General features: G+C 37.5%; 1 long non-coding RNA gene and 1 pseudogene across 1 annotated transcript; both read left to right on the top strand.

Annotated features, from left to right (window-relative positions):
* Positions 1 to 62,953: 62,953 nt before the first annotated feature.
* Positions 62,954 to 63,074, top strand: Gm22529 (annotated as a pseudogene).
* Positions 63,075 to 79,013: 15,939 nt separating this feature from the next.
* On the top strand, positions 79,014 to 136,016 carry Gm30658. The gene is made up of 3 exons (XR_377377.2): positions 79,014 to 79,189; positions 121,769 to 121,851; positions 135,313 to 136,016. It is a non-coding gene; the product is annotated as a predicted gene, 30658 (long non-coding RNA).
* The last annotated feature ends 8,163 nt before the right edge of the window (positions 136,017 to 144,179 follow it).

Below are 144,179 nucleotides of genomic sequence, written 5' to 3'. Positions count from 1 at the left end.
GTATAGTTCGTTAAAGAAAACAGTCACAGAGTCATCAGAAGAGTAGTATTTGCAGCTTCCCAACATGCCACTTCTGAAGGAAAATGAGAGGGTTATTTTTTTCCTTCCTCTAAAATTCCTATCACACAGAGAGCTATTTGCCATTAGGATGGGAAAAGCACAATCAAAGTTTCTAAGTTCTGTAAAGAAAATTGTTACATTGTTTAGTATGGTTTTCTTCTTCCTAGGACAATTGCAATCAGATAGATCAGTGGCAGTTCTATTTTTTTTTTTGTAGCTATGTGGCAGTGTATAATACTATAGATAGATAGATAGATAGATAGATAGATAGATAGATAGATAGATAGATAGATAGATGATAGAATGAGCTAAGAAAATCTCCGAGTTAATGTTTGCCACACAAGCATGAAGAACTGAGTGCAAATTCTCAGAACCCACACTAAAGCTGCATGAGTTTGTAATTACAAGTGCTTGGGGCATGGACACAGGTGAATCCCTGTAGCCTTGATTAATCATAAACTTCAGATTTATGGAGAGACCTCATCTCAAAAGATTAGGGTAGAAATTGATTGAAGAGGATAGTAGAGGTGAGACCTCCACTCATACACTGCATACACACATGTAGACATACAGGAATACATAAATTCACATACAGCACACACATAAAGAGAGAGGAAAAGGCAAACAGTAAACACATAGAGAACAGGGTGGAAGACGTGAGGAGGAGATGAGGGGAGAGAGGGAGAGAGAGAGAGAGAATTTTAGCTAATTCTCCACTACTCAGGTGTTTGGAGGCAGGACATTTTAGAAAGCATGTTTCCTCAACATGAAAATAAAATAATTCCTCACAGAACTGCTTAAAATCTAAAACAAATATTGCATAGATGAAGTTATGCTAAATGGCTAAAATCATAGAATCTGTTTTTGCTGGGATTATTTGGGTCTCAGCTGCCGGATTTAATAAAGTGATGGCTTCTGAATAACAACCAAGCTCACTCTGTACAGAGGACTTGGAACACAGTCATTTGCTGTTCAGAGTCCATCCAGGTTTTTCTTGGTCTTCACTTTATGGGAAGTGAGAAGGCTGATGGCAGCCAAGGGAGTTGGCAAAAAAGAAAAGTAAGGTTGGATCGAGCCCTGAAGGCAAGCTCTTAATTTTGCATCTGACGATTTAGTTCACTGAATTCAGGAAGGTTTTGTCTAACCACTGCATTTATTATTATCTTTCATGTTTACAGGTAAAGAAAAATGGCCTAAGAATTATAAAGATTTTGATAAAGTGGCCAGTCAAGGTTATATTTATGGCACACATTCAATGTTTTTTAATCCCTCAGACTCAGAATCTGAGAAGTCAAAAGTCTACCTTCCTCATGAAATCGGAAATTAAAAAGTGGACTTGTCAAAAAAAATACAGATATTTAATGACTGGGTCAGAATTTCTCACCTATAAAGTGTTCCAAAATGGAATAAATCCTTCAAGGGTCATTGGATTTACTAAAGGAACTAAGTTTAAAAACTTGGTGCAGTATCTGGCTGATGGAAAAAGCTCAATAAATATTCCTTGCCTCAATTATGTTGGCAATTGAGTCCAGTAGCAATGCATGCCTTATCTAGACAGATTCAGCCAAGGGTCTTCTCTCCTTGATTTCCTTGTTTGTTTGCTTATGTTTGTTGTTGTCGTTGCTTTTCTCCTGGAAAACATTAAATTTCTAAACTACATAGTTATTTCAGTATGTGATTCTTATAACAATTTTAAATGATTTATCTATATTTTGATGAAAAATGAATCAATGGCTTGTTGAAAAGCAGTAACCCTGCAGTGTGAAAAGGGTTCTAATCTACCAGCACTAATCTCATATGTAGTGTCCTGGGTGTTCTCACAACAGCTTAACTGTCATTTCAATGAAGAATAGGTGACATCTTTAGAGAATGGTATTCATTGATTCCTTTTACAAATATTTATTGGAAATTAGTTTGTGCTAGATGAATTTCAAAGCACTGTGGATATGTCATTGAATAAATCTATCGAAAGTGCCCTGTAGAGCTGGGCATTTCACTATGGGTCAGTAACTAGAAAGCTAGAAGTTCTTTGCGGAAAGGAGAAAAAGAGCTGATTAGGAGCTATGGGCTGTTAGAAATTAGGCATGGCTTACAATTTTATCTGGAGTTGTCATAAGATGCACAAGGAGACAGCTTGCAACAGTAGCACTATAGATTTGCAGATTAGCTAAGAGGAAGCATCACCAGCAATAGCAGATATGCTCAAACAGAAGATTGACTCATACCTAAAACTGTGAGCAATGACTCAGAAAGAGAGAGAGAGAGAGTAGCAGGAGACAAGCTCAGAGTTATAAAAGAATGCTAGAATAGAACAAAAACAGCCAGCTACATTAAGGGAGAACTTGAATTTTTACTCTAACAGAAGTGGGTAAAGAGAGAAATGAATTTAGATTTCTGAAGAATTATTTTGATTCCTGTGTTGAAAAATGCTTGTTTGGGGCCAAAGGGAGAAGGAACAAATCTTGTTTACACAATTCGAGTGTCAAGTAGATACATAATGATATTAGAGAGCTGTATCACTCTACTAGCCCAGTCATATGCTAATATGAACCAAACACGCGCACACAGGCATGCACACACACATACACACACACACACATACACACCAGACATAGCTATCTTAGTATATCTTAGACTTCAAAGCAGTAATATTTATTCAAACAAAGGTGTTGATTAATGTTGAAGACATCAATCCACCTAAAATAATATATCTTATATTGAAATAAAAGTATGAAAAATGTAGAAAATCAACAAGAACTAAAATCAACAAGAAAGGTTACAACAAATTTGTCTATGTAACTGGCATAACAAGCAGATTAAAATACAACAGTAAGGGTATAAATTCATGCTATCATTTAAATTTTAATCTAATTGGCTGAGTTGAACTTTATTTTCTAAGATGACTTACTGCGCCATCTCTTCAAGAAAGCACCGAGGACATCTGAATTGCAAACAAAACCTCAAACAACTGATTTCTAGGAATGAGATAATGTCTTCTCAGAATATAATATAATTAACCTCATAATCACTAAAATTTATAGAGTAGCAAGTGGTTTAGAATTTAAATATACAGACAAGTACATGAGGATTAAAGAGGAAATCCCAAATGATATATTTTGTAAGCAGACCTCTGTTACAGGTTACAGAGTTTATAGCTTGATGATATAAAATAGGGAAATTTAAAATTAAGATGTGTGTATGTATCTAAGAATGCTGCTAGAAATTATATTTTACTTAAAAATATATTAGTGAAGAAAAGGATGAACCTTAATGACCTTATTATTTTCATGTAAAATTAAAACAATAGCAACTATGAAATACTAAGAAAATAAAGTCTTAATGAATAACTATTAAATATTCAATAAATTACAAAATAAAAAGTTGACTGTTTTGAAAAAAATAAAATCAAACTCATGATGGAGTTACAAAGTGTGGACCCTAAACAAAATTGTTTCATTATTTTAAAAGTATAAGTTATTAAATACAGCTACATTTATTTTAAGCTGAGTAAAGTGAATAACAATTATTTTACATGATCATTTTAGAACCCTCCTACTCTCCAATGTGATTATGAAACTCTGAATTTTATAAGGACTGAAGGAGCTGAAGGGTTTGCAATCCCATAGGAAGGACAACATCAACCAACCAGATCTCCCAGAGCTTCCAGGGACTAAACCACCAACCAAGGAATACACATGGAGGGACCCATGACTCCAGCTGCATATGTAGCAGAGGATGCCCTTCCTTAGGCATCAATGGGAGAGAAGGCCTGTGGTCCTGTGAAGGCTTGATGCCACTGCATAGCATGCTAGGGCAGGGAGGCAGGAGTGAGTGGGTGGATGGGGAAGCAGAGAGAGGGGGAATAGGATGGGGGCTTGGGGGAAAGGAAACCAGAGAAAGGGACAACATTTGAAAAGTAAATAAAATATCCAATAAAAATTAAACAGTTGAGCTGGAAATACATTTTTTTCTTTTCCATTTATTGGTCGTTATTGTTGGTCTTATTCTCCTAGCTTAAGTTCTCCTTGACATCTGTGATTATTTTTTTTCCCTTGTGGCATACGGTAGGGGAAAAAATAGACTTAACACTTGCCTCTTTGGCAGAAAAAGTCATTCTTTTTCTCTTCTAAACTGAAAATATTATATAATGAAACTACTTAATTTTAGTAAAACATATCTGTTCTTTCTTGCTCAATCCACCACTAAGTGCCTCAGTTATAGAAATGATAGCTACCATGTAGCATACCCAATATTCTTACCCTCTTCTCCAGAATAAGCAATATTTTTCACTCATAGGTTTATAAATTTACTCATTCAAATATCTGTTCTCTCTTTTTGCTTCTGTTTGAGGGGCTAGTGTTCAAATCTAGAATTTTATATACACTGGGCAAGAGATCTACCACTAAGAAACATCCCTAGTCGTATTATTGTATTTTAATGCTTATTTTGATTTTATTGATTGTATGTAACTGAGTCTAAAGCTGGTGTCATAGTAGCTATGAACCACTTGACATGGATGCTAGGAACCAAACCCAAGTCCTCGGCTAAAAGCAGCAAGCACTCTTACAAACTGAGCTGTCTCTCTAGACTTTGCTATTGTTCTTTTGCAACAGGATCTCCCCATATAGCTGAGAGTGGATTCAAATCCATATTATTCAGCCACATATCTTGAATTACAGATGTAAACCACCACAACTGACAAATGAACTTCATTCCCATACTAATGTCAGATCCCAGACTACCTACCTAAAATACTGAGTAAAGGTCTCCGGGCTACTTACCTATTATATAAAAAATCAACCTCGTTTTACAGTATTTACAATGTTTGTCATATTTTACGAATACTAACAAAAATCAAAACCCACAACTCCATTGTTTCCTCAGGTTACTTTAGGCAAACAGTCTAAACATGGAATTCTGCCATTATTCTTATTTAAACATGAATATTTCTAACAATATTAAAAAGTAGGCAAAATTCATTAATGTTATGTGAACATTTCTTTTAATTTCAACTAATCTTTCATAATGTGCTACTCTAGCCTGGGTTACTAGTTAGAAAATTATCTTGAAACTTGCCTTGCCCTGATAAATGTAAGACCTCCCAGGTGAGAGAATAATGTAACAGACATTGACAGCACTGTCTCCCACATGGAAGCATTTGGATAAAAGACATTTCTGCCTGTTTTCCTCATATCTCCTTTTACAGATATGCATGGGGTCTGCTAGACTTCTTATTATTGGGAAGCTATTTGTCAGAGCTTGTCATCCTGTGATAGAATAATTCAGTCTATAAGCAAATAAGACTGGAAGTCATCTTATATATGTATAAAGGATAAAATATGGATGTCTGAAAACAGAAAAGAATGAAATCTCCACCTTAACCCGGTGGTTGTTAGGAGTTTATTTTTATGTTTTTCTGATCTTTTATTTTGTATTTATCTTCAGATTATTTTCAATGTCTCTGTCAGAAGCTGATAGTTCTGCCTTCTTTCAACTATGTCAGCTACCTCTCTCTTAAAAGTCACACATTATTTTCTAAAAATTATTTATTTATTTATTTATTTATTCCTTTATTTACATTCCAAATACTGACTCTCATCACTGTCCCCCCTCACAGAATTCTTTCCCCCATCGCCTTCACCTCTGAAAGGATGCCCCTCCTTGGGTATGCTTCCCACCCTAGTACATCAAGACTTTGCAGAATTAGACACATGCTCTCCAACTGAGCTCAGACAAGGTGGGTCCTCTGCTACATATGTGCCAGGGGTAGAGGAGGGGCTCCTGTGTTCTCTTTAATTGATGGCTCAGTCTCTGGGAGCTCTCAAGGGTCCAGGTTAGTTGACACTGCTGGTCTTCCTGTGGAGGCACATCTGGGTTGCTTCTAGATTCTGGCTATTACAAATAAGGCTGCAATGAGCATGTGTCCTTGTTATATGGTAGAGTGTCTTTGGGGTATATGCCCAAGAGTGATATTCCTGGGTCTTCATGTAGAAATATTTCCAGTTTTCTGAGAAACCGCCAGACTGATTTCAAGAGTGGTTTGCAATCCCACCAGCAATAGAGGAGTGTTCCCCCTTCCTCCACATACTTACAAGCATCTGCTGTCACTATGTTTTGTATAATATTTTTTAAAATGATAAAACATCGATTTAAGAACTTTTATTTACTCTGTAAATATAACTACTTTAAAAAATATGCTCAGCAAAAATATACCAAAGTTTTATTAGGGAAATAACTCATAATTTCCTCAGATCTGTCTTTTGCTTCGTGTTTTCCTAGTCCTCACCTTTATTTAAAGTCACATTGTAAAGAACACTTCATTCTACCCTTGAAAATACTGATGCATTTAATACAAAGTTTTACCTTGGATATCACCAGTAGACTAATGCTACTTTTCAGATATAATTTGTTCTGACAAGAAAATCATGTCCTCCAGAACTGGATGTCTTACACATACCTGAACCTACGTTGTAACCGTAGGATTGTAAGATTGAGGCCAGCAGAAGTTATATGGTAAGATCTTGTTTCAAAATACAATAAAATAAAATAGACACACAATTTAAAAGAAAGTGAAAAGAGCCAAACATCAATGTTTTCTCAAGAAAAGGAAGTTTTCTCTATTTCTTGTCCATGGTTATCAGAAAAATGGGAAAAATTCAGCATTCACAAAGTATTAAAACAGAAAAAAATGCTTTAAAAAAGACCACCATCTTTCCATATCACAGATTCCTTATTATTTTCAGACAAAATGTCTTAATGCTGTCAATATTATACACTTCTGAAGGTTGTCATTAAGATTCCCCTTATTTGTCCTGTACAAAGGCCTATGATTAGTAGATAGAACACTGCAATGATGCATTTGAATTGTCCTAAGCATGACTTTTGTGAATAAAGATACACCCTTCTGTGAGTCACAGGAAGAAGTAAAGAAGAGAATTAAAGTGAGAAGGATCTCTGCCAAGAGGCCTGCTCAGACAGCACACTGAGCTACTAAATGCTGGCGTCTTCTAGAATCCAGTCATTTCCCATTAACAGCACCATATGCTCAAGTCTGAACATAAGCAGAAACTGATGAAGCTAAAAATGTCCAGAGAATAGAAATTACATACGGAAAATATGAGGTCTACAAGGGTATTATTATGTGCTATCAGCTTGACTTCAGAGAAGCTGGTGAATCTTGCATAAGCTTCAACCTATCCTAGCTTCAGGCTGAAAGGTTGGATAATTAATATGCTAAGTAGGAAACCCTGGGTTCTCGGTTGCCTGAGTTTGTCTGCCAAATCTTGAAATTAGGACATGATGGAAAGGGAAAATTCTTTCTCATATGGCAGTCTGAGTGAACATGTGGAGAAACCCAGACATTAAAGGATACCTAAAAAATTAATAATAATGAGGGGAATATTTACTATTAAAATTGCATCAGTTTTATGGGCCATGACTCTCAACTTTGGAACCAAAGCACACATGCTAAGTTCCACACCTGACTTCACATCTAGTCATTGTTAAGAGCAAGATGGATGATTGCTTTAATGTGTTCTTGGATTCGGTTAGCGAGAATTTTATTGAGTATTTTTGCATCAATATTCATAAGAGAAATTGGTCTGAAGTTCTCTAGCTTTGTTGGATCTTTCTGTGGTTTAGGTATCAGAGTAAATGTGGCTTCATAAAATGAGTTGGGGAGAGTACCTTCTACTTCTATTTTGTGAAATAGTTTGTGCAGAACTGGAATTAGATCTTCTTTGAAGGTCTGATAGAACTCTGCACTAAACCCGTCTGGTCCTGGGCTTTTTTTTGGCTGGGAGACTATTAATAACTGCTTCTATTTCTTTAGGGGATATGGGAATGTTTACATCTTTAACTTGATCCTGATTTAACTTTGGTACCTGGTATCTGTCCAGAAATTTGTCCATTTCATCCAGGTTTTCCAGTTTTGTTGAGTATAGCCTTTTGTAGTAGGATCTGATGATGTTTTGGATTTCTTCAGGATCTGTTGTTATGTCTCCCTTTTCATTTCTGATTTTGTTAATTAGGATTTTGTCCCCGTGCCCTCTAGTGAGTCTAGCTAAGGGTTTATCTATCTTGTTGATTTTCTCAAAGAACCAACTCCTCGTTTGGTTAATTCTTTGAATAGTTCTTGTTTCCACTTGGTTGATTTCACCCCTGAGTTTGATTATTTCCTGCCGTCTACTTCTCTTGGGTGAATTTTCTTCCTTTTTTTCTAGAGATTTTAGATGTGTTGTCAATCTGCTAGTGTGTGCTGTCTCCAGTTTCTTCTTGGAGGCACTCAGAGCTATGAGTTTCCCTCTTAGAAATGCTTTCATTGTGTGCCATAGGTTTGGGTACGTTGTGGCTTCATTTTCATTAAACTCTAATAAGTCTTTAATTTCTTTCTTTATTCCATCCTTGACCAAGGTATCATTGAGAAGAGTGTTATTCAGTTTCCATGTGAAAGTTGGCTTTCTATTATTTATGTTGTTATTGAAGATCAGCCTTAGTCCATGGTGGTCTGATAGGATGCATGGGACAATTTCAATATTTTTGTATCTGTTGAGGCCTGTTTTATGACCAATTATATGGTCAATTTTGGAGAAGGTCCCATGAGGTGCTGAGAAGAAGGTATATCCTTTTGTTTTAGGATAAAATGTTCTGTAGATATCTGTTAAGTCCATTTGTTTCATAACTTCTGTTAGTTTCACTGATGGTTTAATATACGAAAATCCATCAATGTAATCCATTATATAAACAAACTCAAAGACAAAAACCACATGGTCATCTCATTAGATGCAGAAAAAGCATTTGACAAGACCCAACACCCATTCATGATAAAAGTCTTGGAAAGATCAGGAATTCAAGGCCCATACCTAAACATGATAAAAGCAATCTACAGCATACCAGTAGCCAACATCAAAGTAAATGGAGAGAAGCAGGAAGCAATCCCATTAAAATGAGGGACTAGACAAGGCTGACCACTTTCTCCCTACCTCTTCAACATAGTACTTGAAGTATTAGCCAGAGCAATTCGACAACAAAAGGAGATCAAGGGGATACAAATTGGAAAAGAGGAAGTCAAAAATATCACTTTATGCAGATAATATGATAGTATATATAAGTGACCCTAAAAGTTCCACCAGAGAACTCCTAAACCTGATAAACAGCTTCTGTGAAGTAGCTGGATATAAAATTAACTGAAACAAGTCAATGGCCTTTCTCTACACAAAGAATAATCAGGCTGAGAAAGAAATTAGGGAAACAACACCCTTCTCAATAGTCACAAATATTATAAAATATCTTGGCATGACTCTAACTAAGGAAGTGAAAGATCTGTATGATAAAAACTTCAAGTCTCTAAAGAAAGAAATTAAAGAAGATCTCAGAAGATGGAAAGATCTCCCATGCTCATGGATTGGCAGGATCAACATTGTAAAAATGGCTATCTTGCCAAAAAGCAATCTACAGATTCAATGCAATCCCCATCAAAATTCCAACTCAATTCTTCAACGAATTAGAAAGAGCAATCTGCAAATTCATCTGGAACAACAAAAAACCTAGGATAGCAAAAACTCTTCTCAAGGATAAAAGAACCTCTGTGGAATCACCATGCCTGACCTAAAGCTTTACTGCAGAGCAATTGTGATAAAAACTGCATGGTACTAGTATAGAGACAGACAAGTAGACCAATGGAATAGAATTGAAGACCCAGAAATGAACCCACACACCTATGGTCACTTGATCTTCGACAAGGGAGCTAAAACCATCCAGTGGAAGAAAGATAGCACTTTCAACAAATGGTGCTGGCACAACTGGTTGTTTTCATGTAGAAGAATGAGAATCGATCCATACCTAACTCCTTGTACTAAGGTCAAACCTAAGTGGATCAAGGAACTTCACATAAAACCAGAGACACTGAAACTTATAGAGGAGAAAGTGGGGAAAAGCCTTGAAGATATGGGCACAGGGGAAAAATTCCTGAATAGAACAGCAATGGTTTGTGCTGTAAGATCGAGAATTGACAAATGGGACCTCATGAAACTCCAAAGCTTCTGCAAGGCAAAAGACACCATCAATAACACAAAAAGGCCACCAACAGATTGGGAAAGGTTCTTTACCTATCCTAAATCAGATAGGGGACTAATATCCAACATATATAAAGAACTCAAGACGGTGAACTTCAGAAAATCAAATAACCCCATTAAAAATGGGGCTCAGAACTGAACAAAGAATTCTCACCTGAGGAATACCGAATGGCAGAGAAGCACCTGAAAAAATGTTCAACATCCTTAATCATCAGGAAAATGCAAATCAGAACAACCCTGAGATTCTACCTCACACCAGTCAGAATGGCTAAGATCAAAAATTCAGGTGACAGCAGATGCTAGCGAGGATGTGGAGAAAGAGGAACACTCCTCCACTGCTGGTGGGATTGCAAACTTGTACAACCACTCTGGAAATCAGTCTGGCGGTTCCTCAGAAAATTGGACATAGTACTACCGGAGGATCCAGCAATACCTCTCCTGGGCATATATCCAGAAGATGTTCCAACCGGTAAGAAGGACACATGCTCCACTATGTTCATAGCAGCCTTATTTATAATAGCCAGAAGCTGGAAAGAACCCAGATGCCCCTCAACAGAGGAATGGATACAGAAAATGTGGTACATTTACACAATGAAGTACTACTCAGCTATTAAAAAGAATGAATTTATGAAATTCCTAGGCAAATGGATGGAACTGGAGGGCATCATCCTGAGTGAGGTAACACATTCACAAAGGAACTCACACAATATGTACTCACTGATAAGTGGATATTAGCCCAAAACCTAGCATACTTAAGATGTAAGATACAATTTGCTAAACACATGAAACTCAAGAAGAATGAAGCCAAAGTGGGGACACTGTGCCCCTTCTTAGAATTGGGAACAAAACACCCATGGAAGGAGTTACAGAGACAAAGTTTGGAGCTGAGACGAAAGGATGGACCATCTAGAGACTGCCATATCCAGGGATCCACCCCATAATCAGCTTCCAAACGCTGACACCATTGCATACACTAGCAAGATTTTATCGAAAGGACCCAGATGTAGCTGTCTCTTGTGAGACTATGCCGGGGCCTAGCAAACACAGAAGTGGATGCTCACAGTGAGCTATTGGATGGATCACAGGGCTCCCAATGGAGGAGCTAGAGAAAGTACCCAAGGAGCTAAAGGGATCTGCAACCCTATAGGTGGATCAACATTATGAACTAACCAGTACCCCGGAGCTCTTGACTCTAGCTGCATATGTATCAAAAGATGGCCTAGTCGGCCATCACTGGAAAGAGAGGCCCATTGGACATGCAAACTGTATATGCCCCAGTACAGGGGAACGCCAGGGCCAAAAAAAAAATGGGAATGGGTGGGTAGGGAAGTGGGGGCAGGTTATGGGGGACTTTTGGGATAGCATTGGAAATGTAATTGAGGAAAATATGTAATAAAAAATATTTTTAAAAAAGCAAAAAGAAATAAGGCACTTTTTAATCATTTCTCCTAATGTGAACCATTCCTTAAGAAAAGTTATATATCAGAACTCTCCCCAAGGGACAGCATTCCTGAATTCGCACATGATCATGTTTCTTGTTTTTTATTAGATATTTTCTTCATTTACATTTCAAATGCTATCCCCAAAGTCCCCTATACCCTCTCCCCACCCTGCTCCCCTACCCACTCACTCCTACTTCTTGGCCCTGGCATTCCCCTGTACTGGGGCATATGAAGTTTGCAAGACCAAGGGGCCTCTCTTCCCAATGATGGTCTACTAGGCCATCTTCTGCTACATATGCCACTAGAGACGCAAGCTCTAGGAGTACTGGTTAGTTTGTATTGTTGTTCCACCGATAGGGTTGCAAACCCCTTCAGCTCCTTGGGTACTTTCTCTAGATCCTCCATTGGGGGCCCTGTGTTTCATCTTATAGATGCCTGTGAGCATCCATTTCTGTATTTGCCAGGCACTGGCATAGCCTCTCAGGAGACAGCTATATCAGGGTCCTTTCAGCAAAATCTTGCTGGCATATGCAATAGTGCCTGTGTTTGGTGGCTGATTATAGAATGGACCCCCGGGTGGGGCAGTCTCTGGATGGTCCATTCTTTCATCTTAGCTCCAAACTTTGTCTCTGCAACTCCTTCCATGGGTATTTTATTCCCTATTCTAAGGAGGAATGAAGTATCCATGTGTTGGTCTTCCTTCTTCTTGATTTTCTTGTGTTTTGCAAATTATATCTTGGGTATTCTAGGTTTCTGGGCTAATATCCACTTATCAGTGAGTACAAACTCCAGAAATTTAAATAAACCCATTTAAAAAATGGGGTACAGAGCTAAACAAAGAATTCTCAACTGAGGAATAGCAAAGGGCTGAGAAGCACTTGAAAAAATGTTCAACATCCTTAACATCAGGGAAATGCAAATCAAAACAACCCTGAGATTCCACCTCACACCAGTCAGAATGGCTAGGATCAAAAATTCAGGTGACAGCAGATGCTAGTGAGGATGTGGAGAAAGAGGAACACTCCTCCACTGCTGGTGGGATTGCAAACTTGTACAACCACTCTGGAAATCAGTCTGGCAGTTCCTCAGAAAACTGGACATAGTACTACCGGCAGATCCAGCAATTCCTCTCCTGGCCATATACCCAGAAGATGTTCCAACTGGTAATAAGGACACATGCTCCACTATATTCATAGCAGCCTTATTTATAATAGCCAGAAGTTGTAAAGAACCCAAATGTTCCTCAACAGAGGAATGGATACAGAAAATGTGGTACATTTACACAATGGAGTACTACTCAGCTATTAAAAGCAATGAATTTATGAGATTCTTAGGCAAATGGATATATCTGGAGTATATCATCCTGAGTGAGGTAACCCAATTACAAAAGAAATCACTTGATATGCACTCATGTGGTCATGTTTCTAACATGTTTTTAATCCCTGCTGTAATTCAAGACTAAGGGTTGATCTTTACAAATTAAAATTAAAAATATATTGTTACACACCCTGGGTCACAAAACAGATATGAAAAACTTTAGAAAGATTTAAATAACACTGTGTAATCTATCTGAGTATAATAAAATAAAACTTAAAATCAACAGCAAACAGATCATCAATAATTACACAAACTCACAGCAATTAAACAACTTATTACTGGATGATGAATGAGTCAAAGAAGAGATCAAGAAATAAAAATATTCTGGAAGTAAATGAGGATAGAAAAACAGCAATGCAAAACCTTTTGTAGACATTAAAGCAGTTGTATGAAGGAAATATATCATTCTCAGAGATTACATTGAAAAGAATTAGACAACAAATAAAAAACTTACCTATGCAGCTCAAAAAAAATGTAAAACAATAATAAACCAAACCCAAACTCAGAAGAAGACAAGAAATAAAAATCAGAGCAGAAATTAATAAAACAGTACAGATAATAAATAATTCTAAGAGCAGGTTATTTTAGGAGTTAAACAAGATCAACTGAACCTTTGCACAAAAGAAAGAGATCATCCAAATTTACAGACCGAGAAGTGAACATGGAATAATTACAACAGATACCAAAGACCTACTGACATTAACAAGGTAAATCTTTATAAACCTGTGTTTCCTTAAACTGAAAGAACTAAAAGAAATGAAAGATATTCTAAATGAATCAAAACCACCAAAATTAAAGAACCAAAATAATAACAACCTGCATACACACATATACATGTCTCATTTAAGCAGGAATAAAAAGTTTTCTGAGAAAACTGCAAGAACAACAACGGCACAATGTCCAGAATCAGATGGATTCATAGAAGAATGTTTCCAGGAATGCAAAGTAGATCCATATTCAATCTTTATGTTATTGGAGAAGGAAGAGCAGAAGGAGGAGGAGTAAGAAGAGGAGAAAAGGAAGGAGGGAATGAACAAATGAACAAATGAAGGAATGAATGAAACAAAGACACATAAAAATGAAATTAAAAAAAAAAAGAAAGGGAGAGGGGATATGGGCAGGAGAAAGGAGCAGTCCCAAAGTTGTCTAGGAAATCATATCATGCTAACAAAACAAGGTCAATGTGAAAACACACACACACACACACACACACACACACACACACACACACACACACACACATTTTTTCAAAATTGCAGGCCAACTACAGGTCATTGACCCTGATGATCATAGATTCAAAATCTTCAATAAAATATGTATAAATTGTATACAGATACAGATCAAAATGATTATTCACCATGACAAAGTTGGCTTTATCCCAGCAGTGTAATATTAGTTCAACATAAGTCAATACATGCAGTTAAGTCATATAAAAGGATTTAAAGACACTAGCACATTATTACATCCATATATCCTGAAAAAGCCTTTGAAAACTTGCAACAAGCCTTCATGGTAAAAGTCCTGTAAAGTAAGACTAGAGAAAATATAATATTAATCTAATAAAATCTACATATGAGAAACCCACAGCCTATATCATCCTACACAGAGAAAAACTTTAATTGCACTGAAATAAGGAATGATGCAGGGCTGGCTATTCTCTACAAGCAGTTCAATACTGTGTTCAAAATACTAGCTGGATCAATAAGCTGGGAAAAATAAAGGAATAAAAGAAGAAAAATTCAAACTATCTCTTTTTGCAGATGGTATAAATGATATGAGAGATTTCAAAAATTCTACCAGAAACCTTGTAGAAAGAATCAATTTCAACAAAGTGTCAGGATACTGAATACAAGATGCAGTACTTTTAAAAAAATCAATACCTTTTCTATTTATACATCACCAACAAACACAGAGAAAGAGATCCCTGACATACTTCCATTTATGATACCTTCAAAGAAAATAAAATGTCTTGGAAGAAACTTAACAAAGAAGAAGAAAAAAAAGTCTACAAAGAAAACTTCAAATTTTGAGGAAAAGCAGAGAAGGACACTAGAAAATAAAAAGACATCCTATGCACGTGGATTTGTACTGTTAGTCCCTTCCTTGTACACCCCTTGCTTTCTCTCAAATTCATGGCTTCTTTTCCTTTAATTATTGTTGCATGTACATGTGGTTGGTGTGGTTGTATGTGTGTGTTTCTAGATATATAAAGACAAGTTGCTGAATCCATATAGTAATAGTTGGTCTTTAGCCACAAATTTTTAGTTTGTTCACCTCAAAAATTATCAGCTATAGATGACCTGAAAACCTATTTACAGTTGTGAAACATCTAAGTAATTTTATTTAAAAAACAACGAAAGAAATGAAAAGCCTACATATACTAGATGTAACGATAAATTATCAGCAGATAATCATGTATCTTATGCCTAAAGATGGCTAACAGCCACAGCAATTACAGTTAAAGGTGACCAAGCAAAATATAAAAGACTGTCAGGTTAAATTGGTCTTCAGATTTCAGGATCATTCCTGTGACCATGACAGTTTAATGTGTTTGCTTTCAATACACCGTGGTATAATACCTATCATAGCAGATAAATAACTCCTTTAGGTTCATAAAAGGTTTTGACATCTATGGTGGCTTAAATAAGAGTGCCCCCTGAGCCACAAAATAGGCTCATATATTTGAATGCTTAGTTATCAGGGAGTAGCACTACTTGAAAAGTTGAGAAGGATTAGAATGTGTGTCCTTGTTAGGAAGTGTGTCACTGGGGGTGGTGTTTGAGGTTTCAAAAACCCTAAGCCATGCCTAGTCTGTCTCTGTGTCTAAGTCTCTCTCTGTCTGTCTCTGTCTGTCTCTCTGTCTGTCTCTTTGTCTGTCTGTCTCTGTCTCTCTGTCTCTCTCTGTCTCTCTCTGCCTCTCTCTGTCTCTCTCTCTCTCTCCCCTTGCTGTTGCTGAACATGTTGTTCCTCTAAACTACTGCTCCACTGTGTTGCTTGCTGCCATGCTCCCTGCATTTAAGATAGTGGACTAAGCCTCTGAAACAGAAAGCAAGCCTCCAGTTAAATGTTTAATGACAACATGCTCAGAGTGTCAACACATACAATTATTATTTACACACTGGAGTTTATAAATTGCAAAGTTTGACTTAGAGTCCAGTTTTCAGGACTGTAGCAACAAGTTGAATATAACCATTCTAAATGCCAGCCAGCTCCTGAGTATCTTTATCAGATTCCCAACATAGCAGCTCTCAATATTCCAATGAAGTCTTAAATTTCTTGAAGTCAGGAATTCATTGTATATAAACAATAAATAAATAAATAAATAAACAAACAAACAAATAAATAAATCTTGAAGTCAGGAATTCATCGTATATAAACAATAAATAAATAAATAAATCTTTTGATGTTTGGTTTTATGTACTAAGCACAGGTTGCTCAGAGAAGGCAGAGCTACATACATGTGAAATAATTGATCTATGAACTCTAGTGGAAATTTGTAATCTGGGACTGTTTCTCAGCCTTGGACAATTCATAAACTTCTGTAAATAGAATTTTCAGTTTAGTGTTACTTTAACAGAAAATTATTAAATATCAATCTCAATTAGTTTGGCACTTTCATACTCTTTCAAACTCTTCACAAAATTGAAGAAAATGGGATTTAAGTCTGTATGTTTCCTCACAGAACATTAAAAAATAAATCAGAAAACAGTTTTCTGTCAAATCCATGCTGAGTTAAAGGCCAATACTTCATGTAGCTTATTAACATCTTTACAATGAATTCTGGAATCCTTTGTGGTATGTGGAGGTATTCCTCAAAGTTCTCCCATAGCTATCTTCTATAAGCATATGTGACCCATCTCTCTTCTCTGAGAAACACATTTCCTGAATAGCTGCAGTACAGACTTGAGATTTTGTGTTTTGTCTTACGATTCGACATAGCTAACAGTGGCTCTAAAGTTCTGTTGAAACTGAAGAAAAGAAGAAATCATCTGAGAATAAAATGACACTTGAAATGACATGAAAACATTATCCCTGAAGTAACAGGCAGATGGAATCATAACCACTACAATTTGCCATGAGATACACAGTGTGTAGAAGATCCAAGTGAGTGATAAAGCCTAAATTATTTTAAAATTGGAGTGGCATATTACTATGCAGGTATGTTGGATTTAATCAAAGGTTATTTCTTCATCATTTGGGATGATTATGGATCCTCTATATTTGTGCTCTCTTTAGAGGTGAATTACATTAATTGATTTGTGTGTATTAAACCATCCGCATAGCCCTTGAATGAAGACTACTTTTGGATATATTCTCAAACTCCATTTGTAACTATTTGACTGAGAATTTTTGTGTCTATGTTCATCAGAAGATTGGCCTATAATTTTTCATTGTGTTGCTATCTGTTCTGGTGTTAAGAACAGTAAAATATCCATTCTGACCATCTTTCCTCCATACAGTCCTTGAAGGCCTAGCTAAAGGGTTGAGGCAAAAGAAGAGAATCAAAAGAATGTAAATAGTAAATAAGTGAATAGATGCAAACCCTATTTTCAAATGATGTGATTGTTTATATGAAATTTCTGCAGCTGATCAGCATTTTTAGCAAAGGGATAGATAATGAAACTAACATAACAAAATCAGTAATACCTATATATGAAGGCAAAACTGACCATAAAATGGGTCACAAAACAGGCATCAACGGAAACAGGAAGATTGAAATAATCCCATGCATCCTATCAGATCACCACAGACCAAGGATAATCTCAAATAACAACATAAATAATAGAAAGCCCACATACACGAGGAAGCTGAACAACACTCTACTCAATGATAACTTGGTCAAGGAAGATATAAAAAAAGAAATTAAAGACTTTTTGAGTTTAAGGAAAATGAAGTCACAACATACCCATACTTATGGGACACAATGAAAGCAGTCCTAAGAGGAAAATTCAAAGCTCTGAGTGTCTCCAAAAAGAAACTGGAGAGAACATACACTAGCAGCCTGACAACACACCTGACAGTTCTAGAACCAAAAGAAGCAAATTCATCCAAGAGGAGTAGACAGCAAGAAATAATCAAACTCAGGGCTGAAATCAGTTAAGTGGAAACAAAAAGAACATACAAAAATCAACCCAACCAGGAGCTGATTCTTTGAGAAAAATCAACAAAATAAGTAAACCCTTAGACAGACTATCTAGTGGTCACAGGGACAGTATCCTAATTAACAAAATCAGAAATGAAAAGGAAGACATAACAACAGAACCTGAGAAAATCCAAAACATCTTCAGATACTACTACAAAAGGCTATACTCAACAAAACTGGAAAACCTGGATGAAGTGGACAATTTTCTAGACTGATACCAGGTACTGACATTAAATCAGGATCAGATTAACGATCTGAACAGTCCCATATCCCCTAAAGAAGTAGAAACACTTGTTAATAATCTTTCAACCAATAAAAACCCAGGACCAGATGGGTTTAGTGCAGTTCAATCAGACCTTCAAAAAAGACCTAATACAAATAGTCCTCAAACTATTCAACAAATTAGAAACAGAAAGTATTCTACCCAATTCGTTCTATGAAGCCACAATCACTCTGATACCTAAACTACACAAAGACCCAACAAAGAAAGAGAACTTCAGACCAATTTCCAATATGAATATCGATTCAAAAGTACTTAATAAAATTCTCACAAGCTGAATCCAAGAAAACATTAAAATGATCATACATCATAATCAAGTAGGCTTCACCAAGGGATGCAGGGATGGTTCAATATATGGAAATCCATCAACATAATCCACTATTCAAACAAACTCAAAGAAAAAAATTATATGATAATCTCATTAGATTCTGAGAAAGCATTTGACAAAAATCCAACACCCAATTCATGATAAAAATCTTGGAAAGATCAAGAATTCAAGGCCCATACCTAAACATAGTAAAAACAATACACAGCAAACCAGTAACCAACATCAAACTAAATGGAAAGAATCTTGAAGCAATCCCACTAAAATCAAGGACTATATAAGGCTGCCTTCTATCTCCCTAACTATTCAATATAGTACTTGAAGTCCTAACCAGAGCAATTAGACAACAAAAGGAGATCAAAGCAATACAATTTTAAAAGGAAGAAGTCAAAATATCACTATTTGCAAATGATATGATAGTATACTTAAGTGACATCCAAAATTCTGCTGGAGACTTCCTAAACCTGATAAAGTACTTCAACAATGTAGCTGGATATAAAATTAACTCAAACAAATCAGTGGCCTTCCTCTACACAAAGAATAAACAGGCCGAGAAAGTAATTAGGAAAACAACACCCTTCGCAGTAGTCACAAATAATATGAAATACTTGGTGTGTCTTTAACTAAGCAAGTGAAAGATCTATAAGAACTTCAAGTCTCAGAAAAAAGTAAACGAAGATCTCAGAAGATGGAAAGATCTCCCATGCTCCTGGATTAGCAGGATTAATATAGTTAAAATGGCCATCTTGCCAAAAGTAGTCTACAGATTTAATGCAATCCCCATCAAAATTCCAACTTAATTTTTCACAGAGTTAGAAAGAACAATTTGCAAATTCATCTGTAATAACAAAAAATGTAGGATAGCAAAAACTATTCTCAGCAATAAAAGAAATTCTGTTGGAATCACCATTGCTGACCTCAAGCTGTACAATTGTAATAAAAACTGAATAGTATTGGTACAGTGACAGGTAGATCTATGGAATAGAATTGAAGACCCAGAAATGAACCTACATACCTATGGTCCCATGATCTTTGACAAAGAAGCTAAAACCATCCAGTGGAAAAAAAGACAACATTTTCAACAAATGATGCTGGCTCAACTGGTCGTTAGCTTGTAGAAGAATGCATATTGATCCATTCTTACCTCCTTGTACAAAGCTCAAGTCCAAGTGGATCAAAGACCTCCACATACAACCAGAGACACTGAAACTTATAGAGGAGAAAGTGGGGAATAGCCTTGAACATATGGGCATAGGGGAAAAATTCCTGAACAGAACACCAGTGCCTTGCGCTGTAAGATCAAGAATCAACAAATAGGACCTCATAAAATTGCAAAGCTTCTGTAAGGCAAATGGCACTGTCAATAAGACAAAAAGGCAACTAACAGATTGGGAAAAGATTTTTAGCAATACTAAATCCAATAGAAGTCTAATATCCAATATATATATTAAGATCTCAAGAAGTTGGACTCCAGAAAACTAAACAACCCTATTAAGAAATCGGTTACAGAGATAAACAAAAATTCTCAACCGAGGAATACCAAATGGCTGAGAAGCACCTAAAATTTGTTCAACATCTTTAGTCATTAGGGAAATGCAAATGAAAACAACCCTTAGATTCTACCTCACACCAGGTAGGATAGCAAAAACTATTCTCAACAATAAAAGAACTTCTGTTGGAATCACCATTCCTGACCTCAAGCTTTGATCACTAAGATCAAAACCTCAGGTGACAGCAGATGCTGGTGAGGATGTGAAGAAAGAGGAATACTCCTTCATTGCTGGTGGGATTGCCAGCTGGTACAATCACTCTCGATATCAGTTTGGCGATTCCTCAGAAGATTGGACATAGAACTACAGGAGGATCCAGCAATACCACTCCTGGGCATATATCCAGAAGATGCTCCAACTGGTAATAAGAACACATGCTCTACTATGTTCATAGCAGCCTTATTTATAATAGCCAGAAGCTGGAAGGATCCCAAAGGTCCCTCAACAGAGGAATGGATACAGAAAATGTGGTACATTTACTCAATGGAGTACTACTCAGCTATAAAAACCAATGAATTTATTAATTTCTTAGACCAGGTTGTGAGAGTGGGTGGGTTGGTGAGCAGTGGGAGTGGTGAGATACTAATGGGAGGGGGTTTTCAGGTGAGACCAAGAAATGGGATAACATTTCAAATGTAAATAAAATATCTAATAAAAATTTGAGAAAACTATTTTTAAGTTTAATTACTTAATTCTTTTATAGAAAAAAATCATAGGATATATACATTTTTTCTCTTTTCATTGGATATTTTATTTATTTACTGTTCAAATGTTATCCCCTTTCCTGATCCCCATTCCAGGAACCCCTTATCCCATCTCCTCTCTTCCTGCTTCTTTGAGGGTATTCCCTCATCTACCCAGCCACTCTGCCTCCCCACCCTCGCATTCCCCTACACTGGGGCATGGAGCCTTCACAGGGCTAAGGGCCTCTTTTCCCATTGATGACCAACAAGTCCATCCTCTGCTACATATATATTGCTGGAGCCATGGGTCTCTTCATGTGTACTCCTTGGTTGGTGGTTAAGTCCCTGGGAGCTCTGGTTGGTTGATATTGTTTTTCTTCCTATGGGGTTGCGAACCCATTCAGCTCCTTCAGTCCTTTCTCTAACTCCTCTATTGGGGACCCTATGTTAATCCAATGGTTGCCTGCAAGCATCCACCTCTGTATTTGTCAACCTCTGGCAGAGCCTCTCAGGAGACCGCTATATCAGCTCCTCTCAGCAAGTACTGGTTAGCATCAGCAATAGTGTCTGTGTTTGGTTACAGTATATGGGATATATTCTAATCATCCAATTCCTCCTAGCTCCTCTCCACATTTTCCTGCATGCAACTCCATTGCCTCTGAATCTCAGTCTCTTTTTTGGAGGGATAGGCAAACAAAATAATACAAACTAGAATTTTTTTTTTAAAGTAAAACCTATAAAACACACACACATACTAAATGCATAGAAGCACAAAACCTGAAACCAGACTTAAAAAAAAAAGCAGTAAGACAAAATAGTTGTCCAAACAAGGCAACACAAGACAGAAAGTTTATGAAGATGCCATTGAATTTTTTGCATTGGCCATCTAATACTGGTCATGGAACTTATATGTTGATAATACATTCAGTGTGACTACATTGGAAAAAAATCTAATTTTCCCTTTGCTCATGGATGTCTATTGGGAAGGAAAGATTATTTCTTCTCTTTCACCTTCTATAAAATATAAACTCCAAATGGATTAAAGGTCTCAATATTAGAGTTCAAATTTTAAAACTTTTAGTGGAAAGAAGAAAGTATACTTCAGGATATAGGCTCAGAAAAGAACATTCTGAATAAGACCCTGGTCTTATAAGGTTGGATCAAATATCACCAAGTAGGATATGTTTCATAAGAGGGAATTTCATCTCTGCTACTATGATATTATCCAAAATCTCATAGATGTATATGTCATTGAGGCTAGGCTAGACCGTGATATTATTGTTTTTCTAAAAGGCCCCATAGTCAAATTAATTTCTAAATATAACTTCTTTCCCATAAATTTGGGCTAATCTCAACTTTGGTCAAAGAAGTTTCCTTCTGGCCTAAAAAACAGTCAATGATGAGATGAATAACTGGTCAAATGAATGCTTAGCCTTAACTAGAATATCCATATCATTCACTACCACCATATCTTAAGGAACGTTATGAAGAGGATTGAGAAAAAAAATGTAAGAGCTGAAGGCTGGAGAGAAGTCATATGAAATGCTTCTTTCTGGACATGACATGGTTATTGCACTCATGAACTCACAGCTGGTGTGTTTATCTGCAGAAGATGTACACAAGATCAATACAGTTAAAGGCCAGCATAGATGGAATAGATAATGTTCATACCCAACCACATAGTGAGAATCTATTAGACATTTATAGTAGCTTAGAGAAGGCTAATCATTCTTTCTGTACACTCCAGGTTTCAGTAGTCATATACCCATCCTCACTGGCAGCACTTACTGGATTTAGTATAACATATGGATATAGGTATATATTAGATAATATATAGATTAGGTATAGACATAGAGGAGATAGATATAGATATAAATATAAATTGGAGATATACATATGTACCTCCTTCCAATTTTATCCAATATGCATGTGCATATATTGGATAAAATTGGAAGGATGTACAATAGGATGATATAAAAGCAGCTAGAAAGTGTAATCACAGAAATTATTATGTTTATATTCACTGTATACATGTATAAACTTCTCAAAAAGAAGGAAAAGATCCTGTATTAAAGTTTTTAATTCATTAACAAGAGAGGCAGCCTTTGAAATGAGAAAATTTGATATCTCTATGTCTTACAGAGGTTAGTGTATAGAATATACAGTGTACTAAAATAAAAACTAAACACCAAGAAAATGAATGACTCCATTTTAAAAATGAGTTATGAATTTTTGAGCTATGGACAAACAGTTGTCAAAAGAATTCATTCAAATGACTAAGAAATATTTTTAAGAAGTGTTTGACCTCATTATCCTTCAGCGAAATAAAAATTAAAATTACACCATAATTACATCTTACTGCAGTCAGAAAAGCAACCATTAGAATAGTAAATGTTGATAAATACAGATATGTATATAGACTTATACACATAAAAATTTAAATAGAATTACTCCATAGCAAGTATATTGCTAATGCATTATACATTTTCAAATAACAGGTTCACTGGCAGAAGTATGATGCATTCCCATAAGTCAGGGACATCAAAAAGATCCCTCAAAATAATGCAAGATATTGCACTGGTATTGGTTGCTGACCACATTCTTTTGTCATTGGAGTTGGAGAAATTAAGCTTGTACAGACTTGAAAGTTTGTTCCCTGCTGGGTAGTTTTCACAGTACCAGTAAATTCTATGCAAGCTGTTGAGAAATAAAAATTATCAACAGTCTTATTCACTTGGCTCACAAGCGATCATAATGACTAACCCATCAAGCTCTGGTCATTGCACAATAGCAGCATAGATGTTATGGAAGTAACCAACTACTCTCTGACAGCCTGTAAGGCATGCTCTGTAGAAAGAAATCCATGACTAGTACTTAATTCTGGCCACAAATCCCTGGGTAAAGGGTACATAAGTCCAATGATCAACTTACAACTATTGTTTTACTAAATGAACATAATGTCAAACTTATTTCTAAATTCTTATCTCTATGACATAGATTAGTACAATTCTCACTCTTTCTCAAAGAAGCATCTTTATGCAGTGGGTGACAGTACAAACAGTCACAACTGATCAAAGTGCAGAGAACAAGTGTCTATAGAGTGCTCAGCCATAAATATAACAATGATAGTATACCCCACACTACCAAAGCTTAGAAAATCTCAAAGAGGGAAGCATAAGTAATTCAAGAACTTGAAGTAGGGGAAAACCAATCAGGATCAAAACAGTATCTTCAAAATATGACAGAATCATAAAACACATGGACTCACTGAAAATATGGTTGCCCTCACAATATGTATAAGGATGAAGCCAGTCAATAGTCCCAACACTGATGGAGGAAAAAGACTTAAGGCCATACTAATACCTGAGTATAACAATTGAAGGCTACTAGAAGAGGAAGAATAAAACTTTTTAGAGTTGTGTTCTCTGACAGGTTGAGCATGTTTCAGTGGATGTTTATAAACACACAACTGTATGATTAGCACAAATTGGATTTACTAGGTCATACAAAATAAATACATGAATTTGGGTGAGGAATATGGGATGATCTAGGAAGAGCTGGCAGGGAGGACCGGGGTTTACATGTGAACATAATGCACTTTATGCATGGAAGAAATTATCAAAGAATAAATAAAATATATTACGTATAAAATGTATACTTCATAAATATATTTTATATAAATAAATAAAAATATATTAAGTATATGTACATTAATTACAACACAACAAAACTGGGATGTTAGTTGATCAGTGGAAATTAAAGTATAGTAATATAGGGGTATGGTGTTCTAGTGTGCTTTTGAGCAGCAGGAAGACAATATATAACAATAACATACTGTAACTTTCAAAACATTAGAGGGTACTTTTGAGTTTTACTATAAAGAAATTATAAATATTTGAGGCCCTAAGCACATTTAACTTGATTGAAACATAAATATTTTACAGTATAGACATGTGTTAAAACACTATGCTACCATCATTAATATGTATATCCATATGCCCATTTAAAGTAAATTAATTTTTAAAAATAAAAGACCCGAAAGATTTGGGGGAGGAATTATTGGTAAAATGGTACATTTAAGTTTTATAGAAAGAAGAAACTCAGAAGATGTATGGTTCAATATAGTGACTATATTCAAAACAATTGCAATATTTTATTCTTGACAATTTCTAAGTGTATTTTCAGTGATATCAGTACAACAAATGATATCTATATTAGCTTGTTCATACATCCACTAGCTTACTTTAGCCATTACATTCCATACACATATTCAAAATGTTATATGGTATAAAACAAAATATAATATTTTATCAAGTAAAGTTAAATAATTTTGGCCAAAAACTGCATTATAGGATATTCATGTCAAATAATGCATGATAAACTTTTGTTTCTGTCCTTTAAAGTATCTATCTCATGTGATAAAACATAGAAACTTGTTTAAAAAGAGATTATAAATGTTGATATTCACAAGGGATATTTTCATTTGTCTTTTCTAAAGACTATCAGCAGAACTTTTGATTCATAACTCTTTTGGCTATCATTTGTATTTTCCTACATCCTATAATTTGCTTCTGATCGCAGATGCCAAGATCCATCCATAACAAATGCAAGGCTACCTGTTATCCAGGATGTACTATGCCAGGAGCATTACTGTAGAGTAAATATGCTTATCAATATTTTATTTGTAGGCATTTCCATGATGGAGTTATGAATAAATTGAAGAAATGGAGTGGTTGTAAGTCGTTATTTAGGTTTGTGAGTGGTGGGATTACCAGGAGGTAAGATTGCTGCGCAGTGACCATGCCAATTTTGAGACATTATTTTTAGACACTGTGCTCTGCCATCCTGTCACTCATCAATATCTCCAATGACATCACTGTGACCTAGTGAACTAGAGATGCACCACCACTGTTTCAGATGACTCATGCATCAGTGATAAAATTAGGATGTTTAAAAAGAAAAACAAAATTAAGCCTGCATGACATAAATGTAATGAAATGGGAAAGCTTAATAAAGGTGCATAGGAATTTTTACATGTATAAGGACAGGAAATTTGTCCAACGTAAGCATAGAAAATATAAAATATTGAACGGAAGTTATTTTAAATGAGTATTATTTTTCAACCATGCCTTGTGATCTCCCAAGAAAGTACATTTTATCCACATGACTTCACCCCTCAGCTCAAAACTGTGCAGTAAGCAAAGAATGGTTAAGATAAGAAAGGAAAGCTCTCAGGAGATTATATGCAGAATGAATAATGTATGAGTCAAGAGGCTTCCCTGAACAACACTAACATACCCTTGGTGTCACCAATGCACTGGGAATCAGAAAGACAAACTAAATCAATTTATATGAACTTTGAGAGAAAATAGTGCATCGCTGTCAATTAAAAGCTTTTATAATTAATTCCATTTGATATCTAGTGAATCAAACAATAAACATGCTGGTAAATATCCTGATGGCTTCGTGGTACTAACAAGATACTCTGTGTGTAAAGTAAACCATGTAAATAAATCTCCTATCCAACCTCCTCCCCTTTCTCTTTATCTTGCGTTTCTCTTTCTTGTAAAATCCCTGAAGTTATATATTTACAGATAATGACAGAGCAAAAGGGCTGGGTTCTGCTTTTTACTTTGAAGGTTTAAAAGAAAGGAAAGGGAAGGGAAATATAACTCACTACTTGTTTATGATGATAAATGACATTAGTAAATGTCACAAGAAAATAGAACTGACATAGATGAGGTCTCTGATGTGTGTGAATCACCTTACACTGACGAAAGTTAGAAATGACTCTGTGAGCAAATCACAGAAATTGGAAAATTATATCCTCTGAAACACAGGAAGATGCTGAAAAGTCATTACAACCGTGTTTAAAAGTTTGACTGCCATGTGTTTGAAACTGTCAAAGTGTGGAAACATTTTGATGGTCATTATCCTTCCACTTTCCCCAGCCTCTCTACTGTTTTTTGTTTGTTTGTTTGATTGACTGATTGATTTTTTTACTTTTCTTTTTTTATTAGATATTTTCTTCATTTACATTTCAAATGCTATCACCTCTTTGAAAGTCCACTGTACCCTCCCCCTGTCCTGCTCTCCAACCTACCCATTCCTGCTTCCTGACCATGCCATTCCCTTATACTGGGGCATATAGTCTTCCGAAGACCAAGGGCCTCTCCTCCCATTGATGGCCCACTAGGCCATCCTCTGCTACATATGCAGCTAGAGACACAAGCTCTGGGGGATACTGGTTAGTTAATATTGTTGTTCCTCCTATAGGGTTGCAGACCCCTTTAGTTCCTTGGGTATTTCCTTGAGCTCCTTCATTGGGGGCCCTGTGTTCCATCCAATAGACTGTGAGCATCCAATTTTGTATTTTCCAGCCACTGGCATAGCCTCACAAGAGATAGCTATATCAGGGTCCTGTCAGCAAAATCTTGTTGGCATATGCAATAGTGTCTAGGTTTCGTGATTGTTTATGGGATGTCAGTCTCTGGATGGTCCTTTCTTCCATCTCAGCTCAGAACTTTGTCTCTGTAAGTCCTTCCATGGGCATTTTGTTCCTCATTCTAAGAAGGATTGAAGTATCCACACTTTGGTCTTCTTTCTTCTTGAGTTTCATGTGTTCTGCAAATTGTATCTTGGGTATTCTAAGTTTCTGGGCAAATATCCATTTATCAGTGAGTGCATATCATGTGTGTTCTTTTGTGATTGGGTTACCTCATTCAGGATGATATCCTCTAGATACATGCATTTGCCTAAGAATTTCATGAAGTCATTGTTTTTAATAGCTGAGTATCACTCCATTGTGTAAATATACCACATTTTCCATTCCTCTGTTGAGGGACATCTAGGTTCTTTCCAGCTTCTGGTTATTATAAATAAGGCTGCTATGAACATAGTGCAGCATGTGTCCTTCTTACTGGTTGGAACATCTTCTGGATATATGCCCAGGAGTGGTATTGCTGGATCTTCTAGTAGTACTATGTCCAATTTTCTGAGGAACCACCAAACTGATTTCCAGAGTGATTTTACCAGCTTGCAATCCCACCAGCAATGGAGGAGTGTTCCTTTTTATCCACATCCGTGCCAGCATCTGCTGTCCCCTGAGTTTTTGATCTTAGTCATTTTAACTGGTGTGAGGTAGAATCTCAGGGTTGTTTTGATTTGCATTTCCCTGATGATTAAGGATATTGAACATTTTTTTCAGGTGCTTCTCAGCCATTCCTCAGTTGAGAATTCTTTGTTTAGCCTGTACCCCATTTTTAATAGGGTTATTTGGTTTTGTGGTCAGACAGGTAGATCAATGGAATAGAATTGAAAACCCAGCAATGAACCCACATACCTATGGTCACTTGATCTTTGAGAAAGGAGCTAAAACCATCCAGTGGAAAAAAAGACAGCATTTTCAACAAATGGTGCTCGCTCAACTGGCAATTAGCATGTAGAAGAAGGATAATTGATCCATTTTTTAAAGACTTTTATAAATTTTTATTAGATATTTTCTTTATTTACATTTCAAATGCTAGTCCCTTTCCTAGTTTCCCCTCCAAAAATCCTCTATCCCCTCCCACCTCCCCCTGCTCCCCAACCCACCCACTCCCGTTCCTGGTCCTGTCATTTCCCTATATTGGATCATATAGCCTTCACAGGACCACGGGCCTCTCCTCCCATTGATGACTAACTAGGCCATCCTCTGTTACAAATGTAGCTAGAGCCACAAGTTCAACCATGTGTTTTCTTTGATTGGTGGTATAGTTCCAAGGAGCTCTGAAGTTCCAAGGGTACTGGTTAGTTCATATTGATGTTACCATTCTTATCTCTTTGTACAAAGCTCAAATCTAAGTGGTCAAGGAACTCCACATAAAACCAGAGGCACTGAAACTTATAGAGGAGAGCTATAAAGTAAGTGTGCGTATTTTCTTTGTTTGGAAGACCTACAACTGTGAAATTCTGTAAGATGGAGGTCATTTCCCTGCATCTACCTGGGAGGAGGTGGCATGTTTATTCTCTTGTTGAAAGTAAGAGTTGTCTTGCTTGTTAGGCTACGGAAGCTGCCTAACCTAACTTACTTGATTCAGGATAATGTTTTAATTTTTATTTCCCTGTTCCCACCCCCACCCCCATCCCACCAGACCACTAAACTCCCTTGGGCCTCAAATCTCTTGAGGTTTAGGTGCATCTTCTCTAACTAAAACCAGACCTGGCAGTCGTCTGCTGTATGTGTGGTGGGGGCCTCATATCAGCTGGTGTATGCTGCCTGGTTGGTAGTACAGTACCTGAGAGATCTCGGGGGTCCATGTTAATTGAGACTGCTAGTCGTTCTACAGGGTTACCTTTCTCCTGAGCTTCTTCCAGCCTTTCCCTAATTCAACAACAGGAGTCAGCTGCTTCTGCCCATTGGCTGTGTGCAAATATCTGCATCTGACTCTTTCAGCTTTTGGGGGGTTTCCTGGAATGTGGTTATGCTAGGTCCCTTTTTGTGAGTGCTCCATAGCCTCGGTAATAGTGTCAGGTTTTGGGGTATCCCCTTGAGCTGGATCCCACTTTGGGCCTGTCACTGTACCTTTTTTTCTTCACCTCCTCTCCATTTCCATCCTTTTTGATCATTAGGTTTCATTAACATAATATGTAACAATAATAAATGCCAGAGTAAAGGGCATTGATGTCATGAAGACTCTAATCAGAAACCATGTGCATGACTGTGAAACCTGTGTTATTATTATTATTACATATTATAATATATTTTATAGTCAGAAATCTATAAAGATAAAATGAAGAGTATTCCTGGCCATGTAATAACTTTTGGTCATAGATCCTTTTATAATTGACAATACAAATTCACAGATAAGAATAAAATCTGGGTTGCTTGTGAAATTATTTCTTTAGAAATGAAAAGATAGAGAACTATGCTGATTAATCTTTCCTTTCTTGTGTTACCAAATAAAATATTATAAGTGGTTTAGAAGTATAAAAACTATAAGCTATTTATTTGAATCTTGAAGAGGTGGATTGCAGAAGTTATACCAAATAAATACTAATTCTACAAATAAGTAAGATAATGTACAATCTGCATCAACTAAGAGGACAACCCCATAGCTTTTCAGTCTTAGATTGCCTTAATCCATATAAAAAGTTATCAGGATCTCCAAAGGACATTTTTAATACAAGTTATATTCACTAAATTAGAAACATATGCCAAGATCATTTTAGGCTATAACAAAATACCATTTTTAAAGTATATATATATATATATATATATATATATATATATATATATATATGCATATATAGTTTTTTAATAATGTTTCTAACTTTTAAAACATCTGGCTTTATGGAACTTTCTACTTTGGCACTCATACTGCTGTAATAACACATGGCACATATTCCTCGAACCTCAGTCATAGAAACAGTGAAAGAGAAACAGGAGCTTAGTATTATTAGGAAAATGGTTTGACCTCAACCTTCATTTAATTAAAGGCAAACAGGGACCTCAGAGACTTATAGACAGTGCTTTGAGAATTGTTGAAACAAGAGGTAATGAATGTTGCAATGTCTTCAAGTATGCTAACATATTATTTAAATTCATAGGAAAATATATAAACATTGCAATGCTCTACAGCAAACATTACAATAAACGTCAACTGTTTATTGTGTTTTATTCAGGTCCCTGCAGATTCTTATAAGGAAAAGGTGATGATTCTTCACTCAAAATCACTCTTCAGAGGGCAAGCTGCAAGGACGCCTTTTGAAATTTCTAATTTTCTTGGGCTCCTACAGGATCATAGTTATGAATTAAATATTTAGTAAGGAATATGTAACAAGATGGTGCTATGAATTATGTATCACTTTTAGAATGGGTTTTATTAAAATATCAACTTTTTATCATTGAACAAAAATATATAAAAAGGATATTAACTTGGATTTTATGTGATGCACAAAGCACAGATGTAGTTATAGAAGTCTGCACTAACTTCTTAGTCCCATTGGATTTCACTATGGCTGTGGAAGGAACAACTGAATTAAAGCATCAATGAGAAGCTTAGCAGAACACATTTCAGAGAACAGACATGTATAGGAACATAAACATTCACAGACAGACAGACAGACACACATACACACATACACACACACACACACACACACACACACCTCCAGTGTCTGTTTAACACTGAATAAATAAAGTCCCACTGACATTTCAAGGCAATTTAATGAATAAATATTTTAGGCTAGAGAAAGAGCATAACACATGAGTTAATGAATTTTAACTTCATGAGCCACATGATCATCCTTAATAGACTATATGTCATCTCTTAATAGACAATTTACCAAAGAGCTAAAACAGAAAGCACTTTGATAAGATACAGCATTAACATGGGAAATCACACAAGGAGAATGGAAGAAAATGACAGCATTGCTATTGCTATACAGAAGAAAAATGAGAGGTCTATACTTAGAAAATGTTGAATTTTGTTTTTTTCAATTTGTCATTTGTGAAGTCTAACAAATCATAAGACACCCCATCCAACCTATGTCATTTTCATTGCCATATTATTGCCCTAAATCTTTCCTTTATCTTTGGTAAGAATAATTTCTTAAGTCTTTTTTATTTTATATTAAATTGATACAAATGAATGAAGAGAAACAAAAGTTGTAATAATATTCATAATATGAGAAACAAATATAGCATCATAATTTTAGGTATATAGTCACAAGCTCAGACAAACCTCTCATGTCCCACATATTAAAATAGAAATTATTGGAAATATAAAAACAAATTCTAAATACTCACTGGATTCAATTTTAATTATATTAAGCAGATGACGTGAATAGAAATAATAAGATGAAGTAATTTATTCAAGGTAGCATTTGATATAATAACACAAGATAATATATCACTTTTATCAGATAGAATTATACAAACATTATAATAATAGAACAATTATTTATATTGCACATAAGTTATAAACAAGGTATGTGAAATTGTAAATTACTATAAAAATAAAACTAGTAGTTGGAATAAAGTTAGTACTGACTATAGGATGTGGTTAAAAAAAAATATCTTCTGGAGGCCACCTTGATTGTTTTTTGCTGGATGGCTACTATGAGGATGTCAGAAATGAGCTGGATGTTTTCAATGGGGCACCATGGAGAATAAGGAGACATCATACAAGACCTTCCTCTTAATTCTGCACAGGCTATGTGTATCAGAGTTGATTTTTAACATAACTAGATTGGCATGTGTCTAGAGATAAGCACTCCTCAATGAAGAACTAATTCATGGCTGCCTTGTATAGTATCCATACTGCTGGCTGGAGACACAGGTGGGTGGCACCATGCTTGCTTAGCTTTGGGTCTGATCCCCAACTCTACACACTGCTAAGTGTACTGCCCTGCCTGTTGCTTCAGCTGAGTTTTCAGGGGACAGACTGTGAAACAAGTGATACAAAATGACTTCCTTGTTGGTTTGAATAGGTATGGCCTCCATAGATTGATGTGTTCCAGTGCTTGGCTATAGGGAATGGCACTCTTCAGAGGTGTGGCCTCATGGGAAGGGTGTGGCTTTGTTTGAGGCTTTGTCTCTGTACAGGTGGGACTTTGAAGTCTTAAATGCTTTGCCTGCCCTCAGTGTGAAACACAACCAGTCTTCTTTTGCTGCCTGTGGATCAAGAGGTGGAACTCTCATATCCTTCTCCAGCACCACATCTGCCTGGTGGCTGCCATGTTTCCCACCATAATGGTAATGGATTGAACATCTGAAACTGTAAGCCAGCCCCAAATGAATGTTTTCTTTTATAAGATTTGATTCTTTTATAAGATTTTTAAAATAATTTTAATTATATTAAGTAGATGAAGTGAATAGAAGTAATAATATGAAGTAATTTATACAAGATAGCATTTTATATAATAGCACAAGATAGTGTATCACATTTATCAGAAAAAAATATACATATATTATAATAATACAAGAATTATTTATGTTGCACATAAGTTATAAACAAGGTATTTGAAATTGTAAATTACTATAAAAATAAAACTTGTGTTGAAACAAGAGGTAATGCATTTTGCAATGTCTTCAAGTATGCTAATATTTTATTTAAATTCATAGGACTATATCTAAATATTGCAATGCTCTACAGCAAACATTACAGTAAATGTCAACTGTTTATTGTGTTATTCATACACATAGCCTGTGCAGAATTAAGAGGAAGGTCTTGTGTTATATTTCCATATTCTCCATGGTGCCCCATTGAAAACATCCAGCTCATCTCCGACATCCTCATAGTAGCCATCCACCAAAAACCAATCAAGGTGCCTTCCAGAAGATATATTTTTTTAACCACATCCTATAGTCAGTATTCACTTTATTCCAACTACTAGTTTTATTTGCCTTGGCCCTGTTGTCTCTTCACAGCAATAAAACCCCAAAATGCCATCTAGCAGGCATATGTGTGAAGAAAGAAATGGGCAATACAATAAACAATTAAGCATGCAAACCAACTGCCGTTGTAGTAAATGTCCCAGGAGGGATCCAGAAGGACAACAGTACAAAGAAGAGGACCTGGTAGTTTTTAAATTAATATTTCCTGGTGACAGAGATTAAGCCTTGGGCTTTGCAAATTCCAGACACGAGTTCTTAGATTGAACTATGTCCCTGGCTCTGTTTTTACTTTTTTTTATTTTTATGCAAAGTCTTACTAAGTTCTCCAAGTTGTCCTCAAATTCTCTGTGTAGCCCCAATGGACACTGTAGTAGTGCTGCTCTTAGCCTCCGGGTATCTAGGACTGAAGTTTTGCTTCTGTCAGCCTGGCTGAATCCAACAGTTTATTTTAAGTGTTTCAGCAGTTCCAGGGAATTGTTGGAGCATTGTTTTAGATTTATAAATACCCTTGACCTATGTTTTCTCTTCTATAATATTTTCACATTCTAATTTTGTTTCCTCCTTTCCCTCTGCTATCTGTTTATTGTGTGTGTATGTTTAAATATGTTAAATATGTTTAAAATATAAGCCTCATTATATCATATAGTTATTTGCTATGGGCTGAGTTGTGACCTTTGCCCTGAATTCATTCATTAATTTACGTCCTACAACACAATGTAATCAACAATAATTCTCTCTCTCAATCTCTCTCTCTCTCTCTCTCTGTGTGTGTGTGTGTGTGTGTGTGTGTGTTGTGTAACTTTGTGAACACTGAAAAATTTAATGTCTACAAGTGAACAGTAATTCTTTCCATAAGAATTCTTGAAGTGCTATTATCACCATGCATTGCTATGAGGAAAACACCATAAGCAGTTGTTTTGTCTATCTGAGGCATGTATATTATGCATAGGACTTATTGACCCGTGCCAGAGGTTAGCAAACAAAATAAGGTCATATAATTGACTCATTGATAGAGCAGCAACTATGATTAAATTGCAGGGAATGGAAGTAGTTACTGTGGTAACCTTTTCCTAATTGAATGAGACTAAATATGCAAAACCACTCAGCAAGTATGATCTTAGTCTACTTAATGTTACATTGAGCTTGAGAGATAGAATCAAACCAGACCCCCCCCCCCAAGAAAACTGATAAAAATTATGTAAAACCTTTCCTCTTTAGGAAAATGAACTCAAATGGCTATGAACACCTACACTGATGAGGACAGATGAGATGCTATAACATCACGGGATGTTTGGCTTTCTCAGTGATGAAACCTTGAGTTAAACAGTTCAGCAAACCCAGCACTGAACCATCAGCCTTGGAAGGAATCTATAGTAACAAAACCTGTTTTCTCCTTATCTGGTGTGAAGAAAGCCATATCGTTTTTTATCAAAGTATGTGCCAGATTTTAGTACACCTTAAAACTATCTAGTTTACTTTGAAACAATTTAATAGCTGTTTTCTACCCTAAAATGGTCTTACCTAATGATTGTAAGATATAACTTGAGCAGTGGGTGTGTTAAAAATCTCCCATCCAGCAAGGGTTGGAAACCCATGCTTGACACTGGAAACACTCACTTGTTTTACTGCAGAAAAGCATCCTGCATCTTCCCAGCTCTTTGCTCTGCAGACTCTCTTCCTGACTTGAGCAGCCAATCCATAGTTTTACTAATGGGAAAGCCTAAGGTAACTATCATATATTTTTTTTCCTTTACTTTTATGAGGCAGAATCTCACTTTATAAGTAGCAGGTAAACTGGATTCAAACAATCCTCCTGCCTCTTCCTCTTGAGCACTGAGGTTAAAGTATGTGGCAACCTACCGTGCTGATACTGCTTTATCAAAGGCTGAAGGAACGGAAAGAAAAGCTTTATTACTGCTCAGAAATAAATTTGTAATGTAATTCTCTAGCCACCAGTAAGTATTATAAAATGTGTAAACATGAAAGGATGGGGCATTATTAAATAATAGTAACAGACCTTCATATAATTAGCTATATTAAAAATACAGTATTTTACTTGTAAAACTCTGGATTAGCATATTTAAGGTTTTGGGTTTGGTGCCTGTCTTAGTCAGGGTTTCTATTCCCGCACAACCATCATGACCAAGAAGCAAGTTGGGGAGGAAAGGGTTTATTCAGCTTACTCTTCCACATTGCTGTTCATCACCAAGGAAGTCAGGACTGGAACTCAAGCAGGTCAGAAAGCAGGAGCTAATGCAGAGGCCATGGAGGGATGTTCTTTACTGGCTTGCTTCCTCTGGCTTGCTCAGCCTGCTCTCTTATAGAATCCAAGACTATCAGCCCAGAGATGGTCCCACCTTGATCACTAATTGAGAAAATGCCTTACAGTTGGATCTCATGGAGGCATTTCGCCAACTGAAGCTCCTTTCTCTGTGATAACTCCAGCTTGTGTCAAGTTGACACAAAAGTAGCCAGTACAGTGCCCAAAACTAGAAAAATAACAGAATTATCTACATGAAGCTCAAACACATTTACCCCAGAAGAAACACCATTATATTGAAAATCATTTTTTTCCTTTTTTATTTCTTTTCCATTTTTTATTAGGTATTTAGCTCATTTACATTTCCAATGCTATACCAAAAGTCCCCCATAGCCACACACACCCACTCCATTACCCACCCACTCCCCCTTTTTGGCCCTGGCATTCCCCTGTACTGGGGCATATAAAGTTTGCGTGTCCAATGGGCCTCTCTTTCCATTGATGGTCGACTAGGCCATCTTTTGATACAACATATGCAGCTAGAGTCAAGAGCTCCGGGGTACTGGTTAGTTCATAATGTTGTTCCACCTATAGGGTTGCAGATCCCTTTAGCTCCTTGGGTACTTTCTCTAGCTCCTCCATTGGGAGCCCTGTGATCCATCCATTAGCTGACTGTGAGCATCCACTTCTGTGTTTGCTAGGCATAGTCTCACAAGAGACAGCTACATCTGGGTCCTTTCGATAAAATCTTGCTAGGGTATGCAATGGTGTCAGCGTTTGGATGCTGATTATGGGGTGGATCCCTGGATATGGCAGTCTCTACATGGTCCATCCTTTCATCTCAGCTCCAAACTTTGTCTCTGTAACTCCTTCCAAGGGTGTTTTGTTCCCACTTCTAAGGAGGGGAATAGTGTCCAGACTTCAGTCTTCATTTTTCTTGAGTTTCATGTGTTTAGGAAATTGTATCTTATATCTTGGGTATCCTAGGTTTTGGGCTGATATCCACTTATCAGTGAGTACATATTGTGTGAGTTCCTTTGTGATTGTGTTACCTCACTCAGGGTGATGCCCTCCAGGTTCATCCATTTGGCTAGGAATTTCATAAATTCATTCTTTTTAATAGCTGAGTAGTACTCCATTGTGTAGATATACCACAATTTCTGTATCCATTCCTCTGTTGAGGGGCATCTGGGTTCTTTCCAGCTTCTGGCTATTATAAATAAGGCTGCTATGAACATAGTGGAGCATGTGTCCTTCTTACCAGTTGGGGCATCTTCTGGATATATGCCCAGGAGAGGTATTGCTGGATCCTCTGGTAGTACTATGTCCAATTTTCTGAGGAACCACCAGACTGACTTCCAGAGTGGTTGTACAAGCCTGCAATCCCACCAACAATGGAGGAGTGTTCCTCTTTCTCCACATCCACGCCAGCATCTGCTGTCACCTGAATTTTTGATCTTAGCCATTCTGACTGGTGTGAGGTGGAATCTCAGGGTTGTTTTGATTTGCATTTCTCTGATGATTAAGGATGTTGAACATTTTTTCAGGTGCTTCTCTGCCATTCGGTATTCCTCAGGTGAGAATTCTTTGTTCAGTTCTGAGCCCCATTTTTTAATGGGGTTATTTGATTTTCTGAAGTCCACCTTCTTGAGTTCTTTATATATGTTGGATATTAGTCCCCTATCTGATTTAGGATAGGTAAAGATCCTTTCCCAATATGTTGGTGGTCTTTTTGTCTTATTGGCGGTGTCTTTTGCCTTGCAGAAACTTTGGAGTTTCATTAGGTCCCATTTGTCAATTCTCAATCTTACAGCACAAGCCATTGCTGTTCTCTTCAGGAATTTTTCCCCTGTGCCCATATTTTCAAGGCTTTTCCCCACTTTCTCCTCTATAAGTTTCAGTGTCTCGGGTTTTATGTGAAGTTCCTTGATCCAATTAGATTTGACCTTAGTACAAGGAGATAAGTATGGATTGATTCGCATTCTTCTACACGATAACAACCAGTTGTGCCAGTACCAATTGTTGAAAATGCTGTCTTTCTTCCACTGGATGGTTTTAGCTCCCTTGTCGAAGATCAAGTGACCATAGGTGTGTGGGTTCATTTCTGGGTCTTCAATTCTATTTCATTGGTCTACTTGTCTGTCTCTATACTAGTACCATGCAGTTTTTATCACAATTGCTCTGTAGTAAAGCTTTAGGTCAGGCATGGTGAATCCACCAGAGGTTCCTTTATCCTTGAGAAGAGTTTTTGCTATCCTAGGTTTTTTGTTATTCCAGATGAATTTGCAAATTGCTCCTTCTAATTCGTTGAAGAATTGAGTTGGAATTTTGATGGGGATTGCATTGAATGTGTAGATTGCTTTTGGCAAGATAGCCATTTTTACAATGTTGATCCTGCCAATCCATGAGCATGGGAGATCTTTTCATCTTCTGAGATCTTCTTTAATTTCTTTCCTCAGAGACTTGAAGTTTTTATCATATAGATCTTTCATTTCCTTAGTTAGAGTCATGCCGAGATATTTTATATTATTTGTGACTATTGAGAAGGGTGTTGTTTCCCTAATTTCTTTCTCAGCCTGTTTATTCTTTGTGTAGAGAAAGGCCATTGACTTGTTTGAGTTAATTTTATATCCAGCTACTTCACCGAATCTGTTTATCAGGTTTAGGAGTTCTCTGGTGGAATTTTTAGGGTCACTGATATATACTATCATATCATCTGCAAAAAGTGATATTTTGACTTCCTCTTTTCCAATTTGTATCCCCTTGATCTCCTTTCGTTGTGGAATTGCTCTGGCTAAGACTTCAACTACTATGTTGAAGAGGTAGGGAGAAAGTGGGCAGCCTTGTTTAGTCCCTGATTTTAGTGGGATTGCTTCCAGCTCCTCTCCATTTACTTTGATGTTGGCTACTGGTTTGCTGTAGATTGCTTTTATCATGTTTAGGTATGGGCCTTGAATTCCTGATCTTTCCAAAACTTTTATCATGAATGGGTGTTGGATCTTGTCAAATCCTTTTTCTGCATCTAACGAGATGATCATGTAGTTTTTGTCTTTGAGTTTGTTTATATAATGGATTACATTGATGGATATTCATATATTAAACCATCCCTGCATCCCTGGAATAAAACCTACTTGGTCAGGATGGATGATTGCTTTAATGTGTTCTTGGATTCTGTTAGCGGGAATTTTATTAAGGATTTTTGCATCGATATTCATAAGAGAAATTGGTCTGAAGTTCTCTATCTTTGTTGGATCTTTCTGTGGTTTAGGTATCAGAGTAATAGTGGCTTCATAAAATGAGTTGGGTAGAGTACCTTCTACTTCTATCTTGTGAAAAAGTTTGTGCAGAACTGGAATTAGATCTTCTTTGAAGGTCTGATAGAACTCTGCACTAAACCAGTCTGGTCCTGGGCTTTTTTTGGCTGGGAGACTATTAATAACTGCTTCTATTTCTTTAGGGGACATGTGACTGTTTAGAAGGTCAACTTGATCCTGATTCAACTTTGGTACCTGGTATCTATCCAGAAATTTGTCCATTTCATCCAGGTTTTCCAGTTTTGTTGAGTATAGCCTTTTGTAGAAGGATCTGATGGTGTTTTCGATTTCTTCAGGATCTGTTGTTATGTCTCCCTTTTCATTTCTAATTTTGTTAATTAGAATTTTGTCCCTGTGCCCTCTAGTGAGTCTAGCTAACGGTTTATCTATCTTGTTGATATTCTCAAAGAACCAACTCCTCGTTTGGTTAATTCTTTGAATAGTTCTTCTTGTTTCCACTTGGTTGATTTCACCCCTGAGTTTGATTATTTCCTGCCGTCTACTCCTCTTGGGTGAATTTGCTTCCTTTTTTTCTAGAGCTTTTAGATGTGTTATCAAGCTGCTAGTGTGTGCTCTCTCCCGTTTCTTCTTGGAGGCACTCAGAGCTATGAGTTTCCCTCTTAGAAATGCTTTCATTGTGTCCCAAAGGTTTGGGTACGTTGTGGCTTCATTTTCATTAAACTCTAAAAAGTCTTTAATTTCCTTCTTTATTCCTTCCTTGACCAAGGTATCATTGAGAAGAGAGTTGTTCAGTTTCCACGTGAATGTTGGCTTTCCATTATTTATGTTGTTATTGAAGATCAGTCTTAGGCCATGGTGGCCTGATAGGATACATGGGACAATTTCAATATTTTTGTATCTGTTGAGGCCTGTTTTGTGACCAATTATATGGTCAATTTTGGAGAAGATCCCGTGAGGTGCTTAAAAGAAGGTATATCCTTTTGTTTTAGGATAAAATGTTCTGTAGATATCTGTCAGGTCCATTTGTTTCATAACTTCTGTTAGTTTCACTGTGTCCCTGTTTAGTTTCTGTTTCCACGATCTGTCCATTGATGAAAGTGGTGTGTTGAAGTCTCCCATTATTATTGTGTTAGGTGCAATGTGTGCTTTGAGCTTTACTAAAGTTTCTTTAATGAATGTGGCTGCCCTTGCATTTGGAGCGTAGATATTCAGAATTGAGAGTTCCTCTTGGAGGATTTTACCTTTGATGAATATGAAGTGTCCCTCGTCTTTTTTGATAACTTTGGGTTGGAAGTCGATTTTATCTGATATTAGAATGGCTACTCCAGCCTGTTTCTTCAGACCATTTGCTTGGAAAATTGTTTTCCAGCCTTTCACTCTGAGGTAGTGTCTGTCTTTTTCCCTGAGATGGGTTTCCTGTAAGTAGAAAAATGTTGGGTCCTGTTTGTGTAGCCAGTCTGTTAGTCTATGTCTTTTTATTGGGGAATTGAGTCCATTGATATTAAGAGATATTAAGGAAAAGTAATTGTTGCTTCCTATTATTTTTTTTTTTTGTTAGAGTTGGCATTCTGTTCTTGTGGCTGTCTTCTTTTTGGTTTGTTGAGGGATTACTTTTTTGTTTGTTCTAGGGTGTGATTTCCATCCTTGTATTGCTTCTTTTCTGTTATTATCCTTTGAAGGGCTGGATTCGTGGAAAGATATTGTGTGAATTTGGTTTTGTTGTGGAATACTTTGGTTTCTCCATCTATGGTAATTGAGAGTTTGGGCAGGTATAATAGCCTGGGCTGGCATTTGTGTTCTCTTAGTGTCTGTATAACATCTGTCCAGGCTCTTCTGGCTTTCATAGTCTCTGGTGAAAAGTCTGGTGTAATTCTGATAGGCCTTCCTTTATATGTTACTTGACCTTTCTTCCTTACTGCTTTTAATATTCTATCTTTATTTAGTGCATTTGTTGTTCTGATTATTATGTGTCTGGAGGAATTTCTTTTCTGGTCCAGTCTATTTGGAGTTCTGTAGGCTTCTTGTATGTTCATGGGCATGTCATTCTTTAGGTTTGGGGAGTTTTCTTCTATAATTTTGTTGAAGATATTTGCCCGCCCTTTCAGGTCAAAATCTTCATTCTCATCAACTCCTATTATCCGTAGGTTTGGTCTTCTCCTTGTGTCCTGGATTTCCTGGATGTTTTGAGTTAGGATCCTTTTGCATTTTGTATTTTCTTTGACTCTTGTGTCGATGTTCTCTATGAAATCTTCTGCACCTGAGATTCTCTCTTCCATTTCTTGTATTCTGTTGCTGGTGCTCGCATCTATGGTTCCAGATCTCTTTCCTAGGGTTTCTATCTCCAGCGTTGCCTCACTTTGGGTTTTCTTTATTGTGTCTACTTCCCTTTTTAGTTCTAGTATGGTTTTGTTCATTTCCATTACCTGTTTGGATGTGTTTTCCTGTTTTTCTTTAAGGACTTCTACCTGTTTGGTTGTGTTTTCCTGCTTTTCTTTAAGGGCCTGTAACTCTTTAGCAGTGCTCTCCTGTAATTCTTTAAGTGACTTATGAAAGTCCTTCTTGATGTCCTCTATCATCATCATGAGAAATGTTTTTAAATCTGGGTCTAGATTTTCGGTTGTGTTGGGGTGCCCAGGACTAGGTGGGGTGGGAGTGCTGTGTTCTGATGATGGTGAGTGGTCTTGATTTCTGTTAGTAGGATTCTTACATTTGCCTTTCGCCATCTGGTAATCTCTGAAGCTAGCTGTTATAGTTGTCTCTGTTAAGAGCTTGTTCTTCAGGTGACTCTGTTAGCCTCTATAAGCAGACCTGGGAGGGTAGCTCTCTCCTTAGTTTGAGTGGGCAGAGTATTCTCTGCAGGCAAGCTCTCTTCTTGCAGGGAGGGTACCCAGATATCTGGTGTTTGAACCGGACTCCTGGCAGGAGTTGTGTTCCACTCACTAGAGGTCTTAGGATCCCATGGGGAATTCTGTGTGGGCCCTTGCGGGTGTCGGGCGCCCCTGCTGGCAAGGTACCTAGGGGCTCGAGTGGAGAGGAAGGGGCTTGTGCTCCAGGTCAGGCCTGGGTAGTCCGCTTTCCTATTTACTGCAGTCTCAGGTTCCGCGCGATTGGATTGGGGCAGGGGCTGTGTTCCACTCACCAGAGGTCTTAGGATCCCGTGGGGAATCCTGTGTGGGCCCTTGTGGGTGTTGGGCGAGTCTGCTGGCAAGGTACCCTGGGGCTCGAGTCCATTTTTAACACTCATAATATAAATCATTAATTTTTCTTATCACAAGTATGTGAAAATATTCTATCAATCAAAATTTCTTAGATATATTAACAATGTTTTGTGGGGCTAGAGAGATGGCTTAGATATTAGAGTCCTTGCAACAGGACTCTGGTTCAGTTTCCAGCACCGACAGTGAGTGACTTCCAACTGGCTTAAATCCGGTTCTAGGGAATTAGAGAATCTCTTCTAGCCTCTATAGGCATATATGCACATACATAATGCTTATGTGTATGTGTGTTTGTGTGTATATGTGTATATGTATATGTTCATGTATATACTAAGACACAACATACACATAAAATAAAAAGTAAGTGTGTTGAAAAATTTTAATCCAGCAACATGGCTGCTTTGGCAAGGGATCACATGCAAACACCTTGTAGGTAGGTCTGTATGATCTGTCTCAAATGACACACCTTTAATTTCTCTGGCTGGAATGTGGACATGCTCTTAGTACACACCTCTAATGCCCCCAAAAATAAAGGTAAAGTTGGTTTGTAGAAAGAAGCAGCCATGTTTGAAAATGACATCTAATTGAGAAGCAGACAAACCAGAGAAAGATTTGACAGAATGAGTCAGAGATTGAATATTCCCAACTCTCACGAGGACAGCACAGGAAAGAGATTGTACTTAAGAAAACAAGAGTGAGAAAGGGTGTGGTGTGGTAAATGGTGGTGTGATGTGTGTGTAGTAGCTTTACAGAGACAGGTTGCAGACAGAATAAGCTACACAAAGGTAACGGCAGAATGAGCCAGAGAATGAGAAGAAGCCAGACGACTAGAACAGTTTGCCAAAGTTAGTATGAGGCCAAGAAAAGCAATTCAGGGAGAAGCCAAAAGAAATGAGATTGAACAAGTAGTTTTGGAAGATTAGGGTGTACAGTAGCTAGATCTGGGGATAGTTAGATCCAGGCCTAGGGATAGGTAGAACAAAGAAGAAAATGCTCTGGGTTCAGTCAAAACATGTGTTTGTATAGCTTGTGTACAGTCTCATCTCACCAGTTCATCTGAGGAAATAAAAGGAACATTTACATAAATTATTATTTTTAGAGACTAGTTATATGTATATGATCTCAGAGGTGATCACTTGATTGGATAAATAACTGGGAGCCAGCCGACGTTTTCCTGATGAAGATCATGTCTCCTGCTTTCAGCATTTCCCCAGTTGCCCGTGATTCTTCATCTATGGTTGGGGTCCTAAAAGCTTTCCCACTTCTGTTAGCAAGTTCATTGCTTGGTATTATTTTTGTTCATGTATTACTTATGCAGCTCATGTTGATAAGCAGGATTTATTTATATATTTAGAAACACACACACACACACACACACACACACACACACACATATATATATATATAATGATAATTAAAGAGAGAGTTAATAGTTAATGAATTTGAGATAGAAGATGGGAGTTGAATGGGAGGCAAGGAAGGAAGGTTTAGGGGGAAATTATGTAGTTGCATAAAAATTTAGAAAAATAGAAAGTTATTATAAATAAGATGTTTTTCTCAAGACATAGTTTTTCTTTTTTTTTAATTAGGTATTTTCCTCGTTTACATTTCCAATGCTATCCCAAAAGTCCCCCATACCCCCCCAATCCCCTACCCACCCACTCCCCCTTTTTGGCCCTGGCGTTCCCCTGTACTGGGGCATATAAAATTTGCAAGTCCAAAGGGCCTTTCTTTCCAGTGATGGCTGACTAGGCCATCTTTTGATACATATGCAGCTAGAGAAAAGAGCTCCGGGGTACTGGTTAGTTCATATTGTTGTTCCACATATAGGGTTGCAGTTCCCTTTAGCTCCTTGGGTACTTTTATCCTGGAATTTGTCAGGCTACCCCTAAACTCAGAGATCTGCCTTCACCTACCACCAGACGGCTATGTACTACTATGCCCAGCCATAAATAAGACTTAAAGTAAATATCAATTTTTATCGTAAGTCTATAAACTCTCTTCACATATAATATATACAGCAAAGAACAAAACCAAACATTATCATTTCAAACTACAGAACTTTTAAATAATTTAACTTCATATTCTGCAATCAATGAAGATCCAATGTTTTCTACAAAATTTGATTCATTGAATAATGTACCTCACAGCTTCTTTAATAATATTTTAAACAATAATCATTGGCTACCTTGCAGAACAGAAAGGAATAAAACTTTCTACCCATGTCTAAATGACATGCACATACAAAAGAGGAAATAGCCAAAGTCCCCAAATTTTCTTCAAGGGTACATTCTTAAGAATGTCCTACTAAGCCCTATCTCTTTCAACAAAATGTCAAGCTAAGGATTAATGCTTGAATGCACAGGCCAGTGGGGAATGGTCCAATCCAAACTACAGCATTCTGCAGAGAATTTGATTGGAGTCATTTGTTCATGATTTAAGGCATTACTCATCAAATTGAATTCACAGCATCTTTAAAACAGCAAATATTAGATACATGCTTTAAATGATTAATAGATGTAGTCTAAATAAATACTCAGCTTCCTTTTCTGTATACAGATTTTTTTGTAAATGACTAAATCATTCAAAATATTAATTTCCATCTCTTTATTTCTCTGGCATGCTACAAATCTCACCAAAACTTGCACATTACTAATGTAGATGTGTTGAACATATAGAAATACATATATAGTATATAGATATGGATGTGAACATAGATATATAGATGTCAAGATGGTACTAGACTCAGGTAAAGGTAGTATGAAATAAGGAGTTCCATAAGGATAGAGCTTGTTATACATGATAAAAAATGTTCTTGAATTCCACTTTGAAACAATATAGAGACATTTAAAACTATATCTTCAATACATCCTAAGGAGGTGGATAGACAAATGCATGGTATGTATGTATTTTGCCACAGTATAAAAATAAAACTGACTAAACTTTTTATTTCTGAAAGAAAAGATATCTTCTAGTTTACTTACTTCTTGGCTTTTAAAATCTTGAGCAAAGTCTGATCTGCTAACCTTCCTAGCCCCAAGGGTGGCCTATAGAAGGCAACATCAAGTTGAAAGTGTTTGTTGTAGAGAAAAATAAATGTTAGAGGAAGAGGGAGGTTAGGCAGAGAGAGAGATGGGGTCATAAATATAGAAAATGGAACAAACAAAACTTCCAAAAATAGAATATGATGACAAGCAGTGTGTTTTGAGGGACTTGAAAACGTCACTATCACCACAAAATTGCTGAACATCTGTCCACTAATATATTTTAAGTATTCATCGGCTTATATTCCTTCCAGTATTGTGTAATTGATTTTTATTTTAAAGATACATTTAAGCCCCTAACTTCACATAGCATATATATATGGGAGATGTTACTAGAAGGTAGGATGCAATAATACATTAAGTTATGTATCTATTCTTATTAATGAGTGTGCATGATATGAGTGTAAAGACTCATTTGCTTTGGCATGAGGGTGGAGGTCAGAGGATGATTTTGTGAGCTCAGTTCTCTTTATAGTTTTATATGTGTTCTAGGTACCAAACTCAAGACCACAGGCTTTTGCAATAAGCACTTTTACCTCCTGGCCCATATTGCTGACATTATTTATGCAATAAATGCATGGTTGACATTAGTTTTAAACTTACATATTATTTCAGAGATAAAAATAATATATCTCAAGAAAGCCCTTAGGGGCTCAAAGATACTCAACTGCCCGTCATGGAGTCTACATGGGAATGATCTAGGCCCTCTGCACTTATGTTACTGTCTTAGGGTTTCTATTTCTGCACAAACATCATGACCAAGAAGCAGTTGAGGAGGTTTATTCAGCTTATATTTCTACATTGCTGTTTATCACTGAAAGAAGTCAGGACTGGAACTCAAGCAGGTCAGGAAGCAGGAGCTGATGCAGAGGCCATGGAGGGATGTTTTTTACTGGCTTGTTTCCCCTGGCTTGCTCAGCCTGCTCTCTTATAGAACCCAAGACTACCAGCCCAGGGATGGTCCCACCCACAAGGGGCCTTTCCCCCTTGATCACTAATTGAGAAAATGCCTTACAGCTGGATCTCATGGAGGCATTTCCTCAGCTGAAGCTCCTTTCTCTGTGATAACTCCAGCTGTGTCAAGTTGACACAAAAACTAGCCAGTACAGTTACACTTGTGTGGCTTGGTCTCCTTGTGGAATGCCTAATCATGAAATTAGGGGCTATCTTTGACTCTGGTGCCTGGCTTTGAGACCCTCTCCTCCTACTGGCCTGCCTCATCTAGCCTTAATAGAAGAGGAGAAGGTACCTACCTAGTCTTACACAACTTGATTTGCCATGGCTGTTTGATATCCATCAAAGCCAGCAGCCCTATTCTGAAAAGAAGCAGAGGAGGAGTGGGTACAAGAAGAGGTGGGTGCTCACTGAGAGAAGAAGAGGTAGGGGGAAACTGTGGTTAGGATGCAAAATAAGTAAAATTAAAATAAAAGAATTGCTATTAACACAAATAAGATTAGAAAGAAGGTATAGTTGAAAGGTTGAAAGAGAGATAGATACATGATATGTAAATTGTCTAAGGTTTTCAAAATTATTTTTTGGAGCACAAGAGTGGTTCTAAAAAAGACATATATGTGCCAATAGATGAAATGCGTATTTATCTGTTAGGCTGATATACAGACATATAACAGATGGATGCAAGAAAAACAAAGAAAATTATACATTTCCTTAGTTTCCTTTCTGTTTCTTTTTCTTCTTTTTTTTTTTTCTTTTTGGTTTTTCGAGACAGGGTTTCTCTGTAGCCCTGGCTGTCCTGGAACTCCCGTTGTAGACCAGGCTGGCTTCGAACTCAGAAATCTACCTGCCTCTGCTTCCCGAGTGCTGGGATTAAAGTCGTGTGCAAAATGCTGTGATAAAAAATCTTGGCAAACACAACATATAGGAGAAAGGGTTTATAGTGGCTTACAGTTCCATGGGAAAGTCACAATAATAACAACATGAGATGGCTGTTCACATCATGTCCATAATCAGGACTGTACAGCAATGACGAAATGCATGCTAGTGTTCAGGCCACTTCCTATGTCACATGCATCACAGAATTTCCAGAATAGGCAATGGTTCCATCCACAATTACAGACATCTTCCCATATCAATTACCACAATCAAGACAAAAGCCTCACTACACATTCCCAGAAGCCCATTTGACAAGATGATTCAAGATTTTGTCAAATTGACAATAATATTACACAAATCAAACCAGGATTTAGAATTTTTTGTTTTCCTAAAGATTATTAATTAAAATGCCTCATAGTACCTTGAAAGAAGTTGACAAACTTGTTTGTTTAAATTAATTTGTTTTGAATCTATAAAATGAATGAGAAAATGGGTGTGGTGATGCATAAATATTATGATCAGAAGATAATAAATATAGTTTGTCTTGTTTTTTTGTTTGATTTTAACAAAAATATGTTTAAGTATGTCTTCAAGTTGTTATATGTTTTATAAGCATGTATTTTATACCACTGTTGGTGAAACGTATGATAAAAAGAGTATTCAGGTGATATCTATTTGTTCTATTAAATGTTTACCAGTGAGTTCTCACCTAGTAATATTATCATATGTTGTTGATTGTTGTCTAATTCCATTATTCATTTAATGCCAACTCTAGGGTGAAGGTGCTATCATCACACAAACTATCGACTTGCTTTAAAGCTTAGTAGTATACACTGGGTTTATACACTAAATTATCAGCTAATTCCTTAAGGCAGTACTTCTACATGGATCCCAGTTGAAATAAGCAACCTTAAAAACACTGTGATGCAACAATTGGTGGGAAATTAAAATGGGCACAGCATAATGAAACATTGACTTCTTTTAATTTTTTATTTGTAGTATTATAGTATGTGGCTGTATTTTAAATAATCATAATAAACAGAGCAACATCCTGTTCAAGTTAAATGAATGTCTTAAATTTACTTTAAAATAATCAATAAAATGAGTCTTCAATAGATGTAATAAAAACATTAATGTCAATTAACTTTGGATGAAGCACCCAGGACCTTTTTCCTATATGGTTAATGGTTTTGTGTTTGAGGATTATAATAGAGCATTTTTAGTTTTTTTAAAAAAATATCTTGTTTACTGAAAGTAGATTATTTTCTCATATCTTGATTATAGTTTGCCCTTCATCTATTCTTCTCAATTTATCTCCATCTCTCCTCCAATCTGGCTCTATTGCTTTTCTGTGTTTTATTCGAAAACAGGTTTCTAAGACCCAACAACCAAACATAACAAAATAAGGTATAATATGAACAAAAGATATATTCCCTTGAGGCTGGACACAGCAACCTAACAGAATGAAAATAGACACAAGAGTAGCCACAGGAATTAGAGACCCATTCATTCTCACACTCGAGAGATCCATAAAATATGAATTTGAAAGCTATAATACATATAGAGAGCACCTGGAATAAACCTGTGTAGACTCTCTTTTTTCTTCTTCAGTCTCTAAGTTTTTTATGAGCTTTTCTTTTTTTTAATTAGGTATTTTCCTCATTTACATTTCCAATGCTATCCCAAAAGTCCCCCATACCCTCTCCCCACACACACTACCCACCCACTCCCACTTTTTGGCCCTGGCGTTCCCCTGTATTGGGGCATATGGGCCCATTGGACTTGCAAACTTTATATAAACTTTTCTTAGTTGATTCAGAGAACTTGTTCTTCTGGTCTCCTCTACCCACTCTGACTCCTAGATTCTTTCAGCCTATTTTTCTTCAGCATTCTCTGAACTCTGAAAGAGAGACATTTGATTAAGCCTTCCCATTTAGGGCTGTGTACAGCAAACTTCTCTCTCTCTCTCTCTCCTCCGTCTCCCTCTTCTCCCTCTCCCCTCTCTCCCTTCTCCCCTCTCTCTTCTCCCTTCTCCCCCCTCCCTCCTCCCCCCTCTCCCCCTCCTCTCTCTCATATATTTATCTGTTTATCGGTTTATAGGTATTTGCTTCTCATATGGAAGGAAGCCTCCCTTTTAATGGCTAAATAAGGCACTGATATATGAGTATAGCAGAATATCCTTATGAACCATGAATAAAATTTTTTTCCAATCGGTACTATTTGGTTTTATCCTAGGTCTCTGGGCTATCTAGTTTCTGGTTCTTGATCATCAAATGTGTATGTTCTGTCTCATAAAGTGTGCCTACCTACAATCATACATTGGTTGGATACTTCTACGAGTGCTCTGCCACTGTTGCCCTGGCATATCTTATAGGAAGTATTTGTATGTCAAGGTTTGGTAGCTGGGCTGGAGTTTACATTTCTCTTTTGGTAGCCTGTAGAGTTTTTCCTGCACCAAAGTAGCTAGAACATAGTGGTGAAGGTTTAACATAGTCTCCATCTCATCTCCTCCATGTTCAGTGAGCTGTGAGGGTGCTGAGCTCACAATAAAGAGAGAAATTTGAGCAACAAACAGCCTAGATTATTTGGGGATTTCCATGGGACCCCATTGGCAAGCAACTCAAAAGAATGCAATCCTTTATCAAAGAGCCAAATTTTGCTTCATTGATTCTTTGCGTTATTCTCTTTATTTCTTTCTTTTTTTTTTTTACTTACTTTTTTCCTTTTTTTAAAATTAGGTATTTTCTTCATTTACATTTCCAATGCTATCCCAAAAGTCCCCCATACCCTCCCCCCACTCCCCAACCCACCCACTCCCACTGAGGCATATAAAGTTTGCAAGACCAATGGGCCTCTCTTTCCACTGATGGCCGACTAGGCCATTTTCTGATTAATATGCAGCTAGAGACACGAGCTCTGGGGGGTACTGGTTAGTTCATATTGTTGTTCCACCTATAGTGTTGCAGACCCCTTTAGCTCCTTGGTTGCTTTCTCTAGCTCCTCCATTGGGGACCCTGTGATCCATCCAATAGCTGACTGTGAGCATCCACTTCTGTGTTGCTAGGCCCTGGCATAGCCTCACAAGAGACAGCTATATCTGGGTCCTTTCAGCAAACTCTTGCTAGTGTATGCAATGGTGTCAGCGTTTGGAGGCTGATTATGGGATGGATCCCTGGATATGGCAGTCTCTAGATGGCCCATCCTTTCCTCTCAGCTACAAACATTGTCTCTGTAACTCCTTCCATGGGTGTTTTGTTCCAAATTCTAATAAGGAGCAAAGTGTCCACATTTTCGCTCTCATTCTTCTTGAGTTTCATGTGTTTTGCAGATTGTATCTTGTATCTTGGGTATTCTAACTTTCTGAGCTAATATCCACTTATCAGTGAGTACATAACATGTGATTTCTTCTGTGATCGGGTTAACTCAATCAGCATGATGCCCTCCAGGCCCATCCATTTGCTTAGGAATTTCATAAATTCATTCTTTTTAATAGCTGAGTAGTATTCCATTGTGTAAATTACCATATTTTCTGAATCCATTCTTCTGTTGAGGAACATCTTCTGGATATATGCCCAGGAGAGGTATTGCTGGATCCTCTGGTAGTACTATGTCCAATTTTCTGAGGAACCTGAAGACTGATTTCTAGAGTGGTTGTACAAGCTTGCAATTCTGAAAACAATGGAGGAGTGTTTCTCTTTCTCCACGCCAGAATCTGCAGTCACCTGAGTTTTTTATCTTAGCCATTCTGACTGGTGTGAGGTGGAATCTCAGGTTTGCTTTGATTTGCATTTCCCTGATGATTAAGGATGCTGAACATTTTTTCAGGTGCTTTTCAGCCATTCAGTATTCCTCAGGTTAGAATTCTTTTTTCAGTTCTGAAACCCATTTTTTAGTGGGGTTATTTGATTTTCTGGAGTCCGCCTTCTTGAGTTCTTTATGTATATTGCATATTAGTCCCCTATCTGATTTAGGATAGATAAAGATCCTTTCCCAATCTGTTGGTGGCTTTTTGTCTTATTGACGGTATCTTTTGCCTTACAGAAGCTTTGGAGTTTTATGAGGTCCCATTTGTCAATTCTTGACCTTAAAGCACAAGCCATTGCTGTTCTATTCAGGAATTTTTCCCCTGTGCCCATATCTTCTAGGCTTTTCGCACTTTCTCCTCTATAAGTTTCACTTATATTGTCTCTGTTTTTATGTGGAGTTCCTTAATCCACTTAGATTTGACCTTAGTACAAGGAGCTAGGAATGGATCAATTCACAGTCTACTACATGATAACTGCCAGTTGTGCCAGCACAATTTCTTGAAAATGCTGTCTTTCTTCCACTGGATGATTTTAGCTCCCCTGTCAAAGATCAAGTGACCATAGGTGTGTGGGTTCATTTCTGGGTCTTCAATTCTATTCCATTGGTCTAATTGTCTGTCACTATACCAGTACCATGCAGTTTTGATCACAATTGCTCTGTAGTACAGCTTTATATCAGGCATGGTGATTCCACCAGAGGTTCTTTTATCATTGAGAAGAGTTTTTGCTATCCTAGGGTTTCTGTTATTCCAGATGAATTTGCAGATTGCCCTTTCTAATTCGTTGAAGAATTGAGTTGGAATTTTGATGAGGATTGCATTGAATCTATAGCTTGCTTTTGGCAAGATAGCCATTTTTACAGTGTTGATCCTGCCAATCCATGAGCATGGGAGATCTATCCATCTTCTGAGATCTTCTTTAATTTCATTCTTCAGAGACTTGAAGTTCTTATCATAGAGATCTTTCACTTCCTCACTTAGAGTCACTCCAAGGTATTTTGTATTATTTGTGACTATTGAGAAGGGTGTTTTTTCCCTAATTTCTTTCTCAGCCTGTTTATCCTTTGTGTACATAAAGGCCATTGACTTGTTTGAGTTAATTTTATGTCCAGCTACTGAAGCTGTTTATCAGGTTTAGGAGATCTCTGGTAGAATTTTTAGGATCACTTATATATACTATCATATCATCTGCAAAAAGTGATATTTTGAATTCTTCTTTTCCAATTTGTATCCCCTTGATCTCCTTTTGTTGTCAAATTGCTCTGACTAAGACTTCAAGTACAATGTTGAATAGGTAGGGAGAGAGTGGGCAGCCTTGTTTAGTCCCTGATTTTAGTGGGATTGCTAACAGCTTCTCACCATTTACTTTGATGTTGGCTACTGGTTTGCTGTAGATTGCTTTTATCATGTTTAGGTATGGGCCTTGAATTCCTGATCTTTCCAAGACTTTTATCATGAATGGGTGTTGGATTTTGTCAAATGCTTTCTCCGTGTCTAAGGAGATGATTATGTGGTTTTTGTCTTTGAGTTTGTTTATATAATGGATTACATTGATGGTTTTCCAAATATTAAACCATCCCTGCATCCCTGGAATAAAACCTACTTGGTCAGAATGGATGATTGTTTTAATGTATTCTTGTGTTCGGTTAGCAAGAATTTTATTGAGTATTTTTGCATCGATATTCATAAGGGAAATTGGTCTGAAGTACTCTATCTTTGTTGGATCTTTCTGTGGTTTAGGTATCAGAGTAATTGTGGCTTCATAGAATGAGTTGGGTAGAGTACCTTCTACTTCTATTTTGTGGAAGAGTTTGTGAAGAACTGGAATTAGATCTTCTTTGAAGGTGTGATAGAACTCTGCACTAAACCCATCTGGTCCTGGGCTTTTTTTGGTTGGGAGACTATTAATGACTACTTCTATTTCTTTAGGGGATATGGGACTGTTTAGATTGTTAACTTGATCCTGATTTAACTTTGGTAACTGGTATCTGTCTAGAAATTTGTCCATTTTGTCCAGGTCTTCCAGTTTTGTTTAGGAAAGCCTTCTGTAGAAGGATATGATGGTGTTTTGGATTTCCTCAGGATCTGTTATTATGTCTCCCTTTTCATTTATGATTTTCTTAATTAGGATGGTTTCCCTGTGCCCTCTAGTGAGTCTGACTAAGGGTTTATCTATCTTGTTGATTTTCTCAAAGAACCAGCTCTTCGTTTGGTTGATTCTTTGAATAGATCTCCTTGTTTCCACTTGGTTGATTTTGCCCCTGAGTTTGATTATTTCCTGCCATATACTCCTCTTGGGTGAACTTGCTTCCTTTTTTTCTAGAGCTTTTAGGTGTGTTGTCAAGGTGCTAGTGTGTGCTCTCTCTAGTTTCTTTTGGGAGGCACTCAGAGCTATGAGTTTTCCTCTTAGAAATGCTTTCATTGTGTCCCATAAGTTTGGGTATGTTGTGGCTTCATTTTCATTAAACTCTAAAAAGTCTTTAACTTCTTTCTTTATTCCTTCCTTGACAAAGGTATCATTGAGAAGAGTGTTGTTCAGTTTCCACGTGAATGTTGGCTTTCCATTATTTATGTTGTTATTGAAGACCAGCCATAGTCCATGATGGTCTGATAGGTTGCATGGGATAATTTCAATATTTTTGTATCTGTTGAGGCCTTTTTGTGACCAATTATATGGTCAATTTTGGAGAAGGTCCCGTGAGGTGCTTAAAAGAAGGTATATCCTTTTGTTTTAGGATAAAATGTTCTGTAGATATCTGTTAAGTCCATTTGTTTCATAACTTCTGTTAGTTTCACTGTGTCCCTGTTTAGTTTCTGTTTCCACGATCTGTCCCTTGATGAAAGTGGTGTGTTGAAGTCTCCCATTATTATTGTGTGAGGTGCAATGTGTGCTTTGAGCTTTACTAAAGTGTTTTTAATGAATGTGGCTGCCCTTGCATTTGGAGCGTAGATATTCAGAATTGAGAGTTCCTCTTGGAGGATTTTACCTTTGATGAGTATGAAGTGTCCCTCTTTGTCTTTTTTGATAACTTTGGGTTGGAAGTCGATTTTATTCAATATTAGAATGGTTACACCAGCTTGTTTCTTCAGATCATTTGCCCTGGAAAAATGTTTTCCAGCCTTTCATTCTGAGGTAGTGTCTGTCTTTTTCCCTGAGATGGGTTTCCTGTAAGTAGAAAAATGTTGGGTCCTGTTTGTGTAGCCAGTCTGTTAGCCTATGTCTTTTTATTGGGGAATTGAGTCCATTGATATTAAGAGATATTAAGGAAAAGTAATTGTTGCTTCATTGTAATTTTTTTGTTAGAGTTAGCATTCTGATCTTGTGGCTGTCTTCTTTTTGGTTTGTTGAGGGATTACTTTTTTGCTTTTTCTAGGGCGTGATTTCGGTCCTTGTATTGTTTTTGTTCTGTTATTATCCTTTGAAGGGCTGGATTCGTAGAAAGATAATGTGTGAATTTGGTTTAGTTGTGGAATACTTTGGTTTCTCCATCTATGGTAATTGAGAGTTTGGCCGGGTATAGTAGCCTGGGCTGGCATTTGTGTTCTCTTAGTATCTGTATAACATCTGTCCAGGCTCTTCTGGCTTTCATAGTCTCTGGTGAAAAGTCTGGTGTAATTCTGATAGGCCTGCTTTTATATGTTACTTGACCTTTCTCCCTTACTGCTTTTAATATTCTCTCTTTATTTAGTGCATTTGTTGTTCTGATTATTATGTGTCTGGAGGAATTTCTTTTCTGGTCCAGTCTATTTGGAGTTCTGTAGGCTTCTTGTATGTTCATGGGCATGTCATTCTTTAGGTTTGGGGAGTTTTCTTCTATAATTTTGTTGAAGATATTTGCCCGCCCTTTCAGGTCAAAATCTTCATTCTCATCAACTCCTATTATCCGTAGGTTTGGTCTTCTCATTGTGTCCTGGATTTCCTGGATGTTTTGAGTTAGGATCTTTTTGCATTTTTTATTTTCTTAATTGTTCCAATGTTCTCTATGGAATCTTCTGCACCTGAGATTCTCTCTTCCAACTCTTGTATTCTGTTGCTGATGCTCACATCTATGTTTCCAGATTTCTTTCCTAGGGTTTCTATCTCCAGCGTTGCCTCAACTTGGGATTTCTTTATTGTGTCTACTTCCCTTTTTACATCTTGGATGGTTTTATTCAATTCCATCACCTGTTTTGTCGCGTTTTCCTGCAATTCTTTAAGAGATTTTTGTGCTTCCTCTTTAAGGTGTTCTGCCTGTTTAGCAGTGTTTTCCTGTATTTCTTTAAGTGAGTTATTAAAGTCCTTCCTGATGTCTTCTACCATCATCATGAGATATGCTTTTAAATCCGGGTCTAGGTTTTCGGGTGTGTTGGTGTGCTCAGGATTGGGAGATTTGGGAGTTCTGAATTCTGATGATGATGAGTAGTCTTGGTTTCTGTTAGTAAGATTCTTACGTTTGCCTTTTGCCATCTGGTAATCTCAGTGGTCCAAAGATCGTGTGGAGAGTCCTCTAGGGGACCTTGGGTTTGTTCGCAGACTCTCTGCCCAAGGTGACCTGGTGCTGGCGCCGACCGGAAGGGATTTGTGATCCTGATCACGCCAGTTTTTCTGCTTCCCTAAAGGTGTCTCAGGTCCCGCATGATTGGATTGGAACAGAAGTTGTGTTCCACTCACTGGTGGTCCTAACATTGAGTGGAGAGTCCTCTAGGGAACTTGAGGGTGTCAGCCGACTCTGTGCCCAAGGTGATCAGCTGCTGGCACCTATCAGAAGGGCATTCTCTTTATTTCTATTTTATCGATCTAACTCCTCAGTTTCATCATTTCTTGATATATTCTCCACTTATGTGTGATTACTTTTTTGTTTTTTTGTTTTGTTTTGTTTTGTTTTGGAGTGTTTTGGTTTGGTTTGTTTTGATTTGGTTTGGTTTTGGTTTTTCAAGACAGAGTTTTTCTGTATAGCCCTGGCTTTCCTGGAACTCACTCTGCAGATTAGTCTGGCCTAAAACTCAGAAATCCACCTGCCTCTGCTTCCCAAGTGCTGGGACTAAAGGTGAATGCCACCACTCCCCAGCATGTGATTACTTCATTTGATGTGAGATTTCAGGTGTTCTGTTAAGTTGTTAATATGATATCTCTGCATTTTTAATGAAGGCACTTGCCTCTTAAAACTGCTTTTATGGTACTCCATATGTTTGCATATACAGTGTATACATTTTTGTTGAATTCCACATCTTTAATTCTTTCTTTCTTTCTTTATGCCTTGACACATTTTTCATTCCATAGAGATTTGTTCAGTTTCCATAAGTTTGTATGCTTTCTGCTGCTTCTCATGTTCTTGATAACCAGCTTTAATCTATTTTGGTTCGATAGGATGCAGGGTTAATTTAATCTTCTTGTATCTGTTGAGATTTGCTTTGTTTCTGAATGCATGGCCAATTTTAGAGAAAGTTTTATGAGTTACAGAGAAGGTATATTCCATTGTGTTTGTGTGAATTGTTCTTTAAATGTTTGTTAAGTCCATTTGGTTTGTAATGTTTTATTAGCTCCAGTATTTCTCTGTTTAGTTTCTGTCTGTATGGGCTGTCCATTGGTGAGAGTGGAGCACTGACATCTACTACTATCGGTGTAAGAGGATCAACATGTGATATAAGTTGTACTAGTGTTTCTTATATGAACTTGGGTGCCTTTGTGTTTGGTACATAAATGTTAAAAATTGAAATGCCATTTTGGTGGATTTTTTTTCTTTGAGTACACAGTGAGTGTCATTTCCTATCTCTTTTGATTAGTTTTAGTTTGAGGTCTATCTTTATTAGATATGGAAATAGCTTGCTTCTTAAGTCTATTTTCTTGGAATATCTTTTTCTAACCCTTTACCATGATGTAGAATAAATCTTTGATGTTGAGATGTGTTTCTTATATGCAGCAGAAGGATGTATTCTGTTTTTGCATCCCTTATAATAAGTTTTTGTCTTTATGTGTGTATGTGCACGAGTGTGTGTGTATGTGCACGAGTGTGTGTGTGTGTGTGCGCGCGCGCGCGCGTGTGTGTGTGTGTGTGTGTGTGTGTGTGTGTTATCTATGTATTTACTGGAGCATTCTCAAACTATTAATGGCTTGCCCCTTCTTAATACTGAGCCCTTCCCCTCTTAAACCCTAGCTGTATACCTTTAATCATGAAGAGCTATACTTCATCATCCTTATCACACATTTAAAGGATTCTCTTTGATGGTTTCCAGTTTAGGCTGTTACTGTGGAGGTGGGTAGTGGTTGTCTCAGAAGCCTTCTGTCTTAGTTAGAGTTTTACTGCTGTGAACAGACACCATGACCAAGGCAACACTTATAAGGACAACATTTAATTGGGGCTGACTTAGAGGTTCAGTCCATTATCATCAAGGTAAAAACATATAGCAACATCCAGGCAAATGTGGTACAGGAGGAACTGAGCATTCTTTGCCTTCATCTGAAGGCCTGTAGGAGAAGTCTGGCTTCCAGACAGCTAGCATGAGGGTCTTAAAGCCCATTCCCACAGTGACACACTTCGTTCAACAAGGTTACACCTACTCTAACAAGACTACACCTTCAGATAGTGTCACTCCCTGGGCCAAACATATTCAAACCACCACACCTTCTATGTCATTCTTTTTCAACTACATGTCTGCAGTCATTGATACCATTGCCAAAGTAGCTCCCTTACTCTTCCCAGTCAGAGACACAACACAGATCATGGGCTTCCACGTGTTTTCTGTTGGCAGCAAAGATTATGGCCTTGGCTTCCAGAGGTACTAGGACTATGGACACAGACAAAGCCCTTGGAAACAGCCAGGACCACTGATACCACCATGTCCTCAGGTAGCTCAGGCCACTCATTTCAGTATGACCTCAGTGGCAGGCAACATATCCCACAGACATCAAAGTGGCATCAGGCACCAGTGCAGTTCATGGACATCTCCATGGCCCTTGGTGGTTAACATAGATCACAAACATTGACCCGGACCCTGACTATATATAGCAAGACCATAGACCATGGACTCTAACATGGCCCTGTATGACAGTAGGGGAGTGACATCTCCATGGCCTCAGGTGGTAGCACAGACCACACAGACCCTAATGGTCCCTGCCAACAGCAGAGCCTGCAGACATCAACACAGCCTCAGACAATGGAACTGAGTCCACTGATACTGAGACATACCAAACCGATGATTGTTGATTCCTGTTATTTTAGTAGTGGTAGAGGTGATGATGGTGGTGCTGAAGGTGATGTGTGTGTGTGTGTGTGTGTGTGTGTGTGTGTGTGTGTGTGTGTGCGCGCGCGCATGTGTATGTGTCAGTGTCTATTCTTTTGATTTTGATGGTATGAGGTTATTTATCCTCTACTTTTTCATGGTTGTACTTATTCTCCTTAGGTTGTGGTTTTTCTTCTGGCATTTTCTGTAGGGTTGGATTTGTAAATGGATATTGTCTGAATTTGGCTTGATCATAAAATACCTTATTTCTCCTTCATGCTGATTGAAAGTTTTGTTGCATATAGGACTATCTGTGGTCTGCATACATCTGTCTGCATCTTTCTAGCTTTTAGCGTCTCCCCTGAGAAGTCAGGTGTAATAGTTCTAAATCTGAATTTATATATTACTTTGAGGTTTTCCCTTGCAGCTTTTAATATCCTGTCTTTGTTTAGTATGTTTAATGTTTTGATTATTTTGTGAGAGGGTACTTTCTTCTCTACTCCAACCTATTTTTTGTTCTGTAAGTTTCTTGTATTTTTATAGGTATCTTCTTGGTTAGGTTAGAAAAAAAATTTTGATATTGTAAAAAATATTTTCTGGACCTTTGACATGGTTTCTTCTTCTATTCCTATTAACCTTTGGTTTATTGTTTTCATGATGTCCCTGATTTACTGAATCTTTTCTGCCAGGAGATTTTTGTTGTTGTTGGTATTTTTTGTTTTGTTTTGTTTTGTTTAACATGTTTTTTAAAGATGTATGCAACTATTTCTCCTATTTTCTCTTCCATATCATGTATTCTGTTGGTGAAGGTTGCCTCAGTAGTTCCTATTCAAGTTCCTAAATTTTCTTTCAGAATTCTCTAAGGTTGGATTTTCTTTATTGGTCCTACTTCCATTATCAGGTCTTGAACAGTTTTACTGATTTCCTTTCATTGTTTGTTTTTGTCTTCTTGGATTTTTAGAAGGTATTTATTTATTTCTTCTTTAAAGACCTCAATTATCTTCATATAGACAATTGAGAGGTCTTTTTCTTGTGCTAGAGCTATATTGGAATATTCAGAGCTTGCTGTGGCAAAATAACTTAGCTCTATTAGAGACTTATTGCCCTGCTATTATTGATTGTGTTATTGTGTTGATATCTAAACTTTTGGCACTGACTATAGGCCTAGGTGCTGATTTCTGTCATTGTCTCCATTGGGTTCATGTTTTGTTTCCTGGATTCTTTTTTCTATCTGGATTTTCTCCGAGTGTGATGCCTGTGTATTAGCTGTTAGGAATTGGTTTTGGATCTGATAGCTGGGGCCACTGGCAGCTCTAGGTTAAATGTCTTTCTACACATTGGGAGCTCATATTTAGGAATATGGCATAGGATAGTCATCTGAGGACATCTGCAGGACAAAAGAGTGTGGAGCATTTAATATGGATATGTTTATTTTGTCTCTTAGAAATGGTAGAGGCAGTGCAGAAAGGTCACTCTTGATGGTCGGATTTAGTGCTGGGGATGAGACTTATGGTTTGAGATAGAAGAGCAGAAGAGAGGAAGTCCTATAGAAGACTTACCTTCTTTCTTGGCAGTAGTGCCCTATGGTTTAGCACAGAGTTGGAGTAGGGGCTGGGAAAAAGCAACAAGTGGAGAGACGGAGGATAGAATGGGACAGTCTGTGAGAGCCACAGGAGATCTGGGCAAAGGAGTAATGAAGGTTACAGCAGGTGATCTGTTGCAAAACTGAGCCTGAGACTGGAACATTGGAACTAGGGAAGAGAAGGAGAAGAGAGAATCTGCAGGCAGCCTACCTGGTTTTCTGGTAGGCATAGGGGGAGGTAGGTTAGAAGAGAAAGATATGTAGTATCCACAGGACATGGAAATAAGAAAGTAGAGACATATTCTGATGAGGAGCTAGGGATAAGAGTGGGGAAATGGATTTTGAGGGAACAGGGGCATGGCGAGCATATTCAGTTAGTTTACCTGTTTCTAAGGCCCTGCTCAGCTGGTGTGTTGCCAGTGTGTGCCTGCTGCTGTTGGAGGCTGTTATACTAGGAAGAGTTAGGGGTAAGAAGGTTGGAGAACACCTTTGTTATCCATCAGGGTTGGGGTCAGAGAGGAAAGTGTGACTGCAGCAAGTTTTCTGATACAAGGCTGAGGATGAGACTGCTAGATTAGATTTAGATGAAGACGAGTGTACTGGCTGGTTTTGTGTGTCAAATTGACACAAGCTGGAGTTATCACAGGGAAAGGAGCTTCAGCTGAGGAAATGCCTCTGTGAGATACAGCTGTAGGGCATTTTTCTCAATTAGTGATCAATGGGGGAGGGCCCTTTGTGGGTGGTACCATCACACTGGGCTGGTAGTCTTGGGTTATCTATCCAGGGATCCATCCCATAATCAGCTTCCAAACGCTGACACCATTGCATACACTAGCAAGACTTTGCTGAAAGGACCCAGATGTAGCTCTCTCTTGTGAGACTATGATGGGGCCTAGCAAACACAGAAGTGGATGCTCACAGTCAGCTAATGGATGGATCACAGGGCTCCCAATGGAGCCGCTAGAGAAAGTACCCAAGGAGCTAAAGGGATCTGCAACCCTATAGGTGGAACAACATTATGAACTAACCAGTACCTCCAGAGCTCTTGACTCTAGCTGCATATGTATCAGAAGATGGCCTAGTCAGCCATCACTGGAAAGAGAGGCCCATTGGACTTGCAAACTTTATATGCCCTAGTACAGGGGAATGCCAGGGCCAAAAAGTGCAAGTGGGTGGGTAGGGAAGTTGGGGGGGGGGAGTGTATTGGGGACTTTTTGGATAGCATTGGAAATGTAAATGAGGAAAATACCTAATTAAAAAAAATAATTCTAAAAAAAAAAAAAAAGAAAGCAAGCTGAGCAAGCCAGTAAGTAACATCCCTCCATAGCCTCTGCATCAGCTCCTGCTTCCTGACCTACTTGAGTTCCAGTCCTGATATCTTTTGGTGATGAACAGCAATTTGGAAAGTATAAGATGAATAAACCCTTTCCTCCCCAACTTACTTCTTGGTCATGGTATTTGTGCAGGACTATAAACCCTAACTAAGACAATGAGGCAGGTTGGGTGGAGGGCAGTGACTGGAGAAAGAGCTGATATTCAGGCAGTCCACCTGGTTTTCTGGCAGGGCTTAATGTAAAGTGTTTTTTAAATTATAGTATGAGTTAGTAATTTCCAGATGCAACTATTAAAGTGATAGTAAATATTTTGTAGTACTATTAACTTATGATGTGTTCTTACCACTATTAACTTATTTAATTATCCAATTTATTATAAGGCCGATAAAATTACTCTACCTCTCTTTTGTTTTAGGAGACAGAGACTAAAATACATACCTTAGACAAGAAAGCAATTAAGAAATTGAGCTGAAACTCATACTTTTCTTATGCCAAAGCCAATAATTCAATAATTATTCTTCATATAGATAGCTATAGAATTCTAAAAGAAAAAATCCAGAAGGTCAGTCCTAGATTCTAGCACAGCCAGAGACATTTGTCACTGTCTCTGTTTTTAACTATACAGCAAGCTAATTCAGTTTTAAAGAAATGTTTGAACTTTAAATACTAAACTCCTCTAAATAATAAAAGCAGTGTGTTTCTCTGTACTGCTTTGAGTTACCAAGTTAATTTATTCAGCACACTTGCAAAATAAAGTTGGCATAAAGAAAATAGTTCATAATTGAAATGCTGACTTCAATTGTGACTGGATTACTCTAAATTTTAGCAGTGCTAGTAAAGATCCATGCATAGAATGGTTTGTTAAAATTGCCAAAGAAACTGTGGAGTGGCTTGATTGGTTGAACACTTAGACACATTTGAATCCACTGGAGCAAATCTAAAAGCAATCTAACACTTGGGGGAATGACCCTTGAAAATTAGTTGTATTTGGTCATCTAAATTGATAAACTTTCTCTTAGAATAATGGCTTTTCTCTGGACAATGAAAAACCTGGAAGTCAGATAAGAACATGAAATATTTTCAGCCTGTGGGTTATTCATTTTCTAATAGCTTTTCACAATGAAAATTTGTGGATCATGAACTTATTTTATATATTTTTTCCATTTAAGTTCATTTCTCAGACCGTAAAATATTCCTATGTAAATAAGATGTTTTTCTGTGTTTTTCTCTTAACCACTGAGCTATCTCTCCAGTTCTGTTGTCAACCCAATACAAATTATTTCTGCATGTGATGTGTACAGCTGTTGAAGTTTCTCACCTCTGAATGAATACCTGGTCCAAGAGGTTTACTTTCTCATTGGCACCTTATTCAAAATCAATTGACTATATAAATGGTTGTACACCATTTTAAGTTTTAATATTGTGTTGCTTTGGTTGTCAACCCTATGAAATATGATACCCACTGTTACTAGGACCTCTGTCTTCATCTTGGTTCCCCCAGTTCTTGTGTTGTTCTCCATCAAATGAAATCAGATAAAACATAGAAAGTGTAGTGTGAAAGACAGCAAGAATGTACTACAAATTAATATGAGAAACCCTAACAGAAGAGAGTGAACAGTGACCAAAGGAACCATTATAGAGAAAAACATTCCCAGTGGATGAGAATGGACCACAGCTAAATGTAAGATTGTACTAGTCTACATTTTAGTTAGGCTATACACATTTTTCTTCACATTTTGGAAGCCACAGCTATTCTGAGGGACATTTTTTTTTCTGTTAGGTTATTGACATGTCCATTTAGATTAATTCTAATGGAGGGAACAACTGTGTGTTTTTGTTCTTTACTAGAAAGCCTTCTGCTAGTTAATAGTCATATAATCTTCCTAGCAGTTCAGACATTATATCTGCACATTAACAAAGAAAAGAATTAAACCAGTGCAAACAAGATAACCATGGTTTCCAACAAGGAAACTGCTTTCACTTAATGGACTTCAACACAACCCGGCTAATCCCATCTTCTTCCGTTTCATATATATTCTAAATCTTAAGAAAGGGAAATTGTGATACTTTCCTCTTTCTTTAAAAACTCATATAAATCTGCCCCTAGAGGCATTGTAGGCATAGCTGCTGTGTCACATGAGCATCAGTAGGTGGCAGAGAGGAGAGAGGCTGACTTAGTGTACTGACCTATGAACAGCAGAAGGATGTTCTCTGAAAAAAAAAAAAAAAAAAAAATATATATATATATATATATATATATATATATATATATATATATACATATGGGGTAGGGGGCCAGAGACAACCACCAGTCTGGAACCAGAAGGTCCAGACAGCAAGCTAGCCTGAGACAACCACCAGTTTGACACTATGCAGGCCAGGATGTACTCCAAGGACAGAGAAAAAGCCCAGAGACTAAAAGAACCCTGCTTGGGACTCTCCCCTGGCGGCAGTGAGCCTAAGACAGACAGCCATTACAAGGTTCATTGAATAAACCTGGGATAACCACCAGATCCGTGCTATGAAGCCCAGACAGGAAACTAGCCTGAGATAACCATTAGTCTGACACAGCTCAGGCCTTGGAAAGCAGACCATGCTGGAGATGAACCCTGCCAGGCACCATAGTCCACAATAGGGGTATAGTACTCATGAGACCACACATGACAGACCCCAGATGCCACTGAGAGGGGCAAGTAAGTGTTGGAGAAATGGGGGGGGGAACAAAAGGATGTAGGTGAAATGAAGTGATTCAGAGATGGAGACTCAAGGGTAGAGAGGACTTGCCTAGTGTGAGTAGCTATTGTATGTATGTGAGTATGCCACCTGGGACCATGGTAGGGTCCTTGCCTGGGCTCTCCCTGGGGACCACCTCTTGGTCCATTGCTATGCAGCAGCAGTGGTCTATTACCACCAAAGACCAGGCTGCTGTCCTTGGTCTGGGCTACAACCCAGGACATGTTAACGTCTGAGAGCTGTGCAGGACTTTCCCCACCCCTCACCTGGACATTGTGGGAGAGATGATTCTGGAAGCATGACAGCAGTAAAGTTGCCCCTGTCCCTAGTCATCTGCAGGTCTCCAGAGAGTAGCCCACACATTGCAGGAATTGCAGGTGAGCCAGCCCTGAGGATAACGTGCAAAAGAGTCAGGTCTTCCTCTTATCTGCAGGGCAATGGCATGGACAATGGATAAAAACTCCTCTCCCTTCCCTTGTCCCTCACCGTCAATGGCAGGTAGAAGAACTGGCCCCTGGGTCAAGCAGGTGGGAATACTGTCCATCATTGGCTGCAACACTCAGGAGAGCAGGCCCTGAATCTCAACTGGACAGAAGGGTAGAGTGTACCCTGGATGTGAAAGTTGCTAGTGAGCTGTTCTCCAAGGCATAATAGTGGGAAAGCCAATTGTCTGACCACCTTATATACTTCTCAGGGCTAGATCCAGGGCTTTCAATTGGTCCACTCCAACATCTACCCCGCTATGAATTGGAGGATTGCATGAAGGGGCTGGTCCTACAGATCCAAAACTATAGGATCTCTATGGCATGGTACAAAAGGATATCTGGGAGGAGACCCAATGAGGTTCTAGTATTGATAGAGTAGCAGAAGCCAGAGACCTTGTAGCAGACCATTGAGTTGTTGCAATGATCATTTGCAAGTAAAGAAATGTGGGGAAAGCCGAGAGACACATTGTAACACACTACAGATTTCACAGTGAGATTTTATTCTCTATTTGTGGGTGGCTTGCAAGGGTGGTGAACAGGTCTGAGGGGAAAAGGGATGAATGGAATTGGGGTTCGTGCTGTGAAAGTCACAAAAAATAAAAAGTTTAAAAATTTTTTGTGTCACTAAGAACTGAAGCTAATTATGAGAAAGGGTCCATCTTCAATGATCTTCAAGCCAATTAATTTCAAACTAGCTATGTAACACAACCACAGGAAGCCATTTACCTGGGGACTAAATTTACTCTTTGTCCAATCTAGATTCCGAAACTGTATTTAAAGATCAGTCTTGGGCCCTGCTGAGATTCTTCCAACTAAACTATGCTTTGGCAACGACATTGGCCTTCATTCAAAAGCTATTTGAAACTTACTGTTATATTTATTATGGGAATGCTAAATTCGTTGTACTATCTCGTCTTTATAAGAAGCACAGGAAGAGTGTTTTCCAGACTTTAGTGCTGGGAAGGATGACTTCTTCTTCTCAGAAACCCAAATGCATTCCTGTTACAGGGCTGCAGAGTCTGACCAGATTGCCTTGCTGTAGAGTGAGCTCAGGTTGCTAATTTTAAGAGTAAACGGGTAGGTTTCAGGATGTCTATGGCTAAGCCTTACTTTAGAATGTTCAGTGAGGAGGTTTCACAAGACATCACCATTTAACTTATCAAAGTGAGTACAGAATGCCATGCTACACAACCTGGGGCAGCCCCTTCAGCTTGGATTCATTGAGGGCTTGGATAGTACAGACCAGCAGAGGAAAGGGTGATCCCACAGCTCTGACTTAATCCTTAGCCTGGGGAGTTAACCTTCCTAACCCCTGTGCATTGCAATTCAGAGGCCTTCAGATAGAGATCACAGTCCCTTCCTACAAGCCTACAGAGTGTGCAACTGACAATCCTGGGGTCCCATTTTTTTTATTCCAAATATTGTGTAATTTTTCAGCTTCTATAATTGTTTAAATCCCTGACTCTAGATAGATAAATGGGTAGATAGACAGATGATAGATAGATAGATAGATAGATAGATAGATAGATAGATAGATAGATAGATGCATAGGATGGCCTATGATTAATGATATAACTTGCATGCAAATTTATACAGCGTTTTCCACTTGTGACAAAAACCAAAGCTCCCTGGTGTGGAATTTTCTATGTATTGTACCATGGTGGTGTTACAACATTTCAGATCTTGGAGAGTGATGAAATTCATATTTTTCCAGATGTAAATTAGATGTTATATTGAATCAGTATCAACCCGTATACATAATAGCCAAGGACCTAAATACAATGTGACATTCAACATGTCATTGGATGTAGGTTTCACAACTTAGAATCATAATACTTGCTTTTGGTTGTCAGTTATTGAATATCTAGCTGGAATCAGGTATCCTCCTTCCTATTTTTCCTGCAAACTGCTTAAGTGACAGCATGACAGCTTGCCGAGTTCTATTGTAAATGGTTGGCTCTTTTCTCCTCTCTCTTCAACTGACTTATGCTCCTTTCATATTTTCAGTGTTCGGTGCCCAGACAAGTGGCATTTTGAATGTAAATGGTAAGTGGCTCTGATCTTACACCACAGACTCTGAGCATAATCACTGAGGATAAAGGCTACTTGATGAGAGAATGTAACCTGTGTTTTTTGTAATCAATGGAAAGGTACACAAAAACTTCTCACATCATTTATGCACTCCAGAGAATACCAAGGAGGTCATATTTTCCCCGCTGGCTCCACCTTTCACCTGGAAGACTGATGCAGAATACAGTAAGTAACATCTTTCTGTCTTTTTTTTTTATTCCCAGCCTATACAGCTACCACAATTCAAGCATAAGACATCTGGCTCAATTTAGGAGGAATCAGTTGGAGGTTGATTTCTAATGCAGTATCTCTTTCTTTTAGGAGTGACTGCTCGTGAGTTCTTGGGAAATGTATTGATTGTTTCTGGATTGTTGGCATTGCTATATGTTCTAGGGAAAATAATAAATAAGAATCGGTGTAGAGATAAAGTGCCTGATTCTAAAATAGCTACAATAATCACCTGCCATAGCCTCTTTGTCTCAATTCTTTTACTTTAACCTATCTGTCTGTTAGTCTGTGAGTGACAATCGGTCTAATGAGGTTCCTTCCAAGTAAGGGGTGATCCAAAAAATCAAATTATATGAATCTAACAATAAAATTATCCCAAAGTCTAGGTGGAGGGAAATGGAGACATCCTGGGATAAATGCAAGCCATTAAGTTACAATCTGGAGACAAGAGAGGAGAACAGACGGAGGGAATGAGGTGGAATACAGAATAGTAGGGTTGAGCATGGGGTTGGGAAGTAAGGTGTGGAAGACCTAGAATTCTAGAAAGCCATATTTTAGTTGTCTTCTAATTCCAACAAGCAGGGTCACAATCATATGGATGAATAATACCAAGAAATGGGTTTTCTGTGTATTTTTAGGGAAATAAGCATTATTTATTTTAAGTCAATAGCCAAAGAATTCATGCAGAATTGCCCTGAAGAAAAAAAAATCATGTGAACTGTGAGGGAGAAAGTGGTAGGCTATTGTAAGTATTTTCAAACCCAGCCCATCTCCCTGCTGGGGCTCAATCTCCTCACAGCTGGAGCACCATCCCCTCCTGCCTGCCTTCTCTGGGTAGCTGGTTTAACATAGATAAATCATGAATTGTCTATGGAATCACACTGTGAGAAATAAACTGTGAGGTGTAACCATTAGAGGATATCTAAGAGAGAAAAAACAAAAACAAAAACAAAAACTCAAGGTTCTTAATCTTAAAATTCCACATACAACCCACCATGTCTAAAACTGCACTGCAAGGAAAGGAAATCGTGCAATTACACTTTCCTAATTGGACTCTCAAGAAGGTATTTGCTTATAACTGCAGCATCAATTTTTTTTTCTCAGTAATGTATGAGTATTTACTTTGTTTGGGATTCATTTTTTCTCTGTTTGTTTGGAAGTGAAAGAAAAAATCATTAAATTTAAAACCAAGTGGTCATAACGTTTTAAAAGCTGGCTTCACAGGACCAAAAACATTCTTTGAAAGAAAAAAGAAATTTAATATTGATATTTTAGATGATGAAGCAAACTATTTTAAAACTAATTTGTTTTTGGTAGAAAATATTGTCTCTTCATCTTGTGAAAAGTTTTAAAAGTCTTCTCACAAATAGCTGATATATTTTCAGGTGTCTGAGATGGATATATTAGAACTGCACAAAATGGACATTTTAATTAGACCTTTTGTAATAACAATACACAAAATATTGTGGCATCAAGCTTTTTAGGTACCAGACCTTTATTCATAATGCTCAGGTTGAACTAGTATTTGTAAAAATGTCCTAAACAACATGTAATATAAATTAGAAACTGTGTGGAATTGCAGGCTGGTATCCAGTCAAGCCAATGGTCATAATTCACCTACATGACATGGTAGGCGTTCCCTCATGTTCCTGAAACTCTAGCCCCTGCCTAAGGTACCACCTTCCACAGCCCCCATGAGAGAAGCATGGTCAGTAGTCAAACAATGGCCCAAGCTTCTGACCTTCAGGCTAAACTCCTCCCCAGTTACCTAGCAACAGTGAAGACCATAAAAAGGGGTGCTCAGGCCCCACCTTGCTCTCTTATGCCTTTGTCCTCTTACTTCTCACTTCTCTTTCCTCTTCCCCTTTTCTTTGTCTTCTCTCTCTCTCTCTCTCTCTCTCTCTCTCTCTCTCTCTCTCTCTCTCTCTTTTTCTCCTTTTTACCTTCTCTTTCCCCTGCATTTCTATAATAAAGCTCTTATACTATAGAGTGTCTCTGCTCCTTCAAGTTCCGCTGAGCACTCTGGTTAGTGTTGGAAACTTCTTTTCCTCTTCCCTCTCTCCCAGAACCGTGGTGGCTTTAGGAAAGTAGCTCTGGGGGGGGGGGTCCCAGGCAGGGCTGCCCCTTGGCCACCCCCTGAAGAGTGGGATAGAGGAATGCCCACCCATGGATGAGTGGATAGGGTAGGTAGCAGCCCTCCCACACCTGACTGGCCAGAGAATAGGGAGACTCTGGTGGGGCGTGGGCATATTTTTCCTATCCCACTTTTCCCTGGCCCCCCCCAGGACTCCCCTTTTATTTTGTTCCCAACAAGAAACACTAGCATGAAGAGCAATACTGATATTATCTCACATGACACTTTCAGAAAATATAATAGAGAATTACATAAAGTTTCTCAGTTTTAGTCCAAGTATACTGCACAGCAAGTTTGTTTAATTAATTTTAAAAGTCAATCCATAGTCCCAGCATGGTCAAAGATGTGACAGGATTGTTATGAGGTTAAGACTAGGCTACACAGTGTAGCCAAACAAGACTGCTGAGTGACAGTCAATCTTCTCAAAAAAATCATCAGGCCATATCAGAATATCTTAAGACATTTTATTTCAGTATGTATGAGCTGTGCTGTAGAGTAGAGCATATGCACTTCATAAAATGACTTATTTGACATGAAATAAAAATGATTTTTGTGGACTGTATTCATTTAAAGGGGCCTTTAATTTCTAAAAATACCCTATTTTGTATGGCTGTAAGTTGAGAGTGCCAGAATGAGAAATTTTGTGTGAGATTTAAAAGGTACATTGAAGCCTTGCAGGAATAGGATTAAGGAAAGTCGGGGTGCCCTTCATGGTTGTAGCTCCTATTCCTTCTATTCAAGCTGCCAGAACCACTGGTGTCTGATTTAACATCTATATCATAGCTTCTGCCTCCTTCAATTCCAGGACCAAATGTATACTTTAATTTTGAGGTAGATACCAGCATCTGCGTGCAGGCATTTGCATTACCAAGGTTGAAGCATAGACATAAGAGATCAATGGGGCTTTCTAGCAGAAGTTCCTAGGCACTGCTCTATTTCAAAAGCTTTAGCTTATCTGTGTTTCCTGGCTACATCATAACTATTTTTAGTTCTACCTTGCTTCCTGTCAGAACTATATCTCCTATATCAATACATAAAGCTTCATAAAGACCATTTACCTTTCAGGGCTGGGGAGATGATTTAGAACATATAGCACAAGATTTGCAAGAAAAGACCTGGGATCAGAATCCCATATGCCCTCATAAAAAATAAGTGTCTAAAGAGGTAGGGGGTGATAGTTGTCAGTATGTATTGCATGCTGACATTAAAAGCATATTTAACTTTTAAAAACCTGCTGTGATGATGGACCGATCTCCTAAGCTCACTAACCTTTACAGAATTGGTATTTCCAGATTTAATGAGAGACCCTTACTCAAAAAGAAGGTGGAGAATAGCAGAGGAAGATACCAAGTGTTGATGTCTGGCTTTCATGCACATAAGGCAGCATGCAAACATGTGACCACATGTATACACACACACACAAGACTGCTTCTTCTCCTTTCTCAGTTGCTTGTTTCTAAGCATATGTATGATTCCTCTCTAACTGGAATCTAGTTGATAAAAGGCTGTTTCCACAGCCTGTATGAAATGTTGAAGATGATTCTAGCATACTATTCACTTTTAAAAGACACTGTGAATTTTAATGTCATTAATTTAAATATAAACAGATGTGAAATCCATCAAAAAGTTACCTGTGAAGGTGTTTTGATTAAGTAGAACAATGTGTGAATATTTGTCATACTTGGATCTTTTGCTGTTTTCATTTTAAGAAATGAGTGTGCATTAATTTTATCATTTAAATCAGGAGCAAAACAGAAGCTTTTTGTGACAATAAAATCTTTAGCGCAGGGAAAAAAACGCATCAAGTAACCAGGTGGATCTAAGTCCTTCAAGGTAGACAAATATATTCTTAGGGGGTTCTAAATGCCGATATTTAAAATATAGCATAGCAACAAAACTATCTGTAAACCGTTAGAGCTACACTTTTAATGTGTCCTGCTAAGAGTCAGCTGCCAGACTGCCTGCATGCTAATTTGAAAAACTGGGCCATATTTCCTACCACAACTCTATGATAATAATAACAATTATAATAATAATTATGATGATGATGTTAATAAGTTCCTGTGAATAGGCTTATTAGTCTATAGGAAATTTTGTTGAAAGTTTATGTTCAAAATTACACATTTATATCATGCAAATACATACAGATCCATCCTTTGTTGCATATTCAGAAATACATGCACACTCAGGACAACTTCTTTTCCTAATATCTAATTCCAATTTTTTAATAAGTTCAATTGCTTCTTAAATATATTTACTCTATAATTATACATATAGACACATAAAAGTTGCCTTGGTGTATGCTTCTGATCCCAGCACTCAAGATTGGACATCAGGAGGGCTGTGCCTTTGAGGCCAGATTGGCCCACACAGTGAAACCTTGTTAATAAGGAAGAGGAAAAGAACATTCCTTAGTTGGAGTGTACGGCGCCACACTGAGAAGAGCACAGAGAGCATGAGCACAGGATGCTGGAGGTGGTAGAAAGGTAAGGGTGGACACAGACGTTTAGAGGAATATTTTCAAAATATGATGTCTGGGAGTCTCAAAGAATGAATGAAATGTTTTTTTTAAAAGAAAGAAATCTAAAAGGAATCAAGTCAGTTCTCCAAAGATGAAAAACAAATGGAAAATACATTTATGAAAAATTCCCAACATCCTTGTGCATCAGAGAAATGCCAATCCAAACTTCTCTGAGATTCTATCTCACCTCAGTCAAAACCTTAACAAATGCTGGCAAGATTGTAGAGGTGTTAAATGAATATGGAAATTAGCCTGGAGAGTCCTCCAAAAGCATAAGCATATAGCTACTGGAAGATCTCATAGACCATTCCCAGGAATACACACACACACACACACAAAAATCCAAATCATTATGCAATAAAGATATGTTTATTGCCATGTTGGTCACAATAGGAAAGTTATGGAAACAAACATATGAACAGATAAATAACACAATTGTACTTTACTCAGTCATGAGAGGAAAAAAAATCTCATCATTCGTAGGAAAAGGAATGTAACAGAAGACCACATTAAGTGAAAAAAAAAGTCAAACTTGAGCAGATACTGTATGCTTTATCTCAGAAATAAAACCTGTGTGTGTGTGTGTGTGTGTGTGTGTGTGTGTGTGTGTGTGAACACTGAAATAGAAGCAAGCTCAGTGGGACAGTGCTTGTCATACACACATTAGATCAGATCCCCAATATCATCCACAGAATTGCATAAGGGCTGTTTAGGACTGGAAAGGACAGAATAGGGTCAAAATATATGATATATTTGAATGAAATATCACTATAAAATCCATCAATCTGAACAACAAATATACTCTAAAATATTAAATTTTTAATTATTCAAGGGAATAAATTTGAGAACAAAGATAACACAGGAGACCATTTCCACATACGTATACAGTTTTATAAATAGTATCATTTAAATAATAATTCTAGTTTTAATAACTCTTCATGTGTTAACAAATGAGAATCCTGTAGAAGATTGGTGGGGGGGGGGGGTCAAAGGTTTTTGAAAAATAAAGTTAAATACTTTATTAAAACTGCATTTATTTTATAACCAGTCTCTTGAAATTTTTCAAAAATGAGTTTCTTTCACACCCTACATATCAAGCAGACATTCATCAGCAAACACACGAACACCCTGTGACACATTTACTCTCTTCTGTCAAGCAAACCCGCTCTTACTGATAATCCTTAGGCATAAATAAGATTATTAGTGACATGGGGATATGAATTAAATTATTTGTAAATCAAAATAAGGTAAATCTTTAAGTGACACAGATAGCAAATATAGAAATAGCTTCCTATCAGCGTGTGTGTATATATATATATATATATATATACATATATATATATATATATATATATGACATACAAGCAGGATTTCGCTATATTTTCTCTTAGAATTATTTTCCCAAGTAAGCTTTAGCATAGAATATTGCACCACTGCAGAGTGACAATGTTCTTCACAGTTAATATCCTGGATACATGTGGGCAACTCAGGTACCTTTCAAACCTTCCAGTCAACTACCTGGTGCAAAGGACATCTCAGCCCATGGACAAATCAAGCCCCACTGCATATCTTTGGATAGTAGAAGAGATAAGAGTACTTTATTAAATTTTCAAATGGTTGAGGAAAATTAAAACATGGCTCATTGTGATATGTAAAACTTGAACGCTACTCAAATTACAGCATTCGTAAGTTTTACTCTGGCCATTTGCAGCTATAGCCATCATAAGAATATAGACCGGGGTAAACTCTCTTTAACTAGTATTGTATGGTATAAATAAGTATATACTTATAAGTATTATATAAATAAGAAAGTGAGTTAGGCATAAAATCATCACTCTAAGTGTCAAGTAAAACTCAGAGCTATTTTATTTTACTGTAGAAATATAGCCTGAAGAATTATTTACATGAAGAAGAGAAACATATATTATCATATACTGAAGTTAAATGGTTAACAGTAAGGGTAAAAATGAGATGATTTGGGGGCCAAGCAGTCAAGAGTTCTTCTGCTGCTTCTCCATACTTCTCAGGTTTCATTCCCAGGACAGCTATGACAGCTAACACATGTATTTAAATCTAGTTCAAGGAGATCTAATACCATTTTCTGGCCTGTCAAATGACATAAGTACAACAATGTATAGACATACATGCAGGCAAACTACCTATGTACACTGAATACAATATAAAATAAAATATTAAAACATTTGTAAGGAGAATTTTATTGTAAAACTAATCTGGTTTCACCCCATTTTCCATCTTTTCCAAAGACTGGAAAACTTTTTTTTATTTTCTATTGTCACTCTATATCTCCTGTAGAAGCACAGATCTCATAATCTCTGTAAAATTTAGAAGTTCTAAAAAAAAGAAAATAAACACACAGAAATTGAAAACGGTACACTATATTAGTTGAAGATAATGTGCTGAAAGCAGTGATCATGACTCCCAATAAACTCAATCTTAGTGACAGTTTTGCAGCTGTCCAGCTAAAATAAAGTACTAACCTTGATGTGTTCTGTTCTTCCGTTTAACACTACGTAACCCCCTGTGTATGTGCTCTGTCCATAACACTTCTTTACAAAAGCCTTCAGACCAAAGTTACAGGCAGATCAGAATCTTATGGAGGTGACTGGATTTCTTTAAATACCATTTAACAACAGATAACCACATCTCCTGCTTTAATCAATGGAAGACAAAATCGAAGACTGAAGGAAGAAGGCACTGACAGAACAGCAGTGAAATAAAAACAATAAATTTTTAATTATAAGTGCCTTATTTGGTATTTGCAATTTTACCCAAATATGTTTATTAGACAGAGCAGAGAGAGACAATTCACGATTGATTTTAAACTTCTTTTGTCATTACTAGGAAAATTGTTTTTAATATGTTGTTAAATGTGCAAATTTTTACATAAAACACAGAAATACTAATAAGTACTCCCACTTGAGCAATTAATTTTCATTACCTTGTGTGATGGTTTGTATATGCTTGGCCCAGGGAGTGGCACTATTAGAAGGTGTGACCCTGTTGAAATAAGTGTGGCCTTGTTGGAGTTGGTGTGTCCTTGTGGGTGTGGGCTTTAAGACTGTCATCCTAGCTGCCTGGAAGACAGTGTTCTGCTAGCAGCCTTCAGATAAAGATGTAGAACTCTCACCTCCTCTTGCACCATGCCTGACTGGATGCTGCCATGCTCTTGCCTTGATGATAATGGACTGAACCTCTTAACCTGTAAGCCAGACCCAATTAAGTGCTGTCCTTATAAGAGTTGCCTTGGTCATGGTATCTGTTCACAGCAGTAAAACGCTAAGACACATTGTTTATGACTCAGTGTTATAATCTAGCTGACAGTATTATAAATAAGAAGACATTTTATAAATAAGAAGACAACTTCATTATCAACAGGACTATGAAGTTAAATTACCAGTTCTGAGGTTATACATAAGCCTACTCATTGGCAGCAATTTCCATTCTTTCGCATATGACAACAAAATGTGAGTATATACATTTATTCTTAATATCAAAACACTAGGTGAAATCACCCCAGAGTTTAATAAATTAGTGTCATACTTATCTTGGAGAGAGTTAATGAGAATGCCTGTTTGTGACAGTTATAAAACTATCTTTGAGGGTTTTTCTTGCTACATGTCTGTTATTCTTCAATGAGACCGCCGCGCAAGCAGAATAAAGATTAAATTGGTGGCCTCATCAAATGTTACAGAAATGAAATGAAAATCTCACTGAAAAGCCAGAGTCTGTTTGTGTTTAAGTTGCCAGGTGGGCGTGAGAGCAATAGCCCTTGTTTGTATTACTCAAACCATGGATGCCACAAGTGAGACAGTGTATCCCAGGACATATCACATTTAGACTGACATCAGTCAGAGCTTAATGTTCAAAGAATGGGTCCATGCAACTGCCCTGTTTATGTGGAGCCGGGTAGGCATCACAGTAGTGACAGCGTGGGTTAAACATTGTTAATACTGTACACGAAGCTCAGAGATGTAAAAGAGGCTATACATTTATCATCTATCTATGCACATCTGTTAGGTCAGAGGTGTCGAGCATATTAACTGCTAAATAAAAGGCTGGACTTGTATGCTAGTGTCTCCTATATAGCTATATAGCATGCTACCTACAAGAAAAAATACTGTTACATGAACACATTTCACCAGAACTGAAGGATCTCTAACATAAATAGCTAAGTAATATAGTTTAAAGGCCATATAATTATTAATTAAAATACATATATTTATATTTACTCATATTTTTGATAAACCAAATCTTTTTCATAAGAGACCCTTGAGACTCTTCTCTTACATGAATGGATGGGTGCTTTTATTTTTAAATATTTGTGTGCCTCTATTGTATTTCACATCCCCCCAGACTTGTACATACTCAAGAAATTATAAAAGACTATCCCACTATTGACAATACCTAAAGTATCTACTCCCTATGAGATCAATCAAAATCCATAAGCAGTCAATGAGAGTCACCAACAGTTGTGATACCATTACCACATTTTTTGGAGTTGAGAAGTTGTACTAGCTGCATGGCTAAAACCTATGCAAAGTAATTACTTCTCTTTGCTCATCAAACTTCAAGTCAGGAAACATGCATTGGTTTTCAAACTATATAGACTCAGGATTTATTTGGATAGTGATTAAATAATTCAATGCTCATTTTGTATTTGAACAAAGTATCTTACATTGAATCTTTGAATTTTTCTAACTGAAAATGAATACCTGAGAATTTGGTGTATAATACAGTCTAACAATAAACACTAAAGAAATTTTGGCTGTTTTTTTTTTTTAATTATGTTTCTCTGCTCATCACCTGTTACTTTGTGACAGGTCCAATTTATTAAATTTATATTTTACTCAGCATGTGTAGATGCAATCATTTTAATGCTTTCCCTGATTTAACTAGATCATTTAACTAATCAATGAGGAAACATTTCAATTTTCTATTTTATGTACAAATAAATATTTCCCCAAACTGTACATTCCAACAGGATGTGACCTGTGCTGCTTAAACTAACTTTATATAGTCATTATTCACAAATCATCCAGGAAGCATCTGTCATGAATTCAGGAGTAAATGAAGCAATTCTTATTTCAAATGCTGAACAAAACTAAAGACAGAAAATACATGCATAGTCGTAAAAGTACTGCAGAAAATGGGATAACTGATGAATTTCCATTTCTAAGACTAGGCATAGAAGATACAAAACTAGAACCCTGTATTGTGAAGGCGCTCCTCCCCTGTGCTCCTCAGCTCCAGAAACCCTAAATTGCAAATCACCATCCCCTGTGCTCCTTGGGTCTAGAAATCTTACTCTGAATGCACTCCTCCCCCTATGTGACTCAGCTCTAGAAAACTTAATCTGAAGGCACTCCTCCTCTATGACCCTTAGCTCTAGAACCCTTACTATGAAGGCACTCCATCCTGTGTTCCTCAACTCTAGAACCTTTACACTGAAGGCACTCCTCCACTATGATCCTTGGCTCTAGAATGGTTACTCTGAAAGTACTCCTCCCCTGTGCAAGTCCCTCTAGCACCCTTATCTGAAGGCACTCCTCTATGATCCTTAGTTCTAGAACCCTAACTCTGAAGGTACTCTTCCCCTGTGCTCCTTAGCTCTAGAACCCTTGAATCAAAAGTCACCCTCCCTTATGCTCCTTGGCACTAGAACCCCTAGATGAAAAAGCATCCTTTCTCCTATGCTCACAAAGACATCTTTCCTAGTTCTGAACTCCACAGCTTCTCTACTCTTGCTTGCTGGAACTCCAGCTTCCTGCTCTGTCTTTTATGATTTTCCAAACACAACACCACTTTTTGCCTTGGATTCATGGTACAAAATGTTTTTCATACATTTTCTTGACTGAGATTTTTTCCCCCAGTTTTCTAGGAATAGCTCTTTTTATAAAGCAAAAATAAAAATGGAAATTTATCCAAATTTTGCCAAAACAGGAAGCCAATTAAAACTAAAATGACAATATTTCCAAAGTTGAATTAGAGCTTCTAAACTACTTTATAGAAACATAATATTTTCTTGTGGTGAAATATGCACAACATAAATATACTATCTTATGCATTTAAGTGTATTCTGGTTTGTGCAGACATCCTTATCATCTAGTTCTAGAAGTTTTTCCTCTTTACCAACTTAAACTTTGCTCACCAAACATTAATCTTATGTTTGTTCATCATTCTGGAACCCACCATTCTACTTTTTGTCTCTATTCACCTCAGGATTATAAGTACCACAATAAGAAAAACAATAGCTTCCTCTCTGTGACTGGTTCATTCTATTTAGCATACTGTCTTCAAAGTTCATCTATAGTGGAAAAAGAGTCAACTCCATTCTTTTTAGACATTGTTTTATGATGAATACACACACCACTTTAAGTCTCTGTGTATAATATTGACTTTGTTTTGTAAAAAAAAAAAATTACAAATGAATTAGAATGAAATGAAAATTTGAATATTCTAGTAGCTTTAAAAGTAAATAATTGCTATTTTGTATATAGAAAAATACAAACAAGACCTACCATTTCCAGGTTTGGGAAGGTATATTTCAACATATTTTGCACAGAGATTTTAAGTAATGGGCGACATTAGCTGTTCGGTGTTGACAGTGAGCTAAAAATTCTGTGTAAGAGAGTTAGAAATAAAATCTTCCTTAAGAGCTCTTCAAAGCTTCACAGAATATTTCTCATCCACTCTTTTATAGACAGACATTTGTGTTGTTTTACCATTTAGCATCCCTAAAGGGTGGGTACTAAAACATTCTTAGTATAGGCAGAGGCAGGGTAATTTTTATTCCAGACTTGTGGCGATTTGTCAATTTATGTAAATTACTAGCAAATGTCTTCACATCTTTACAATTTGTTGCTTTGTTACTGCTCTTACTTTATCTTTTTGTTCTTTTTCCACTGAAAATTTCTAAGGTCATTCTGCAGGATGATTGTGGAACTAGGAGTGAGTCACATACTCAGGTGACTTCTTGCGAACCATCCTAATGAATAAAGGAGCCAATCACTGGGCAAGTAGGCAGGACTTCTGGGTTGGACTGGGAAGAGAGTAGGCACGAGAGAGATAGGGGCTTTTGGACGGGGTTAGCGAGAGAACAAGCTATCTGCCAGGATTCGTCACCGGAGAATTTGATTTAATGTGGTAAACAAGATTAGGATTCTAGTTGATGCACCCAGCAATTGATTCTGAGCTAGGTTTATGTGGTGTTTCCTTCATGCAGCTTAGACTGAGTTCCAGAGAGAAAGGTGCCAGTTGTACACCACAAAAAGCCATGGGAGTTTTGAAACATGGCGCTGGCAGTGGTAGCAACCAGCCATTGGGAATTTAGCAAGTTGGGTGGAGAGGTTTCAGAGCGCTGAGTCAGAGTCCCCACACGATAAGAACAGGCCGACCATTGCCCAACCAGCCCGCCCGTGACATGCTGGCAATAGCAAGGGTTCTTTTTTAATATTTCCCACAACACCTCAGCATAGCTCACAGTGCACATGCATGAGCTTGTGGTGCAAGTCTGTTCAGTGTATAGAAGCATGGAGTTCACAGAGTATATTCAACTTGCTTAAAAAGTACATTAAAATGCATCTTGGACTCATTCATAACTCTGATTTAAGATTAAGATTCTCAAAATCCATCCCATTATAGTTCATATTTCTGTTGATCAGTCTCATCTCTTTCTTGAGCTGCAATCCAGAGGCTATTATTTCCTTCACTAAATTCATGGGGTGACAGCGAACTGGCCCATCAATCTTTTGCTTACCTGACCAAGAGGTGAGAAATCTCTGTTTCTCTCTGGAGGACCTGACACTTCCTAGAGCTCTCTCTTTTGCAAGTATAATGGTCTGTCGGTTTCATAAGATTAGAATTTCTGATTATGTCAAAATCTGCAGAGCAGCATCCACACAATTCGCTAACTTCTTTTCATCTCATAAATGGACTCAGCTTAAAAAAAGGGGGTGGTTGTCATCCTGAAAAGGCAATGCTACATGATTTTTAATAGTGACAACGTATTATTCCCTTTCTCTAACCAACTCCAGTCATACAGGGAAAGGTATTTTAGCCTCAGGAAATTAGCCATACTGTGGAACTTTTTGCACTGAAGTCTGAAAGATGCTGAAAAGCTCCCCGCAGGGACATTCTCCTGGTACGTTGGCACTAAGATGCAAAATATAAGTATATTGATGTAATTCAAAACTTACATACTGAGTAAAATATATGATTTTCTGTAGGAAATAATGCCTAAAGAAAGGTAAGTTATTTGTTTCCATCTATAAGAAAAACTATTGCTTAGGTCTTGAGAATCTAAATATACATTCTAGAAATGGGGCTAATAGCAGCAAACTTGGGGGTAAGATTTTACCTCCCCAAATATGCTATAATGGTTTTTTGTTGTTGTTTTTTGTAATTATATTAATTTTATTGGTTTTGTATGTCTTGCTTGGTGTTGTGTTATAATCTTAATTAAGTATTTTTTCTTAGTGCATATGACCATTTGATTATAAGATGTCTTTATTTTGAAAAGCACGTTTATAATTATTTAAGTCAGTCATAATATTTAATATGATGACTCAAGCTGACTTAATATGTATACAGAAATATTTTACCTTAATGTATTTCTAAACAAATATAATAACAAGAAAATAATTTTCTAGATTTTTAAGCAATTGAGTTGTTTTATGATTGTTTTCCATTTCTTCCCTAAGAAATTACTGAGGTTAATTTATTTTGCACAAAAGATATTTTTCTTATCCTTGAGATTTTAGAACGAATTGACTTTTTAATTGACTACTGAAATTATAAAAATATTTTAGAGGAGAATTTTGACTTCTCCGAATCAGAATGTTTGTGGTACACAGTGACAGGGTGAGAAAAAAAAATGAAAATTATAGTTCGAAGTTACCAGGGTGTGATCACAATTGGGCACTGTTCTCATGGAGTGGCCATTATTTTAGCCCCACATGCTTCATCAAGTAATTAAAGGAAGGGCTACAGGATTCATCTGAGGGGAGACTGAACTACATACTGAGGCCCCACGTGGAAAAGTTCTGAATCTCAACAAAGCACGTCATGCGCTTCTGTGGCTATTTCCTAGTGGAACCTATTCTTTCACAAAGTTACCAAATGCTACAACACAATCAGCGATGCAAAAGACAGATGAAAGTCGCACGAGGAGGTAGAAGGGCGATTATCTCATGAAACCTTCTTCCTATAGATGAGTGGAAAAAGAGGGGAAGGCACTCCTGTGTATGACCTGTGTCACGTTGGAGTTGTTTCCCATATGTCTCATATCAAGTATTCTTATGGAGATGACAACCAGATTTGAGAGTTAATTGACACAGGAACAGTCTCTGAGGACTGTGCATCTCCCAACCTCCTCAGCAAAACAGCAAAAATCCCTGAGATTGTGTTCTTGTTTTTAAAACTTAGTTAACAGACTTTTGCTCACATTCTGGCTTCTAAGGTATAAAACATGCTTGGTTTGCAAACGCTGATCCTTAGAGAGCCACTGTGGTTGCCTCCTAGATGACTGTCCATGTTACAGTAATTGCCCTCCCAGCGCAGATATAATTAGGGAAAATTAGTTGGTAGCTTTATTTTTTGTGTCTTCCCCTGAGTCTCTTTATTCTAAAGATTACTGTTTTTCTCTAGCTTTAATATTTAAGCAATAAATACAAAGCTTCTAGGTGAATTAATTAAAAAAAAATCTACAAAGTATTTTAAAAATCAATGTATACATACAAATATATTATGCAGACTGAATAGGTTCTATTTATGCATTTAGAAATACATATGTGTGTACATGTGTGTGCACATGTGCACATGTGTACATGTGTGAGCAACGATTCAATAAAAGAAACATGAATTTGAAAGAAAGCAAGGGGGTACGGAATGAGAGGGGTTGAAAGGAGGAAAGAGAAGGTGAAATTACACAAATATATTATAATATGAAAAAATTTTAAATAGTTTAAAAGTGACCTCACCCCCTAAAATCTATGATAATGACAGCATACACATTATGAAAGTAGTACCATCATTCAGTAAGATTAACACACACACACACACACACACACACACACACACACACACACACACATGTGTATGTACATATATATGAATCAAACTTAAAACCAGATCTTCCAATTCCATTAAATGAGCTTACCAAAGGCGTACCTTTAGTTCACAGTAGCATGTTGAACGCGTTTTCAATGGTTCAGTACAGGTTTTAATAAGCCCATCTTGAATGTGGCTTAGGAGACTGCAGAATTCCTCTGCCTTTTCTATCTTGTCTCTTGTAATTCCATCAGTATATGTTCTAGTTAAAGTAGCCTTGCTTTGCTCTGTAACTGAACTGTTTGATATGCTGGATCAGGCTCCTCCCCCTACCCCTAACCCTTCTTGTGTTTGCTAGATGACATTCATATTTGGTTCAAGTCAATGTGTGTGTGTGTGTGTTTGTGTGTGTAGCTTCTCCTTGAATATCTTTATACTAAACTAGCTGTTGCCACTTTTACTCTCTTAAAATACTTCTAGCATAATACTAACTATTCTGAACTTCTATCCTTTTTTGGGTTTTCTGTCTCCCACAAATTCAAGACTAAAATTTCAAATATCATGTTTTTTTATCATATATTAAAATTTTCTTCCAGGGTATGGCAGAAAGCAGATTTAAATTTGACATGTATTGAATAAACAATAGAGATAGAGACTTCAGTACTTTCTCAAGTTTAGGGATATCCCTTTATCATGAGAAATGTAACATTTCTTTTTAACCAGAAATTTATGAAGTATTTTGTTTTGACGTTTCTTTTTAATAATAATATTTTATATATGAAATTTAATAATATATACAATAAATTTTGCTACTTTGTATCCTCCATTCTCTCTTCCAAACCCACCTAAAATGCTTCAATAGAACTAAATGTTCACTTATTTGCCCTTTTATTTTTAACCCACTATGTTCAATTTATATTGGTGACAAGTACATGGGTGGGAGGTCATCCACTGGACTACAGGCAACCTCCCAGTGTGCAATCCCTTCCCCTAAAATAATGGGATTTTCTTCTCTCATGAGTCTGGTAAATCTTTAAAATGACATAACAAACATCTGATACATAAATGTTTCAAGATATATTATATCTATAACACACTATACATACATATATCACATAACAGCAAGAGAGTTATCTTCTCAGATTATGGACTCTGAGAAGACTGGAGAACATGAGTCTATCACTGTAAGAATTTGAGAAAATTTCCAAGCTGAAAGTAGCAACATTCAGCATAAGTGGGATAATACTGGTGAATCAAATATAATAAATATTGCTCTGAGTATGTTTGCCATTTTGCTGATCTTGTTAAGATTACTATAGTACAAAAATATTTTATCATAAATGTATCATAAATGAGTAAGTTGCAAAGATTGACAGAAATTGTGATAACAAATTTTCTGAGAATATACAACATATGGGATATTCTTAACACAATTATTTGGGAATCAGTTTTAGTTTAACTAGTTCCATCAGGATAAGTCAATCTTAGGTACACTGTTGGGGTGCTATAGCACTTTGAAAAATGAGCTCAGTATAATCATTTTTAAGAAAGTCTGTCTCCATAAATCCTACAATATAATATATAGGGGGTTTTGTTGCTGTTTAATGCTAACTAAAGTAATTGTACAATGACTGAAACCAGGCTTTCTCAAATTAAAACATGTGTATTTGTTATTTTAAAAAGTTCCTAGTGGACACAATAGACTATAATGATTATTTGTGGTCAGGAGATCATATAAACCCTGCTTAATAATATCTTATTATAGGTCTCATTTTTATAAGCTGTTTTTATAAATGCCACCACTTAAGCTGGTTCACACTCATTACAGGAAGCTAAATTATTTATGAAGATGATAGTCCAAGCCTACACTCATGGTGCTGAGTCTTAGAGTCAGGTATTTGCAGCACTGCACTAATTTTCAGCAGTGCTATGTCCTTTTGAGAAAAATATAAGATTAATATTTTAATTTTACTTATGATCACTTCACTCTAGAATGTGTTTGAATGTATGAGAAAGGTAAGATGGTAGATCAATAACAGTGAACTTTAGATAAACTAATGTTTTCCCTCTCCTTAATTCAAAAGAGATAAACAATCTCACCACTTTGAAAATAATAATCATGGCAAAAATTAGAAAGCAAAGCAAGATAGGGTCTATTTAACATAATTCAAAATTGATCTTGGTGTTCTAATGAATAAGGCATCTCAAGAATCCAGTGTGGTGGTTTTGCAAACAATCCTTAGTGATATAATCATTAGCTAAGCTGGTTGGGTTTATTTGAGAATATAGTTGTAGTGTTAATCAGGTCCTAAATCTCCTAGTTATCTCAGTCTTAAAGTCACACTCTACACTGAATGATAGCAAGTTTATTATATTCTTTTTTAAAATTTTTTAAACTAGGTATTTTCGTCATTTACATTTCCAATGCTATCCCAAAAGTCACCCATACCCTCCCGCCACTCCCCTAGTCCCCCACTCCCACTTCTTGTCCCTGGCGTTCCCCTGTGCTGAAGCATGTAAAGTTTGCGTGTCCAATGGGCCTCTCTTTCCAGTGATGGCCAACTAGGCCATCTTATGATACATATGCAGCTAGAGACACAAGCTCTGGGAGCTACTGGTTAGTTCATATCGTTGTTCCACCTATATGGTTGCAGACCCCTTTAGCTCCTTGGGGACTTTCTCTAGCTCCTTCATTGGGGGCCCTGTGATCCATCCAATAGCTGTCTGTGAGCATCCACTACTGTGTTTGCTAGGCCCCGGCAGAGCCTAACAAGAGACAACTATATCTGGGTCCTTTCAGCAAAATCTTGCTAGTGTGTGCAGTGGTGTCAGCTTTTGAAGGCTAATTATGGGAAGGATCCCAGGGTATGGCAGTCTCTAGATGATCCATCCTTTCATTTCAGCTCCAAACTTTTTCTCTGTAACTCCTTCCATGGGTGCCTTGCTCCCAATTCCAAGAAGGGGCAAAGTATCCACACCTTGGTCTTCTTTCTTCATGAAGTTCATGTGTTTTCCATTGTATCTTGGGTATTCTAAGTCTCTGGGCTAATATCCACTTATCAGTGAATACATATCATGTGAGTTCTTTTGTGATTGGGTTACCTCACTCAGGATGATGCCCTCCAGGTCCATCCATTTCCCAAGAATTTCAAAAATTCATTCTTTTTAATAGCTGAGTAGTACTCCATTGTGTAAGTTTACCACATTATCTGTATCCTTTCCTCTGTTGAGGGGCATCTGGGTTCTTTCCAGCTTCTGGCTATTACAAATAAGGCTGCTATGAACATAGTGGAGCATGTGTCCTTCTTACCAGTTGTAACATCTTCTGGATATATGCCCAGGAGAGGTATTGCTGGATCCTCCGGTAGTACTATGTCCAATTTTCTGAGGAACCTCCAGACTGATTTCCAGACTGGTTGTACAAGCTTGCAATCCCAAATACAATGGAGGAGTGTTCCTCTTTCTCCACATCCTCGCCAGCATCTACTGTCACCTGAATTTTTTATCTTAGCCATTCTGACTGGTGTGAGGTAGAATCTCAGGGTTGCTCTGATTTGCATTTCCCTGATGTTTAAGGATGCTAAACATTTTTTCAGATGCTTCTCAGCCATTCAGTATTCCTCAGGTGAGAATTCTTTGTTTAGCTCTGAGCCCCATTTTTTAATGGGGTTTATATAATTTTCTGGAGTCCACCTTTCTCAGCCTGTTTATTCTTTGTGTAGAAAAAGGCCATTGACTTGTTTGAGTTACTTTTATATCCAGCTACTTCACTGAAGATGTTTATCAGGTTTAGGTGTTCTCTGGTGGAGTTGTTACGGTCACTTATATATACTATCATATCATCTGCAAAAAGTGATATTTTGACTTCTTCCTTTCCACTTTGTATCCACTTGAACTCCTTTTAATGTCGAATTGCTCTGGCTAGGACATCAAGTAATATGTTGAATAGGTAGAGAGAAAGTGAGCAGCCTTGTCTAGTTCCTGATTTAGTGGGATTGCTTCCAGCTTCTCAGCATTTACTTTGATGTTGTCTACTGGTTTGCTGTAGATTGCTTTTATCATGTTTAGGTATGGGCCTCGAATTCCTGATCTTTCCAAAACTTTTATCATGAATGGGTATTGGATTTTGTCAAATGCTTTCTCCACATCTAATGAGATGATCATGTGTTTTTTGTCATGAGTTTGTTTATATAGTGGATTACATTGATGGATTTCTGTATATTAAACCGTCCCTGCATCCCTGGAATGAAGCCTACTTGGTCAGCATGGATGATTGTTTTGATGTGCTTGGTTAGCAAGAATTTTATTGAGAAGTTTTGCATCGATATTCATAAGTGAAATTGGTCTGAAGTTCTCTATCTTTGTTGGGTCTTTCTGTGCTTTATGTATCAGAGTAATTGTGGTTTCATAGAATGAATTGGGTACAGTACCTTCTGCTTCTATTTTGTGGAATAGTTTGTGAAGAACTTGAATTAGATCTTATTTAAAGGTCTGATAGAACTCTGCACTAAACCCATCTGGTCCTGCGCTTTTTTTGGCTGGGAGACAAAAAAGGACTGCTTCTATTTCTTTAGGGGATATAGGGGACTGTTTAGATCATTAGTCTGATCCTGATTTAACTTTGGTACCTAGTATCTGTCTAGAAATTTGTTCATTTAATCCAGGTTTTCCAGTTTTCTTGAGTATAGCCTTTTGTAGAAGGATCTGATGGTGTTTTGGATTTCCTCAGGATCTGTTGTTATGTCTCCCTTTTCAGTTCTAATTTTCTTAATTAGGATGCTGACCCTGTGCCCTTTAGTGAGTCTGGCTAAGGGTTTATCTATCTTGTTGATTTTCTCAAAGAACAAGCTCCTCCTTTGGTTGATTCTTTGAATAGTTCTTCTTGTTTCAACTTGGATGATTTTGCCCCTGAGTTTGATTATTTCCTGCTGTCTACTCATCTTGGGTGAATATGCTTCCTTTTGTTCTAGAGCTTTTAGGTATGTTGTCAAGCTGCTAGTGTGTGCTCTCTCCAGTTTCTTTTTGGAGGCACTCAGAGCTATGAGTTTTCCTCTTAGAAATGCTTTCATTGTGTCCCAAAAGTTTGGGTATGTTGTGGCTTCATTTTCATTAAACTTTAAAAAGTTGAATTTCTTTCTTTATTCCTTCCTTGAACAAGGTATCATTGAGAAGAGTGCTGTTCAGTTTCCATATGAATGTTGGCTTCCTATTATTTATGTTGTTATTAAAGGTCCATGGTGACCTGATAGGATGCATGGGACAATTTCCATATTTTTGTATCTGTTGAGGCCTGTTTTGTGACCAATTATATGGTCAATTTTGGAGAAGGTACCATGAAGTGCTGAGAAGAAGGTATGTCCTTTTGTTTTAGGATAAAATGTTTTGTAGATAACTGTTAAATCCATTTGTATCATAACTTCTGTAGCTTCACTGTGTCCCTGTTTTGTTTCTGTTTATATGATCTGTCCATTGATGAAAGTGGTGTGTTGAAGTCTCCCACAATTATTGTGTGAGATACAATGTGTGCTTTGAGCTTTACTAAAGTTTCTTTAATGAATGTGGCTGTCCTTGCATTTGGAGCATAGAAATTCAGATTTGAGAGTTCCTCTTGGAGGATTTTACTTTTGATGAATATAAAATGTCCCTCCTTGTCTTTTTGGATAACTTTGGTTTGGGATGTCGATTTTATTAGATATTAGAATGGCTACTCCAGCTTGTTTCTTCAGACCATTTTCTTGGAAAAATGTCTTCCAGCCTTTAATTCTGAGATAATGTCTGTCTTTTTCCCTGAGATGGGTTTCCTGTAAGCAGCAAAATGTTGGGTCTTGTTTGTGTAGCCAGTCTGTTAGTCTATGTCTTTTTACTGTGGAAATGAGTCCATTGATATTAAGAGATATTAAGGAAAATTAATTGTTGCTTCCTATTATTTTTGTTGTTAGAGTTGGCATTCTGTTCTTGTGGCTGTCTTCTTTTAGGTTTGTTGAAGGATTGCTTTCTTGCTTTTTCTAGGGTGTGGTTTCTGTCCTTGTACTGGTTTTTTATGATATTATCCTTTGAAGGGCTGGATTCATGGAAAGATAATATGTGAATTTGGTTTTGTCGTGGAATACTTTGGTTTCTCCATCTAAGGTAATTGAAAGTTTGGCTGGGTATAGTAGCCTGGTCTGGCATTTGTGTTCTTTTAGTGTCTGTATAACATCTGTCCAGGATCTTCTGGCATTCATAGTCTCTGGTGAAAAGTCTGTTGTATAGGCCTGCCTTTATATTTTACTTGACTTTTTCCCTTACTGCTTTTAATATTCTATCTTTATTTAGTGCATTTGTTGTTCTGATTATTATGTGTTGGGAGGAATTTCTTTTCTGGTCCTGTCTATTTGGAGTTCTGTAGGCTTCTTGTATGTTCATGGGCATCTCTTTCTTTAGGTTTGGGAAGTTTTCTTCTATTATTTTGTTGAAGATGTTTGCTGGCCCTTTAAGTTGAAAATCTTCATTCTCATCTACTCCTATCATCCGTAGGTTTGCTCTGCTCATTGTGTCCTGGATTTTCTGGATGTTTTGAGTTAGGATCTTTTTGCATTTTGCATTTTCTTTGATTGTTGTGCCAATGTTCTCTATGGAATCTTCTGCACCTGAGATTCTCTCTTCCATCCTGTATTCTGTTGCTGATGCTGGCATCTATGGTTCCAGATTTCTTTCCTAGGGTTTCTATCTCCAGCGTTGCCTCACTTTGAGTTTTCTTTATTGTGTCTACTTCCCTTTTAGGGTCTAGTATTGTTTTGTTCATTTCTATCACCTGTTTGGGTGTGCTTTCCTGTTTTTCTTCAAGGACTTCTACCTGTTTGGTTGTGTTTTCGTGGTTTTGTTTAAGGACTTGTAACTCTTTAGCAGTGTTCTCCTATATTTCTTTAAGTGAGTTATTAAAGTCCTTCTTGATGTCCTCTACCATCATCATGAGATATGCTTTTAAACCTGGGTTTACGATTTCAGGTGTGTTGGGGTGCCCAGGACTGGATGAGTTGGGAGTGCTGCGTTTTTATGATGGTGAGTGGTCTTGTTTTCTGTTAGTAAGATTCTTATGTTTGCCTTTCACCATCTGGTAATCTCTGGAGTTAGTTGTTATAGTTGTCCCTGGTTAGAGCTTTTTCCTCTCATGATTCTGTTAGCCTCTATCAGCAGATGTGGGAGACTAGCTCTCTCCTGAATTTCAGTGGTCAGAGCACTTTCTGCAGGCAAGCTCTCCTCTTTCAGGGAAGGTGCACAGATATCTGGTGTTTGGTCCTGCCTCCTGGCAAAAGATGAAGGCCTGAAACAGGGCCTGTCCCAGAAGCTGTTAGCTTCTGTAGTCCATTCTCTTACCTGCGCAGACTAGTCTTGGAGGGATCTGGGAGCCAAGATGGCTCCCCCAGGTGCTCCAGCAAAGCCCTCCTGGGTGGGGCAGACACCTCTCTTCTGGCAGGAAAGGTGCCTGGATGTCTGGAGCCCGAAAGGGGTCTGCCTCAGACGCTGTCCTCTTGGGACCTTGTGGGTGTCCGCTGACTCTGCGCCCAAGGTGACCCTGTGCTGGTGCTGACTGAATGGGACTTGTGACCCTGGTCAGGTTGGGTTTTCTTCTTCCCTAATGCTGTCTCAGGTTCCACACAATTGGAATGGAACAGAAGTTGTGTTCCACTGACCAGTGGTCCTAAGATTGCATGGAGAATCCTCTAGGGACCTTGGGGGTGTCCTCTGACTCTGTGCCCAGGTGACCCCAAGTTTATTATATTCTTAACCTTCATTTTCAAGGTAAGTCAACTGATAAACTAAGAATGACAAAGCTCAAACTTATTAGTATTAGAAAATCAACTGCAGAAGGAGACCCAGATTATTTCATTAGTTGGTGAGAAAGTATTTGACAAAATTCAACACTCCTTTTTGATAAAAGTCTTGGAAAGATCAGGAATTCAAGGCACATACCTAAACATAGTAAAAGCAATATACAGCAAACCAGACGCCAACATCAAACTAAATGGAGAGAAACTTGAAGCAATCCCACCAAAATCAGGGAGTAGACAAGGCTGTCCACTTTCTCCCTACCTATTCAATATAGTACTCAAAGTCCTAGTCAGAGCAATTAGACAACAAAATGAGGTCAAAGGGATACAAGTTGGAAAAGAAGAAGTCATACTATCACTATATGCAATTGATATGATAGTATACTTCAGTGACCCCAAAAAAGTACACCAGAGAACTCCTTTAGCTCATAAACAACTTCAGCAAAGTGGCTGGAAATAAAATTTACTCAAACAAATCAGTAGCCTTCCTATACTCATAGGATAAACAGACTGAGAAAGAAATTAGGAAAACAACATCTTTCAGGATTGTCACAAATAATATTAAATACCTTGATGGGTCTATAATCAAGCAAGTGCAAAATCTGTATGACAAGAACTTCAAGTCACTGAAGATAGAAATCAAAGAAGATCTCAGAAGATGAAAAGATCTCCCATGTTCATGGATTGGTAGGATTAATATAGTGAAAATGGTGATCTTGCTGACAGCAATCTAAAGATTCAGTGCAATCACCATCAAAGTTCCAACTCAATTCTTCACAGAGTTAGAAATTGCAAATTTATGTGGAATAACAAAAAACCCAGGATATCAAAAACTACTCAACAATAAAAGAACTTCTGAGAGAATCACTATCCCTGACCTCAAGTTGTATTACAGAGCAATAGTGAAATATGAATATTTTGTAGAATGGTGTTTCAGTAGCATCATCTTCTCACTCCTTTGAACCAATACTTTCATATGTACAATTTTAGTAGAATTTAAAATATGCAAAGCAAGCCTGACTATTCATATGGGGTAGCAGAATTGAAACTCATTTACACATCTGTATTGCTACTGGTGATAGTACCTTATTGCTTATCATAAATTGAGAAAAATATATTTGTTAGTGTCATAATTTAATTGACCAGTACTACAACCATTGCCTGTGACACAGTCAAAAATATTTCGAAAACATTTCATGTACTAAGTTATGATGATTAGAGTCTTTTAAAAGTCATTTAAAATATATGAATATTGTTATTGAAAATTATATAGGTCCTGTTTTTTTAACAAATATAAGTCTAACTAATTTAGTTTTTTAACATAATGTTAAAACCAAAGTGGAAAATACATGATTATGTTCATACCACCTAAAGCCATCTCTAAAATGTGTATTTTTCCCAGGAGTATCTTAGGTATTACCTTTAAGGTTTTCAGTTTTGTAGTAAAATTTATTATTTATTATGTGTAGAGATTAAACATGTAAAAAGATAAATACATTATTTTTTAATTATAAAAAAAACTGCATTGTATTGGTACAGAGACAGGAAGATAGATCAATGGATAGAAAAAATGAACCCACACAGCTATGATCACTTGAACTTTGACAAAGGAGCTAAAGCCACCCAGTGGAAAAAAGCATTTTCAGCAAATGGTGCTGCTTCAATTGGTGGCCACCATGTAGAAGAATGCAATCCAATCCATTCTTATCTTCTTGTACAAGGCTCAAGTCCAAGTGGATCAAGGACCACAACAGAAAACCAGATATACTGAAAATTATAGAGGAGAAAGTGGGGAAGAACCTTGAACACATGGGCACAGGGGAAATTTTCCCAAACAGTAAAACAATGGCTTATGCTCTAAGATCAAGAATCAACAAATGAAACCTCATAAAATTGCAAAGCTTCTGTAAGGCAAAGGGCACTGTCAATAGAACAAAACAGCAACCAACAGATTGGGAAAATATTTTTACCAATCTTACATCAAATAGAGGGCTAATATCCAATATATACAAAGAACTCAAGAAGTTAGACTACAGAAAACCAAATAACCTTACTAAAATATGGGGGACAGAGCTCAACAGAAAATTCTCAACTAAGGACTCTCCAATGGCTCAGAAGCACTTAAAGAGATGTTCAACATCCTTAGTCATCAGGGAAATGCAAATCAAAACAACCCTGAGATTTCACTTCACACAAATTAGAATGGATAAGATTAAAAATTCAGGTGACAGCAGATGCTGGCAAGGATGTGGAGAAAGAGGAACACTCCTCCATTGCTGGTGGGATTGCAAGCTGGTAAAAACACTCTGGAAATCAGTTTGGTGGTTCCTCAGAAAACTGGACGTAGTATTACCTGAGGACCCCGTGATACCAGTACTCCTGGGCATATACCCAAAAGATGCTCCAACATATAACAAGGACACACATTCCACTGTGTTCATAGCTAACTTATTTATAATAGCCAGAAGCTGGAAAGAACCCAGATGCCCCTCAATAAAGGAATAGATACAGTAAGTGCTGTACATTTACACAATGGAATACTATTCAGCTATCAAAAACAATGAATTCATGAAATTGTAGACAAATGGATGAAAGTTGAAAATATTATCCTAAGTGAGGTAACTCAGTCACAAAAGATCACACATGGTATGTACTCACTGGTAAGTGGATATTAGCCAAAAAGAAACTTGGAATATCCATGATACAACTCATAGACCATATGAAACCCAAGAAGAAAGATCATACCAAAGTGTGGATGCTATAGTCCTACTCAGTAGGAGGAAGACAGTAACCTCTGGGAAGTAGAGGGAGAGAGGGATCTGGGAGGGAGAGAGGAGTGGGGAGGGGACCAGTTCACATATGGGAAATATGAGGTATAAGTATTGAGGGTTAGAAATTTGGAATTCATAATTTTAACAGACTTTGATTTCCAGAGAAAAGAGATCTCTGAGAGAAAGAAAGAAATATTACTACCCAAGTTTATATTGAGAGGATCTGGAGAGATCTCTCAGTGTCTAAGAGTACTTGCTGCTTTCCCAGAGGACGAGAATTCAATTCCCAGGATCAACATGATGTTTTATAACTTGGCATCCCCTATTTCCAGTAGCCCAACATCCTTACCTTGCCTCTATGGGCACCAGGCATTTGCATGATACACAGATATGCATGCAGGCAAAATATTAATACCCATACTTTTTAAAGGTGCTTGCTGCTCTTCCAGAGTTTAGTTCCTAGAACCCACATGACTGCTCAGAAGTCTCTGTCATTCCATTTCCTACGACTCTGAGTCCATTTTCTCACCTCACTCATGCATACGACACAACTGAACTCAAGCAAACCTACACATACATGCATAAATAAAAAAATGAAACTGTAAAAATGCATAGCAGTTATTACTGTTTCCATTGGTTTTGCTGAAGGAAGGTAAAGTGTAGAACACTTTTAAGGAATCTTACTACAAAAGTGGGGGAGTAGATGGATGGCAGTAATTTTAAGCAGGGCAGAAGGTACTCACTGTGGCACAGATGAAAGGACTTGCAATGAGCATGGAAACTCCTGCAGAAAGTTAATAGGGAGCCCTTGATGTGATGTGGATGATGAATTAGACAGTTACAGCTTGGAAAATGGAGAATAAGAATGCAAGACAAGGTTTGTAGTTGAGGCGATATTCACTGGGCCATATACCCACTGTGATAAAAAACAAAGCAACAACAACAACCACACAGTCAATAGTGTTAATAGTGATTTGGGCTGAATGGTGGAACTTTAAAGACCCAAGGAGAATAAAATATTACATGAGGTCAGACAAAATTAGATGTCAAGAATGCAGTAGGAGAATACAGTAGCTCTATGCAGGTAAAATACAGAGAGTTCTTGAGGAGATAAGACCACCCAAAAGATATCTATCTATCTACCTACCTATCTATCTGTCTGTCTGTCTGTCTGTCTGTCTGTCTGTCTATCTATCTAATGCATATGAGTACACCATCACTGTACTCAGACACACTAGAAGAGGGTATCAAATCCCATTACAGATGGTTATGAGCCACCATTTGGTTGCTGAGAACTGAACTCAGAACCTCTGGAAGAGCAGTCAGTGCTCTTAACCACTGAGCCATCTCTCCAGCCCCAACCCAAGAGATCTTGTACAAGAAATTTCTGTTCTTTTATTTGTCTCTCATACAATCTATCCAAACCAAAGTTTCCCTTTCTTCTCCTCATTTGAATTTCCTGCAGTTACTCTGTCCCCCAGATCAACTTCTCCATTTCAGCAAAAAGCAGATTCCAAAGAATGACAACCCTACAGGACAAAACAAGATACAATAAGACAAGGTGGTCTTATTATCTTACTATCCCTCATAGCAAGTCTCTACAAGGTGACCTAATGGGAGGAAAACAGTCTTACGAGCAGGCAAAAACAGTTCAAGATACACTTGATCCCCCTGCCAGGAATCCCTCAAAAGCACCAAGCTAACAGTCATAGAATGTAAGCAAAGTTCCTGGAACAGACAAATGCAGGTCCCAAGCTTGCCCCTTCAGTAAGCCCATGTGAGTCCTAATTTCTGTTTTTGAAAGCATTTCTTGAAAGCCAAATAGCTTGAAGGTCTAACACTACCATTGAGCTGAGAGGTTCTGAATGTTTCTATCACAGTATTAGATGCAGCCTTACAAATTATGCAGATAATGTTCTATTTTCCTAAAAATATGGCTTTCTCTTTTTTGCTATCTGCATCTCTTGGAGAAAATGAAGCATGATTATGGAGGCACTTTGGAAAGAATTTCATCTTTTTGCAACAGTAATTACTTGAGAGGAATTCAGGAAAAAAAATAAATCTCACTTTTGAAAATGTGCCCTGTTTTCAGGCAGTTTCTGTAGATCACTTGGCGTTGGTTATCAGCTGTTCACAGATGCTCACTCCACAGTTCCTATTGCCATTCAATGTGCAATTCATAGCAGCTCGTCTTCTGTTTGATACTTCAAGGTTAGTTTGCAGTAAATTGACCTCTGTCAATGGTTCTGATCCTTATCAGTAAGTGAAGTGAGTTTCTACACTGGAGCAAAGGTAAAGTTACCAAATACACCCCAGAGACTGGTTATTGGGAGACATATTGGATACTAAGACACATCATCCTGCCTGTTGTTAGTCAACTCTGTATTCCCTCCCAAACACACATGAGGTTTGTAATAACCTATAGTCGTTTTATATGTTAAATGCAGTCTTTTAAAGAGGGAATAATGATAAAACTGATTCTGGAGAAAAGCGAATGCTATACAAGAACTATTTTGGTTATAAACATGCAAACTTTTTATTTTCTGTTTGTTTGTTTTGAGACAGGATCACATGTAACTCAAGTATGCATGATCTTTCTGTGTAGCTGAGAATGAGCTTGAATTATGACCTTTCCACTTCAGGTGTGCAAACACTTCTGAATTTTCAGGATGTGTGTGTGTGTGTGTGTGTGTGTGTGTGTGTGTGTGTGTGTGTGTGTGTGTGCCATGGTTGCGTGTAAGACAGCTATATTACTCTGAGCTGTCTTTTTGAGGGGACAAGTAGTGAACAAATGAAGCAAACAATATCCAGGAAGCATAAAAGTGCACAGTCCAAGTTTCTTCAGTGATTTCAATTCTATCAAAAACAAAGCTTATGAACACAGCTGGTACCCATCATGCTCTCCAGAGACCTGCCTGACACTCTGAAGTCGAGCTGGCACCCTAAGAAGTAGAACCAACAAAAGGTGTGACCTACAGAAATGGAAAGATCATCAGGGCCCTTGGAAGTATCTAAATTTGGGAGCTCTTTGTAAGTGTGCTTGGAAGCTGAAAGAAGCTTCCCATAGGAGCTGAAAGAAGACATCAGATCTCCTGTAATTGGAGCTGTAAATCATTGAGAGTCACTATGAAGATGCTTCAGACCAAACCTGGCTACTCTATAAGAATACTAAGTGTTCTTAAAAGCTAAGAGTACCATTCTTAAAAAATTTTAAAGGTACTGACTTAGTTCATGCTATTGGTTGTTTATTATTATTATTATTATTATTATTATTATTATTATTATTATTATTATTATTTCTTGCCCACCAAGAAAACTAAAACAAGATCAGCCTATCTTCTTCCTTCCTTCCTTCCTTCCTTCCTTCCTTCCTTCCTTCCTTCCTTCCTTCCTTCCTTTCTTTCCTTCTTTCTTTCTTTCTTTCTTTCTTTCTTTCTTTCTTTCTTTCTTTCTTCCTTTCTTTCTTTCGTTTGAGACAAGGTTTTACTCTGCATGCTATCATAGCCTGGAACTCAGAGTAATCCTCCTGCCTTATCATCCCAAGTGCTAAGATTATAAGTGCAAGGAATCATACCCTGCCTTCAAGGTAAACTCCCTTGTTATTGTAGGGGGAAGGCATTTTTTAAATGGCAAGTGTGTAGCTAGTGGAAGACAACCGCTAGGAATCAGTTCTCTCCTTCCACACTGAGATCATTATATTAATCTCAAGTCACCAAACGCATGCAACCTTCACCTGTTGCACTATCTCTATATATGAGACATTTTAAAATGGTCTGGAACTTTTCAACCTGGTATTCTAAAACTCTACTTTATAAAATATGCTTAGTTAATCAACAGAGTTCTCTAATCAAGTGACAGCATTTCCACCTTATAACTTGAACATATTATTATTATGAAAATAAGTTAAAATATAGAATTTTCCAGTGTTTGCCTGACCATTTAAGCTGTAAGACAATAAAGTCTTAGAATCAAAAGATATTATTTTTTCCTTTTTTATTAATCATTTCATTTGTTTACATCTCAAATGATACCTCACTTGAAGGAAACCCCATCCATCACCTCTTCATCCCATTATATCCCACTTCCCAGTTATCCTTCCATCAGTCCCCATCCCACATCTGCCTGTATGACTTAAAAATGCTCACATGATGATGAATGTCCCCGAGAGCTCTTGATTGGATTGTTAGTCTATTCTTGACAAAACTCCTGTGACAATAAATTGAATTCATAAAGTATACATTTGTAATTTGGACTGAGGATTTTGTCTTTCAAAATCTAGAATTTGGGAGCACATATCCTCAATAAAATCCAGTAAATAAATAAGCATGGTCTATGTGAAAGCTACCACATTGAAAAACAAAAGATGACCAAATGCCAGCTGATCTAATTTTAGAGCCAGAATGCTTATTGTCTATTGTCTTTTGTCACATTTTTCAGAAAGCTGTCAGCACAGCTCTAGGGCCCCAGAAAAGATACAAGGTTCCTGGGGAGGAAGTCACTGACTATGAGGACTGCAGTCTAAATAAAAGTTCACATAGTAAAGGATGAAGGTGGAGATAGAGTGAGAGTGAAAAATGACATCAACGCAGGAATCTGGACCCAGACTGTAGAACTGCTCACTCTACTTAAACTGTGAGAAATCCCAGAATTTTAATTTCCAATGAAAGGTTGCTATGAAAGTTGGAAAATGAATCATATTTTAATTTTTTTAAGTGGCTCATAATTTTTAAGCATTTTTATAATTTCTATCTAATAAAATTTATATTATATACTTATTTATCTTTATTCCCCCATTCTCTCTCTCTCTCTCTCTCTCTCTCTCTCTCTCTCTCTCTCTCTCTCTCTCTCTCTCTCTCTCTGTGTGTGTGTGTGTGTGTGTGTGTGTGTGTACAGGTACCCACTGCAGCCAGAAGGGGGCATTGGATATGTTTGAGCTATTGTTATTCACTCTGCAAGAGCAGCAAGCCCTCTTAACTGCTTAGCTATCTCTCCTTGTTTCTTTTCTATGAGCATGATAAAACACTGTTGCAGGATTTTCCCTGTCTAAACACATTAGGGCAGTGGGAGGCCTGTGATTGGACAGGGAAAAGGGAGATAGAGCTAAGAGTCAGAGAGAGAGAGAAGGATATCTCAGAGTAGGAGGAGTAGGAGGAGAAGGAAGATGGCTGTAGATGTGTACCACTTGGCATTTACCAGCCACAATAGTTATTTATGATTCTCACAAGGTTAGACATATTGGGAAAAGAAAGAAAGAAAGAAAGAAAGAAAGAAAGAAAGAAAGAAAGAAAGAAAGAAAGAAAGAAAGAAAGAAAGAAAGAAAGAAAGAAAGAAGTAAATATTGGGATAAAGCTTTTATCATTATCAATTGGCTCTGCAGGGCCAGGAAAAGATACTGCAACAGGCAGAGAAGTTGTGGTGGCAGAAGCAGGAGGCTGCCTGTTAACATTACATCCACACACCAGAAATAATGTGAATAGGAAGCAGGGCCAGGTTGTATGCTTCTAGAACTGCTGCCATTGAACCTTCCTCCAGGAAGCTCCACCTCTTACGTGGATCATAGTATTCCAAACAACACCAACCACTGGGGACCCAGTGTTCAGGTATATGAGCCTAGCAAAGACAGTTCACATTCAATCCATCTTAGACATGAAGAGGGGAAGAACATTGGGAAAACATTTTATTCACATGGAAGTATGACATAGCCTAGCCTGATTGCCTAGTTTGACAGCCTTCCTTTTAATAGATTATTCAGTCCATTCACAATGTTATGGACATAATTGACTCCAGAGCAACCTTTGGTTTTCTATAACTCTCATGTCTTTTTTGTATATATATACATCCATACCTGTTTTCCTTTTATTGTATTGAGTGAAGTACTTCTACAGTATTATTTAAATTTCTTAAATTACTTTTTAATTATATTTTGAGGATGGTTATATTGTTTAATGGTTATTTTAGAGAATATAGTATAAACTTCATGGATCACAATTGGTTTCCAATTTATAATAGCTTACTAGTTCTATTTAGAAACATTTCTATTTGGCATCTCTTTTCTTAGGTTTTGTAGTTCCACTGCTGTGCAGCAGATAATGACAAAAGTCTAGCAATACATTGCTATAGTTATTATTTTATTATCTATAGTTATTTTCTTACAACTTTGCACCCAACAACTTTCTTCATACAGTCATTGTTCCCAATATTACATTTATAGTATATGTTTGCTTAAAAAAAACTCTCTTTATCTTATTTGTCTGGGACTATCATGATTTTTTTTCCTTTTTTTTCCCCTAAGGTGACTTTCTTGGATATATTTTCAGTCGGCAATATCTAGGTTTTATTTATTTTTTTAGCATAGTGAATATGTTAGCACACTATTCTCCATCTTCCTTGATTATTTATCTTCTTGAACTTGCAGGTTACTTGTTTCTTTGTTGCTTTCAAGGTATCCATGTCTTTAACTTTTGGCATTTTTTTAACTGGAATGTTTTTATTGGAGTTTGTTTATCCTAACTAGAATTTAATGAGCTCTTCAATGTACAGTTACTGCATTATGACAAACATGGGAAGTTTCTCATCATAATGTCTCAGAACATATTATCTGTGCTGCTTCTGCCACTCATTGCTTAAGGAGATCCATGTATATAAAAGACCTGATGGACTGTACTTCTGAACTCTTTTAAGCTAAATTTATTCCAAAAAACATGTTTCTGAAGTAGTCGACTATGTATATTCCTTACCTCATGAGTAAACTTCATAATCATAGAATGACAGAAGACAAACAGAAACTGTCACATACTATATCACATCCTATCCTATCCTATCCTATCCTATCAATGTAAATTCACTCAATCAACTTCAAAATAATTCATAACCTGGAGATCAGCAGTTACTTGGGAAATAAGGCAGGGAAATACAAAAGAATTGAAAAGAATTCTAAAAGAATTGGAAGAAACTAGGCAATGACCCATACATTTACTATTGTATTTATGATAACATTCTAGTGCCACACACTGCACTCATGATAAAATTTCACTTTACAAGTATATGTTTATTTTCATATTAGTAAAGCTATTTGACTGGGAATTTTAGGCATTGTCCTGTGAATGGAGCAGAAAGAACTAAGGAAGGCAAAGGAATAATGCAACTACAATTGATCACACAGAGAAGCTTTCACTACCCTAGAAGAGCAGGTCAGGGTATAGCAGCTGCTGAAGTTACCTGAGAGGGAGCAGAGATGGCCAGTTAGAGTACGTTCCAATAGTGACAAGACTGGCCTCTACTAACAGTTGCCTTTGGAGGGTATGGAATTCGGAGATTTGAATTTTTCTTGTAACAAACTGTTTACATTTATATTACAATAATTCATTTTATTCCAAATTAAGGAATATCTGTGTTTCTCATCAACAGGTAGAGACTTGAGGCATAGGAAAAATTACAGTGATGGCCCCAAACACAGTCAAGTTATAGACAACAGAATCAGATCCATTATTATCAGATCCTCCTGTCTACAAACAGGAGGCAAAACCAGAAACATGACTGTAATAAAAAAGACAGGTGCAAAAAACAAGGATAGAATATATATATATATATATATATATATATATATATATATATATAATTTACATATTCTTAGAAAAATAGAGAAGAGTACAAAGAGTTCTTGTAAACCCAAATCCCATTTGTTCCACTGCTGACATTATTATTAACACAAGTAGATATATTTTAATAGGATATTATGGTACCATGATAGATAGATAGATAGATAGATATAGATATACAAAATTTGAGTTAAAAGTTGGTATAAAATATGTCTTATATCCAAAAAGTAATAAAGAGCAATAGATTTCAACTGATGCTTCATTCTACTCCTACGATGATATTGAATTTCAAGGATAAAGCAACAATCAATGGAGCATTCAGAAACACGATGTAAAGTGCATCCAATGGAGGAAAACTAAAGTTGCCTTCATACTTCTTTAAAATAAATACAATGCCAGAAAGAGAGGATAAAAGGAATAATGCCAACTGACCAAGGCATGCATTCTTAGGCAAGTTCTCTTCAGATATGAAAGCAAAAAGTGCTTTTCAAAATGCTGAAATCAGGGACTATGCAAACATGATTCTTTCTTCAAATGACTGTGACACTGCAAACTTTAGCCAATAGATGAAAACGGAAGCAGAAATGAGGAAACTAGTGAGACTCCTCATAAACTAACATAGTTTAAACATAAAAATGAGATTTTCAAATGGAGAGGACAAAACATGTTAAAATGAAAGTGAGATTTTTTTTTTTTACATTGACAAGGCAGTAGTCATAGAAAACAATCTGTACAATACAAACCTTGAAAAGTTAAAATTGAACCCAAATAAAGAAAGAGATGGAAATCATTTACAATAAAACAAAGAGAGGAACATCAAATATAAGGCACTGTTTCATTACTTTTCTTAGCAATAAATATATTTATGTTCTCTAGTTAATTTAGTTTATTAATTTTTATTTGATGAGTTTCTGAGAAATTAATACATATACTGATATCATTAACTTGCATTCTTTTTCTGTGACAAAATATTGAAATAATCAACTCACTAAGAGACAAAGTCTATTTTGGAGTGTTCATGTAGAGATCTCTGTCCATGAAAACCTAGTGCTGTTGCACTGGAATTGTGGTACCAGAAAAATTCATGACAGGAATATAATATGGAAAGATATTTACTCACAACAATATGGAGACAAAAAAGAAATGCAGGAAGAGCTGTCAATAGCCCTGTCAAAGCCTATTCCCAGTAACCTAAAATCCTACCCCTTGGCCCCCTCTATGAATGGTTTCAACTCCTTCCGATAATGGTATGCACTATGAGTTGAGTCTTTGATGTAAATTTGGCATTCTGACACAATTTAGGGAGATACTCAGAAAGATATCCAACCAACATTTCTCAATATGATTTTATTACTGATTTTCAGGGTATAATTCTTGAAACCCCAACCCCATTTGTCCCACTATCGACATCTTTATTACCACAAATAATTTTGGTTTAATAGAATGTTATGGTAATATAACAAATGTGAGCCATTTTTAACACACTTTTAAATAATGTCCATGTTTTACTCATATGCCCTTAGTAAACAACTAATATATTTACTCAAATATTTCATTCATGATGTTGCTTAAGGCTCTTCTTGGATTGAACTTCCTCCATTTACCTTTTTAATAATCAACAATTTTGAGAGGAGATGGAGAGATATTTTCTAGAATGTTCCTTACTGGGTATTTGCATGATGTTTGCTAAATGATTAAATCAACTGGTCATGACTAGACCTTGGCAAACAAAATGTGAGCTAACATTCTCATTGTATCAGATCAGGAGTAAATGCCATCTGAACTGGTTGGCAAGGCATTGGTAGAATTTTTCCTGACTCTACCTTCCTAGCCATGGGATGACTAGTGTGTACCTCCAGAGTTTTGTGTGTGGTCTTTGATTTCATTCAGTCTTTGCTTGTAGAAAAGGCAAATTAGAGCCTGAGCTACCATCACAGCTCTGCTTATACATATATTTATCAGTTCACTAGCAAACTATTTATGAGGCTTTTCTGCTGTCAAGGCCCTTCTATTATTCTCACATCCACACTCTGTATTTCAGATAACAGTAGTTGAGAGCAGAATATCTACAAAAGTTATTTGCAAATTTATGGAATTTTTCTTTGTTCCTCCCCCATTTATATGTTATGCCAGTAAGCATTAAGTATTAATACTATTTATATTTTGAATTATAATAAGATTTTGAAGATCCCAATTGTCTTACGGTTTCCTTTGCTGTGAAGAGGCACCATGACCAAGGCAATCATTTTAAAGAAAACAATTAAGTGGGGCTGGCTTATCCCTAAAAAGATTCAGTCCATTATCATCATACAATGAAGCATAGCAGCACTCAGGCAAACATGGTGCTGGAGGAGCCAAGAGGTCTACATATCCATGAAAACGAAGCCCGGAGCAGACAGACTATCTTATGGCCAGCTAGCAGTAGGATCCCAAAGCTCATCCCCATAGCTATACCATTCCTTCAACAAGGGCACTCCAACTCCTACAAGGTCACACCTCCTAAATATACCACCTGGGCCAAGCATATTCAAACCACTACACCATACACTTAAAATAATTACCTAAAACAGTATCTCACCACACATAGAGCCATGCCTCCAGTGAGAACTTTCAGGCCAAACAATTTACTCCTATGTTGTCACAGGCATTCTATAGTCCTTCATCTTCACAGTGAATTTTGTGAATAAATTCAGGTTCATGTTGTATACTATAAGACTATGTATTTCAAAGAAACTCATGCATTGGTCAAAGAAATGCTAAAGCTAAAACATTTCTAGCACAAAACATCCAGAAAAAACAAAAAACAAAACAAAACAAAACAACAACAACAACAAAAAAAAAAAAAAACTAAGAATGTACCAGAAATTTACAGGATGCCAAATAGATTGGACCAAAAAATAAATTCCTCCAACCCCATAATAATTAAAACACTAAATGTAAATAGCAAAGAAGAATATTAAAAGTCACAAGGGATAAAGGCCAAGTAACATATAAAGGCAGAAGGAGTAAAATTACACCAGATTTTTCAAGAGATTTTAAAAGCCAGAAGGGCATGGACAGATATCTTAGATTCTCTAAGAGATCACAGATGCCATCCTACACTACTCTACCCAGCAAATATTTCAATCACAATAGATGGAGAAAAATGATATTCAAAAATTTAAGCAATATCTTTCCATTAACCCAACCCACAGAAGATACTACAAGGAAAACTCCAACACAAGAAAGGTAACTATACTAAATAAAACACAAGAAATATATGATTTCACACCAGCAAATTCAAAAGAACACACTTACAATACCAATACCAACATCGAAATAAGTAGAACTAACAATCGTTGCTTATTAATATCTCTCAACATAAGTGGTCTCAATTTCCCAATAAAAAGACATAGAAACACTGAATGTATACTTTATCAGGATCAATCATTCTGCTACATAGAAGAAACATACTTCAGCAAAAAAGATAGATCTCCCTCAGAGTAAAGGGCTGGAAAAAAAGTTTTCCAAGCAAATGAACCCACAAAACATGCGGGAGTAGCCATTCTAATATCCAATAAAATAGTCCAAAATCAACCAGAAATATTCAAAAGAGGTGCAAAAAGGCATTTCATACTCATCAAACGAAAAAAATCCACCAAGATGGCATCTTATTCTGAACAGCTATGCTCCAAATATAAGGGAAATCACATTCATAAAAGAAATATTACTAAAACTTAAATCACACATTGGGAAACTTCAATACCCACTCTCACCAGGTCATCAAGCCAGAGACTAAACAGAGAAATAATGAAACTAACAGAGGTTATGAATCAAATGGACCTAACAGATATCTATAGAACATTTCATCTAAATACAGAAGAATGTACCTTCTTGTCAGAACCTTATGGAATCTTCTCCAAAAGTGATCATATACTGGGTCACAAAGCAAGCCTGAAAATGTTCAACAAATTTTAAATAATTCCTTATATGCTATCAGACCACCATAATTTAAAGTTAAACTTCAACAACAGAACAACAGAAAGCCTACATGCACATAGAAACTAAATAACATTCTATTCAGCGATCACTGGTTCCAGGGAAGAAATAAAAAATTAAAAACTTTTTAGAAAGTTCACTGAAAATGAAGACACAACATAACCAAAAATATAGGACACAATGAGAGCAGTAGGCTAAAAGGAAAGTTAATAAGTGCCTTCACAGAGAAATTTGAGAATTCTCATGCTAAGAATTTAAAGTACACCTGAAAGCTCTAAAAAGAAATAGAAGAAATAAAGAAGAAAGAAGAGGGGGAGAAGAGGGAGAGGAGGAGGGAAAGGGGAGGAGGAGGAGGAGAAGGAGGAGGAGGAGGAGGAGGAGAAGAAGAAGAAGAAGAAGAAGAAGAAGAAGAAGAAGAAGAAGAAGAAGAAGAAGAAGAAGAAGAAGAAGAAAAAGAAGAAGAAGAAGAAGAAGAAGAAGAAGAAGAAGAAGAAGAAGAAGAAGAAGAAGAAGAAGAAGAAGAAGAAGAAGAAGAAGAAGAAGAAGAAGAAGAAGAAGAAGAAGAAGAAGAAGAAGAAGAAAATAAACAAACCTAAGAGGGGTAGACTGCAGGAAATAATGAAAACCATGGATGAACAAATAATATAAAATACCTAGGCGTGACTCTAACTAAGGAAGTGAAAGATCTCTGTGACAAGAACTTCAAGTCTCTGAAGAAAGAAATTAAAGAAGATCTCAGAAGATGGAAAGATCTCCCATGCTCATGGATCGGCAGGATCAATATAGTAAAAATGGCTATCTTGCCAAAAGCAATCTACAGATTCAATGCAATCCCCATCAAAATTCCAACTCAATTCTTCAACGAATTAGAAAGGGCAATAGGCAGATTCATCTGGAATAACAAAAAACCTAGGATAGCAAAAACTCTTCTCAAGGATAAAAGAACCTCTGGTGGAATCACCATGCCAGACCTAAAACTGTACTACAGAGCAATTGTGATCAAAACTGCATGGTACTGGTATAGTGACAGACAAGTAGACCAATGGAACAGAATTGAAGACCCAGAAATGAACCCACACACCTATGGTCACTTGATCTTTGACAAGGGAGCTAAAACCATCCAGTGGAAAAAAGACAGCATTTTCAACAAATGGTGCTGGCACAACTGGCTGTTATCATGTAGAAGATTTTGAATTGATCCAGTTCTATCTCCTTGTACTAAGGTCAAATCTAAGTGGATTAAGGATCTCCACATAAAACCAGAGACACTGAAACTTATAGAGGAGAAAGTAGGGAAAAGCCTCGAAGATATGGGTACAGGGGAAAAATTCCTGAATAGAACAGCAATGGCTTGTGCTCTAAGATTGAGAATCAATAAATGGGACCTCATAAAATTGCAAAGCTTCTGCAAGGCAAAAGACACCATCAATAAGACAAAAAGACCACCAACAGATTGGGAAAGGATCTTTATCTATCCCAAATCAGACAGGGGACTAATATCCAATATATATAAAGAACTCAAGAAGGTAGACTCCATAAAAATCAAATAACCCCATTAAAAAATGGGGCTCAGAACTGAACAAAGATTTCTCACCCAAGGAATACCAAATGGCAGAGAAGCACCTGAAAAAATGTACAACATCTTTAATCATCAGGGAAATGCAAATCAAAACAACCCTGAGATTCCACCTCACACCAATCAGAATGGCTAAGATGAAAAATTCAGGTGACAGCAGATGCTGGCGAGGATGTGGAGAAAGGGGAACACTCCTCCATTGTTGGTGGGATTGAAAGCTTGTACAACCACTCTGGATATCAGTCTGGCGGTTCCTCAGAAAATTGGACATAGTACTACCGGAAGATCCAGCAATACCTCTTCTGGGCATATATCCAGAAGATGCCCCAACCGATAAGAAGAACACATGCTCCACTATGTTCATAGCAGCCTTATTTATAATAGCCAGAAGCTGGAAAGAACCCAGATGCCCCTCAACAGAGGAATGGATACAGAAAATGTGGTACATCTACACAATGGAGTACTACTCAGCTATTAAAAAGAATGAATTTATGAAATTACTAGCCAAGTGGATGGACCTGGAGGGCATCATCCTGAGTGAGGTAACCCAATCACAAAGGAACTCTCACAATATGTACTCACTGATAAGTGGATATTAGCCCAGAAACTTAGGATACCCAAGATATAAGATATAATTTGCTAAAAACATTAAACTCAAGAGAACGAAGACCAAAGTGTGGACACTTTGCCCCTTCTTAGAATAGGAAACAAAACACCCATGGAAGGAGTTACAGAGACAAAATCTGGAAGTGTGGCGAAAGGATGGACCATCTAGTGATTGCCATATCCAGAGATCCATCCCATGATCAGCTTCCAAACGCTGACACCATTGTATACACTAGCAAGATTTTGCTGAAAGGACCCAGATATAGCTGTCTCTTGTGAGACTATGCCAGGGCCTAGCGAACACAGAAGTGGATGCTCACAGTCAGCTATTGAATGGACCACAGGGCCCCCAATGGAGGAACTAGAGAAAGCACCCAAGGAACTAAAGGGAACTGCAACCCTCTAGGTGGAACAACAATATGAACTAAGCAGTACCCCGGAGCTCTTTTCTCTAGCTACATATGTATCAAAAGATCGCCTAGTCGGCCATCACTGCAAAGAGAGGCCCATTGGACTTGCAAACTTTATATGCCCCAGTACAGGGGAATGCCAGGGCCAAAAAGGGGGAGTGGGTGAGTAGGGGAGTGGGGGGGGGTTATGGGGGACTTTTGGTATAGCATTGGAAATGTAAATGAGCTAAATACCTAATAAAAAATGGAAAAAAAAAGAAAACCATGGATGAAATCAATCAATTAGAAACAAAGGAAATAATACAAAATATAAACATAACCAAAAACTGGTTCTTTGAGAAAATCAGCAAAATAGAAAAAATCTTAGCCAAACTAACAAAAAGGCAGAGAAATAGGACCCAAAATAGAAAAGGGAGACATAACAATGAACACTAAGGAAATTCATAGAATCATTAGGTCTTACCTCAAAACCTGTACAAAATTAGAAAATCTAAATGAAGTGGATGATTCTCATGATAGATTTCATTTACCCAAGTTATATCAAGATCAGGTAAACTATTTAAATAACCTTCAAAAGTCTCCCAACCAAAAATGCACAGGCTCGGTTGGTTTTAGCACAGAATTCTATCAGACTCTCAAAGAAGAGCTAATACCAATACTCTTCAAATTATTCCACAAAAAGAAAGAAGAAACAGTACCAAACTCATTCCATGAGGCCATAGTCATTCTGATACCTAAACAATACAAAGACTCAACAAAGAAACAGAATTTCATTTCAGACCATGTTTTTTGTTTTTTGTTTTTTGGGCTTTGTTTTTGTTTTTTTTACTAACATCAATGGAAAAATTCTCAAACACTTACTTGTAAAACAAATCCAAGAACATATCAAAGACATCATTTACAATGATCAAGTAGACTTCCTCCCAGGGATATAGGGATGGTTCAGTGTATGAAACCCATCAACTTCTTTCACAATATAAACAAAATGAAAGAGAAACAACAACAAATGATCATACTAGATGCTGAAAAAGCCTTTGACCAAAGCCCTGCATATTAAAGGCTTGGAGCAATCAGGAATACATGTTACATACCTAAACACAATAAAGGCAATATAGAGCAAGCCAGTAGACAACACCAAATTAAGTTGAGAGAAACTTAAAGCAATTCCACTAAAATCAGGGACAAGAAAAGACTGTCCACTCTTTCCCTATCTGTTCATTATAGTTGTTGAAGTCATAGCTAGAGCAGTAAGACAACTAACGGAGATCAAGGGGATTCAAATTGAAAAGAAAAAAGCCAAAGTATCATTATTCACAGATGATCTGATAGTATACATAAATGACCCCAGAGTTTCTATGGAAGAACCCCTACAGCTCATAAACAAATTCAGCAAAGTGGCTGGACACAAAATTAACTCAGAGAAATCAGTGGTCCTCCTTTATACAAGTGATAAATGAGGTAGGGAGACAATACCCTACACAATAGTCACAAATAATATAAAATATTTTAGTGTAACTATACCAAAGCAAGTGAAAGACCTGTGTGACAAGAACTTCAATTCCCTGAAGAAAAAATTTGAAGAAGATATGAGAAGGTGTAAATAACTCCCATGCTCATGGATCAGTAGGATTAACATAGGAGAAATGGTCATTTTACCAAAAGCAATCTACAGACTCAATGCAATTCCCATCGAAATTCCAACACAACTCTTACAGACCATAGATCAATTTTTAACTTTATATGGAAAAAAAAACAGAATAGCTAAAACAATCCTGGATAATAAAAGAACTTCTGGAGGAATCACCATCCCTGACTTCAAGCTGCACTACAGAGCAATAGTAATAAAAACTGCATGGTATTAGTACAGAAACAGAAAGATTCATCAAAGAAACTGAAGACCAATAAATGAACCCATATACCTCATATACTTAACTTTTGACAACAAAGCCAAATCCATACAATGGAAAAAAAGATAACATCTTCAAAAAATGATGATGTTCTAACAAGTAGATCAAATATATATATATATATATATATATAGCACCAAATCTAATAGAACAGAAAGTAGGGAATAGCCTTGAATCCATTGATAAAAAAGACAAGTACTTCCATTGCTGTGGGGAGCATAAACTTATACAACCACTCTGGAAATCAACCTGTTGGTTTCTCAGACAATTAAAAATATTTCTACCTCAAGAGCCAACTATATCACTTCTGGGCATTTACCCAAAAGATGCTCCACCATACCACAAGTTCAACTATATTCATAGTATCCAGAAACTGGAAACTAGCCAGATGTCCATCAACTGAAGTATGGATTTTAAAAATATGGTTTATTTACACAATGGAATATTACTCAGCTATTGAAAACGAGGACATAATGAATTTTGCAGGCAAATGGATGGAATTAGCGAATATCCTGAGTGACATAGCCCATACTCAAAAGGACATGACATGGTAAGAACTCACTTTTTTTTTTTTTATTCTTTTTTTTTCCATTTTTTATTAGGTATTTAACTCATTTACATTTCCAATGCTATACCAAAAGTCCCCCATATCCACCCACCCCCACTCCCCTGCCCACCCACTCCCCCTTTTTGGCCCTGGTGTTCCCCTGTACTGGGGCATATAAAGTTTGCAAGTCCAATGGGCCTCTCTTTCCAGTGATGGCCGACTAGGCCATCTTTTGATATATATGCAGCTAGAGTCAAGAGCTCCGGGGTACTGGTTAGTTCATAATGTTGTTCCACCTATAGGGATGCAGATCCCTTTAGCTCCTTGGCTACTTTCTCTAGCTCCTCCATTGGGAGCCCTATGATCCATCCATTAGCTGACTGTGAGCATCCACTTCTGTGTTTGCTAGGCCCTGGCATAGTCTCACAAGAGACAGCTACATCTGGGTCCTTTCAATAAAATCTTGCTAGTGTATGCAATGGTGTCAGCGTTTGGATGCTGATTATGGGGTGGATCCCTGGATATGGCAGTCTCTACATGGTCCATCCTTTCATCTCAGCTCCAAACTTTGTCTCTGTAACTCCTTCCATGGGTGTTTTGTTCCCAAATCTAAGGAGGGGCATAGTGTCCACACTTCAGTCTTCATTCTTCTTGAGTTTCATGTGTTTAGCAAATTATATCTTATATCTTGGGTATCCTAGGTTTGGGGCTAATATCCACTTATCAGTGAATACATATTGTGTGAGTTTCTTTGTGAATGTGTTACCTCACTCAAGATGATGCCCTCCAGGTCCATCCATTTGGCTAGGAATTTCATAAATTCATTCGTTTTAATAGCTGAGTAGTACTCCATTGTGTAGATGTACCACATTTTCTGTATCCATTCCTCTGTTGAGGGGCATCTAGGTTCTTTCCAGCTTCTGGCTATTATAAATAAGGCTGCTATGAACATAGTGGAGCATGTGTCCTTCTTACCTGTTGGGGCATCTTCTGGATATATGCCCAGGAGAGGTATTGCTGGATCCTCCGGTAGTACTATGTCCAGTTTTCTGAGGAACCGCCAGACTGATTTCCAGAGTGGTTGTACAAGCCTGCACTCCCACCAACAATGGAGGAGTGTTCCTCTTTCTCCACATCCACGCCAGCATCTGCTGTCACCTGAATTTTTGATCTTAGCCATTCTGACTGGTGTGAGGTGGAATCTCAGGGTTGTTTTGATTTGCATTTCCCTGATGATTAAGGATGTTGAACATTTTTTCAGGTGCTTCTCTGCCATTCGGTATTCCTCAGGTGAGAATTCTTTGTTCAGTTCTGAGCCCCATTTTTTAATGGGGTTATTTGATTTTCTGAAGTCCACCTTCTTGAGTTCTTTATATATGTTGGATATTAGTCCCCTATCTGATTTAGGATAGGTAAAGATCCTTTCCCAATCTGTTGGTGGTCTTTTTGTCTTATTGACGGTGTCTTTTGCCTTGCAGAAACTTTGGAGTTTCATTAGGTCCCATTTGTCAATTCTCGATCTTACAGCACAAGCCATTGCTGTTCTGTTCAGGAATTTTTCCCCTGAACTCACTTTTAAATGAATATTAGCCATAACACACAGGATAACCAGATTATAATCCACAGACCTACCTCCCCCCCCCCCAAAAAAAATGTCAAATAACAAGGACAGCCCAAAGGAGGATGTTTGAATCTTTTTAAGAAAGGGAAATAAAATAGGTATCAGAAGTGGATAGATGGAGGGAACTGGGTGAGAGAAGGGATAAGGAGGAGAACCAGATCAAGTATACAAAGAGCAGGGGTGAGAAAACAGAAATCTATGAAGGGAAGAAGGGCATCTCTAGGACAAGTCAGTGACCTGGGCCAGATGGGAAGGGGTAGAGGAATAGCCTTTGTGGTCTATGGGTGTGACTCTAGCTGAGATTCCTAGCAGCTTGGCATATGACACCTGAAGTGGCCACCACATGTAGCTAGGCAGGACTCCCAGTGCAAGGATAAGGACAGCAACCTACTCACAAATCTTTCTACCTTAATTGTAAACTGCCTACAGAGTGTGAAGCAGCAAAGATGGAACAGAGACCGAGGGGAATAGCCAATCAATGACTGGCCCAAATTGAGACACATCCCATTTGCAAGAATCATTCCCTGACACTATTAATGATACTCTGTTACGCTTGTAGACAGGAGCCTAGCATAACTGTCCTGTGAGAGGTTCCCCAACCAATCAAAGGAAATATATGCAGAGACCCACAGCCAAACATTAGAAGGAGTTCAGGTAGTTTTGTGGTTGAGTTCAGGGAAGGCTTGAGGAACTCAAGGAATCCGAGAACAGAGACTCCACAAGAAGACCAACAGAGTCAACAACCCTGAACTTCTGGGGCCTTCCAGAGTCTGAACCATCAACCAAAGAGCAAACATGGGCTGGACTTAGGCCTACTGTATATATGTAGCAGATGTACAGCTTGGTCTCCATGTGGATCCCCCAACAACTGGAGTAGGGGCTGTTTGTGAACCTGTTGCCACCTGTGATCTAGCTTCAGTGGGAAAGAATGTACCTAGTCCTGTAATACCTGAATGCCAGGGTGGGATAATTCCCAGGGGAGAGGGAAATTAAGGGAAGAGATGGGAATAGATTTCTGGGAGGATATGGGGCAGATATTTCAATGTAAAGTGAATAAATTAATGAAATAAACATTCTTTCATCATTTATCCACACCATTCTTTGTCCATTACTATAAGCCACAGTGTAAGGCAGAAATAACTCTGCTTAGTCTCACTTTGTTGCTGTATTTTTCCTTGAGGGGCATAGCATTTGTAACCTCCACTCTTATGCTTTGTAAATTGCCTGAGCTTATAGTTGGCAAAAGGTTTTTAATTTGATCTGTAGCAAACTTCTCTAGCCAACCGAATCTTATTTACCTTTTCAAGTTTACTTTTCCTCCTGATTATCTTGATCTTGAGTAAGAACAGGGGCAGTGGTTCCGAGAGTATCTTTGAGTTAGAGCCTTGGAAAGAAATCTCTGGTGTCTTTGAGTCACAACCTCTAGGGATGAGGAAGACCTTCAAATAGGGCTAGATGAGGATATCTCCATTCAAGTGACAAATGTAGTATGCTCAGGACTTTCCTGGGGAAGCTTAAAAGCAGTACACTGGAGAGAAGGCCTAAATAATTCATGAGAAAATGTCCATCAATCCAATATCTCAAGTCATACAAACATTAAAAGCCCTCTGAGCATGCAGTGCATGAAGATCAAGGGCAAAAGTGGAAGACAGGACAGCAATTGTATCACTCGGCTCAACTTTGCTGGATCTTTGTAAAGCAGCTGTGCTGGCTTCATGACTTTTGCTGTTCCCATTAGATATGGCTATGCCAACAAAATAATAATATATTAATAATAATAATAATAATAATAATAATAATAACAAGAACAATTCTAAATTTAATTCATCACATTAACAAAAAATAAATTATCTGAAAATTCAACATATAACCATTGTGTTTCTGGATCACTTGTGACTTTCTTTCAGGATGAATATGACTGATATTATAAAAGATTCAGAAAATAAAAGATAAAAATCAAAGCTATAATTACAAACATATTCTTTCTATCCTAAGGAAAGGATATGCACCTTTTATAGCACAATTTTGGTTTAAAACTGATTGTGGTATAGCCTAAATTTGAATAAGACTTGGATGCTGCTATGACCCCATGGGCTTCTCATTTTGAAGTTTAATCTTCATTGTGAAGTATTTAAAGGCTAGAAACTTAATCTGACTATGATGTTTAGAGCTACAAGCTAGGACATGGTCTCTACAATGAAGGAACTTACAATTTAGTAGTATTAATTCACATGTGGTTGTTTTAAAATGTTAAAATTTCAAACTTGACTAAAGAAAGCAAGTCAATAACCTTATTTACTGGTCCAAGACCCTTAGTTTATAATTATTCTTTAATTCAGTGTTATTTACATTTCTTTGTTTGGTTGTTGTTGTTTTGAGACAGAGTCTCATCAGCTAAGAATAGTCTTGTGCTACTCCAGCAATAGGGAGACAACACAGATCATCTCTGCATATTCATCCCACCTGAGACAAGGCTGTGCAGTGGGAAGATGAAAGCCACTGGTATTTAGAAATGGAAGTTAGACTAAATGGTAGCAAACTTTCTCTTTTTCTGTCAGACAGAAGGCAGTTTTATAGGCAGGTTTATAACTCAGAAAAATGTAGCAGCACTTAAGCTTCTATGGAGGCTGGGAGAGGTGGGAGGGAGGAAGGGAGGGAGGGAGGGAGGGAGAGAGAGAGAGAAAGAGAGAGAGAGAGAGAGAGAGAGAGAAAGATTTATCTTCCTGGATAGTACAGGTTTTTTGAAAGACACTCTTGAGTTATAAATTGTCAAAAGAATTTGTGTCTGTGTGTGTGTGTGTGTGTGTGTGTGTGTGTGTGTGTGTGTGTTATCAAGGAACCTCACAAAGAAATGTAGTTCAGTAAAAGGTCAGAGCCTGTCAAAAGTTCTGTCAAGTTGGAAAGACTTGGTAAGGTCTGCTTGATCAATGCAAGAGCAAATTGGAATCTTGGATAATATCATCTGGACATTTTTTTCATTCAGCTAACTCTATGTTAAGTACACATAATTCACAAAGAACAGAGAATTGTTAGCAAAATTTTCCAATCCACTTCAGGCAGTGTTGGGGGAAAATTTAAGAGAATATTTTATTTTTCTTAATAAGTTTTGAATTAATCTATGAATTACTTTATCAAGAGCAATAGGAAAAATGGACTCAGTATGTTATATTTATATATTTGTGCATGCATATACATACACATATATGCATATACATGTATATGTTGAAACAAAAGAAAACCAGATTATCAATTTGAGATTGGTGATCATGAGAGGGATTGCAGAGGGAGAATAAAGAAGGGGCTGGAAGGATGAAAGAAAGAGAGATAAGTGTTGTAATAATATAGTTAAAATGTAAAAATAAGTAAATAAATATTTATTTAAAAATAAAACTGATGGAGAGCTGATCCTGTGCCATGTTGCTCCATACACAAATACTGCTGAGAGAGAGCTGATCTCCCAGGAGTGCAGAAGAACCTGGGAGCACAGTAAGATCACAACTTCTGCTCAGAAGGACCCACCCTGAACCCTCATAACACAGGAATCAAGTAGCAACCTGGGACAGAATCCTTCCAGTTTCTATCTGCACCAGGAGCTGATCCTGTGCCACAGTGCTCCATACCCAAATACCACTGGGAAAGAGAGTTCCCAAGAGTGCCGACACACCTGTGAACACATGTATGACCACTACTTCTGCTCAAATTTCTGGCCCAAGAGTGACCTGCCCAGAGCCATCAGGACACAGGAACCAAGGAACATCCAGGGTCAGGATCTTTCCAGTTTCTGTCTGCATGCCACAACTACCCTATGCTACAGCTCTCCATACCCAATTTCTTCCAAGACGGAACTGGTCTTCCAGAAGTACTGACACACAGGTGTCCAAGAGGGACAAGGCACTTTCAAAGTAAGCAAGACCAGATAACACGAGAGAAAACAAGATGGAGAGAGGCAAGGGCAAGAAGTCTGGTGTAATTCTGATAGATCTACCTGTATATGTTACTTGACCTTTTTCCCGTACTGCATTTAATATTCTTTCTTTGTGTTGTGCATTGGGCAAATAAGCAATACAAACCAAGGCTACTCTGCATCATCAGAACCAGTTCTCCCACAACAGTGAGTCCTGTATACACACACACACCAGACAAGCAAGACTCTGATTTAAAATCATATCTCATGATGATGATAGAGGGCTTTAAGAAGGACGTAAATAAATCCCTTAAAGAAATACAGGAGAACACAGGTAAACAGGTAGAAGCCCTTAAAGAGGAAACACACACACACACACACACACACACACACACACACACAAAAAAAAAAAAAAAAAAAAAAAAACCCTTAAAGAATTACAGAAAAGAGTGCACAGGGATCCGCCAGCCCGAGAGGTTTGTGCCTCAGGCCCCGGCGGGAGCTTCCTTGGCTCCGGGACTCCGCGGAGGGCAGGCTGCACAGGTGACAGTGTGGAATACAGAGGCCAGCCGTTTCTGGGAAGGCAAGAGCCACAGAGCTTCTGAGGCGGCGCCATCTTCGGCTCCAGAAAACTGGTCACATTCCTGGTGAGTGCACAGGGATCCACCAGCCCGAGAGGTTTGTGCCTCAGGCCCTGGCGGGAGCCTCCTTGGCTCCGGAACTCCGCAGAGGGCAGGCTGCACGGGTGAAGGTGTGGAAAACAAAGGCCAGCCGTTTCTGAGATAGGCGAGAGCCACAGAGCTTCTGAGGCGGCGCCATCTTCGGCTCCAGACAACCGGCCACCTTCCTGGCCAAAGCAACACAGCTTCTGGGAAAGATCCTGTTTTGGGCCTTCATCTTCAGCCAGGAGGAGGTCCAAACACCAGATAACTGTGCACCTTCCCTGAAAGAGGAGAGCTTGCCTGCAGAGACTGCTCTGACCACTGAAACTCAGAGGAGAGAGCTAGTATCCCAAGTCTGCTGATAGAGGGTAACAAAATCAACAGAGGAACAATCTCTAAACAAAGACAACTATAACAACTAACTCCAGAGATTGCCAGATGGCGAAAGGTAAACGTAAGAATCCTACTAACAGGAACCAAGACCACTCACCATCATCAGAACCCAGCACTCCCACTTCGCCCAGTCCAGGGCATCCTAACACACCTGAAAAGGTAGACCTGGATTTAAAAGCATTTCTCATGATGATGGTAGAGGACATGAAGAAGGAATTTAATAACTCACTTAAAGAAATACAGGAGAACACTGCTAAAGAGTTACAAGTCCTTAAAGAAAAACAGGAAAACACAACCAAACAGGTAGAAGTCCTTATAGAAAAACAGAAAAACACATCCAAACAGGTGATAGAAATGAACAAAACCATACTAGACCTAAAAAGGGAAGTAGACACAATAAAGAAAACTCAAAGTGAGGCAACGCTGGAGATAGAAAACCTAGGAAAGAAATCTGGAACCATAGATGCGAGCATCAGCAACAGAATACAAGAGATGGAAGAGAGAATCTTAGGTGCAGACTATTCCATAGAGAACATCGGCACAACAATCAAAGAAAATGGAAAATGCAAAAAGATCCTAACTCAAAACATCCAGGATATCCAGGACACAATGAGAAGACCAAACCTACAGATAATAGGAGTGGATGAGAATGAAGATTTTTCAACTCAAAGGACCAGCAAATATCTTCAACAAAAAAATTGAAGAAAACTTCCCAAATCTAAAGAAAGAGATGCCCATGAACATACAAGAAGCCTACAGAACTCCAAATAGACTGGACCAGAAAAGAAATTCCTCCCGACACGTAATAATCAGAACATCAAGTGCACTAAATAAAGATAGAATACTAAAAGCAGTAAGGGAAAAAGGTCAAGTAACATATAAAGGCAAGCCTATCAGAATTAAACCAGATTTTTCACCAGAGACTATGAAAGCCAGAAGAGCCTGGACAGATGTTATACAGACACTAAGAGAACACAAATTCCAGCCCAGACTACTATACCCAGCCAAACTCTCAATTACCATAGATGGAGAAACCAAAGTATTCCACGACAAAACTAAATTCACCCATTATCTCTCCACGAATCCAGCCCTTCAAAGGATAATAACAGAAAAAAACCAATACAAGGACGGGAACCACGCCCTAGAAAAAACAAGAAGATAATCCCTCAACAAAACTAAAAGAAGACAGCCACAAGAACAGAATGCCAACTTTAACAACAAAAATAACAGGAAGCAACAATTACATTTCCTTAATATCTCTTAATATCAATGGTCTCAACTCCCCAATAAAAAGACATAGACTAACAGACTGGCTACACAAACAGGACCCAACATTCTGCTGCTTACAGGAAACCCATCTCAGGGAAAAAGACAGACACTACCTCAGAGTGAAAGGCTGGAAAACAATTTTCCAAGCAAATGGTCTGAAGAAACAAGCTGGAGTAGCCATTTTAATATCGGATAAAATTGAATTCCAACCCAAAGTTATCAAAAAAGACAAGGAGGGACACTTCATACTCATCAAAGGTAAAATCCTCCAAGAGGAACTCTCAATTCTGAATATCTACGCACCAAATGCAAGGGCAGCCACATTCATTAGAGACACTTTAGTAAAGCTCAAAGCACACGTTGCACCTCACACAATAATAGTGGGAGACTTCAACACACCACTTTCATCAATGGACAGATCATGGAAACAGAAACTAAACAGGGACACAGTGAAACTAACAAAAGTTATGAAACAAATGGACCTGACAGATATCTACAGAACATTTTATCCTAAAAGAAAAGGATATACCTTCTTCTCAGCACCTCACGGGACCTTCTCCAAAATTGACCATATAATTGGTCACAAAACAGGCCTCAACAGATACAAAAATATTGAAATTGTCCCATGTATCCTATCAGACCACCATGGCCTAAGACTGATCTTCAATAACAACATAAATAATGGAAAGCCAACATTCACATGGAAACTGAACAACACTCTTCTCAATGATACCTTGGTCAAGGAAGGAATAAAGAAAGAAATTAAAGACTTTTTAGAGTTTAATGAAAATGAAGCCACAACATACCCAAACCTATGGGACACAATGAAAGCATTTCTAAGAGGGAAACTCATAGCTCTGAGTGCCTCCAAGAAGAAACGGGAGAGAGCACATACTAGCAGCTTGACAACACATCTAAAAGCTCTAGAAAAAAAGGAAGCAAATTCACCCAAGAGGAGTAGACGGCAGGAAATAATCAAACTCAGGGGTGAAATCAACCAAGTGGAAACAAGAAGAACAATTCAAAGAATTAACCAAACGAGGAGTTGGTTCTTTGAGAAAATCAACAAGATAGATAAACCCTTAGCTAGACTCACTAAAGGGCACAGGGACAACATCCTAATTAACAAAATCAGAACTGAAAAGGGAGACATAACAACAGATCCTGAAGAAATCCAAAACACCATCAGATCCTTCTACAAAAGGCTATACTCAACAAAACTGGAAAACCTGGACGAAATGGACAAATTTCTGGACAGATACCAGGTACCAAAGTTGAATCAGGATCAAGTTGACCATCTAAACAGTCCCATATCACCTAAAGAAATAGAAGCAGTTATTAATAGTCTCCCAGCCAAAAAAAGCCCAGGACCAGACTGGTTTAGTGCAGAGTTCTATCAGACCTTCAAAGAAGATCTAATTCCAGTTCTGCACAAACTACTTCACAAAATAGAAGTAGAAGTTACTCTACCCAACTCATTTTATGAAGCCACTATTACTCTGATACCTAAACCACAGAAACACCCAAGCAAGATAGAGAACTTCAGACCAATTTCTCTTATGAATATCGATGCAAAAATCCTCAATAAAATTCTTGCAAACCGAATCCAAGAACACATTAAAGCAATCATCCATCCTGACCAAGTAGGTTTTATTCCAGGGATGCAGGAGTGGTTTAATATACGAAAATCCATCAATGTAATCCATTATATAAACAAACTCAAAGACAAAAACGACATGATCATCTCGTTAGATGCAGAAAAAGCATGTGACAAGATCCAACACCCATTCATGATAAAAGCCTTGGAAAGAGCAGGAATTCAAGGCCCATACCTAAACATGATAAAAGCAATCTACAGCAAACCAGTAGCCAACATCAAAGTAAATGGAGAGAAGCTGGAAGCAATCCCACAAAAATCAGGGACTAGACAAGGCTGCCCACTTTCTCCCTACCTTTTCAACATAGTACTTGAATTATTAGCCAGAGCAATTCGACAACAAAGGGAGATCAAGGGGATACAAATTGGAAAAGAGGAAGTCAAAATATCACTTTTTGCAGATGATATGATAGTATATATAAGTGACCCTAAAAATTCTACCAGAGAACTCCTAAACCTGATAAACAGCTTCGGTGAAGTAGCTGGATATAAAATAAACTCACAAGTCAATGGCCTTTCTCTATACAAAGAATAAACAGGCTGAGAAAGAAATTAGGGAAACAACACCCTTCTCAATAGTCACAAATAATATAAAATATCTTGGCGTGACTCTAACTAAGGAAGTGAAAGATCTGTATGATAAAATCTTCAAATCTCTGAAGAAAGAAATTAAAGAAGATCTCAGAAGATGGAAAGATCTCTCATGCTCATGGATTGGCAGGATCAACATTGTAAAAATGGCTATCTTGCCAAAAGCAATCTACACATTCAATGCAATCCCCATCAAAATTCCAACTCAATTCTTCAACGAATTAGAAGGAGCAATTTGCAAATTCATCTGGAATAACAAAAAACCTAGGATAGCAAAAAGTCTTCTCAAGGATAAAAGAACCTCTGGTGGAATCACCACGCCTGACCTAAAGCTATACTACAGACAATTGTGATAAAAACTGCATGGTACTGGTATAGAGACAGACAAGTAGACCAATGAAATAGAATTGAAGACCCAGAAATGAACCCACACACCTATGGTCACTTGATCTTCAACAAGGGAGCTAAAACCATCCAGTGGAAGAAAGACAGCATTTTCAACAATTGGTGCTGGCACAACTGGTTGTTATCATGTAGAAGAATGTGAATCAATCCATACTTATCTCCTTGTACTAAGGTCAAATCTAAGTGTATCAAGGAACTCCACATAAAACCAGAGACACTGAAACTTATAGAGGAGAAAGTGTGGAAAAGCCTTGAAGATATGGGCACAGGGGAAAAATTCCTGAATAGAACAGCAATGGCTTGTACTGTAAGATCGAGAATTGACAAATGGGACCTAATGAAACTGCACAGTGGTGTTGTTTACAGAAACCGGAGCCATCTTTTAGGCTTCGGCTGCCTACAGTCCTCAAGACCCAAACCAGGGCTAAAATGGGACCCACCAACTAAAGCTCAAAGTGCATATTACACCTCACACAATAGTAGTGGACCACTTCAACACCCCACTCTCATCAATGGACAGATTGTGGAAACACAAACTAAACAGAGACACAGTGAAACTAATAGAAGTTATGGACCAAATGGATTTAACAGATATCTACAGAACATTTTATCCTAAAACAAAAGAATATACCTTGTTCTCAGCACCTCATGGTTCCTACTCCAAAACTGACCATATAACTTGTCACAAAACAGGCCTCAAAAGATACAAGAAGATTGAAATAACCCCATGCATCCTCTCAGATCACCATGGACTAAGGCTGATTTTCAATAGTAGCAAAACAACAGAAAGCCCACATACACATGGAAGCTGAACAATACCCTACTCAATGATAACTTGGTCAAGGAAGAAATAAATAAAGAAATTAAAGACTATTTAGAATTTAATAAAAATGAAAGCACAACATACCCAAACTTATGGGACACAATGAAAGCATTCCTAAGAGAAAAACTCATAGCTCTAAGTGCCTCCAAAAAGAGCCTAGTGAGAGCATACACTAGCAGCTTAATAGCACACCTGAAAGCACTAGAACAAAATGAAGCAATACACCCAAGAGGAGTAGACGGCAGCAAATAATCAAACTCAGAGCTGAAGACAACTAGAAGTAAAAACAACTATACAAAGAATCAACAAAACCAGGAGCTGGTTCTTTGAGAAAATCAACAAGATAGATAAATCCTTAGCCAGACTAACCAGAGGACACAAAGACAGTATCCAAATTAATAAAATCAGAAATGAAAAGGGAGATATAACAACAGAAACTGAGGAAATTCAAAAAAAATAATCAGACCCCACTACAAAACCCTTTAACAAAACTAAAAATCTGGATGAAATGGACAATTTTCTAGACAGATACAAAATACTAAAGTTAAATCAGGAACAGATTAAACTGTCTAACTAGTCCCATAACCTCTAAAGAAATAGAAGAGGTCATTAAAAATCTCCCAACCTAAAAAAAAAAGCCCAGGACCAGATAGGTTTAGTGCAGAATTCTAAAAGACCTTCAAAGAAGATCTAATACCAATACTCTTCAAACTATTCCACAATATAGAAGCAGAAGGAACACCACCTAATTCATTCTACAAAATGTTTAAATCCTTCCCTAAAATCCAAGTTGTTCTGAATGAGGTCTACTTATCAAATTTGATGGCAAACATGCATTTAAACTGCTTAAGTAAATTTGAATATTTGATAATTATAGTAAATGGGTAAGGCATATTTTATATGTCCTTTTTATAACTAACAGTAATTTTTAAAAATTTATTTTAAAAAAATATTTAAAAACAAAAATATACTGTAATGGTAATTTTAATATATTTCACATTCTTTGGAATTTCACAATAAAACTTTGCTATTCAATAACTATTTTAAAAAAAAACTTTAAGTGGAGGTAAATAAAAGCCAGAGATGTTCACTGTTTAAAAAAACAAAACCTAACACACACACACACACACACACACACACACACACACACACACATGCACACAGAATTGATTTTCTGGAGCAGGCTGCTGTTTGCTACTTAGTTCTCCAGGTTGAAATAATGACCAATGGCCTTTAGAAGAGTTTGTTACCAAAGGCATTTCTGCTCTGATTTTCCTATTCATTCCTAATTTTCATTAACCTTTGATTATCCAAGAAACATATCTGTGTACTAAGAAATCACCTTCTCTTTTTGAGAGGTGGGCTAGGCAATCTGTTCCACTTTCTTTAATTTAATTGTCTGAGGATTCTGTCCACCTCTTGCCCCAATCCTTTTTCAAGTCCATTAACCAACTCTAATGCATACAGGTCACCATTAGCATTCCATGGTCTCTCAAAATTAATTCTTTTGCACTAAGTTTGCTTCTCTTGTATTTATAATGCTGTTTAATGATGTCCTCCGATTAACCAAGCTAACAACCTCAAAGTCCATCCCTAATACGTTTTGGATCCAATAACCCAGGTTCAATCATTTCACCCATCCTTGAAGAATTCTGTTCATCTTTTAGACCAAAGACTATACACAATCTACTATCCAGGTGAAGAGCTGCTTAGATATTGGTGGAAGAGTTGAAATAGTTTGGGTCAAGAAATAATTTCATGATCACAGGTAATGAATGTATGGTTCAGAATAGGAAAGAAAACTACTGTGCACTTCAACTCAGCAGACTTTCCACCCTACAAGAGAGTGGCAAGAGCAGGAAGCAGAAAGGTTCAAGATTTGGGTCAAGATTTTGGGATGCTACAGAATCATTACCATCTGTACTCTTGTTCCCTTACCTCACCACAGCAAAGTCTAATTACTAGATTCAATTAATAATCCCCCTCAGAAAATATTTCTCAATCCCGTTGCTTCCTCTTTAAAGTCTTGTATGACTTTAGTTCAGGATGTCACCATCTCATGTTCAAAATATTTCCATAGTCTTCTTTTGACCTACCATGCTTCATCCCTTCCTGAAATGTAAATATGATTAAATTTTTTCAGCTTATCATCCTTCAGTGGCTCATCACCATCTATAGAGAAAAGTCTGCACTTAGACCAATAGATGCTGTGACATGTCATCTTCAGTAAGTTTAAACCTTTCATGTTCTTTCATGTATCCCCTGACTTAGATAATACCAGAAAACTTGATTTTTATATTGTGATATTCTATGAACTCCCTCCTTCATGTACATCATCTTAGCAAAAGTTGCAGATTATCAACCCTGCAGTGCTTTCTCTATGCCTGCTTTTATCTGCCAAAATAACGCTGGTCCTCCAATTATTTGGAAAGCACAGCTCCTCTCTAGAAACTTCCTTATATTTGAGAATGAATTAATAGATCCTTATGTTATTTCTAGAAGTGATATATTATTGGGGCTTTAATTCAATCATAATTGGACTCTTGTCAAGTGTGCACTCTTCTATTTATTGAGTTACCTTGGGCAGGTAAGATTTTTTTAAGTCTCCTAAATGGTAGGGGAAAAAAAAAGGATATTTGCTCTTTAGGCTTGCTGTGCTATAAGTAGGACAATTATCTAACATGGTGCCTGTTCTAAAAAATATTAGCTCTTACGTTAATTGATCTCTCTATACTATCTATATAATGCATATTTTATATATAATTATATATATGTTTTGTATATATAATATATATAGTTTATTCTTATGCTTAATGCTAATATTTTATGAAGCCTAAAGTATCTTTATGTTGAGTTCCTTCTACATAAGAGCTCAGTAAGTATGAATTAATCTACTGTAACAAAATATGTTATTTAAATGATCATCATCTGGTCCACAGTACTTTCTTGCTGTTTTACATTGTTTTCTCTGTTCAGCATCCACAGCTGCTGCCTTCAGGGCTTTCTCTATTTATGGTCTGTCTTGTCTCTTCAGCACTGATGTACACAGAGACTTATGACTGAGTTAGTGAAGAATTTTATTATATATGCTGTATAGTCTTCTCCTCTGAGGTTTGTGTACACAACTCCTTAAGGAATGCAATGGATTTTAGGCCCACACTGAAAGTTACCTCTGCTTCTCAAAGTATTGAGTTAGTCTTACAAGTTCATCTAAAGAATGTTTCTAAAGTTATATTAGAATGAGACTATGATTGTAAAAACCTGAATGATATTTTCAAAATACAACTGTGTGCACAGCATTGTATTAGAGAATAGAAAGCAGAATTCAATGATGCTCATAAAAGATTAAAATACAAGGGTGAAATAGCTGGTATGGAAAACTGATTTCAAAATGGAAAAAAAATCTAGGTGTGCTTCAGGAGGCTCTATTGTGGGTAAATTGCTCACTCTCTGAATGGTACTCACACTCATTTATAATATCTGTATAACATAAAAAGAAATAAAGATCTTTCTAGGCTGTGTACAGTGTGAATCAGTGAAGGGGAAAGAAGCAGAGTGTAAAACAGTTAGGGGGTGAGTAGTTGGCAGGACTTGGAGAGTGGGCCTGTGTAAGCAGGACAGCCTGCATCTGAGAAAGCTGACCTGGTAGATAAGGTGGCTGCAAGTACTAGATGACCTTGAAAGTCAGACAGAGGAATGTGATCTAAGAATTAAGTAGAGTCACTAAACACTGAAGCAAAGCCGACAGAAGAGTGCCTTTGAAAGACTCATCTTACCACCTAATGGACAGAAAGCAAGGGAGGGTGATGTTACTAGAAGGAAAATATGCTCAAAGTTAAATGTAAAAGATCTCAACATGTTTAGAAGCCATACCTTATACCATACCTTATACAACTTATTGTTCAGATGAGAAAGGTAATAACTAGACAAATGAGATGGAATAATAAAGATTAATGAATACAAAAGTCCAAAAGATAATGAGCAAGATAGTTAATGACAAAAGTAATAATATGTCACCTGTAGATTCATGTGTGTATGTGTGTGTGTGTGTGTGTGTGTGTGTGTGTGTGTGTGTGTGTGTGTGTGTGAATAAATGACATTTTAGCTTCAGGAACTCCCTGAAAAGTAACAGAGCGATGAGAGAGCAGCTCTTTACTAAAAGCATGCCCATTGCCTTAAAACCTGTGCTTAGTCCATGTCTTCAAATCCCCATCAGGAGACAACCTTTCCAAGAGGATTTATTCTAAACACACTACAAACGTTTGAAGCAGAAACATGATTTAAGTGATCATCCCCTTACTACATGTTAATCTCTTAAAATATAAGGGCGTTACAGCTTAAGTATTTCTCTTAAAACAAATTCAAGAAGTCAAACTTAAATTTAACATTAGCATGCTCCTTTCATGGGAGCTTGAATGCTCAACATGTAACCTGCCGTTAAGATATTCTCAGAAGAAATGCACTCAGTCTATCTTGCCACTTTTCAAAAACACTCTTTTATGTCGTTTCTGTCCAATTTCTTAAAATGACAGAGAGCAGATCTCTCCCAAGACTGCCAGTGAGAGGGACTGACTCACAACTGGTACAAAGAAATTATTTAACAGATGGAATTATCAGTTGTCTCTAGTTGGTATTAGAACATCCTGGTTAAAAAGACTGCAGTGGATTTCAGTGCTAGGGAAGACACATATTCAATTAATCCTTTGATGTGGCAATCAACTGCAAGAAATTAGTTGGTAAATTAAATAAATGTGTGTGTGTGTGTGTGTGTGTGTGTGTGTGTGTGTGTGTGTGTGTGCCTATGCTCTGTGAGGCACACAACAAAGAAGAGGAGAGAAAAAAAAGAAAAATCTACTTAGGAGAAGTGACCCAAAGAGACTTGAATTATTAGGAAATAAACTATGAAGAGTTTCATAATCAATGGTGCAATGCAGGATGCCATAGACTGGACAGTTTATAAACAATGAAAATTTATATGCTTATAAAACCTCCTTTATAGATCTGGAGATCTATAAAGATTTGATGTCAGAAAACTCTGTTCTTGGTTCAGAAGTTGGATCTCCTTGCATCCTTTAGGACAAGAGCTCTTTATGAGGACACTCATGGCATTTTAGAGACATACACATACATGTGCAGTCACACACTAAGATTTTATCTTCTAAACATATCACCTCTCATTAGGGCTCAAATGAACATCTAAATCTGAATTGAGACAGTCTCCAAAGAAATGTCTTTAATATACCATCATAATTTCAAAACCACTCTGAAAGTGAGGCTCAGCTTTAAATCCTCACTAATAACTCAAAAGACAAAGGCAATTCAAAAAGTCCTACAAAAGTGCCTTTGATTATCATTAATGAAATGCAAAATAGAGGTATTTGCATATTACTAACTCAATGATTCTTCAGCAATTACATGCGTCCCTAAAACCAGAGTGGAATCACAGTGTTTTCTTACTCTTTTATTTGTGTACTTTAATATCTGGGGCAGAAAATATTTGACCTCTTCAAGATAAATTTATTAAGTATTAGCTTTTATAATTGAGGAAGATTTCACTGTATTACTGACATAAAATTGTTACTGACGTAGATATTCTTGTTCATGAATTTCAGTATAGTGTTTTAGTACATTTATATAGTAAGCCACATCAAATCTATGTAAATGGCATATCTGTAACTTCCTTTGGGTTGGATATATTAATAGTTCTTTCTTCTAGATATTTTGAAACATTTAAAAATTATTGCTGGTTACAGGCCCCTTCTACTCTACAAAACAATAGAACTCAAAAGTCCCATCTTACTGTACTTTTGTATCCATTAACTACCCCTCTCTACCTCCATCTTCCCTACCCTTGGTACCTATTCATTGATAAGTACTATTCATCTTTGACATCTAAATGATTGTTGTTTTTCTTTATCTGCCATTTATAACTAGCAATGTGCAGTGTTTACCTTTCTTTCTTTTATCTTATTTCACTTATCATGATGTCTTTGTTCATCCACTTTTCCAAAACCAAAAGGATCTCATTTACATTCATGTTTGTGGCAAAATAATGCCCTGGGATCTACACATGCCACATCAGAGATGGCAATCTATTAAAATGGTGTTGGCATTCAGGTTTTTCTTTATACAGGGATGGAGACCACACTTGAACATTTTACATGCTAGGCAAATACTACATGACACAGATTGTTCCCTTCTTTGTGTTTCTATCATTATTCTATATCTGATGTGTTCTCAATGTCTGTATCATGAATTCTTCCTAGATTTTATTCTTATGTCTTAGTAAGACTTCTAACAGTACAGGAACTTTTGTCTATGTACCTATATCCCACCCACTATCCCTCTATGAGTCTGCACCATTTTCTTTCAAGTTAAGTGTTATTATTCTATCTTTTCTATATCATCTAAGTATGCACTTCACATAAATAAATGTGTAAATTTGCATATACAAAAATATCTGCTCCATATCTAAATATCATATCCAATTATATCAAAATAATTACATTGAAGACAGCTAGCTCAGTGTAGACACATACAGCCCTTGTGCATACACAGACTGTAGAGAAGTTACTATGTACAAGCAGTGACAATTAATATGTTTTTCAGCTCTCTTGATAACACTCCAAGTTGGCCATTAGTATTATTTGTACTTACACAGAGACAGCTGAGATTTGAAGAAACTAAATGAATTCACACAAATCCTCAACTAATACAGAAGAGTGGGAATGAAATTAGAAATTCAGATTGACTTCAGAGCCTGGACATGCAGTACTTACAAGTTTCTTTAGAACACTGAAACCCATTTTTCATATATTTTTCAAAAACCAGCCACATTAAGTGGCCAATAAAACACTTTGGAACAGAAAGCAAAGCTTCTCAGTGGGTTTAGTGAGCTGACTTAGTCTTCAGATGTTAAAAAATAAAATACAATCTTAAAACAGGTCCTGTGTTTGCTTAGATATATGCAAATTGAATCTTCTAGGTGGCAGCATATTAACATTAATATTGCCTTTGGAGTTCCAGCTTGTCAACCTCTGTGTCAAATTGTGTCCCAAAATAGGATTTGCAAAGATTAGAACTGCAACAAGCAGCCAGGGTCTCCCACTTGACCGCAAGTAATCGAATTATCAGTTGGTTGGAGGTAAATAGCACTGAAATTCATCCCATTTATATTTTAAACAGGGACAAAACAACTCTTATATGCATAAATTAGCAGACACTTTAGGGTAAAGCAACCCATTTAAAAGAGTCAAGGTAGACAGCATCTCAACAGAGACAAAAGATGCAAAGAGCTGCCCTTAGTTTAGCATGTTCACTTCTAGAATAGACCCAGGGTATAGAATCGTTATTACAGGGGAGAAAGGTCACATGTATGCCTCACCTAAAGCCAGAAGGAAAACCATTGGCATCATCAGATGTTAATGCAGTGGGAGTGGGATGGGTGAAATAGCTGTGTGTTTTCTGTTCAGAGTAGAGTACAGTTTAACATTTTCTTATGTCCATCTCACTCTATCAGGTCATCTTCCCCAGACATCTTGGTAGACCAGCACCATCCAGTACCTCCATCTCCTTGACTTCTGTGCCATTAACAAAACTGCAAAATCCATTTTCTCATTTTATCCTCATAGGCTTTCACAGAATCTGCCATAGGCCTAAGAGAAAACACAAAGTAGGAAATGTAAGTGTTCTCAAATATAATATGCATAATGCGAACCTGTTCTATATCAATACTCCTATGGCTTTTTCAATATCAGAGCGAAGAACATACATGTTTCATGGTTTCCAGCCATTCCTACGCCCCCCTTTTCAATAATTTAAATGAACCAAGAGCTTATCTTTGTGCTTGGTAGTTAGACTGTCCACTGTTGACCCATATCCCTAGCCTCCCTGATTTTTTTTCTCAGGCAGATTTTCCACCACTGACCTGTATTTCTAGGCTCCATGATTTCTCTCTCAGGTAAACTCTCCCTGCCAAGGTATATCCCTGAGCTGCCTGGCTTCCTTCCCAGGATCCCAAGTTGTCCAATCTTTCACCCATTCTTCCACATAGGCAAGATCACATGTGTGATCCTCCTGCTATTATCTCTCCATGGCTGCCAATAAGACCAATGCTTCCAGAACAAGTTTTGGGCTTCCCTCTTTAGCTGAGCTCGGATGCTATGGGCACCATGTAGATTTCTCCTTGGAATGAAACCATTGGTTTTCTCAGAGGTGAATTGTTAAGCCCCCTTTAAGGTGTTGTTACTGCTTGGATGGATTGTGTAGCCCAAGATGTACCTTTTCTCTGACATATTCTTGCACTGAGTAGTCAAGGTAGGTAGGTTGTCAAGGGCTATACTCCTTGCTTTCATTCAGAAAAATCCCTGAATTCTGTTCACCATCTACAATAGTACCAAGAGTCTCGAGAATAAAAGAATTCATGGCATGAATAAGAGGAGCTTATGCTTTGATGTCCTGAGGTCAGTTAGGGGGCTGTCTCTCAGTTAACAGTGCCAGATAATGTGGCTCACTGCTTTACAGTGATATTTCCATCAGTGTCAACCTCAGCAGTTAAGTGCTTCCTGAAAACTCATTAGTGTCCTCTCTTAACACCCATCCAATGTGAGGAGGCCAAAAAGCATGGAACTGCCAGGCATGGAGATTCGCATTTGTAATTCCAGGATTTAGGAGGTTGAGGCAAGAGGGATGCTACAAATTTCAAGGGAGCCTTGGCTGAGAGCCTATTGAGAGAAAGAGGGGAAGATGCTGGGGAGGAGAAATGGAGAAAACGGGAGAAGGAGAAGGAAGAAAAAGAAGAGGAAGAAGAGGAAGAGAGGTAAAAAAGAGAGGATGGAGAAAGGGAGAGAAATGAATGGAAGGAAGAAAGTACACCCACTTTTTGGCTTCAGTTACATTGAAAATGTCAACTGTTATTCAAATAAGGACAAGAGGAGGAAAGAAATTCCAGGTTGATTTCATGAGTATACCATAATACAATAGTTAATTTCAGTTTCAGAAAGATGAAAAATGTATGGCATGAAATTAAAAACTTTTAAACTGGAAAAACTTGTAAATATTTCTCATTTATTTCATTTTTATTTATTTGGATTTCCATTTAATCTTAGACTGAGTGCAAAGTCCCTTGGATATCACCGCCCTTTTTATACTATTACATGGATTCGGATACTAGCCCACTGGGGTAATGGTGCTCCCACATTAGCTACTAATCATGTTTCCTCTTACCCAAGAGTGTTTGGTACTATACAATCCTGTCACAATAAAAATAAAAAAGCCATGTAACAACCAGTGACTGCCATAGGAAGCAGTTCATCAGAGATAACATTTAAGTTATCAACTCAGTTAACAAGTATACAATCCAATCACACTGTTTTAAAACAAAAAGGCAAGTTTCTACAGAAAATGTGTCCTGCCAAAACTGCATCCAGAAGCCAGTGAGGGCTTCCAGCCAATGCACTGTCATGTCCACTCTAAAATTACAGGCAGAGTGGAAACACAATCACCATATAACCTCAGTTATATAGTTTTCCATTTTTCTGGGAGACAATGATGAGCAGAAGTCGATTATCCCCATGTCTGTTACAATTCCACAATTCTCAAGAACCACAGCTCTGTGACCACATGGCATCAGAACAAAATAATATTTATGACAGTGCTAGATTCTCCATACACAGCTAGCTACAAAGGAGACAAGTTTAAGAATCCCTCTGTAATGAGTTCCCCAACATCCAAACACATACAAATAGTATAAGAAACACTGTTCCTCTCAGTGAATTCCCTAAGGCTCTGGAGGACAAGGTTAGTATTAGGCAGTCACAGCACATTTAGGAGATAGAAGTATCCCCTGCCCTGATGTGTTCTTTCACCCTGGCTAAGCCTTACAAACAACAGGGATAAAAGTAGCTCGAGGCAAATCTCATTTCCATCGTCGGCTCTGTTCAGTGGGCACATTATGAAAAAATAAAGACATTCCTTTCATTGTAAAGTAGGCCAAAATCTAGTGAGCCAGAAACAGGGGGACACACACGATTTATCTGTAGGGTAGAACATTCATATCTGGCATGTCAGATTTCCGTTATAACTAAATGGAGGGTGACAACCATAGTCCACTGTTGCTTTCCCCCTGGGGAGCCATAAGAAAAAGTAATGCATCCACGATGCTTTAGATAGGGAGGTAGTGAAGCAGAGGCAGGCATATTTAAATTTAAATTATATACTAGATGGAGAGAGAGATAGAGGAAGAAAGAGAAAAAGAGAGAAGGGGAAAGAAGAGCAAGACAGAGACAGAAAGACAGATAGGGAGATAGAAAAGAGATATAGAGAAAGCAATATTAAATTTGGTGCAGAGCTAAATTAAGAGAATGATACTTGTCTGTTATCTATTTGTGCTTTTCTGTGAAAATGCATGGTGGCATTTCCTGTATTGAATCTTAACTGCACAGTATCACAAGATGTTTAGTACAGTGTTTAGTTCAAGTCCTGGACAATATTGCTACAGAAGGGTTGAATTTCAAAGAGATGCATCCTTCAGCCCATAGAATGCATTTCATTCCTGCATTATATCTGCTAAGGTTCTGTTACCAAAAATTACAAGAATGACTTTTATGCAATTGTTGGGCCTCAGGCAATGTAGTAATACCTTACAGGAGAAGTTTAAAGGGATTTGTTGGAGGGTATCTAAATATTGTGACCTGCTGAAGATGATAATGTTTTGGTTTCATGAATTTCTGTTGAGTTCAAGGCTAGGCTCACAACCAAATGCATAAGAATCAAAATGGCCAGCATTTTAGCAGGCAATGTATCTTGTGGTGCTCTTTTTCATGAAAATACAATTATATCCATATTTCTAGAGCTGAAGTAGTATTATCAGCAGATATTGGAGTCTGGTGATGCCTGCCGGGATTTCAAAGTTCTTATGACACAGAACAAGGGAGTAAACAGAGGCACATGGATATCATCAAAAGTAGATACCGATTATTGGGGAAAAGTATACTTTCAAAGAGGAAGAGGAGCACCAAGGCTAGGGAGAAGGTTAGAAACACTATGATTTCATACCTAAAGGCTTATGACTTACTATAGGTCATATATCAGAAAGCATTTGTCCACCCCACCAGCTAACTTATATGGTAGGGGCAACTGGGGAGTTTCCAGTGTTTCACTTTAAACTGGAGACTTTCACCAGGCTAATCCATCAGTCCTCCTGCACCTCATCCCCAACAGCTACCCCTTTTTCTCCTGCCTCAATGAAGCAATCAGAAACCATGTCCTTTTCTTACAGAAGTAAACAATGAGTTTTTCCTCATATTTATAAGCACCTCAGTTTTCTTAGTTATATTCCAAGCCCAAGAGGACCGAGTGCCTTTGAACAAAGCTATTATAAAGCAAGTGATAAACCTTAATTTTTCTTTCTCTTTACCCATTTTTAGAAAAAAAAATGATCACTGCTCAGTTTCTTTTGCTTTATGTTTTTAAGCTCCAACACATCTTGACTATATTATTCCTCTTGAAATATATTTCTGGTGTCTATATCACAGGTAAAGTGAGATTCATGAACCTAATTTACAGATAAGTGCATTTCATCTCAAATTTCACAGGATGGCTTCTTTTTGAAATATGAGAAAATTATCTAGAAGAATTTAATATGGTTTAGTCATGCAGAATTTGCCCAGTTTGCAAGTCCTGAGTCCTTCCAATTTGACACCAGAGTAACTACCAACTCAATAACTTAAAATGAATCACTTCTGGCATACATAGACCAAATGGAAATGGCTGGAATATTAAAATAACATAGGTATCATTTTAAGCAATTCTAGGGCTGGAGAAATGACTTAGTTGGTGTTATTCTTACCACACAAACTTGAGAACCTGAGTTCAGATGACCAGGCCCTAGATTAAAAAGCCTGGCATTTAATGCAAGGAACTATAGTCCGAGCACTGAAATGTAGAGACAGGAGTATCCTTTGACTTGCTAGCCAACCAGCCTTACAATCAGTGAACTACAAGTTCAAAATTATGTGGTGTATGCTACATGGAATCCTGTCCACAAGTGAGGTTATGAAAGTTTCCCTGACAAGTAGTTTCTGACCTATTTCTTGAAAAATAGGTAGTGGTTCATATTAGAGATATATGAACAATGTGGAAATATTGGAATGTTATGAGCAAAAGTCTAACTAAAAAAATACAAGAAGAATGCAAAGGCGCAACATGTAAGTGATTCATATTTGTGCCGCTCACATCCAAATTAAGCCTTAAGAGACATACAGTGGCTCATTTGCTCACCAATCATTCAGCAACACCTTAATGAAACACAGAACCAGAATTTTGCTTAAGAAATGGGTCACCCCAATCATAAGATATTCTAGGGACATGCTAATGTATCACTTCCAAATATCTTGATCTTCATCACAAATTATGCTTAATTTGCATTCCAGCTCTGCCAGACATGTTCTGAATGAGCTCAAGTTCACTTTCACCAAGCTGACAAGGCTGGACACTGTCCCCGTTGTATATTCATCTACTCTGGACCCACAAGTTCTGTGTTGCTGTGAGAGATGAAAGCATCATGACTCGTCAGAGCTAGGACAGAAACTCTACAACTCTAACTTGCTAGAGAAATGGCAATAAGAGATGGCATTTCCGCAAGTAACTATAACAAATTTAGCAAGTCAAACAAAAGGAAAAAGAAGCTATGGATAGTGTGTGTGTGTGTGTGTGTGTGTGTGTGTGTGTGTGTGTGTGTGTGTGTGTATGTGCATATGTGTGTGTGTGTATTCATGCTTGCAACTCCTCTAAGAAAATTAAGTTCTTTTCCGACTATGTCCTCTATATTGTCTATCTTTTTTTGTTTGTTTGTTTCTTTTGTCTATCTTCCCCGTTTGCTACTTAAAGAGTCAGGGTTCATAGTCATGCAAATTCTACCTCTGGAACAGGGGAGGAGCTAAGAGCAGATCTTTAGTAGAGCACACATAGTCTAAGTCTGCAGAAGGTGGTGACTCATAGCCAACCATCCTCCCTGTCTCTGTTCATTCCATCATGGCTACCTACATTTTTTTTCTATATTACATGTCTCCTTTGCAAAAGTACAAATATTTTGAAGTGGAAACCCTGGAATTTACCCTGCCACACTTAGTAATTGTGTTACAGTTACTGCTTCCCTATTAAATGTCTGCTCTATCAAAACTTCAAAATCCACAGAATAATGATCTTTATGATGGGAAAGGCCCATTGGACTTGCAAACTTTATATGTTCCAGTACAGGGGAACCCCAGGGCCAAAAAGGGGGAGTGGGTGGGTAGGGGATTGGGGGGGGTGGGTATGGCGGACTTTTGGAATAGCATTGAAAATGTAAACGAGGAAAATACCTAATTAAAAAAAAATTTTTAAAAGGGAAATATTTTTCATAAACGGAATTTTTAAAGTTCTTTCCTGCAAATTATATGAGTTAATCATGGATTTGTGTTTTCTCCTTTAGAAAGCTATCATTGTGACATTATAATAAGTAAACAAAATAAGACCTTTATTTGCAAGGGGCTGCACTACGGATAAAACTTAAATCATAGATCCTGCATGAGTACACTCATTATTGTTGAGAAAGAAGTTTGCTACTAGCTTAGGCTAACTGGAGTTGTAAACCCTTTTGCTGCAGCCACCGCTGGGATGAAGGCTGTGCCATCACATCTGGCCCAGCTTTCTTTACTGGAAAGTATTATAGTCAGCAAAATAGCAGTGTGTCACATGGCCATTACCTGAAATCACCAAAATTTTCTCAGAGGGAATATATGAAGGAGTCAAGGCAATATAGATGGTTCTGCAATTTCCTTCCTTGCTTAGTTAAAATATCACATAAAAGCCCAAATGGTAGAGGAGAAAGTGGGGAAAAGCCTTGAAGATATGGGCACAGGGGAAAAATTCCTGAACAGAACAGCAATGGCTTGTGCTGTAAGATCGAGAATTGACAAATGGGACCTAATGAAACTCCAAAGTTTCTGCAAGGCAAAAGACACCCTCAATAAGACAAAAAGACCACCAACAGATTGGGAAAGGATCTTTACCTATCCTAAATCAGATAAGGGACTAATATCCAACATATATAAAGAACTCAAGAAGGTGGACCTCAGAAAATCAAATAACCCCCTTAAAAAATGGGGCTCAGAACTGAACAAAGAATTCTCACCTGAGGAATACCGAATGGCAGAGAAGCACCTGAAAAAATGTTCAACATCCTTAATCATCAGGGAAATGCAAATCAAAACAACCCTGAGATTCTACCTCACACCAGTCAGAATGGCTAAGATCAAAAATTCAGGTGACAGCAGATGCTGGTGAGGATGTGGAGAAAGAGGAACACTCCTCCATTGTTGGTGGGATTGCAAGCTTGTACAGCCACTCTGGAAATAAGTCTGGCGGTTCCTCAGAAAATTGGACATAGTACTACCGGAGGATCCAGAAATACTTCTCCTGGGCATATATCCAGAAGATGCCCCAACTGGTAAGAAGGACACATGCTCCACTATGTTCATAGCAGCCTTATTTATAATAGCCAGAAGCTGGAAAGAACCCAGATGTCCCTCAACAGAGGAATGGATACAGAAAATGTGGTACATCTACACAATGGAGTACTACTCAGCTATTAAAACGAATGAATTTATGAAATTCCTAGCCAAATGGATGGACCTGGAGGGCATTATCCTCAGTGAGGTAACACACTCACAAAGGAACTCACACAATATGTACTCACTGATAAGTGGATATTAGCCCAAAACCTAGGATACCCAAGATATAAGATACAATTTCCTAAACACATGAAACTCAAGAAAAATGAAGACTGAAGTGTGGACACTATGTCCCTCCTTAGAAGTGGGAACAAAACACCCTTGGAAGGAGTTACAGAGACAAAGTTTGGAGCTGAGATGAAAGGATGGACCATGTAGAGACTGCCATATCCAGGGATCCACCCCATAATCAGCATCCAAACGCTGACACCATTGCATACACTAGCAAGATTTTATCAAAAGGACCCAGATGTAGCTGTCTCTTGTGAGACTATGCCGGGGCCTAGCAAACACAGAAGTGGATGCTCACAGTCAGCTAATGGATGGATCACAGGGCTCCCAATGGAGGAGCTAGAGAAAGTACCCAAGGAGCTAAAGGGATCTGCAACCCTATAGGTGGAACAACATTATGAACTAACCAGTACCCCGGAGCTCTTGACTCTAGCTGCATATGTATCAAAAGATGGCCTAGTCGGCCATCACTGGAAAGAGAGGCCCATTGGACAGGCAAACTTTATATGCCCCAGTACAGGGGAACGCCAGGGCCAAAAAGGGGGAGTGGGTGGGTAGGGGAGTAGGGGTGGGTGGGTATGGGGGACTTTTGGTATAGCATTGGAAATGTAAATGAGCTAAATACCTAATAAAAAATGGAGGAAAAAAAAAAGCCCAAATGGAATTAGGATACACAAACAGCCAGGAACTCCAGGAACTGCTGATGGCAGATTCCAAATTATAAACTCCTAGGAGTTCTCCGTGATGGTTTCAGAATCTTTTGTCCTACTCATGCATTTGGAGATGATGAAACTGAAACTATGGACTGCCATTTTAAACCCTGGATGCTCCCATGAATACTATGTTGAAAAAGGTCCTAAATTGTAGAAGCTTAACTTCTTATTGCTCTTTTCTTCTCATAAAGGCACAACCATGGAGCAGCAGAGGCTGGAATCAACTGGCAGCATCTTCATTTTCACCTGGTACCTGGGCTTGAACACAGCAATAGCTGGAGTCTGGTCAGGCATCTCTTCCTCTTTGCATGGAGAACATTGGCAACCCCACAGCACAGCGTATTAGGGAACACTGTGTGTACCTAGATTGAAGTCTGTAGAATGGTACTCCTGATGACTTCAGTGAAAGCTGTGAGGCTCTTCTGATTTCCAAAGTCCCAGAATCCTTCTTTCCTCACACTTTCTCTCATCCTCTATCCATCTTCTATTTCCCCTCCTCTTCGCCAAGCAGCTGGCTAATGTCAGATTCAACCTTCAACAGGAGAAGTTGGACAGAAGTTGTGTCCATTTTAATCTAATTTTGTATATAGCTTAATGTGTTATTTAAATTATGTTTATTTAATCCCTTATATTTAAGCAGTTTTAAATCTTTGGAGAATAAAATGCACTCGTTGTTCAGAGAAATTAGAAAAATATTTTATAAATGGTGGTTATTTCTTATCCTTACATTATGCAATATACAATGTGAATGATTTCTAACATTACTGATGAGTGTTATTACTATTATTTTGTTATTAATGCCTCCTATTGTTATTATTACTATTATTATTACTTCAGATAGATTTCATCTGCCTAGGCAATGGACATCATTCATTAAATTTTTATTGGAAACATATTTTATTTTAGTTTTGTCAGATTTCTTTTTTCCATATAATTTAACCGAAATAAAATGACAGTGCTTTTGTTCTCCCATTTCCTCCCTTCAGCTCCTCTCACCTACCCTGTCTCAAACCCTGTCATGCTCCCCACTCTTTTTGGTTTGGGGGGGGGGTTGGTTTGTTTGTTTATTTGTTTGTTTGTTTGTTTGTTGTTTTTCAAGACAGGGCTTCTCTGTATAGCCCTGGCTGTCCTGGAACTCACTTTGTAGACCAGGCTGGCCTTGAACTCAGAAATTTGCCTGCCTCTGCCTCCCAAGTCCTGGGATTAAAGGTGTGCACCACCACCACCTGGCTGCTCCCCACTCTTAAGCTGAGAGCCTCTTTTATTTGTTGTATGTATTTCTGTGAACGTGTGTGTGTGTGTGTTTATATATTCATAAACAAGTATACATAAACACCACTTGCTGAGTTCACTTTAGTTGTTTCTGTGTTTATGGTTTCAGGACTGACCACTGCTTTGGACAGCTCACATGGGGATTCACAGCAGGAAGAAAGGAGTGCTTCTGTCCTTTACAACTGTAGGGTCATAGGGCTTCTAGATATTTAGCATAAATTTTATTTTTTTTTCTTCTTGATAAATTGAAAACCGAATCTTATCCAATCAATGTTTCACTTTGAGAGCTAATAAATTATAGCTATTCTATATCTTATTAAAATGCTATTTTCTGATATCACAGAAATTTTAGAGAAAACATGGCTAATGTTTTTCTTCAGCATTGAACTCTGGAAAGAAAGAAAAATATGAGGTTTTTCTCTGGCTAATGAGAATATAATTTGTATTGTTATATATTTTTATTACAAACAGAGAAGTTTTCTGTAATGAAGCAATAATAAAATTTAAAAGCAAAGGCTATAGATCTTTTCCAGATCTTCTTCCAGGGCTTACTTCTTTCCCAATGGTATTATCCTTGTAACTATCAAGTACCAAAAATATATGTTAGTCAGTAACTAAAGGTGAAATGTACACAGTGTGCCTGGATTAGAGATTCCCTTATAGAGATTAGCAGATAAAGTATATAGTTCATCACTGGATAATCTGTAAAAAGAACACAGTTAAGGTAGCCATCAAGATTACATACCCACACCCACACACCCCACACACACCCTTAATCATTGTCTGGATTAGAACAGTGTCCAAAATGTCCTCTTGAAGAATTTCTCAGTGCTACAGATAGATTATTTGCAGTTTGTTCCCAAGCAGGAGTGATGAAGTTTTCTAGCAATACACAGCAGGAAAACAAAACTGAAGCTTTCTCTCAACTGAAACCCTAAGGCTCTGCTCAGGACATTTGCTAGCTAAAGGTCACAATCTCTAAGCATCTCCAGCTCTATTCTTATCAGAAGCAGTTAGGAGAAGTAGGATTTGAGGGCCTTGATCTATATATCCATAGCAATCTTTGAGGGATGTGAATGCCAAGCTTCTGTCCTCCTCCCCTCCAAGGGCTATCCTTGCTCTCCTTTCTCAAGTCAAAGGTTTATCTAGGATTCGGTGACAGAAGTTGCAGAGCCTTTGTGGCCATTTTAATACATTCTATATATAATTTAATATTTTATGTTATAGTATTAGCACTGGCCTCTCAATCTACAAAGCACTATAATAAACCAATGTTTCAGTAGAGCCTGGTGAGCTCCACACAGTAAATATTTTATCTAAGAAACTACTAAAGTCATCATTTAATATGGTTCATGGCATCTCTGTACAGAAAACAAATTAACCAACCATATTCTTCCTAGCATACTGGTGGTTTGCCTGAATAAATCTTCACTTATACCAAAGTCATTTTGAATTGTGCAATTTTAATTATTTCTACCCACTTTTTGAATGCTACAAACTGAGAATCAAATGTTTGCTCCACCCTATAATAGTTTTTAGACTATGACACTGTCTGTTACAGTGTTTCATTTTAGTATACAGCACTACATTTTAACATGCATCCATTACAGTTGTTACAGTAATCGCTCTCAGGGCTTCTTTTTTGATTATCATTCCTTATTGTCCCATTTTACATTAGAAAAAAGTCAGGTAGTTGGCTTGCAGAAGTGCAAGGGCATCTCAGCATCAAGCTATCTGATGGTATTCTCAGCCTTTTGGAAGGTGGAAGTTATGGGTCTGTTACCACATTCCAAATATTTACCTAATGGTCCTAAAATATTAGGTCACACACAGGGAAGGACAATAAATGGCACTAAGTACCTGTAATGGCTAGTTTTGTGTCAACTTGACAGGCTAGAGTTATCACAGAGAAAGGAGCTTCAGTTGAGGAAATGCCTCCATGAGATCCAACTGTAAGGCATTTTCTCAAGGGGGAAAGGCCCCTTGTGGGTGGGATCATCTCTGGTCTGATAGTCTTGGGTTCTATAAGAGAGCAGGCTGAACAAACAAGGGGAAGCAAGCCAGTAAGTAATATACCTCCATGGCTTCTGTTATCAGCTCCTGCTTCCTGACCTGCTTGAGTTCCAGTCCTGACTTCCTTTGGTGAACAGCAGTGTGGAAGTGTAAGCTGAATAAACCCTTTCTTCCCCAACTTGCTTCTTGGCCATGATGTTTGTGCAGGAGCAAAAGTAGAAACCCTGACTAAGACAGTACCTTTAGATGTTCTAAGATATTGTGGACATGGACTTGCAACATCCCAATGTTGCCACATCATCATGGTTATAAACTGTCCATAAGACTTCATGGTCCCCATTTCTTTCCAGGAATTCTCATTCACAGGTCTTTATCATTTTTCTCAAGAGAGAGAGATAAAGAACAGAAAATTAATGTTTTAATCCAAACACACTTAATTTTTACCATCTACATCACCAAGATAGGTTTTCCATCCTAAAGGAAATCACATTGGATTGACTGGGAAGCCAAACCCAAGCCATTATGTGGGAAAGGGCTGATAAAACACTGTGTTCCACTGTGAACCAACAGCACAGAATAAGATGGATCCTTGAACTTGGGTCCACTGCTGGCATTTTCTATAAATTAACAGATGTCCACTGAAGACAAATTAGGAAAGCTCTTATAGGGAGAATTTTGAAGATAATTCCAATTGTCCTTAATTAAGCTGCATAACTTTCCTTCATAGTGGAAAATACTGAGCATACACAAATTTGGTACATTTGCTTATACTTTCTGAATTATTTAACTTAAATTAACCAAATTTCTATATTAGATTTATTCATTTAATCTTATGTGTGGGAGGTCTGTCTGCATGTATATATGCATGTATGCCACATATGTGTTTTGTGTCCTCAGAGATCAAAAGAGGGATCCCCTGGAACTAGAGTTATAGTTGATTATAGACCACCATGTGGATGAGCACAGGGGATCGTACCCAGATCCTGTTCAAGGGCAACAAGTGCTCTTAACTTCTGAGCCATCTCTGTAGGCCAGATTTAAATAGTATTAAAATTAGTAATGCAGGCTTGCTATGTCATGTTTGGTTGATATCCCTGGGAGGCCTGCCCTTTTCTGAAGAGATATAGAGGAGAAATAGAAGGGGAGAAGGAGAGTAGGAGGAGAGGAGGGAGGGGAAACTGTGGTCTGAATGTAATATATGATAGAAAATAAATTTTAAAAAATAATAATTAAGGAAATGATGTTTGATATTTTTAAACCACATTTGGATTTCTTCACATATTTATTTTGTGGTTTTATATATTCCTCACAATATAAATGAAGCAAGCAATATCCCAGGCTTGGAAGTCAGCCCTTTGGGTTATGACCTTTCCACTGATATGAATTAAGAAGAAAAATATAAAGGCATCTTTATATTAAATAACCATAGTTTGTATGTCTCATGTTGCTTGTAAATCTTGAATTCTACAAAAGTATAAATATCTTATCATTTAAGTCCATCCTGATAATATGACCTTTCATGCTTATGAGATAGAGGATGTTAATTAAGGCTGCTCTTTCTTTGAATATGTATTGTATTAATCTTTGAGAATTTCATACAGTGTACTGCTCATATTCACCACTGTCTCCTAACATGCCCAAGTTCCACCTTCCTCATTCCCTACTCATATAAATTTGTGCCCTTGTCTTTTTTCTTCTTTTAAAATCCATCCAGTCTATTTAATGTGGGATACATGCTCTTAGGAGTGTGTCCATTCACGGGAACTTGTTCTACCCAACAGGGCCCACACCCTTAAGGAAAACCAAATCTCCATTTACCATCAACCTATCAGTTACTAAGAGTTCCTTCCTCGGCTAGAGGTAGGACTCTGTGACCACTTCCACCCTCTGTGTTGGGATTTTGTGTAGTTTGGGACAGTGCAGTTCTCGTGCATGCTACCATAGCCATAGTGAGTCTATTTTATGGGTCCTTAATAAAGTCAGCAGCTGCATGCAGAGATGCTGAACTACTACAGTAATTTGTGTCCCTCTATTAAAAACAGTAAATGGAAAGATATATAGTACTTGGTAATGTTGTCAAGCTGAAATCTTCTTACCAATTCAATTATGTGTTCAATATTTAGGTAGTGAAATGAGCAGTCATTATTAATGGGTGAACAGGAATACCTAGAAACTAACTTGAGCTACATGTCAATTTTAATTATTTTTCCACGTGAGGAGATAATGAAACTGGAGAGACTAGGCACAAAATACTATAAAATTCTGCTTTTTGAGCTCGGTAAAAATTCCATTCCATTTAATCCTATAACATTTAATCGTAGCATTTCAGTTCCCCCAAAAGACTGTGTGCTGAGAAGTATAATGGGCTCTGCCCACTTCTAATGGGAGGTTCATATTTTTGCCTCTGGAGGCACCATGAGAAGAGTTGCTGCACCCCATCCCATTTAAAAGTGTACACTTGATGTTTCACATGCAGAGGCCAAGGTCACAAAATGTTTTGTAACATGAGTTGCCACTGGCTGTGTCCTACTCTGGAGAAAACTGTCATCTGAAATAAAGTTTAGAAAGATAAACTTTCGTTCATTTGCATTAGCTGGTTACTTCATAGGAATGAGGCTAATCCAAAAGATCAGAAAAGTTTGAACATCTCCAGGGTCCTATCCTTTTTGCATTCCATATACCTCGGGGACTCTCGGTAGACAAACAACCACAATGAAGGAGAGCCATTGACATCAGCTTCCCATGGTTCCAGATGGACTGAGAAGAGAGGCAGAAGTGATATAAATGTGTTTCCCTTGCTTGCATGGGCACCTTCTCATTCCTTCTTCGACCACCATGTATAGGACCTATACATTTCTCTTCCTTAGAGCCTTCTCATGATTAATAAAATCCATCTAATAAACAGAAGAAAATGTACCATTTCATGAAGGGAAGGAAGAGCTGTGGAGCAGTAAAGATGAACATGTTATATATATTAACTAGTAAATTTGTCTACATTAATAGCCATTATCTCCATACTAGTAATGACCAGTGGGGGGAATTAGTAAACACCACTTGAGAGAGAAAGAATCTCAAATGGAAAAATATTAAAAGGAAATTTTCTTAGCTAAAAATGTGATTATTTTATGTAAAGATTAATTCTCTGCTTAGGTTGTGAGAAGAGAGTACTATATATATTAAAATACAATCTATATTAAATAAATTTATCTATTAAATGTAATGTAAAATAAAATTTTAAATTAATCTTTACCTGTCAACTCATCAATCTCATGGCTTTATGAAATTAAAGGAAAATTTTCTGTCCATAAAGCAAGGGAAGCCCCTATTCTTCATTTTGCTTTTATCTTCAGATGAGGCTAAGAACAAAATCTCATCCAGAAAAACCCCATGTATGCAAAGAGCACACATTTAACCTAGGCTGCTGTTCTGAAATGTGTTTAAATTATGAAATAACCAAATTCAGTATCAGCTTTCCCACAGAAGGGAAGCTGTTTGTTCTTTTCTTTGCCATCAGCAAGCCTTGAATTATTTAGTGGAAAGGAATCTGCTCACTACGTAGCCAAGTAACCTGCCTTCGCTGAGAGAACCCAAAAAGAGAGGAGAATGCTACTTCATCCACCATACCAGTGCATTGGAATCCAAAGAGACAAAAATGACGCTATGAAGAAGACAAGAGATCTGCTACTGAACATCAGGAGCTTCCCTGCTACCGTATAGAATCTCAAGCAGCTAATTTCTCTGCATTTTAAAAACCAGAAAATGATATGATAAGCCTATGTGCCTCTGAGATTTAAATATAATAATAAATCAGAAGTACTCTGAAAACTGTTCAATGATTGTGAGAAGTTGTAAATTCCATCTCAGGAAAATTCTTTCATTCACACATGACTAGTTTATTGAATCAGAGATAATCTATATAACAAGTTATCAAAGGCCTATTAGTGATCTTTTACTAACTTTTTCCATGTGGCCAACTATGTAAACAATTTTTTTCATTTATTTTATTCTCGAAATCACAAAGAGTATAAATGTGACTCAAAGAAGCACAAATACAAAATAAATCCTTCACATACAGGAGCAATTTCACACTCAGTACATGCAAGCACATATTCTGGAATATCTGTTTATTATCTCCTAGTTACCAAAACAAACTGAAAATATAGAACAGCCTTCTTCTGCTCTAAAAGGCAGATATTACTTATGTCAACATTGTACAGTGCTGTTGTGCAATGTTCTAATTGTGCCTTTCACATAAATATAAAATAACCAAATAACATATATTTTACTTATTTATTTATTCATTCACTTATTTTCTCTCTCTCTCTCTCTCTCTCTCTCTCTCTCTCTCTCTGTGTGTGTGTGTGTGTGTGTGTGTGTGTGTGTGTGTGTGTGTGTGTGTGTTAACGTGACGGTAGAGGTCAAAAGTTGACATTGGTTGTCTTTTTCAATTGCTCTTTGCCTCATTTTTAAGACAGCTTCTCACATGGCACCACCCACAGTGATACAGGCCCTTCCACATCAATCAGTAATAATGAAAATGCACTCAAGATTTGTCTGCATACCAGTCTTACGAAAGCATCTTCTCATTAAAAGTCCATTTTCCCACTATGTCTAGGTTTGGGTCGAGTTGACAAATATCAGCTAGCAGAAGGTTCGGCCCAGGAGGTAAAGTACCCACATTTTAATTCTTTCATCTCAGTCCCAGTCTTCTATGGGTACTTTCTTTCAGCCAGCCAGAAGCAGGAAATTTAGGACAGAAATCTGATGCATGTAACTCCTGGCTAGTGACTAAGAATACAAATTCACTAACAGTTATGCTGCCAATAAGCTGCCTTAAGCTACATATCTCCTGTCACATTCCCTTGCTACTGTTATTGATGATTTGTTAGTTTTTCTATGTTTATTTATCTGTGAAAGTGTGTGTGTGTGTGTGTGTGTGTGTGTGTGTGTGTGTGTGTGTGTGTGTGTGTGTGTGGACGCGCGCGCGCACGTGCGTGCGTGCGTGCGTGTGTGCTCGTGTGTGTTTTATTTTCGGGGATAGGTTGCAAGAGTAAAGGGTAAGTGCAAGGGGACAAGATGAACAGGACTGGGGTGTGTGCTGTGAAACTCACAAAGAATCAATAATAAAAACTCAAATAATTATCATAACTGCATATTAGAATGTTTGTAAAAGGAGCAGAGATCTTTGGCATGAATTTAGTCTAATACAAGAAGGAAAGGCAGCCCTCTACAATGGTTTGTTTGAGGTGTTTCTTAATATAGAAGTCAAGATTTACTGAATGACTGAGGCTCATAACGTCCTCCAACTTAAATGGGCCTAAAACTTCAAACCATTAATTGTATTATGGTTTTGCAATGTTTAAATGGCAATTGCATTGTTTCTATGAATGTTAGAAAGCTCTCTGTAGGCACTATCACTTGAATGAGGCTATGTCCCTGGGCAGGCTTGCTGTTTATCTCAGCAGCCAAGCAATTAAGCCATGCCCTGAAGTTCATTGGAAAGGTTCTAGCTGGGTTGAGGGGAGAAAGATAGAGATGATGTTGACAGTGTTGTTAATAGTGATTAATTATTTATTTGCTAACACAGGCTTCAGGATAGCAGAGGCACATATTAAGAGACAGACTCCAATCTGCCTGACTTCTAAGTAAGATGTGCAGTTCACACCTGTTTATAATTTCAGAACATATGATTTGAAATATTATTGAGGGCGTACTTTATACCAATGACAAAAAGCCTTGCAACAGCACACAAGTTTAGGAACATCCTCTTAGC

This window comes from Mus musculus, chromosome 6 (assembly GCF_000001635.26).
Source record: "Mus musculus strain C57BL/6J chromosome 6, GRCm38.p6 C57BL/6J".
In the NCBI taxonomy this organism is placed as follows: domain Eukaryota; kingdom Metazoa; phylum Chordata; class Mammalia; order Rodentia; family Muridae; genus Mus; species Mus musculus.
The sequence above is the reverse complement of the archived record's forward strand: the minus strand, read 5'-3'. Positions and strand labels throughout refer to the sequence as shown.